Source organism: Aythya fuligula, chromosome 25, assembly GCF_009819795.1.
Source record: "Aythya fuligula isolate bAytFul2 chromosome 25, bAytFul2.pri, whole genome shotgun sequence".
NCBI lineage: Eukaryota > Metazoa > Chordata > Aves > Anseriformes > Anatidae > Aythya > Aythya fuligula.
The window spans coordinates 4,344,382-4,461,274 of NC_045583.1; the positions used below are offsets into that span (position 1 = coordinate 4,344,382).

The 116,893-nt window shown below is 56.9% G+C and overlaps 3 protein-coding genes and 1 non-coding gene across 6 annotated transcripts; 1 reads left to right on the plus strand and 3 right to left on the minus strand.

The window, feature by feature from the left end:
• Positions 1 to 2,086: 2,086 nt before the first annotated feature.
• Positions 2,087 to 25,233, plus strand: TMCC2 (transmembrane and coiled-coil domain family 2). Of its 2 annotated transcripts, XM_032203405.1 has the most exons (5): positions 2,087 to 2,216; positions 7,459 to 7,965; positions 22,483 to 23,417; positions 23,588 to 23,723; positions 24,076 to 25,233. In XM_032203405.1, exons 1-5 carry the CDS (start codon positions 2,133 to 2,135, stop codon positions 24,385 to 24,387), a joined length of 1,974 nt encoding a protein of 657 aa, XP_032059296.1. In that variant the 5' UTR covers positions 2,087 to 2,132; the 3' UTR covers positions 24,388 to 25,233. The 2 variants fall into 2 exon arrangements, with proteins under 2 accessions (XP_032059296.1, XP_032059297.1); XM_032203406.1 differs by lacking the exons at positions 2,087 to 2,216; positions 7,459 to 7,965 and adding an exon at positions 18,693 to 18,741.
• Positions 25,234 to 35,289: 10,056 nt separating this feature from the next.
• On the minus strand, positions 35,290 to 44,783 carry NUAK2 (NUAK family kinase 2). Its single transcript, XM_032203020.1, has 7 exons — positions 44,580 to 44,783; positions 39,957 to 40,077; positions 38,746 to 38,897; positions 37,973 to 38,038; positions 36,794 to 36,913; positions 36,518 to 36,650; positions 35,290 to 36,425 (listed from the first exon to the last, which is right to left on the minus strand). Exons 1-7 carry the CDS (start codon positions 44,781 to 44,783, stop codon positions 35,290 to 35,292), a joined length of 1,932 nt encoding a protein of 643 aa, XP_032058911.1.
• A 10,057-nt stretch (positions 44,784 to 54,840) lies between these two features.
• Positions 54,841 to 66,551, minus strand: KLHDC8A (kelch domain containing 8A). 2 transcript variants are annotated; one of them, XM_032203221.1, is made up of 7 exons: positions 66,444 to 66,551; positions 59,537 to 59,603; positions 58,958 to 59,374; positions 57,139 to 57,303; positions 55,746 to 55,961; positions 55,296 to 55,397; positions 54,841 to 55,144 (listed from the first exon to the last, which is right to left on the minus strand). In XM_032203221.1, exons 3-7 carry the CDS (start codon positions 59,331 to 59,333, stop codon positions 54,951 to 54,953), a joined length of 1,053 nt encoding a protein of 350 aa, XP_032059112.1. In that variant the 5' UTR covers positions 59,334 to 59,374; positions 59,537 to 59,603; positions 66,444 to 66,551; the 3' UTR covers positions 54,841 to 54,950. The 2 variants fall into 2 exon arrangements, with proteins under 2 accessions (XP_032059112.1, XP_032059111.1); XM_032203220.1 differs by having other exon boundaries at positions 58,949 to 59,374.
• Positions 66,552 to 86,297: 19,746 nt separating this feature from the next.
• On the minus strand, positions 86,298 to 86,369 carry TRNAW-CCA. Its single transcript has one exon. It is a non-coding gene; the product is annotated as a tRNA-Trp (tRNA).
• Between the last annotated feature and the right edge of the window lie 30,524 nt (positions 86,370 to 116,893).

Genomic DNA, 116,893 nt, shown 5'->3' on the forward strand with positions numbered 1-116,893 from the left:
TTTGGGGAGGCGCTGTGACGGCTGCGGAGCCCCGCGGTGAAGTGAGGGGCTCCCCACCGTGCCACCCCTGTTGTCCCAGTGCCACTGTCCAGTTAAAGCAGTACAAAACCCCCGTTTTTATCCCCAAATGGAATAAAGCACTTGGAGGTCCTCGGTCCCCAGCTCCTGCCTCGCGGCCCCGCTTGGGTCACCCCACGAGCCCCGGGCCCTCTCGAGGGTGCAGGGCCCTGAGGTGCTGCCCCGGCATCCTCCCGGGCCCAGAGAATCACAAAAACGGGAAATCACAGAAAAGGGGAATCACAGGAACGGAGAACCACAGAAACAGACAAGTCTTAGAACCATAGTGTCATAGAAACACAGAACCCCAGAACCATAAAACCCCAGAACCATAAAACCCCAGAACCTCGGAACCATAGAATCACGGAACTGTGATTGTAGCACCACAGAACCACAGCAGCCCAGCATCAGAGAACCAAGGAATCAGAGAACCAAGGAATCAGAGAGCCAGAGCAGCACAGAGGCACAGATTCACAGCTCCATAGATCCGTGGCTTTATGGAATCACAGCAGCACGGGATCCCAGCACGGCCGCTTGCTTGCAAAACCCCTCCTGTGCTGCTCCCCGGCCTTTATTTCTTGTAGACAGCCAGGCGAGATGCCGTGGGATGGCAGAGCGGGGAGCGGCCACCCGGCCTGCCCTGTCCCAAAACTCTGCAGCTGGCTGGGCTGCTCGCTGCTGACCCCAAATGGGGCCCACAAGAATGGGGACACGGCTGGGGACACGTTGGGGATGTGGGTGGCAGCAGCAGGCTGGGCCTCAGCCTTGGGGCTGCACCAGGGCAGGGGCAAAGAAGCACCATGGGCAGGGCAGCCCCGGGCATGTTCAGTGCGGAGAGATGGGGAAAGAAAGAAAAAGAGGAAATCAGAATTCATTCATTCATTTAAAAATAAAAATCTGCCAGAAAATAAAAGCAATCAATTACAAAATAATTTAGAAGGTAAATTTAATGCCAGAAAATAGAGATACTAAATTAAAATAAGTTAATTTTAAAATAAAAACTGCCCCTATGTTGCTAAATGAAAAATAATTTAAAATTTTAAACAGGCCAGAAATAAAAATATGAAATAAAAAACAACAACAACAACAATAATAATAATAATAAACGTAAAATAAAAATACTAAATTATAAAAAGAATTCATTTAAAAATAAAAAATCCAGAACATAAAAATACTAGATTACAATGAAATGATTTGAAAATAGAAAACTGCCAAAGAGATATGAAATTAAATAAATAATTTTAAAATACAAACCACCAGAAGATAATAATAATAATAAAAAAAACTTAAAAATTATTAATTTATAAATGAAAACTCGCCGGAAAATAAAAATACTAAATTAAAAAGGACGAATTGATGGCTGAAAAATGAAAAAAAAAAATCCGGAAAACAAAAATTCTAAATTAAAAAAAAAAAAAAAAAAAAAAAGAATAAATTTATTAATTTACAGAAAAAAAAAAAAAAGCCAGCAAATAAACCCACCACATGAAAAAAAATGTGAATGACTGAATTACAAGACCTCTGACCTCCCCAAAGGCTCCCGCCCGCAGCCCCCCAATTCACCCCCCGCTGCCCGCTCCCGGGACCGTGTCCCCCCCCCCCCCTCCCCAACCCCTCTGCTCCCCCTCAGCCAATCCCCGCCCTTCTCCCCGCCCTCCTCGCCTCCCCATTGGCTGCGGCGGGTGCCGCTCAAGGCGGCGGCGGCGCCCGGTACCGGCGGCGGCGATGCCGGGGGGCGCGGGGCCGGCGCGGCGCGGGGCCGGCGGCCGGGCCGGGCCCGGCGGGGCGGCAGCAGCGGCGGGCGGGGGGGGGGCGGCGCTGAGCCCTCGGGCCCCGCAGCGGCCTCCCGGCTGCCGCCGCCCCCCGCCGCCTCCTCCACCACCTCCACCACCGTCTCCGGTGGTGGTGGTGCTGCTGCGGCCGTAGGCACCGCCACCGCCGCCGCCGCCGCCGGTCGCTGAGGGGGCTGTGGGGGGGTGTGTGTGGGGGGGGGCGGCATGAAGCGGTGCCGCTCGGACGAGCTGCGGCAGCCCGAGGAGGGGGCTGAAGGCACCGGGGAGCCGCCCGCTGCCGGGATGGAGCCCAAACCGGGGGAGGCGGCGGCCCCCGAGGTGGGGGGCGGAGGGGCTGTGGCCAGAGCCAAGCCCCCGGACCTCAAGGTGAGGGAGCGGGGGGCACCGGGGGGGAACGGGGGGCACCGGGGGGAACGGGGGGGGAGGGCCCCGGGGTCCTTTTGGGGGTAGCGGTTGTGGGGTGGGGGTGGCGGCACCCCCGAGGTGCTGCTGGTGTCACCTTGGGGGTGTGGGGGTCACACCGGGGGAGGGGGGGGTCACACCGGGGGGGGGTTTGGGGTGAAGGTGCGGTTGGGGTGAGGGTGGTCCCGGGATGGGGATGGTCCTGGGATGAGGGTGCTTTTGGGATGGGGATGCTCATGGTTTGGGGATGCTCTTGGTTTAGGGATGCTTTTGGGATGAGGATGCTTTTGGGATGGGGATGCTCTTGGGTTGCTCTTGATTTGGGGATGTACCTGGGATAAGGATGCTTTTGGGATGGAGACCCTCATGGTTTGGGGATGCTCTTGGTTTGGGGACGCTTTTGGGATGAGGATGCTTTTGGGATGAGGATGCTCATGGTTTGGGGATGCATCTGGGATAAGGATGATTTTGGGATGGAGATCTTCATGGTTTGGGGATGCTCTTGGTTTCGGGATGCTCATGTTTTGGGGATGCTCATGGTTTAGGGATGCTCATGGTTTCAGGATGCTCTTGGTTTCGGGATGCTTTTGGGATGGGGATGCTCTTGGGATGCTCTTGGTTTGGGGATGCTCCTGGGATGAGGACAGTCCCACAGCGATCACAGGGTGGAGATGTCCCTACAGCGACGATGCTTTGGGATGCTCCCGCTCCCAGCAGGTCCCAGTTGGGACGCTTCCAGGACAGGGATGCTCCTTCTGTAGGGTGCCGCTGGGGATGGACATGCCCCGGGGTGCGGGGCATCCATCCCCAGGTTGGGGATGCCTCAAGGTCCGTTAGGATACACACGGGGCTCAGCACCACTGAGGCCATCACCCCGCTGCCACCCGACCCCAAAGAGCAGCGATCACAATAGGGCAGGGTGGGAGAGCTGGGGGGGACCCCGCTGTCACCACCAGCCCTGGGCAAGGGGGCTGCGGGCAGGGGGTGGTGCTGTGGGGTGTTTGGGGGGGCTGCATCACCCCAGCGGGCTTTCCTGGGGTCCTGGGTAGGGTCACAGCACCATCCCTGTGCAGGGGGGGCTGAGCAGACCCTAATAAATAACCCCTGGGTCTGGTTAATGAGGAAGGGGTCCGGGCAGCCGGTCCCGGCTGAAGTTTGGGCAGAAATTGCTCAGGGGTTTGGGACGGGAGCAGCTCAGATCCTCAGCCCTTAAAAAGGTCCCTGTGGGGTGGATGGGTTTGCCCGCAGAGGTGAATTCCCCCGCTCGGACCCCGGGGGGGTGGCACTTCCAGGCTGGGGGTTCAAAAAAATTGGGAGAAAAGTGGGAAAATGGTTCTGGGCACCCAGAGGGAGCCTGGCACTCAGGAAAGGGACCCTGGTGGTGGGGCAGCCCCGCTTCGGCGAGGTCTTAGGGTCCCCTGTGCCAGGGGACCACACATCCTGAGGTGTTTGGTGTCACCTGGAGCTTTTTGGGGTGAAGAGCAGGTGGCAGTGGGGCTGTCACCGGGAAGCCACCCATGTCCCTTGGGTGGCGCGTCCAGCCCTGGCCGGAGCTCATCCTGCTCCAGCTCGCGGCAGCCAAAGTGCCATTGATTTTATCGATGCAGGGACGCTGCCCTGGTGCGGGTTTGCCCTCTTGATGCTCGCCGTTAACGCGTTGGCAGCTCGGCAATTAATTGCCCAAACCCTTAAAGTCGTTTCGCCGGGCACGGCGCGGGACAAATCGCAGCCTGGTGCCGCCCGCAGCCTCCGCGGGGGATCGGGGCGCTCGTCCCCGACCCTGCCACCACCACATCCCCTCCCGTCGCTGCAATCGGTGGCAGCTTGAGGAAGGAAACCATAATCAGAAGGATTTCCTGCCCCAAACCCGGCTGGGGCTGCTCTTCCCGTGCCGCATCCACCTTGGCAGGGGGTGCCTGGCCACAGCCTGGCCTCGTGCCCCGCACCGAGCCCCGCGAGCTCAGCTCCCAGCGGGCAGCCGGCGAGCGTCAGATGTCAACTTTTTTTTAACATTTAAGAACCTTTTTGATCTGGTGACCCGGGGACAAAAGGCTGCTTTGTGTTGTCTCCGTCCCCAAACCCCAGCAAAGCCGCGGCAGCTTCGCTTTCCCCAGCCCCACATCCAGCTCCGTCGCGCTGAGAGCGAAGGCTCCATTAGGGGGGAAAAAAAAAAAAAAAAAAAAAAAAAACGAAAAAAAAAAACAACTTCTGGCAAAAGCAGATGCATGACACATAGTTCTGCTTAAAAATATGTTGGGTGGCAGCGATTTCTGTGCTCTGCAGCAGAGTGACTGGATCCATACAAAACACTGCAGAGGGAAGCAGCCCGGCCCCGCGGTGCCTCCCCGGAGCCGTTCCCTGCTCGGTCCCACTCCCACTTTTCCCCGAGCGTGGCCGAGCTGAGCGCTCTCCCTGGGTTTCCTCCTATTTTCCCAAACGGGCTGCTCTGATGGGGCTGCAAGTTGAAGCCTGACAGCGTTTTTGCTAGTTTCACCCTCTCCATCTTCACGGCTCCGGCCTCTTCCTCCTTTAAACCCCAAACCCAAAAGAGCAGCAGCGACCCCAGGGAGCCGTCCTGAGCCCTTCCCCATTTCCAGGCCTGATCCAAGCCCATATAAATGGAAAAACAACTTCCCAGGGGCTTCCCGGAGCCTCTCCTGGAGCAGGGGACATGAAGGACACAGGGAGGTCCCACCCTGGGACACGCAGCCCCTTCTGTGGGTGCAGAGGGTGCCCTGCCCCGAGCAGTGGGGCTGGGAGATGGTGGCTGGAGGGTCGGGGGGAAGCCTGAACCCCCATTTCCTCGTGGCAGCTCCATCCCACGGGCTGGGTTCATTTTTCTTGCCCCTTCCCGGGGCAGGATGCAGAGGACGACGCCTCTGCATAAAGGTCGCCGGTCCCTATTCCAAACGCCGAGGTACATTTATATTTAATCCCTCGCCCGAACAATTTTCCCAGCGTATTTTGGTCTGAAAAGGACACTGCCAAGGTGAGCTGGGTCCCCTGTGGCTGGCGAAGCAGAGCTGCTGTCAAGCAGCTTGAGCAGCAGCAGCAGCAGCAGCGTGGTCACCGGAGCAGCTTCATCCAGCACCAGCTCACCCAAAACTCTCGGGGTGCAAGCAGGGACCCCACCGGGTCCCCCTTTTCCACCCGGGGGCTTCATGTTGAGCCCCCAGCCCCCGAGGAGAGCATCCTCCTGGGCAGAAGATGTTTGGCCGGGACCCCAGCGCCTTCCCAGGGCTCGTTCCAGGCGAGGTGGTGGAGGGAAAGCTCCGGGTGCTGCCCCACGGCGGGGACCCTGCCCTGGTCCCCAGCCTGGCTGCGGGGTGCTGGTTCGAACGGCTCCCCCCGTGCCCTAAAATGCTGGGTGTCGGATGGTTTGGGGTGGTTCGGGGTGGTTTTCCAGCCCCTCCACAGTGCTTGCAGCGGGCTGCCAAGGCTTGGCTGGAGCCCCTGGGCGGGCCAGGGCTGTAAATAATTGTTAATAACACCAAGAGTTGAGCGGGATGGCACAGCGTGGGGCTGTGCCGGGAGGTGACGGCAACAACATCCCCTCCCTGCGCATCCGAAACCCAAAAAAGACAGTCTGGGCATCGGGACAGGACCCAGCAAGAGCTGAAAAAAACATTTAGGGAGGAAACGGGGCGGTTTCGGCACGGGGGGAGCATCAAGGGCAAATCCCAGCGGTCCCCCAGTGCAGGGGAGCAGCATCCTGGGATGAGCCTTCCCCCTGCCGTGCTGATGCTGTAGAAGCGCCCTCGTAGTAGGATTCTTTTTGGTTTCCTCCCCGTTTTCCCTAATGTAGGGCAGGGCAGGGGTCCTTGCTTCCCCCCTGCACCTCCCCAGGGGCTAACCGCACGCCCGGGGCCGCGCCGTAGCTTCGGTGCTGGGAATCTGGGGGTTTGGCGTTATTACCTACCTAAACGCTGCCTCTGTTTCCATAGAGACCCTATAAATAGCAGAAAATTTAAATCACAATTTCCCCGAGTAGCAGCAAGCCAGCACCGTGGATTTCGCCTGTACTTCTGGGGGACAGCCGCAAGGATCGGGGTTTTCATTACGGGCGGGGAACGGCAGGATTAAGGGTTTTCCCCGCAGCCTTTAGCACCACGGGGGCTCCGTGCTGCCCATGGACCCCAATTCCTTGGGAACCTTGTGGCTGTGATGCCAGTTAGGCCCTTATGGGCTGGGACATCGGGGTTTTCATGCCTGGGGTGTTAGGGTGTGGGGTCCTTGCCGTACAGACGTGAAGTCCCGTGGGCACCCGCAGTTCCCGGAGCCTGTCCCAGACTTGTCCCTTCTCGAGAAAGCAGGATTTTGCCAAATCTGCTGGGGCTGTTCCTGGCTCCCAGCTCGGAGCCTGCTGCAAGCTGGTTCTCAGGCACGAGTAAATGACGGCACCGCGATTCCAGGAACCAGCATCCCCAGGGACAGGTCCCAGCCGCACTGAATCAGGGCTGAAATGTCCCCGGACCGCAGCAGGGTCAGGATTGTCGGCCTCAAGGCTCGGGCACTTCGCTTGGCACCGTCCCTGTTTTGGGGCTGAGAGCAGCGGAGCAGCCTCATGCCACGTTGTCTGCTGGTCCCTGGCTGGGAGCTGTGGTGTCACTGTTATACGGGTCTATGCTGGGCTGGGGGGCTGTGGAAAAATCCCATTTTGGAGAGGAGCTGGCTCTTGGCAGCGTGTTGGTGGCCGAGGCTCTGAGGTTTCTTGACCGGTGGGTTTCTTGCTGAAGGAAATGCTGCTCTGCCCTTGCTCGAGGACGAGGAGTCTCAGAGGGATGTGCAGCTTTGCTCGGGGCTTCCTGCAGCTCTTGGGGCAGCCAGCACCCGTCAGAGACCTTCCCCTGGTGCGGGTGATGCTGCTGGAGCCGTAGCCCTGAGCCACACCGAGCCACCTCGTGCGTCCTCAGCTCTCCGTGCCACCAGCTGGGTGCTGATATCCGACAGCCACGGGTACCCTGGTGGCTCCCTTTGGGTTCGAGGGTCCCCAGCACCCTCCAGCAGCAATTTTAGCCCCTCAGCATCCCATCCCATGGTGCTGGCACCGGCACCGTCCATCAGAGCCGTGCCGGGGACATCCCTGGGGGGGCCATTTACCACTTGCCAGGGCACCTGTGCCATCAAACTGCCAGCCCTGGGAGCGAGGCGATGCCAGCCTTCGCGGGCAGTATGGGGGCATCATTTTCCTCTCTTCCCCTCACAGAAAATCCAGCAGCTGTCCGAGGGCTCCATGTTCGGCCACGGCTTGAAGCACCTCTTCCACAGCCGGCGGCGCTCGCGCGAGCGGGAGCACCAGAGCTCGCAGGACTCGCTGCCGCCGCACTACGGGCTGTCGGACCACGAGTCCCCCGACGAGAAGGAGCGCTCCCCCGAGATGCACCGCGTCTCCTACGCCGTCTCCCTGCACGACCTCCCGGCTCGCCCCACCGCCTTCAACCGGGTGCTGCAGCAGATCCGCTCGCGCCCCTCCATCAAGCGCGGCACCAGCCTGCACAGCGGCAGCCGGCGGGCCAAAAGCGGCTCGCTCGAGCCCCAAAAAGGCAGCCCCCACCTCGTCCGAAAAGCCCCCCAGGACAGCAGCCTCACCGCCATCCTGCATCAGCACCAGGGCCGGCCCAGGTCCTCCTCCACCACCGACACTGCCATCCTCCTGGCCGAGAGCGGGGCCGTCTACCTGCTCACCGAGGACACCGAGAGCCTGGCCGATAAGGTAGGGCTGCTCCAGGGGGGGGGCTGGAGGGGGGCACGGGGTGGTGAAACGGTCCCTCGGGGCGCAGGGGGGTTGTGGAGGAGCCAGGGGTGGAGGCTGCTGGGGTCTGTGCCTCTCCCAGGGCTGGGGAAAGCAGGGACGTGCTGATACCCGCTCCCAGAGCGAGATTTGGGGGATGGAGGAGGCCGGGTAAGAGTGGGATCCTGTTAATGAATCCCACCTGAGGTCTTTAGCACGGGACTGAAGCCACGTGCAGCGCTGCTCCCGTTCCTCCACGCGCTCAGGTTGTCTCCTGGAAGAGCTGTGGCAGGATATCACTGATTTTTCACTGTGCTGTGGACAAATATTTCCCATTTGAGCCGCTCAGCTGTTGCTTTGAGGCATGGGTTGAGGTGACTGCTGCCCTAATGCCTGGCAGACACGGGTTGGATCTGCTGCTAACCCAGAGAGGGCTCAGTGCGCAGAAACTGCTGCGGGGTGCTGGTGCTCAGCCCCGTGGCCCAGCCCGTGGATGGATTTTGAGAATGAAATTTGTGCTGGGAAGCACTCCCAGCACCCAGCCCCTGCTGTTAACCAGGACAGCGGGACACCTGGAGAGCCTCAGGCCACAGCCAGAACGAACCCAAGTTTGGACAGACGAGACAGCAGGGCCACCAGCTTGGTTATTCGCCAAGAGGAGATGGAGATGAGCAAGGAAAAGCCAAGACACCGCCTGGGTTCTTGGCTCAGAAGGGATGGGGATGAGCAAGGCTGCGTTCAGAGCCGGTTATTTGATAGGGGCAGGGATGGGCGCAGGCAGAATGAAAGGAAAAGTGACCTTTGGGGACAAAATTGCCCAGTGGGCCTGCTGGTGCCCAGCAGAGGATTGCTGTGTGATGGGCTGAGGCTGCAAATGGGTGCCCCCCCCCCCCCCGCTGTGATTGTTAAACCACGCTGTGCATAGCTAACGGCAAGGCTGGTGTTTCCATCTCTCGTTTAGCCCTGTTAATTATGAAACAGCCGAGATTAGCACAGCCACACGGCGCGCTGAGGACAAGGTACGGGTGGCGGGAGGCGAACGGCACCCGCAGCAGTGCCGGGAGGGCAGGGGGCTGCTGCCAGGGGCTGGGCTGCCCCCGTGACGTCCCCTGCTGCTGCTCAGCCCTGCCAAAACGCGCTGGGTTTGGCGGTGCCACAAAATCCTTAGCCCAGCACTCAGAAATAAAGGATTGTAAGGATTTTCCTTCTCCGCTTCTTTTCTTAGTGTCTGCAGCTGGCGGGTGTCAGCCGTCTGCAGCCCCAGCAGCTGGCAACATCCACATTTTATGATTTAAGCCCCAGCAGCGGATTGGCAAAGCTGTGGATCGGGGCAGGGACGTGGCCAGGTGGGCTCGGGCAGCCCCTGCCTGTGTTGTTGGGCGAGCTGCTGAGTTTTGGGGGGCTCAGCAGCACCAAAAGAGGGAGGGCAGCGGTAGCAGGTCGCAGGAGGGAGGCAGCAGCACGCGGCTAAGATGCTTTGCACGGCCAGGAATAGCTCTGTAATAGGATGAAGGCGGCTGGGCAGAGCTTTGGGGTGCGCTAGCGGAGGGGGTGTCAGGTCCCGGGGAGCAGGGCTCGGGGCGATGCTTCCCCCGCGCCCCCCGAGGCTGCTCCTCTCCCCTTGGCGCTCAGTGCCCGAGGGGGAAATCTGACCCGGAGACTCCCGTTGCCCCGTGAGGTAATGGAAAGAGGCTAACCAGATCCTTTTTCTTTCTCTTTTCGCTCGGCTTTTTCTGCTCCGCCGCCTCGGGCTGCAGCTGACGCTGGCGGCTGGTGCCAGCGCCGGTCCCTGTGACAGCGGCGTGGGGCCGGGGGCACCTCCAGGACGTGGGAATCTGGCCCCAGAGGGGAGACACGTCACAGGAACCAGCTCTTTAGGTCCTCCTCCTCCTCATTTACAGACCGGGACCGCCTGCCCGTGTCCCAGCAGCCCCACTCCTCCCCGCTCCCTCTCCTCCAAGCTGTGCCAGCGCAGGGCCAGGTTCAGAAAACCCAAATTTCTTCCAGCTGGCCCCTGGCTTCTGCCCTGCGAGGAGCCCAGTCCTGCTGGTCCCCCTGTGGTTGCAGACGAAGTTTGGAGCCGGAGCAGCTCGCAGCAGGACCCACACCTTGGGGAGGGGGGGAGCAGAGCGGGTCCGGGACTGCTCACGGAGCGGCACAAAGCGCGCAATAAAGGGATGAATAATTAACTGCATATGGCACAAAGAGTCGTAAGGAGAGAGGCAATGCTGGCGCCTTTGTGGAGCAGTGGAAAAAGAGCTATTTAGAGAAACAAGAGCTATGTGATATTCTCGTGCCATATTATTTTTCCAGGGCCCAAAGGAAGGCCGGCCTCCTGCCCGCTGCCCCCTCCATCTGCCTCCTCCATCCCTCCGTGGGTACCGTGGCCAGAGAGGGTGCAGAGCCCACCGGCCTCACCTGGCCTTGGCCAAAATACTTCCCCTTCCTTCAGCTACAAATCCAGCAGCCACCGAGGTCCCGGGGCCCGCAGGAGCCTTGCAGGATGATTAAAGCGTTTGGCACTTGCACGCTATTGAAAATCAATCCCTGCGGGCAGGAGGAAAACCTTCCTGGGGCTTGGGAGGAAGCCCTCAGCTCTGCAAGGGCCAAACCAGCCCCTGCGTGCCCACAGACACCTGCAGGGGGGACCTGGCAGCACCAGGGGCACCACGGCCCCGTTTGACCCTCTGGACTGGAAGCCAGAGCCCCAGGGGAGCGAGGGCCCTTGCGGAAAAGCCATTTTCCCCCAGAAACTTCACGCTGAATTTTCCACGACCGCCCGAGCGCGCTGGATTAATCCCTCGTGGAATTGCTCAGCCTCAGTTTTTGAGCAGCTCTCGCCTTTTCATTTCGTTTTTCCCATTCGGCTCCTGCCGGCTTTGCTCTCCCCACCTTTTTGAGCTGGTTCCTCGCTGAGTCCCCACGGTCCCCACCAGCTCCCGGTCCCCCCCGTGTCCTCCCCACCGGAGGCAGCTGCCAGGGACAAGGCTTTGCCTGGGGGGGACCCACGGAGGGGTGAGCGGCTGGGGGGGCACGGGGACAGGACCGTGGCACCGTCTGGGTGCTCAGCACCGGGTGCTGGTTCTGGCTGGGGCTCGGTGTAACTGGAGAGCTGTCCCGTGTGCCCCCACGCTGTCTGAGCCATCCCGTGCCCTGGCACAGCAGCCCGAGCGGTAACCGGAGCCACACGGGGCCGTGCTCAGGCCCCCAAGAGAAGGGCTGGCACCGTCACCGTGCGCCACAGGCAGGGGACACGGCTGGGGACAAGGCTCTGCTTTGCAGGGCTGCCCCCACCTGCAGTGCACATCCTTGTGGCTGCCTCCAGCCGTCCCCGTCGGGCACAAAAAGCAGCAGAGGTGAGGGTGGGATCAGAGGGAGGTGGCAGAGCTGTCCCCTGCCTCCTGCGGGCAGTGGCACACGGCTTGGGACCTGCGGCTCTGCGGCTTGGGGCTGCTTTGAGAACTGCAGCTGCGCCCTGCGTGCCCAGGGGTTGGGAATAGGATACAGGAGGACAGGATGGGACAGGACAGGACAGGACATTTCACTCAGAAGAGACCTTCAGATGTCACCTAGTCCATCTGCCTGACCTCCAAAGCCTGCCCTGGACCAGATTTTGCTCCCCACGGAGCCCCTCGGGTGTCCTGGGGGAGCCCTGCGGGGCACACCGCAGGGTTTCCAGCTCCTCAGCTCCCCCAGGCGTTTTTGGGGTTCACCCTCGTGCCTCAGCTGGGATGTGCTGCTGGGTTTTTCATGCAAGGAGGTGACAATTTGCGGCCGCGGTGGCACACGTGGTGGTGGCAGCAGCAGCAGTGGGGCAAAGGGAGGCTGCGGGCGGCAACGGGGGCGTGCTGGAGAGCTGCCCCCTTATCTCACTAATCTCCTCCTGGTGACCCGCCAGCACCGGGCAGGCGGACAGGAGGTGATTACCACCGGGTTCAGCCACCGAGCCGGCAGCAGCAGCTGCGGGGCCCCCCCTTGGGCTCCGAGCCCCCCCCTGGCAGTGGGGTCAGCAGCCGAGAGCTGGCGGGGTCAGAGCACCCCGGGGGGAACCACGGAGGGGCCGGGGGCATGGTGCTGCCGGGGAGCTGCGTGGAAACCTGCGGGGCCTGCGGGATGGGGCACGGCCAGGTGAGCCCCCCAAAAAAAACCACAGGGGCAGTGGGGCTGTGAGGGGGCCGAGGGGGGGATCTGGGGGCTGTATGGTGCCGTTAGAGGGCAGCGTTACCGCAGCGGTGTGCGTGGTGACGGGTGGCACGCGGGTGTCCGTCCGTCCATCCGTCCGTCTGTCCGTCCTCGCTGTCCCCAGGGAAGTGACAGCACCAGCTGCCACCGCTGCCAGACCCCCCCGAGCCCTCCCGGCGCTGATGCTTCCCCCGTGGGACAGCGGGGACACAGTGGGGGGCAATGGGGGGCTCCTCGTGTGCGTCCCGGCTTCAGGCTTGTGGCTGGAGCCTCGTGTGTCTATAGGGTGGCTGCTTTGGGGTGGGGGGGTCGGTCCTTGGAGCCCGATCCCCGGTGTCCTCAGAGGCACAGGATTCACCCCGGTGTGTGCGTGGCCGTGTCGGGGTGAGGCCGGTTGGAGACCCCAGTGTCCCCTGAGCACCCACCCCGGGGGTTCCACTGGCTTGGGGACACGGAGGGGATTTTGGGGGGGCTCTGGGTGGCCCCAGCAGGCGAACAGCAGCCGGGTGCTGTCAGCTTTCGCCCCGCTGCTCGGGGCACTCAGGCAAAGTTCAGCTCCCCTTTGCTTGGCACTGACTGGGCTCTGCTGGCATCCCAGCGCCTTGGGTTTCAGGGCGGGGAGGGGACGGACGGCTCGCTCGCCTCCCACGGCTCCGGTTACCCAGAACTTGTCTCAGTCGACAACTGGGACAACTGGGACGGGCGGAGGGACGGCGGGGACCCCGCGCAGCCCAGCCTCGGGGGCGCTGAGCAGGAGATGCCGCGGTGCCAGGAGCTTGCTGCTAGGAAGCTGAGTTTGTTCCAGGGCGCTTCTGGAGTATCCTTTGTGCACGGGGATGGCACGGGTGGTGTGGCTCGGGCAGGGGGATGCTGCCGGGAGCTTAGGGTAGGGTTTCTCCTGGTTCCCTGCCTCAGTTTCCCCAGCTGGGAACGGGGCCAACGCTTCCGTGCTCACGGTGAAGTTCCTTGCGCCTCTTCAGGAGGGTTTGCTGACAAAGGCAAGGCACGTCCTCCCTTCCCACACAGACCCCGGGCAGGTTCTGGTGGTGCTAAAATCCCAAAGGAAGGAGCTGGAGGAGGCCAGCGGTGACTGCAGCAGGAGAAGGGGGAGCGGCGACGCCTCCGTGCGGCCCCACGAGTGCCGTGGCTCTCGGGAGGAGCTGCTGAGCTCCTCGGCAAACCAAGCCCCCGGAGCTGGACGTGGGCAAGTGCTGGCCCCCATGTCCCTGTCCCCACGTGCCACAGGGGAACAACAGTCCCTGCGTGGTGGCAGTGTGGGGGGGGGGCTCGTCGCCTCCCTCCATCGGGCTGGCGCTTTGCGGAGCGGTTGGGGAAGAGCAGATAATAGCTGGGAAGACAAAGACACCCGGGATTGCTGCTTAATTAATTCAGGAGAAGGAGAATATCAGGCTCTCGTACTGATTCACCCCCTAGCAAAAGACATCGTGTTCCTCAGCCTTCTCTGACATATGGCTGTTGTTTCCAGCCCACCCCCGGCTCCTGCTCGCCGACAGGCAGGGGATGCCAAACGCACGCTGCCGCCTGCCCCGGGAGGCAGCTGGGGTGGGGAGGGGTGACCTGATGGGGCGGATGGGGTGGGCGAGGGTTTGTGTCCATCCCACGGCCTCTCAGAAGCAGCAGCTGGAGGCTGCGGTGGGGCCGGGAGCAGAACTGGGCTCCTGGAGGCTGAGTCAGGATGAGCAGAGCAGGGTCCTGCCTCTGGACTCCTCGCCCTGCTGCGTCCCCTTCTCCCTACCTCCACCCCCAAACCCTGCCCATATAAGCTGCTGCAAATCCCCCACAGCAGCACGAGCACCGGCTCAGCCACCAGCAGCACCAACATCCAGCTGCAGCACGGGCTGGGGCTGCTGCTGCCACCTCTCACACCGCGGGACCCAACCGGAGAAGTGGCAGCACCACCCCTAGAGCTCCCAGGATTCTTCCCTCCGGTAAAACAGCCAGAATTTTCCCCCAAAATTCTCCCGGCGCGGCCAGGACCCTAGTTGTGAGGGGTGATCCGAGCAGAGGAGCCCCTCGTGGTGACCACGCTGTGCCCAGCTGGTGTCCCCTGGGTGCCGAGGGCGGCGCGGCGAGGCAGCACACGGCGGTGCCGCTTGTGCTCGGCGCTGGGACCGGCCCCTGCGGCTCCCAGCCTGTTGCCTCTCCCCTCTTTGGGCTCCCTCCCCACTCGCCAGCCCTTGCTGCCTGTTCTTGGCTGCTTCTCAGCCTTGTGGAGCCTCCTCTGCAAGCGCACGGCGCGCCTTCCTCTGCCCCTTTCCGCTCCTTAACCGCAGCCATGGCAGAGGGAGAGCGAGCCCTTTGCAGGAGCGAGCAGGGCACCCTCATGCCCGCACCTCATCCTCCCGACTCCTGCCCTGGGAAGAGGATATTGCTCTTAAATTCCCTGCTGGGTGTCTTTGTAAGTAACCCCCCCCCCGCTCTCCTTCCAGCCTCCGGGTGCTGGCGAGGCCCTCGGGGTGCGCAGGGGCAGGGGGTGAGGAGCAGGGCTGGGTGCTGGGTCAGGATGTGTGCGGGGCTGGCTGGCTCCTAGGGTCTTGTCACAAGCTTTCAGGTCCCCTTTGGGGCAGGTCCCCCGCTTTGGACTCCAAACACATCGGGGGAAGCGAGGGTGAGGAAGAGTTCGGCTCCTGAGAATCCACCTGCAGCTTTCCCAGCCCCGTCGCGGCCACCCCGCCGCACAGCTCGGCTGCTGCTTCTCCTTTGCTTTTGTCCTCGCTTCTCTGCTAAGCTCAGGCACAGCCAGCAAAGGCAGAGCTCGAGCCCCAAATTCGCCGTGTGTCGGTGCTGGGTGACCCGTCTGTGGGTCGAGGTGCTCGGGCAGGGCTGCGGTAGGCGGTCGGGGCTGGGTTCTGCACCACGCAGCCCCAGCAGGCACCAAACGCGCTGAGATTTTGTGGCGATCCAGGGATTTCCTTCGCACGGGAGCCGGGATTTATTTATTTCTGAATTTGCTGCTTGCAGGCAGGCCTGAAAATCCCTAGCTCCCACTTTCTAAGCAGCCGACTCAACCCTCCTCAGCAGAACCGGTGCTAAGGATGAAGGGGAGTCCGCCGCCGCCGGCGTCTCGGATAATTTCCTTGCACATCTCCCCCCTTTTCCTTCTAGCTGGGGCTGTGCCGAGCCCCCTGGGGGTCACAGCCAGGCTGCCCGAGCTGTCCCGGGGCTGGAGGGTGCCGTGGGCTTCTCACCCGTGCAGGAGGGAGCCGTGCCTTGGGGATGGAGGTGCTGCAGCCCTGCCTCACCCAGCTTTGCGGGGCATTTATAGGCTGCGTTCCCACTGCTCCCATTATTTGCTGGCCTTCCCCGTGCGCTGAGGAGCTGCACGCAGGTGGGTTCCTCTGAACCAGGGGGGCACAGCCCCGAGGAGCCCCCTCCTCCCCGACCGCAGTGCTTTAACCCAGGGAAAGGCAAAGTCCGGCACCGAGCAGCGAGGGGGTTTCCAGAGTTCCTCGTGCACCCGGGGATTTTTCCTGCCCTGCTGAGGCCACGGTAGAGCAATGGGAAGTGACCTCGGGCTGCTGTGCTAAAACGAGAAGCGGCGTTAGGAGGTGTTGGAGCCGAAGATGACCGTGCCCCGCTAATAGGAGATGTGTCACGTCCCCAGGCATCCGCTGCCCGGGGCTCGGCCTGGCTGCAGGACCTGCCCTGGGGAGGGCAGATTCTTCCTCAGAAGAAGGGCTCGGCCCCCTGTGGTAGGCACGGCTGGTTTCTGCTCCTGGGGGGTTCAATTTAGGGGGGGAATCGGCGCTTCTCAGGGGTCCGTGGAACCCGCTGCCCCTCGGGCACGGTGCTGGCACACACGCAGCTTGCTCGTGCCGACTCAGCAAGATGCAGGGAGGAAGTTTTTCCTACAAAATCCGTGGGGACAGACCTGAGAAATACGGGGGCTGCTGACGGTGCAGGGTGTAGGAAGCACCCATAGGGGTTTTGTGGCCTGCAGGGTCCCCCCCTTGTGTCCCCAGGCACTCGGCTGGCGTGGGGCTGCGTGTCCTGGGGCTGGGGCGTGGGGACCGAGCGGTCCCCTCCAGGGCCACTTCCCAACCTCGGGGCAGGAGCCCCGACCTGTTCAGGCAGGCAGAGTGGGCGAGCCGTGCTGCTGGGGGCTGGATTCAGCCCGTCTGTTCCTCGCCCTCGAGCACCGGCTCCCCAAAATGCCTGCCAGCCCTGCTGGGGCTGTCCCCAGGGTGCCATGCACCGTGCCGGTGTCGCAGCGGGTCCCTCGGAGGGACCAAGGGGTTTAGCGGGGTGCTGAATTGTGCTTTGGCAGCCTCACAGCACGGAGAGCTGTGGGCACGGTGCTGGTGCAGGAGGATGTGCTGAGGGTGGCTCCGGGAAACGCGTCCCTGTCCCTGTGCCCGTTTCCTCCTGTCGTGCTGCTCCCTTATCTGCAGCCACACGCGGTCCTGCAGCCCGGGAGCACCAGCAGCACACAGCCACCCTCCTCTCAGGCCTGCCAGAGCCCACGTCTGCACCCAGAGCACCTCGGAGGCGGCAGCGTGAGCTTCCAGGGCAGGGACAGACGCAGGGACAGCCCGAGAGATGACGGGAGGCGAGGCTGAGCCGTGCTGCGGGCTGTCTGCTCGCCTCGGCTGCGGGAGCAGCACGGCCTTCCCCATTAAACATGGATCTGCGTCATGATCAGCTCATCGCCCTGGCCCGTACAATTAAATGCGTGGCTCGAAATCCTTCCCGAGCTCTTGTTGTCTTTATGCCTTTTTTTTTTTTTGGAAAAAGAGCCTGACCGGAGAACTGCAGCTGAATCCTTGGTGCTTGGCGCTGCGGCCGTGCAGGTGCTCGGGTTGTGGCCGCAGGTGGTTGGAGGTTGCAGACAAGCCCAGCATCATCGCGGTGCTCTCAGGGCTTTGGGCTGGCACAGGATAAGGCTCCGGGCTCGAATTCTGCTTCCCTCAACCGCTCGTATTCGGTCCTGGGAGCTGGGAACAGGCTCCAGGTCTCCTTCCTCGCCCAGGACTTTGGCTTTGGCCAGCACAAGCTCCGCCGGCCCCGGCATAAAGCGGTGGCTGAGGGGGGACTGCAGGCTGCCAGCAGCTGCTGCAGTACCCGAGCCTGCCACAGCCCTGCCGACCTCTCAGCTGTGCCATTTAATACTGCTTTAATTGCACGTGGGGGAATCACGGCTGAGAGAAAGCCGAGGATCAAGTACCTGGAGCTGGCGAGTGGGTGGAACGGCTGCGCTCGGCGTTGCCTCCTCCCGTGGCAGCGGCTCCCACAGTCGGTGCGAGCTTCCCCATCACGCCGAGCTGGCTGGTTCCTGGCTTTCTGTCTCCCAAACCCATTTGGTGGCCGTGTTTTTTTTTTTTGGTTTGGGCTACGGGAACCCTCCCGGGCTGCTGTATGGCTTTTGGCACAGCGCGAGGTGGCATTGCACCGGGGGCTGTGGTTGTGCCGTGTCTGCACGGCGCCTGTTTCACTGCACCCCCAGCACGTGCTGGGGTGCAGGCACTGTGCAAAAATTGCTTTGCTCCTGCAAAAACCTCCAAAATGGGGGGGGCCCAGCACCAGGGTCCCCAGCACCACAGCCCCGGAGTGACTCCGGGGGGGGTGGTGGTGAGGTCCTGGTGTTTTTTCCTGCCGTGCTAAAATTGGGGCTCTGGAAGCTGAGAGCGATTCCAAAACGTGGTGGGTTTCGTTCCAAAACATTTCCCAGCGTAAGCCCCCAGCCCCGAGCCTGCATTACCACGCAGAGCCAGCCCCGAGCGCGGTGGGTGCCCACGCTCAGCTGGGGACGGAGCCCCCAGGGAGAGCGGGGAGGGAGCGGAGAGCAAGCCCTGCGCTCGCAGGCAGCCGTGGGCGTAAAACAACGCAGGCAGAGAGCGCGGAGCTTGCGCTGCCCCCGTTCCCCCTGGAGACCCCCCCGCAGCGGGGCTCACCCCGGAGAGGTGAGGATCCAACGAGCTTGGCCTCGATCGGAGCCGGTGCTGGGCTGCAGGATGCAGCTGGTGGCTGCTCCCTGCTTTCTCTGCTGTATTTTTTCCCCCCCGGAATTTGGCTTTGTGTGCGTCTCAGCTGGGTTCTCCCCAGCCCCTCGCGTCCCGGGCTGTGACGGCGCAGATGGTGGCAGAGCGGCTCAGCACCCCGTGGCGGGGCACAGGCAGCGTGGCGGGGCTGGAGGCGGTGTGAAGCTCCCGCTGGGGAGGGGGGGGGAGGATGGATGAGGGGTGTTTCTTGCGTTACAGCCCTGAGAGCTACAGTCGGTGAGAGCTGTAAACAGCTCGGGCGGATTTACTGAGTCGGCAAGCCCGCGGCACACAGCTCAGCCCCGATGCTGCGCTCGCTGCCCGCGCGCCTGCAAAGCTCGTGGGGCCGCGGGGACGGCTCTGCCGGGGGGGCTGCAGCCCTGAAATCGGGCTGGGGGCTCCGACAGGGGCCGCAGCCCCCTCGTCCTCCCCGCTGCTGCCCCTAAACCCCGTGGCTGCCGCTGCTCCCGGCCATGGCAGCCCGCGCATCGCGGCCGGGCGCTGTGCCACAGCGGGGACGCGGCTGGAGAGCCCGCGCCGAGTAGTCCTGGGGGACCTGACCCTGCCCGCCATGGAGGTAGGTCCTGAGGTCCTTTGGGTTGGAATAGCATCGCAGGGAGGGGGGCAGAGAGAAATTCAGGTTCTCTCGGTGGTTCTTTTCTGGTGCTGCCCGCAGGACCCGGACACGTGTCCGGGTGACCGGAGCCCAAGGTGCGATCTGTGCCGGAGCAGCAAGGGCAGGGTGGGGAGCTCTGCTGTCAGCTGAAATCCTTACCGTGCTGCTTCCTTGTAATTAAAAAATATTTTCAGGCTGGGAAATGTGCGGGGGCAGCTGCTGCCCTCCCCTTTGTGCAGCCAGGGCTGGTGCTGGCCAGCAGGCAGGGCGCAAGGGGTACAGGGCTGCCCGCTTTGCTCTGTGCTGTGGGCTTGAGAGTGGGAAGTGTGAGTCAGGGCTCCTGCTTCTATTTTCAGCTCCTGGGCTGGGTAGCGTGGTGGGAATAGCAGCTCCGCTCCGGGAGGCAAAGGGCTGGGGGTGCACACGGGGATGGCACAGGCTGGGGACATCCCAAGCGTCCCCGTGCCGTGCTGGGCTGAGCACGGTGCTGAACGCATGGGGAGGATCCCGAATTATGCTTGTAAAGTGCTTGGAGCCCCCCGAGGGAGAAGGGGGGCTGTAAGCATACGGAAAGCAGAATAGCCGGGAGCTCGAGGAAGCCTCTCGAGAGTTCTGTGCTCAACTTTGGACCAATTCTGCGATTTCTCAACACGGGTTTCGCTCCCTTCCAGCCCACGGGCGTGCCGGCTGACCCAGAGCCCCGCGCTGGGCACACGGCTGCAGCCCGGCCCCCAGAGCCCACGGGGCAGCTCCTGGCCCCGAGCTCCTCACCTGCCACCTGGGCTCTCTTCCACCAAACCCGCAGCGGCAAATAAAGCGGCATTGCGTAACGGTGCCCGCCTGTAGCCCTCCGAGTCCTGTTTGCTCAGCTTATTAGCCTGAGCCTTTCTGCATATCTCAGCTCTCCTGGGCTGAACTCTGGTGATAAGAAGCATTTTTCTTCCCGCGTCCTGCATTCCTCCTGCGTCCCACATCAGCCCCTGCTCTCCCCTCCGAGCGTGGCCGGAGACCGAGCGGGGGGAGCTGAACGCTTCCATCTCAGCGTGCCTACCAGAATGTTTTCTGCACGTAGGGAAAGTGTGGCTTTTGCTAATCCCCCCGGTAAATCCGCTGCACAGTCATTTGGGCTTGCTGGGATTTAGCCGGCACTGCCTGTTAATGCTGCAGAGGTCTGTGTTGGCTTTTTTTTTATTATTATTTTTTTTTTTGGTTGTTTTTGTTGCTTTCACAGCAAGAACCTGCTGGGGTTATCGGAGGATTTGCCCTCACACAGGGCAGAGCTTTCTGTGGTGCGTGGGGAAGGGATTTCACCCCGGCCACATCAGCGCAGATGGGCAGCATCGGGGCCGTGCTGCTCGCCGCCACCCTGCCCTCCCTTCCCCCCGTGCTCCCAAATACACTCCCACAAATAAATCCCAAAGAGGGGATTTGCAGGAGCTCAGCGCCGCACGAGGTCAGGCCCAGCTGGGGCAGTTGTGAGGAGGGGGCTCGGTGCTTCCCAAACCTTCCCCTGTTTCTCCGAACCCCCTGGGAAACGTCTGGGGTCTCCCCACCTCTCTCCAGCCGTGCCTTTTAAGCAGTTTTCCTAATTAAGCAAATTGCAGGCAACCCGGGGAGCTTGGCAGCAGTGCTCTGGAGGTCCTTGCACCCCCCTGCAGCACCCCACGAACGAGGGCCCCTTCACCTCCCTGCCGTCACCGCTGCTTTGGTGCACAGCTCAGATCCCCGCAGGTATCTCCCGAAAGCTCTGCTCGCCTGGCTCCTTCCAGCACCAGCTCCCTGGCACGGCTCGTGCTGTGGGCTTGTACCCGATGTGCCTTATAAACGCATGGAAATAACAAATTCAGCTTCAGGATGAGCGGAACAGGAGGCTCCGCCGCATTAACCCCGCGCTTAGTAGAGACGAAGCCTTCCTGGCTTCGTTGGCCCCCTTTGGGGTTCCCGTTTCGGCTTCTCCAGGGCCGCCTTCCTTTTCTAAGGGTGGTTTTGTTCGTTGTGCATCTGGGGAAAAAAAAAAAAAAAAAAAAAGAAGCAATTTCCTGCCACTTCCAAGTTCTGCCCCTCGATAAGAAACAAAAGCGAAACCCTTCCGTGGGCTGCGGGGTGACCGAGGACAGCCCAGAGCAGTCTGCAAAGCCTGCAGCTTTGCTGGGTGGGTGGTTTGTTTTTTTTTTTTTTGAGAAAATGCTGGTCCACCAGGGATGAAGCCACTTGCAGCTCTGTCCCCGGAGCTCTGCGCAGGCTGGGGGCTGCTTGTCCTTCCCCTTTGCTCGTATCCTCCCTGCCCCAGTAGTTCAGTAACAGAGAGAGGAGAGGAGCAGAGGGGCTGGGGGGTGCCTGAGCTCCCTCCCTGCCCAGCTGCGAGGCTCAAACCATCACAAGAAGACCCCTGCATGAAGCACCAACATCCCGGTGGTCCCCAGCGAGCGCAAGCCCTGCCTCATTTCCACCCTACACACACCCCAGAGCCATGGAGGCAGGCAGAGCCGCCTCGCAGACCCGCTGAGCAGCGAGGGAGGAGGAGATGCAGCAGCAACGGGAGGGAAAAAACATTTTCAGTGCTTCTCCGAGCCCTGCCTGGGACTCGCCACAGATGGGATTGTGGAGACACAGCGCCTGGAGAGCATCCCTCCCTCCTGCACAAGGCATTTCCTGGTGATAACACGCCCCTGCGTGACGATCTCGCAGCATTATCCCTATTAAAGGGTCATTCGGGGAAAGTGTGATGGAAATGAGAAATTATTCAGGGCTGCCAACAGTATTTAACTTTCAAGCAGCTCTTAATTAGAAGCCAGGAGCCATTTATACAACCGTGGAGATTTGCATAGGAATCCGCCTGTAAAACCCAGCCAGGGGAAGATTTGGGATTTTCGGGCGGCGAGGGCTGGGGAGCGCGGGGCCGGAGGCTGGCTTGGAGGATTTGGGATTTGAAGAGCGGCCTCGGGCAGGTGGATTTTTTTCCCAGTGAAAATTGTCCATCTCGAAACGCGCTGGTAGGTGGCAGCACGCGTTTGCAGAGGGGTGTAGCGATGCCAGGGGAGAAACCCCAGGGAAAGAAGGCAGCTGGGTGGCTCCGAGCATCCCGCCTGCTGCTGCCGAGGTTTTGGGAGCTGCTTCTGAGTCAGGGGCTAGGGCAAAGCTTCTCCTTTCCTGGGTGACTCCGCTCCGTGTCTAGGCTAAGAGCCAAGGGCTGAGAGCACGCCTGAATCACCTGCAGGTTGCTCGGTCCCTGCTCAGCTCCATTCTGGTGGCAGGGCGATGGGTTTCCATTTCAGCGCCTCCCACGGTGCTGGTGCCCGGTGCTGCAGGCAGCCCAGAGGCAGCCGCGGGTGTCTCTGCTCCGAGCGAGGACAGAAAGCCAGAGCTGAGCTCCCAGCGGTGCATTTACCTCGCTGAAAGCCCAAACCAGCCCTTAAGTATAATTAATTTGGTGCTGCGTCCTCCAGCTGGCTTATTCCTGGGATGCTCGCAGTAGCGGCACGGCTGGAAAACGCTCGAGCAACCAGGAAAAAAAAAATAAAAACACAAAATAAACCCACTTTCTCCAAACCTCCTCCCTTTTAACCATTCTCCTGCGCCTTCCTCCCCACCCCACCGCTCCCATTCCCCCCGTGCACCCCCGTGGCGCTCGGGGCTCCCCATCCCCGGGGGCTGCTTGGGTTTGTCCCCCGCTGAGCCCTGCCCTCGTGTCTCTGCCCGCAGCTGGACAAGGGGGACGTGACCGCGCTCAGCCTGCCCGCCGCCGCCGGCCACGGCGATGCCGACGGCCCCATCTGCCTGGATGTCCCCGACGGCACCCCCGACCCCCACCGGACGAAAGCTGCCATCGAGCACCTGCACCAGAAGATCCTCAAGATCACCGAGCAGATCAAGATCGAGCAGGAGGCGCGGGACGACAACGTGGCCGAGTACCTGAAGCTGGCCAACAACGCGGACAAGCAGCAGGCCTCCCGCATCAAGCAGGTCTTCGAGAAGAAGAACCAGAAGTCGGCGCAGACGATCGCGCAGCTGCACAAGAAGCTCGAGCACTACCACAAGAAGCTGAAGGAGATCGAGCAGAACGGCCCGTCCCGGCAGCCCAAGGATGTTTTCCGGGACATGCACCAAGGCCTCAAGGACGTGGGCGCCAACGTGCGCTCCAGCATCAGCGGTTTCGGCGGCGGCGTGGTGGAGGGCGTCAAGGGAGGCCTCTCGGGGCTGTCCCAAGCCACCCACACCGCCGTGGTCTCCAAGCCCCGGGAGTTCGCGAGCCTGATCCGGAACAAATTCGGCAGCGCTGACAACATCGCCCACCTGAAGGACACGCTGGACGACGGGCACCCCGAGGAGGCGTCGCGGGCACTGAGCGGCAGCGCCACGCTGGTGTCCAGCCCCAAGTACGGCAGCGACGACGAGTGCTCCAGTGCCACCTCGGGCTCTGCCGGCGGCAGCAACTCCGGGGCAGGGCCCGGGGGTTTGGGGAGCCCCAAATCCAACACTCTGGACAGCCACCACAACAACTTCGACACCATCCTGGAGGAGCTCCGGGAGATCAAGGACAGCCAGTCGCACCTGGAGGACTCCATGGAGGACCTCAAGGCGCAGCTGCAGCGGGATTACACCTACATGACGCAGTGCTTGCAGGAGGAGCGCTACAGGTAGGACCAGGGGGGTTGGGGTGGCAATATGCATCGCCCAGGGTGGCTCTTTGGGGACCACGAGGCCCCTTCCTGGAAAACCAGAACGGTTTTCCCAGCATTAGGGGGAAGGAGGGGGGGCGCTTTTTGGGGTCCTGCCCGCTCCAGAGCTCCTCTGTCCCCACGCCCAGGTATGAGCGCCTGGAGGAGCAGCTGAACGACCTCACCGAGCTGCACCAGAACGAAATGACCAACCTGAAGCAGGAGCTGGCGAGCATGGAGGAGAAGGTGGCCTACCAGTCCTACGAGAGGGCGCGGGACATCCAGGTAGGGCAGCGCCAGGGCTCAGCACCACGCTGTGCCCTCCACCCGCGGCACCAGGGGGGGACAGGGGGGCACCAGGGCACGGGGAGGGGGCAGCCCTTTTTCTGTGTCAGCACCTTCCAGGTGAGGTCCTTGCTGGGACAGCATCACAGCAAGAAGCTGGTACCTAAACCATGTCCCCAAAATACCTGTCTGTGCCCCAGCACATCGCCATGAGGTCGGGCACATACCGGCGCTGCGCAAGCAAAACTTCGCAGTCTCAGAGCGTGGGGACAAACCCCCAGATCCCCAAATCCTCAAATCCCCAAATCCCTCTCCGCCACCAGTCGGGTCTTAACGCGGCTGCCTCCTGCAGGAAGCGGTGGAGTCGTGCCTGACGCGGGTGACCAAGCTGGAGCTGCAGCAGCAGCAGCAGCAGGTGGTGCAGCTGGAAGGGGTGGAGAACGCCAACGCCCGGGCGCTGCTGGGCAAATTCATCAACGTCATCCTGGCCCTGATGGCCGTGCTGCTCGTCTTCGTCTCCACCATCGCCAACTTCATCACCCCGCTCATGAAGACCCGCATGCGCATCCTCAGCACCGCCCTGCTCGTCCTCTTCCTCTTCTTCCTCTGGAAGCACTGGGACTCCATCACCTACTTTCTGGAGCACGTCCTGCTCCCCAGCTGATCCGCGGCCCCACTGCTGCAGCCCCGGGGGCTTTCCGTATCCCGTGGAGGAGTGGGACGGGAGGGGAAGGGGGGATGGCAGCAGTCTGGAGCCTTGGGGTCGTTTCTTCGCACGCGGTTCGGTCGCTTTCCCGGCCCCTGCTGCGCCTGGCTGCCGTGGCTCAGAGCGTGGCGGAGTCGGTCCCGCAGGATGCTCAGGGAGGGCAGGATGGGGAACGAGGAGGAGTTTGGGAAGAAATTGGTCGTTTACATGGGGTTTTTCTAGGGGTTTTAGGCTGTTTTTTGAGGTCACTCCGGTCTGAAAGCCCATGGGAAGGTCTGCAGAGCCCTCTTCGGGGCTGTCGGGAAGGAGAGAGCTGGACCAAACCTGGCTCCGGGGGGTTACTCAGGGCTGGGTTTTTCCTTTTGCCCTTAAAGACCAAGGTGGTAAAAAGTCCAGGGATGGAGCAGAAGCGAAGCACGTGGTGAAGGAGAAAATGGGTCCAAGGCAAGTGTCGCTGAGCCCGGTGAGCTCGCAGCGGGACGTGCGCGGCTGAGCAGCTCCTGCCGACCCCGCCAGAGACAGCACCAGCACTGGCACGAGTGAGACCCCCTCTGCTGGTTTCATTTATTTATTTCCCCCCCACACCCACCCTTTGCCTTTAGTCGATCTGATCTCTTCAGGGACACCTGGACTTGCCAGCATCACGCCTCTGAGTCCTCCAGCCTCTGCAACGTGTCGTGTGTGTGTGCGTGTGCGTGCGCGTGCAGTTTTTAATTTAATTCAAGACTCTGTTTCCATTTGTGAATCAAAGCTGGTAGTGCCAGGGGAGGCGGGCAGCTGCCTCCCCAGCCCTACACAAGAGCACAGCATGCTGTCTCGGATGTTTCTTAAATTATTTCCTACATATATATTTCTGTACTACATCTCCACACACACACGTATATAAATATAGAGAGCGATACAAGCTACACGCACGGTCAGATCCTCCTCTGGTGCAAATGGGTGCAACTCCGCCGAGGTCGGAGGCACTGAACCGGTTTGCCTCAGCTGAGAATTTGGCCCTTAGCATTTCCTGCTCGGTTGGGGTGCTGGGGGGGCACCCCAAAAGGGGCAGGGGTGGCTGCATCCCCTCCGGCGCCGGCACCCCTGGGAGAGTTTTGGCCACCGGGTGGGCACCGGCTCAGCGCGTCCACAAGGAGAGAAGGGGAGGGGAGCGAGGCTGGAGGAGAGCTGTGCTGGGAGGTAAGCCTGGTGTGCTCTGAACCCAGCAGCAGGTTGGGGTTCAGCTGCTTTTGTTGACCTGGGAAGACGGCGACTGGAGCTGAGCTGCAGCTGAGCAAACACGGCGGGGAGGAGGCAGCGGCGGGGGTCCCACGGTGCCTGTGGCTGGGGGATAAACCCCGCTGCCAGGCATCCCCTGCGCCTGCTGGAAGGGCTTCCAGGGGTGGCACGGGCTTGGAACGGAGCCCACACGGGCAGGGGACACGCAGAGAGCACGCAGACACCTCCTGCAGGGGACACCCTGGGCACATCCTCGCTGGAGCGAGCGGTCACATCACCGCGGGCTTCGTGTGAGCACCCAGAGCTGTTGGTGGGCACGGGGCTGGGCAGCCTGCCCTTTCCCCAGGTCCTGCAGAGCCATCGGCTCAGGGTCGATGCTGGAAGGGAGCCCAGGAGGCCACCACCTGTGCCTCAGTGTCCCTGCAGCCCCGGGCTTTGCGACACAACCAGGGAGCGGGGCAGGGGGAAGCAGCGTAAACGAGAGGTGGAGATGGGGAGGAGGCGTTATCTTCCCCGAAACACCCCACTGCCAAAGGGCGTCACATCTCTGATCCGCCACCAGCTCGGGCTGTCCCCATTCACCTCCCCTTTGTGCCTTGCAGGTGTTTTAGCAGCCCCCCAAGGCTTTTGCCCCCTGCTCCCCATTCCCATGCAGTGTTTCTCCCGTGCCCTGCGCCCACCCGGTGCGTTTTCCTGGCTCCTGCCCCATCCCATCCCATCCCATCCCACACGGGCAGTGGTACCCAGCACCCAGCCCGGCTGTGTACCCCATCAGGGTTGCCTCAGCACCAGGGCACCACTAATTACCTGGAAAAAAAAAAAAAGGCAAAAAAAAGTGAATAATTGAACTTTTCAGGTCCGAGCTCTCCAAGCCCAGCTCCCTTGCCCGCGTGGCTGTGCCCCAGCACCCCGGGGGGACGCAGCCCCCTGCAGGATGCTCACTGCCCCCTGCCCTCCCCGCTACCCCCCCCGGGGGCTCCGCTCAGGGCCCTGGGGGGGGCTCCGGGGGCTGCAGCCACAGGGGGGCCCCCAGCAGCCCAGAGACCAGAGGCTGGAGGGGGGGGGGGACGCATTGGGAGGGCACCCACCCAAGGGTGCTGGGGCTGGGGGGGATGGAACCTGACCCAAATTAGCCCGTGAACCCCTTTCTGCCCGCAGCAGGGCCAAGTGGATGCGGTTTTAGGGGTGGGAGCTGCGTCCCCTCACCTCGGCTGGCACTGGTGGAGCCTGGGCCAACTTGGGGCATCGCGGCGCTGTGTCCTGGATGTGGCCACCTCCCGAGAGCTTGGCAGCAGCTGAACCAGGCTCTGCAGCCTGCAAAGTGGGGTCCCAACAGGGTGTGCCCACAGCTCCCAGGGGAAGGCACCCGCTGGATGGGTGCTACCACCGAGGGTGCGGCCGCTGGCCTGGAGAAAAGCCCCCCCAGCAGGCTGCTGTGTGGTTTGGGGTGAGCTGGGGGCTTCTAGAAACCATCTCCAGGCACTTGCTGGGGCCAGCAGGGAACTGGGACAGAGCCAGCATCATCCCCATCACCTCTCGCTGCCTGGCACCAGCCGTGCGCTCGGCCAAAGTGGCATGGAGCAAAGCCACAAACTCTCCAGGGCTGTCACCTCCCTGTCCCCAAACTCTAGCAGGTCCTCCCCGCTGCTTTCTGCCCCCACTGTCCCCAGGGGAATTTCAGGACCTCCGAGACATCCCATCCCCAGCTGCCTGGGCTGCTCCCCGCTTCCACACCACCCCCTTCAGGGAGCAGCAGAACCCAGGGGCTGGGACATCCCCACTGCATCCCCCCGTCCTCCACCTTTGGGTGCTGGCCAAATCCCCGCTCTGCTGGCCCCCGGGGCCTGCTGGCACCTTCCCCTGCCCAGCACGGGGGAGGCAGGAGCCAGGAAATGCTGCGCAGGAGCCAGGCACTGCTGGTGACATCGGTGCCGGTCACAGGGACGATGCCCAGGGCGATGTGCAGCCCGCAGCTCCCCGGGGAATCGCATTCTCCGAGCGGGCATTGGGGCTGGGCTCATAACGGCCCCCTTTGTGCCGGCGGGAGGAGAGGTGAAGCTTTGACGTCAGCCCGGGAGGAATTCCTTAATGCCATTCAGGCCTCCCTCGCCCGCCTTGCTAATTGCGTTTTATGTAATAGCTGCAGCTGGGCTCCCAGGCTGCTCTGAGGGTGGGAGGAGGGGGCAGCGGGGGCCCAGCCGAGCCCCAGCTGCCAAAAACGGGGACCCCATGGGGCGAGCACCGCACCGGAGCCAGGGCGTCCTCCCCGGCACCTGGATCAGCTCCTTCCTTGGGCTGCAGCCTTCCCCTCTGCTCCCCGCTCGGGGCGGGTTTGCAGCCCTCGTGTCACCTGTGCCACCCAAAGGCACCCTGGGGTGCTCGGCCCCGCGGTGTGGGTGCTCGGGCAGGGCTTGGTGCCGCGCTCTGCCTCCTGTGGTCGGCACGGCGAGCTGGCGAGAGGCAATGGCACAAAATTTTGGGGGGATCCAAGGGGTAACGGCACTTAATGGAGACGGATGAGGCGCTGATTTCTCTCACCAGGTTTCCAGCCGCACAAACCTTGGAGAATAAAATCAAGTATGGGACAATTTCAAGTATTATGGAGCTCCCAAAGGTCTCCACGGGATCCCTGCTGCTCCGGGTGCTTCTCTGTGTGCCCAAGGAGTGCCCGAAACCGCGCCGGAGGCTGCTCCCTCGTGCTGGGACCTGCCGAGCACCCGAGGCGCTCGCCCCGTGTTTCGGGATGCCGCTGGCGTTGCCTCGCCCTGACTTGTGCCACCCCAGCACAGGGGGACTCGGTGGCTCTGCCTGGCTCAGGAGCCTTCCTCCCGAGGAGGAGGAGGAGAAAAAGGAGGAGGAGGGGGGCTGGGGGCAGCTGGCAATCAGCAATGGGAAAGACGGCGGGACCCCAGACGTCCCCTCCCCCTGCCCGCTGGCTTGGCCAAGCTTAGGCTGTAAAAAGAAAGAGCTGGTACCAAGGATAACATGCCTCGCATTCCTGCGCTGTCTCCGGGGGAATTTCGCCTGATCTACATGAAAAATACTCGCTCCCCCCCACCTCCTTCCCCCCGAGGTCAAAGTGTCTGGAGGAAAAATTTCCGAGCGGAAAGGCTTCAAGCGGGGCGCAGGGGAGCCACCGCCGGCGGGCTGGGGCGCTCGGGTCTCATCCTGGTGTTGGTGGCCAGTGACACCAGTGGCACAGCTGGTGACACTGCCACCGTGCTGGTGACAATGCCACCGTGGCCAGCACCCACCAAGGCTTCGGGAATGGGTGATCCCAGCTGCCTGTGGCTCTGTGCTGCTGCCCTCGCCCCCATCCGGCTGCCCTCGCCCGCTCAGCGCTGGGGGATTTCTTCCTTCTCCCACCTGCGACCCCTCTCGGCTTTCCCGCAGCCGGGGAAAGGGGACAATAACCATAAAAGCTTTGAATTCCCAGCCTGTGAAGTTTGCGGGCTTCCTCTCCCTTTCTTCTCCGCCGCCCTGATCTATCGCTCGCACCTGCGCGGGCGGCGAGGGGACCAAACATCAAAAAAAAAAAGCCACAAAGGCCGGGGGCTGCGGGGGGCTCGCTGCTCAGCCCGCATTCCTCCCCTGCCGCCCACTCGGGGATTTCTCTTTCAAGCGTCCCCAGTGCATCGGGGCGCCCGTCCCGTGCTGGGGGACAGCGGGAAGGGAGCGAGGGGAATGGGGCAGCGGCGGGGAGGGATCCGCTGCTGGCGCCGGGAGCCAAAAGCGCTCGGCAAAGCCCCATTTCCTCTGAGTCACCGCAGTGAAAACCTCAACCTGTGAGCCCCAAATCTCACCGTGAGCTCATGCAGCCGCCGGCGGGGGCGGCGGGCAGGCAGCCCCGGTGGGAGCTGAGCTCCGGTGCCGCCTGCCCACGCCGTAACCCTGGTGCCGTGCCGGGAACCGGCTGCTTTCAGCCTGTTGCAATCTGTCCTCGGGCTCTGGGGCAAGGCAGGCGGTTCTGCTCGGCAGAGGGGTGAGCAAATCCCCTCCAGGCGCTACCGTCACCCTGCAGGCTGCCACTTTCAGCCTCCCGGAGCTGCTGCCCTCGGCTGGAGGCTGGGGCCCGGCTGCACATCACCTGCGGGCTGCCCAAAAGTCATTTTGGCACCCGTCAGCCTCGCCACGGGGCAGCTCCCGGTGACACCAAGCTCTGGAGGTGATGCAGACCCAGCAGCCTGTGCCTGAGGATGGAGAGCATGGGGAAAGCACCGGGACTGCGCCCCAGTGAGCACCGTGGTGCTGGGCACAGCCCCGCAGGATCTGGCCCCTCTTAGGCTCACGGCCAATCTGAGGATTTAATTGCACATTTAATAATAAATCCATTTCTGGGGTTGGGGGAAAGAAAGGCGTAGGGAAGCAAATGAAAAGCAATTTAATTAAGGGCAGTGCTGGGAATGTCTCTACCACAATAAAGATAAGAAGGATCAATTGCTTCTTCCTAGGATCAAAGAGAGGGCTGGAGGGGGGGAAGCAGGGCTGGAGGGAGGGTACAAAGTACAGCGGAGGGAGGGGAAGGCAGGGAGAGAAAGGCACACAAGAGAAAGTGAGAGAGAGACAGCGAGATAAGATTAGAGAAATAATTGATGCTGCAGATCCCTGGGGGCCACCGGGACCCGCAGGTCGGCTGGGGCATGCTGGAGCTGCTCGCGGGGAGGTGGGAGAGGGGGCTCCGTGCTCCGTGCTGCCCCTTGCCCGCTGAGGGGAGGAGCAGGGGCGAGGAGCTGAGGGCTGGGGCTGCTGGTGCCATCCCCCCGCTGCCGTGCCCTCACCAACACCGCTGCGCCCAGCTCTGCCTGCTCCGCTTCCCGCTGGCGATGCAAATCCTACAGCTTTCCCAGGCTTCGGGGCTGGCAAGTCCCGCGGGCAGGAGCTCTGCAGGTGGAAGCGGAGCTGCTTGGCCCCTCTCATCACGGCTCTGCCCGATGAGATGCCTGTGGGACACAGAAAAGTGGCAGAGGTGGCTCTCACAGGACACGACTACTGCAAGGAGCGGCTCTGCACCTTGCTGTCGCAGCACAGCAGAAGGCTCAGGGTCACTTTTCCCCTGGAGACTCTCCAGCATCTCTGCTGTCCCCATCCCCGTCCCCATCCCCGTGTCCCTGGGCACCCTGCCCCACCACAGCCACCCTCCTCCGGCCCTTTGGCCACTCTCAGAGCATCTCCCACGGATGGGGCACATCTGGGGCGAAGCCGTGACACTGCAGTGACTCAGGTGGCCCTGGGGACACCGAGGGGCGCAGCACCTTCTGCCACCTCTGCGGCACCACGATGGCACCCCCGCAGCACCGGGACAGCCCGGGCAGGCATCCCTCTGGCTGGGCATGGTCCCAATGTGCAGGGGGAAGGAACAGCCTGGCCAGGCCACCCCCCAGCACCACGGGGTGCCCGGCCTGGCTTGAGGGAGCTCAGCCCTTGTCTCGCAGGGGAAGGAGAGCGGGGCTGCGGGAACTGCAGGGGAGGGGGGTTCCCAGCCCGTCTGGTCGCCTACCCATGCAAAGAAGCACCCGGACAGGTTTTTGGGGAAGGGCTGCAGCTCTGGGTCCCAGATTTGGGAGGCTGGTGCCCAGCCAAGCAAGGCAGCTCGGCGGATCCAGCTAGGCACCGCTTTGCATCTTCAGGCACCCGAGTAACTGTGGGACTCCGATTCCCCCGGGTGTGAAACGGGGCCGCTGATACCCATCTACCTGCAGGACCCACCGCGGAGCTGCCGGGAGCCCCGGTTCTTGCTCACGGTGTTTGCATAGGCTGGAACGCCGTTTTGCATGGGCTGGGACGCCCCTGCCACGTTAGAAGTTCCCCGGAGCAGGTTCCCCACCCGGCTGGGAGCGCTGCCCTGCGTGTGAGCGGCGCTGAGCCCGAACCCAAAGCCGCCGCCTCCGGAAAAACGGGCTCCATCCTCACCTGGGCTGCTTTTCGCAAGGAGCTGCGCCCTGAAAAAGCAGCTCAGCCGGCTGGGGTGGCAGCCTGGCAGCGAGACAGCACCGGGCTGGGACACGGCCCCGCAGCAGCCGGGCGGTTGAGCCAGAGCAGCTCGTTCGCCACATCCACGCGGGAGCCCCGCCAGCTCTGCGCCTCCTGCGCCTGCTTTGCGCACGCAGGAAGGGTTTGAGAAGCTTTTGGGGTTTCTTTGCTGTATGGTGGCTGTCCCTACAGCCGTGCCCGGGCTCCCCCAAGCTCAGCAAGGGACGGGCAGGCTGCACGCTGTCTGGTTTGCAGGTCCCACGAGCAGTTTCTGCGGCCCATCAGCTGATGGCGGGGGTGAGGGGCGAGCCAGCGGCAGGCACGATGCCGGGGGAGAACCCCACAAATTATGGGTGTGAAAGGGAAGGGGACAGCCAGGCAGCCCCCCTGCTGCATGCTGAGCTCCAGCAGTGCCAGCAGAGCCAAGCACCCTGCCCTGGACCCCCTGCACCCCCTCCTCCTTCAGCACAGCCTGGGGACCACGGGGCACCCTGCTTGGGGACATCCCCCCGGCACCTCCGCTCCTGGGCCCCAGCAGGGTCTGGGGTCACATTTTTAGGTCTCAGGGTGGGATGAGTTGAATAAAGGCCACAGAGCTGCACCATTCCTTGCGCTCCTGGGGAGTGGGATCAAAGTTTTCTCCCTTTCTTGCTTTCTCCCTTTTTTTGCTTTCTCCCTTTTTTTTTTCCGGCCGCTCCAGGCTGCAGCCGAGTGCCCTTGAAAACAGGAGGGCTTTCATGTGGGGATTTCTTCTCTTCTGATCTTCAAAGAAATCCAGCAATCAAACAGGTAATATCGGAGGCACCTTTTTATAAAAAGCACCACTTTGAAAGCATCGTATGCAAAAGAAACGTCTCAACTTTGTTGTGTTAATTGTTCTGGCACTCATCGCTGCTCCACCACTCAGAAATATCTGGCTCCAGGCCCGCGATGCGTCAGACAGGCAGGATCACCAGAGCAGGAAACCTGAGGGGGGGAGGAAAAAAAAAAAAAAAAAAAAAACAGACAACAAAATAGGAGATTTTGGTGAGAAAGAGCGGCGGCGAGGCTTTGTCAGAAGAGTTTGGGCGATGACAGCAGGAAGCTGATAGGAAAACCCACGGGATTTTCTGCCAGCCCTGCCCGAGGGGCGACGTGCTTCAGCTGCGGGCTGTCCTGGGGGGGCCCAGCACCCGGCAGGGCACGAGGCTCTCCTCCCACGCCGCGTCCCCCCGGGGTTGATCTGAGCCCCAAATTTGGGCTCTGTGCATCAGGGCTCCCAGCACAAGCCCGGGCAGGATGGGGCCGGGGCTGACTCACGCCGGCAGCGCTGCTCCTGGGCACAGCACAGCCGGGAGATGCGGGGGCCACTTGCTGCCCCCCAACACCCTTTTCTCCCCTTTCTTAGCCCCCCCGGGCCCTGTGGATGCTCGTGGATGTTGCACGGGTTCGTGGCTCCCACAGTAGCCCCAGAGGAGCTGGGGGGTGCTGCTGGGGCAGGGCGCAGCGCATCCAGCCGTGGGGGACCCCAAGCCCAGCACCCGATGGAAAATCCTAGAAAAAAATCCTCAGAAAGGTCTGCGGCACCCATTCCTGAGCAGGGGCTGCACCGACTGCCCTGGTAAGAAGCCAGGACCCCTAAAAATGACAGCAGGAAGGGGGCCAGGCTGCACCCCACAGCCGTGGTGCTCGCTGTGGGCTGGCTTCACCCACGTAACCCCCCCGACAGGGGCAGGGAAAGCTGACACTAATCGTGTAAATCTGCAGGGCCAGCACTGTGGGAAAGGTGCTGAGCCCCTCGCCCATGTGCGGCTGGGGAGGGGGCTTTGCCAGGCAGCTCCCAGGAGCCTGGGAGGCAGGAGGGGGGAGCTGAGGGGTTCAAATAAGTTGTGGCTGCTTGGGATGAAAGCCCTGAACAGCACGGCTCAGGTCCCCGTGGTGCACACCCAAGGGTGCCAGAGCTGAGCCCAGCTCTGAAAGCACCACACCAACCTCTCCTCGCAGCCCTGCAACGGGACGGCAGCACCCAGGGATGCTCCAGAAACCAAATCCCAAAACAGCTGCTCAAATCCTGCCTCGGGGCGCTCCTGGCATCGCGAGGGGCTCTGCCTCGCACCCATGGGTGCTGTGGGCCCTTGGCAGGCAGGGAGCGATAGGACTTTGCCCTGGCTGGCCCCGCACTGGTTTAAGCTCTCTGCTGGTCCTTAATGGGCCTGGAAGCATGCAGGGAATGCACGGCGGGGGGCAGTGCCCCCCCATGGCCTCAGCGGGGGCCTGGCACGCAGCCCCCCCCCAGCCCTCCTCCGTGGCAGGGACCTGAAATATCTCCTATTTACTGGGGTGGAAAGGGGAATTATTACAGTGCTTTGGAGAGCAATAAAAGCAGTTCATGCTGCAGCAGAAGGGGACAAAGGAAGCTGGGTGAGAAAGGGGCAGTGAGGAGACCCCCCTCAAAGGAGCTCGAGATGCTGTGCCCTGTTACAGATGGCACCTGCAGGCACAGGGAGATGGGATTCTGCTCTCCAGGGCCAGATCCTGCTGCTGAAGCTGCTCCACAGCATCATGAAAGCAGGAGGGAGCTGGGTTCTCCCCCCCGGCAGGGGCTCAGCACCCCACAGCGCCAGGGGAGAAAAGCCGAGGGTCACCTTTGAGCATCCCCCAGCCACAAGGCAGGGGAAGAACAATCAAGACAACAGCCAGCATCCACCTTTTGCTTTTAATTTAATGGTTTAGGTTGTAGGAAGGGGAAGGGAAACGGCCAGCAAACACAGCAGAGGCTGCAGAGCTTTGACTCGCAGCACAGGAGCACAGCCCAAACACCTCTGCCCCCCCCCAAAAAAAAAAAAAAATTGGGTGGCTGTTTCTGAGCCAGACAAATCCAGTGCTGTTGAAGTTAAACATTAACCTCAGACAAGAGGCAATAAATAAAGCAGTGCCTTACAAGAGGCACCTCTTTTTTTTTTTTTTCTCTTTTCTCCTTTCAACATTAAAAATTGGCATCAGAGCACATTTTCAGGCTGTGGTTTCGGCCTCAGCCAGACCCAGGTTTCCTGCAGAGCCAGGGTTTTCCCCTTCTGTGTGCAGGATGAGGCCCAGGCCCACAGCATCAAAGCACGTGCATTATTCCAGTTGGGTTTCTCAGGGCAGGAGAGGGAAGGGCTGGGGCTGGACCCCGTTACCAGCAATCCCAAAAAAAGCCTGGATGGCACCTCTCAGCCTCCTGCCAGCACCCTGCTACATCTCTAGCTTGGTTGAGGTATATCACCTGCCCTATCCGTTATCTTGTGCAGCCAAAACACACACAAAAAAAAAAAAAAAACAGTGCAAAGAAAAAAAAAATCCCACCCCCCCAGCTCCTTCCCTCCCATGAGATGAACCTGCCTGGGCAGCAGGGAGGAACCCGATCACCCAAAGTGCTGCTGAGCTGGCACCTGGAGCACCCCCAGGCCCCAGGGGGGCTGTTGGAGCAGCTCAGGGCTCTGGTCCCATTATATCCCCTCCCCTGGAGATGCGCCCAGGCCATCCCCCTCCCCACGCTGCAGCCCCTCCAGCGTCCCGCAGCCACCACGGCTCCCTCCCTACGCATCCCAGCGCCTCCAAAATAAATACGTGGGGCACGGGGCAGCAGCAGCAGCCACCCGGGGCTCAGTGGAGCCCAATGGGGACACGTGGGGTGGCCGCAGGGTGTCCTCAGCTCAGCTTGATGCCGATGGCCACGGCGTGCCGGTAAGCCTCGGTGACATTGTCACAGCTCTCCAGGGAGAAGCGGCTCTCCCCCAGGGCGCTGGGGCAGTGCGTCATGGTCCAGCGGCGCAGCCGGCGCCCTTCATCCACCTCCTCCTCCTCCAGCCGCAGGAGGCTGTCGGCGGAGACGCAGCCCCGCATGCCCACGCCGCCGGGGGAGACACGGGTGGGAAGGTCGAGCTGGTCAAAGGACTCGGTGGAGAGGATGCTGTCCTCGCTCACCGCGCTGGCCGGGCGGGCGCGGGGGGCTAGGGGGGCTCTGGGCAGGGACACCTCGCTGAAACACCCAAAGCCCTGCCCCGGGGGGGCGCCTGGCTCGGTGCTGCTGGGGGAGTACTTGCTGCTGTGCTTGAGGATGCCTTTTCGGCCGGAGGGGAGGCTCGGGGGGGGCTGATCTGAAGAGGGGCTGTCGGCAAACACGCTGCCATCAAGGTCCAAGCTCCCTGCGTCCAGAACATCCCCGGACTCGCAGCACTCCAGGGATGAGTAGTAGCCCGACTCCCTCTTCGGGGGCTTTTTTAGGATTCCCTTCTTGGGCACAACCGCAGGGACGACGACGCTGCCCTCGCTGCCAGCCAGCGCCTCTGGGGACAGGATGTGGATCAGAGCCACGGCAGCCCCTTCTCCATCCTCACTCTTCATCACCTCTCCCGTAGGAGCTGCCGGCGGAGGGCCGGGCACCTTCTGTTCGCAGGAGTTCCTCTTCTTCAGGATGCCCTTGGGCCGCTTGAGGATGGACTTGGAGGGGTTCTCGGGGGCCTGGGCCACCTCCTGCAGCACGTGGGAGATGTCGTTCTCCTTCTTGGACTTCTTAAGAGAGCGCTGCCGCTCCAGGGCCACGCCGGGGATGTGCTGCTTGAAGAAGCAGCGCACCTTGGAGCTGTTCTCGAAGAGGGGCCGGGAGGAGCGCCGCAGCCACTCCGCCACCGTGGCCAGGGGGGACTCGCTCTCCCGCAGCATCTCCTGCTCCCCGAGGGGCACTCGGTAGCCCCAGTTGACCCACCAGTGCGTGGCGATGTCCTCGATGGTGGCGCGGCGCTCGGGGTTCACCATCAGCATCCACCGGATCAGCCCGCAGGCATCTGGGGGGGGGGGGAAAAAAGGCAGGTCAGGCACCAGCCGAGCACAGAACTGGGACGGGGTGGGGGGAAAAACCACGCAGGGGGCTGCCTACCTGACAGCTTGGTGGGCTCCCGGTAGTCCCCGCTCGTGATCTGCTTGACCAGAGTCTTGTAGTCGTGGCCGTCGAACGGCATCGTGCCGTGCACCAGGATGTAGAGGAGAACGCCGAGGGACCAGCTGTCCACCTGCCACAGGGAGAGGTGACCCTGGAGGGGGGCAGCAGGACCAGGCCACCCCCCACCGCCCAGCCAGAGGCTCACAGCAGCTCCTGGGGTGCAGGACAGGGCTCACACACCCACCCCAGACCCCCCTGCGGGGCACAACGTACCTCTGGGCCCTTGTAGGGCCGCCCGTTGATGATTTCGGGAGATGCGTAGAGAGGGCTGCCGCAGTAGGTCTGCAGGAACTTGTCCTGCTGGTAAACGTTGGACAGGCCAAAATCTGCGATCTGGAGAGGGAGGATGAGGCCATTAGCATGCAGCAAGGTTCAGGTGGCTGTGCTGCTCCCCCTGCCATCAGGGAGCTCTCCAGCTCTGGGCTTGGCAGAAACCAGTCCCCCCCCCTTGTCACCTCAGGTCTTGCCCTCACTTTGGGCACCCTCCTGATGTCCCTGGGGAGGGCAGCATCCCAACCTTTCCCCCCTGCCCTGTTCCTCCTCCAAACAAGCTCACCGCAGCCTCCTGCTCCCAGCTCTGCCCCTCCAGCCCCATCACCCCCACACCACGGGCAGGGGCAGCTGTGCTCAGAGGGAGCATCACAGGGCTCTACTCCAGCTCGATCACGGCCACGAGAGGCTGCTTCTCTCCTCCTCTGCCCCAAAAGCTGGCACGCAGCCGTTCATTGTGCCCATTACAGGCCACTTCTCAGCGAGCAGAAGGTACAGTCCCTGCTCACGGGGTTACCACTGGAGATAACACCCAGCCCTTTCATCTCCAGCCACGCCGACCCCGGGGAGGCAGGCACAAAAGGAGCAGCACCACCAGGATCAGCAGGGCCCGACTGCGCCACTCCGTGCTTACTGGGAGCGGGACTTGCACTGGGAGCCGTCGCACCCAGCCTGCCTGGGTTGGAGCTCGGCGCTCAGACTTTACCCTCTTATCAGCTGCCAAACAAACCCTGGTGGCTTTAGCAGCTGGAGCTCGGGCTCTGCCTCTGCAACCTCTGCCCTGGCAGCCAAAAGGGGGATTTGGGAGCCCTCCTGGTCCCCATCTCTCGGGCTGGCTGCCTCGAACCATGGCAAGCAGCAGCACAGGCAATCACGGCAGCCTGTGGACCAGCAGAGCTTCCCCAGGGAGGTGGGGACCGGGTGCCACAAGGCATACAGGGTGTCACAGCCACCCCCAGCCCTGCTGCCCTGCTCCCCCTGGCCCCAGAGACACCTGCAATGGATGGGGCAGGAGCAGCACAGGAAACCAAGTTGCTCCTCAGCCCCCAAATTGGGCAGCATCCCTCCCAGCCCTCAGTTCGGCAAAACCCCAAAGCGTGGCCAGGCCCCGCAGCCCCTCACCTTGATGTTCCCATTGGCATCCAGGAGGATGTTCTCCAGCTTCAGGTCTCTGTGCACGATCCCATTCTGCAAGGGAAAGCAGAGCCGGGCTCAGCTCACGGTGTTGGAGGAAGGGAAGGGATGGGGAGGTCACTGCCGTTCACCCACGGGCTCAGCAGTGACTGCTCGGGCGTTCACCCAAGTCACGGCGGTGAGATATCAGGAAATAACCCCAGGTTTGTAGTCGAGGATGAGCTGGAAGCCACGTCCCGACCCAGGTGCTACCAGCAGGGCTTTTCCCACATGCCAGCACCCCGCACCAGGCTCCTGCGCCCACTGGGTCCCACTCCCCAGGGCGAGCCCAGCTCTGGGCTCTGCTGGGACCTGCCCAAGCAGCACCCCGAGGTGCTCCGGGCTCAGGAGGCACCCCGCAGCCTCCCATTGCTGCCGATGTGGTGACCCAGGGCTGGGCCCGCAGCCCTCGCACACAGCCCTGGGCGGGCCAGGGTTTGGTGCCACCAGCGGGGTTAGTCAGCCCGACGGCGCAGCAGCCGCTCGGCGAGGCTGAGCCTTCCCAAAACGCTGCTGAAGCACTTCCCAAGGGCCTCCACACCCTGCAGATAAGGGGCAGGGTTCACCCCACTTCCCAAGAAAGGCGGGCGAGCTGCCCCCACCTCCCAGCCCCGCGCAGAGCATCCCTGCCACAGCTCCAGCACCTCTGACGCAGCGGTGCCGAGCCCAGGGGAGCTGCCCTGCCCCGATAATCCCCCGCAGGAACACGGCCCCCCACGCACCTTGTGGCAGTAGTAGACGGCCGACACGACCTGGCGGAAGAAGTGGCGTGCCTCCTGCTCCGACAGCCGCTGCCGCTCGCTGATGTAGTCGTAGAGGTCCCCCTTGCTGGCGTACTCCATCACGATGACGATCTTGCTGCTGTTCTCAAACACTGCGCACAGGCGGGGAGGGGAAGCACAGGGCATCAGGGGGGGATGCGTGGAGCCGAGGGACTTCAGCTGGTCCCAGAAGCCCCGACTTGACCCCAACACGTTGCTTGTCCCCCTCGCTCTGGTTTGCAGACCAGGTGTTGGGTTTGTGCTGCTCTGGGGTCGGATGGGGATGGCCAGAGCTACCCAAGGGGCCTCCTGCAGCTCATACAGGGACAGGCTCTGATCCTCCAGGAGGAGGCTGGGACACCCCATTCTTCCCTAAACAGAAGCTTCCCTCCTTACTTAGAGGGAAGGGGTCAAAGGCACAGCCGGGTGGGCTTGCCATGCCCCACAGGGCGCGTTTTCCCCCTGTTTGGGGGCAGCTACCTCACTGCTCCTGAATTCCTGCACCCAGAGTGACTCAGCCCTCGCAAACAGCACGCGAGCTGCCCGGCAGCGTGCTGTTGTTGGGAGGACAACAGGGCTCTGGATACCTCACGTACACCACCCAGGTGGCAGCAGCCCAGCACCGGCCGCACGCACGCACCGGGCACACCGCGATAAACCCTGCGCACGCTGGGCTCGCTGCCAAAGCGCTCGGGTTTGAGCAAAGCCTGACCCAGTCGGAGGCTCGCTCCAAATCTGATCGTGTCTGGAGCTCGAGGAGCTGCCTTTCAGCTGCTCTGGCATTGTTCTGATGGCCTGGGAGCAGAGCCCAGCCCCTGCCACAGAGCAGAGCCCAGCGAGCGGCATGGGGAGCGATACGGGCACCGTGGTTTGGTTTTGCTGGGCCCCAGGGGAAGGAAAGGGAAGGGCTCCAGCACTGAGGTTAGCTCCTGCCCCGGGCTGAGAGCAGAGCCACGGGGATTTCCACTGCAGGGATTGCCACCGCTACGGTGCCAGGCTCTTAGAGACCACACAAACTCCCAGGGTGTGCGGGAGGGCACGGGGCAGGTTCTGGAGCTGGTAATTCCCCAAAGAGCAGCAGGGCAGGAGCAGAGGAGGCACTGCCCCTGCCAGGGCTGCAGGGGAGGTCAGGGAAGCGGCTGGAAAGGAAAGGGGGTGGCAGGGGGGCTCACCTTCATGGACAGCGATGATGTGGGGGTGGTTGAGGGACGACATGATCTCGATCTCTCTCCGGATGTGGACAAGGTCCTGCTCATCCTTGATTTTGTCTTTCCGGATGGACTTGATGGCCACCTGCAGACAAACACACACACACACACAGAGCGGTCACCCAGATGCCAGGACAGGACACCACAGCTTCCCACAGCCCTCTACAGAGGGGGAGCCCCCTCTTTTGGGAAGGGGCTCTCTAACAAGGGATGAGCAGCCCAGCTCCCCACACAGCCGTGCGCTACCCAAGGGCATCACCTCTCCACGGGAGCAGCTTAGCAGCCAGCTTCAGCTGTGAGGGTTTTATAGCTTCCAAGCCCTGGTGCTGAGCATACAGGGGCTGCTCATCCCCCACGAGAGCAGCTCCAAGCCCCCTGGGCAGGCAGCACTGCTAATTTCTCCTCTGTTTGAGTGGCTTACGGGAACCAGGTCCTAGGCTGCAGACGCTGCTGGACTGTGGCCAGAGGAATGTGACCGGCACACATGACCGGGGAGATAAACGACAGCTCCTTAGGGTCACGGAAATGGAAAAAACAGGTTTTGTTTTCATCACGAATGTTTGTTTCGAGGAGGTGATTACGTAGAAGGAAGGGAAAGTTTGGTGTTAAGGAGCAGATCCCGCCCAGAAAGCGCTGCAGCCGGCCGGGGACCCCTTTCGCTTGGGTTTCCCAGTTATCCTCGACAAGGAAACCGAAAGGGGAGGGGAAAGGAGAGAAAGTGCTGGAGAATAGATGCCTTCTAATCCTTTTTCAAAAGGGCTGGGGAGAGACAATGTGGTCCCAGGGCTGAATTTACAACTGAATCCAGCAGAACCTCTTTTCTTGTACCAGACAAGAATGCGGAACAGCGTTAATCCTGAAGGGACCCACGCCGGGTCTCCCAGCAACGCGCAGAGGGGCCGCAGACACCCAGCGGCCCCAGCCCACGCTCACAGCTGCGAGACGTGCACGTGGCCTCGTCCCCCTCTGCTTTAGGGGAGCCCCAAACCCTGCTGTGAGACCCCCAGGGCACCAAGGAGCAGGGGTCGGGAAGCCCTGCTCCTTCCCAGCACCCCCAGCAAGCAGTACTGGGAGAGCTGCACAACCTCCATGCATCGAGCAGACTTTTTCCACCCTGACTTGCTGCTATGTCACATTTTCACCTCTTTTGCCACCACGAAGCGCCCACCTGACGCTGCCCAGGCAATATTTTCCAATACAGCTGCTCTGAGCAGAGCCCATCTCGCACTCAGCGAGCCCGCAGGTGCTGAAGCAGCGAGATCTCAGCTGCCACGGCTGCGTCTTGGAGCTCACACCAGCTTTAAGGGCTCGGACAGGCATGCAGGACATGGGCTGGTCGAGTCCCTTTTGGCCCTGGAGAACATCTCTGGGGCTTGAGGCCAAGGCAGGTTTGTCCCCTGCAGCAGCCGAGGCTGGTGGCAAGCACACAAGCAGAATGGACTCTGACCAGGAGAGGTTCAATAACCCTGCACAAAGCAATACCGAGGGCACTTAATAGCTTCTTGAAACCCAGGTATTCTTCCCCATGACCTTTGTGCTATGCTAGCGGGTTAAAGTTTAACGATTTTTGCTCCAGCCCCTGATTACCTGACCCCCAGCAGAACGCAGGGAGCCAGCCTGCTGCCCTCTCCATTGGCCCACTCGATTCAGCTCCCCCTAAAAACCTCAGCACCCAGCCCTGCAAAATAGCCCGAGCATTTTGGGGTGCGTGCAGCACGTTGCTGACTGAAATGCTAACTCTGAGCCTGGCCTTAGAGCAAGACTCACTGCCTGGCAAAAGGCAAAGTGGCTGCAAGCAAGGGAAGCCCGAGGAGATGCCCCTGGCTGTACTCAGAGCAGTGACCGCCGAGGCTGCAGCACCAGCAGGATGAGTGCTGCTCAGCCCTGCAGCCATAACGGGGATAACACAGCAAGGAAAAGCCACCGTTAGGGCCCACATCTCATGCGGCAGAGACTGAACTGGCCCTTTAGGGTGGGATGATTTATCCACCTGTCAATCCCTGCTGGGGAGGTTAATCCCTTGGTTTTCTTGTCCTTCCCCAGGGGTACTGGGCATCAGCTTTGCCCCAAGATTTCCCCTTACCTAACAGGGCTGGCAGAAGAGGATTCCCTCTAAGGGAGAGAAAGGCACCCTTGAGATTAGGACCAGGAGCTTCAGGGACAGGCAGCGATGCAGCCTACACCCTCCCTCCACCACCGATGCTGTATGATAAAAATTCCCTGCAGCAAACAGCCCCCAGAACTCCCGCTGCAGGAGTCTGGAGAACAAAAAGTACTTTCCAAGTCAAAAAGGCTTCTAATTAAAATAAGTTTTTTTGAGGGGGGGCAGAACAGGTATTCTCAGCAGCTGCTGGAAGATGCATTAAGCTACAACCCCAGGCAGCCCTTCAGAAGTTGTTCCAGATTGCAAGTGCAGCGTTTCACGCGCCATGAAATATGGATTACAACCCGCTACGGAAGGGACCGGGGCTCGCCCCTTACAGCAGATCAAAGGAGGCTTCGCCGCCTCGGAATATTCCAGGTGCTGCCTTCCACTCGACACCACGCAAGCCCCCAGATCCGTTTCTGACACCGCCAACCCGTCCCACAGGAGGTCCCGGTTTCTATTTGATTTCTATTTGACTTGGCTGCGGGCCAGGGCTGGGGAAGGAACGGCAGGCAGGGAGGTAAAAAAAAAAAAAAAAAAAAAAGGCCAGATGCTGCCATGCAAACAGGTGCAGGAGCCAGTTTGCACCACGCATTACTGAGTCTTCAAACCAAAACCAAGAGGTAGGGGAAGGAAGAAAAAAAAAACAAACAAACAAACAATTCTTCCCCACCTGCTCAACATTTCTGGGGTACAGAAGTTTTTTCTAAGGAGTGGGGAGGGCGCTCAGAAGGATCCATCAAAAGGCACAAGCACCATTTCAGCTAAAGGATTTCTAGCCAGAAAACAAGACTTTGAGACAAAGAATGATCACAGAACCCCCACAAAAAGAAGTCTGGCTGATGAAGCCTGGTCCCTGCAGCCCACCAGCTGGTTAGACACACTTTGCTCTGAGCTAAGACCAGGCAGGTTAAAATTCAGAAGGAAAAGAGGGGAAAAAAGACAGCTAGGCAGTGTAACGAGATGGTTCAGCATCCAGTGCATCTGACAGAGGCAGCTCCTGATCAGCCAGAGCCCTGCGTGGAGCAGCTCCAGCCTTACAGCCCCAGCCGGTACCGTGGGACCCGCGAGGGGTGGCAGGAGGCAGCAGTACCTGCTCTCACACCTCGCCGTTTAGGAAGTGAAAGCCACTTAGAGAAGGAGCAAATAATGACCCGGCTCGGGATAAGCTTGAAGATTAAACAGGTCCGGAAACGCTGAGTGGTGCAAGAAAGAATTTGTGGGAAGAGGAGAGATTTGTGGTTAAGCCTCCTGTTCCTACACGGCCAGCTTGCTGCAGTACTAGTTAGTCGAGCCCTTGACTATCTCTGGAATTTATTGAAGAGGCATTGGTCTGTGTATTTAATTTGCATCATAACAGACTTATGGTACCAGACAAACAAGTCCCTGTCCTAAGGGGCTTCCGCAGCTAGGTGAGCTCCGGCAGTTCAAAGATTCCCCGCAGAAGCTTTGTTAGTTAGGGGCAGAAAGGGAAAGCCAAGACTTCTCACCCATCCCAAAGGAAGGGATCCTCCCAGGCCAGTGGGTGGGAGCCGCATTTCAAGGCCCTGATTATGCAGCAGAACAGCAGCGCCTTCAGAACCAGATAGGCTAATGGGAACAGCAAGCCTGATTTAATTAAGAGCTGTTGCGTTACACGAAAACCTCTCCGATTTACAGTTGTTTTCCTCAACGTGCCTCGGTGGCACGCTAGCGATCCGAACCCGCACCCCTTTTGTGCTCAGGGGGGCTCTCACTGCCCACCCGTGGTGCTGGGATGGTTGGGTTGGGGGCTGAGTGCTTTTTCCAGGTCTCATCCTGCGGCGCAGGGTGCTCAGGGCTGAAATGAGGCAGGGAAAGCACCGCCAGCTTTGCCCTTTGAACACCTGCAGCCTGCCCAAGGCTAGGGCTACCAAAGCCAGCAGCACCCCATTTTCACAGGGCAGTGCCCCCCAGCTCCCTCCAGCCCCCTGCTTTGGGGCACCAAAGGGAAGATTTGGGGAAGGGGGCTCCAACGGGGGATTCTGCCAGCCCCGCTTCCACGCAGACCCTTGGGGCTCTGCTCACACACGGCTGCAGAGTCAACACATCCCATCACCACCCCAAAACCGGGGCAAGAGGAAGGGGAAAGCCCTTGAGATTGGAGAGCAGTGTTTGCTCTCCACCACCGCCTGCCCCTCTCAGCACCCTGGTCAAGTGGGCGAGGGGCTGCATGAGGAAGAGGAGGAGGAGGAAGAAAACGGGGGGGGAAAACGAGGTCCCTGGGGGCTGCCCCCCAGCACCCTTGGGTGGCTCCTGTCCCCTCTCCGAGCCATGGGGGGGCTGCACCACCGCTGCCCTCCGGTTATCTGCAGGGGAAAACCGGGGCTGGATGAGGGAAGGATGCTTTGGGGGGGGGGGGTAATGCTCGGGATGGGGGGCATGCAGGGGATGGGGGGGGGGGGGGCAGGAGCAGCTCTTACCAGCCTGCCGGAGCGCTCCCGAGCCTTCTTCACCTTGCCGTAGGTGCCTTTCCCCAGCGTCTCCAGGAACTCGTAGCGGTGCTTGAGGTTGTGCTTGTGGTGGTGCCGCTTCACCGCTTGTTTCTTAAGAGGGGGGGGCGGTGGCGGCGACCTGCCGAGCCCCCCCGGCTGCGGGGCACCCCCCGACCCCGCCACCCGCTCCATTCCCGGCTCCTGTCCCGGCTCAGCCCGGCTCGGCTCAGCCCGGCCCCGCTGCTAAATGCGGGGCGGCCCCGCCGGCCGCGCCCCCCCCCGCACCCATTGGCCGCCCTCCCGCCCGCCCCGCCCGGCCCCCGGTGCAGAAAGGGGGCGGGAGGAGAAATTTGGGGGGGAGCAGGGATAGGGTCGGGTAGGGATGGGGTAAAAGGGGAGCCCCCGGAGCCGGGGGGTGCAGCTGTAAGGTGTAGGGGGGGGATTTGGGGAGGGGGAGCAGAGGCAGCCCCCCCAGGGAGGGTTGTGAAAAGAGGGGGGGGAAATGAGGGAGGGATGCGAAGGGGGTGCTGCAGAGCCGGGGGGGGAAATAGGGGGGCTGGGGGCTGGGGATGGAGGTTTTGGGGAGGGTGCTGCGGGGAGATGCTCGCACCCAAAGGAGGGCCAAGGGGGTGCAGGGAGGATGCGGGGCAAAGCTGGGGGGGTTTCGCACCGGAGGGGTGCGGGGACACGGGGATGGATGGGCAGACAGACAGACAGACACAGGCAGGTGGATAGGGTTTGCTGCAAGGGGCCCCAGTGCACCCAGCACTCTCTCCGAAAACAAAAATAAAAGTAAAAATAAAAATAAAATTAAAAATAAAAATAAAAGTAAAAACAAAAATAAAAGTAAAAATAAAAATAAATAATAAAAATAAAATTAAAAATAATAAAAATTAAAATTAAAAATTAAAAATAATAAAAATAAATTAAAAAACAATAAAAAATAAAAATAATAAAAATAAATAAATGGGGGACACGGCTGCCTCCTGCCCCTGTGCTCCCACGCAAAAAAAAAACATTTCACGGACGTTTCTGGTTAACCCTGCAGCACCTCCCCGTGTGGTCTTCTCGCCCCTGTGGTAAATCTTTGTTCGGAGATATTAAAAGAATGCAGCGATTTCCCAAAGCAGCCAAAACAAAAGCTCTTTGCCCAACTCTGGCATGTGCGAGGACACAGCGGATCGATCAAAGCGGCAGATAACCGCGGCATTACTCATCCCCGTGCTCCGACCTGGATTTTCCCACCGCTTCCAGCGGTCTGGGGCAGACGGGGTGAGGCAGGGCAGGGGCTGGAGCGTGCAGCGAGGGGATGAGCTCAGCCAGCCCCCTGCTGCAGGCTCTGGGCCCCCGAGCACAGAGATAGCGGCCGTGCCTCGGCTACAGCAGGGTGAGACCCCGGCAGAGGTCCCGTGCACGGCTGGAGCCCAGGTCGTGGGACAAAGCCGTGCACCGGGCTCCTGCTCATCCCCGCCAGGGATCAGCCTCACCGCTCAACGGGCTCCAGGTTAGATACCATGGAGGCAGAGTGAGGACATGGAGGTTTCTTGTATCTTGTGGCTGTGTGGCTCTGTTGTGCACAAGATTTTGGGGATGGCCAAGTTTTTGCAGTGTCCTGCATCCTCTCCGCCATGAACCTGCCCCACACAGCAACCCGTGGGCAAAGCCGGCTGCCTGCTTTACCATCAGTTATCCCCCACGGCATGGGGGGCTGGGGGATGTCCTGAGATACCGCAGCAGGGCTGCACTGCTGAATTATTCACTGTGCCGTAACAGGAGCTGCTTTTCAATCTGAAGGTAGCGAGCAGGGCCCATAGGGGAGATAAACAAGGCGGAGAAGAGATTAACCAAACTGCTGTAATTTCAATGTCAAAGTAAACAGATAGGATCCTGTTCAGGCACAGCCCGGAGATTGCAGAAGGGTGGCAGGGGAAGGAGGAGGCCTTGTTGCAGCAAGGCAGGCGAGTTCCTGGGGCTGGGATGAAAGCTGCCGTGGCTCCCGGACACGGCCAGCCCACGCCGCTGCCTACGGAGCCATCCCCCGGCGGCTGCGGGATCGCTCGGGGTTGAGCCCACTGGCCCAAGAAGCACTCGAGCACGCATTTAGCTTTGAGCACATGCTTATTGCTCTTCTTGATTTATAAGGATGCCTTCCAGAGGCTTTCCCTGCGATGAAAGGAAATGAAGTGTCTGTCGGGCTTGCTTCTCTTTCTGTTTCTACCGGAGGAATTCTTCTCTGTGATTTTCCGTGCAGTCACTGACACATAAGCTTAGGTATGCTTTTGTTCCAGACTACCTCAGGAAGCCTTTTTTAATGGAAATGTCAAGGGACACAGATCTAAGTCCGCTGGAATCCACTGATAAGGATCCTGCGCTGCAGCAGTGAGTGGCAGTGGTAGTGCTGCTTCCTCAGCAGTGGGGAAACCCACAGAAAAACCCCTGCCCCCAGCTGCAGCCATCCTAAAGGTGGTTTCTGCTTTGTAACCGAGCGTCTGCTAACACCAACGTGAAAGTCAACAGGGGATTTGGCTCCGTATCAGGGAAACCTCCCCAAAGCTAGCCGGATCCGCCCGACGCTTTGTAAGGACAGAAGCTTTGTTCCCCTCCAGCCTCCTATTCTTTTATTGTTATTATTTCTTAATTTGATATAAATGCTGCAGCGTTATCTCTATACTAAAAGCATCCCTGTCATGGTCCAAACCTGTGGCTCTGCCTTTGGGCTTGGTGCGCACAGGCTCTGCTCACCTCTGTGAGCTGCTAAGGGGACAAACATGCCCCAGAGGACACGCTTGTGGCAGCAAGCCCACCAAAAGGGAAAGGAAGGGTCCTGCCAGGCATTAAAATGCCAAAGAGGACAAAGAAGCAGATGATCACCTCTGCTTAGCGGTCTTCCAGGCTGGCAGCATTCCTCACCCTCTGCTGGGTAGTGCTCAGGCAGGTGTGAAACCCATTCCTCCCCTGAAAACACCAAGGAAGCGGTTTTTGCTCTGATCTTCCCCACTGGGTGCCCCATCCATCAGCAGAAGAAGGGAAACACATTAAGCAGCAATGGGAGCCTTTGGGAAAGTAATTTATGGCCTATCAAACACAATGATTACAGCACAGGCCACCTCTGCAACCCACATTTCTGCAGCTGCCTGGGATTAAGGCAGCCTGCAGGCACCCTTCAGCCCTCCACTCGGTGTCAAGCTCAGCTCATTTTTCCCGGTGATCCCTCTCGATAACCCCTCAGTGGGAAGGGTTTGTGCTCCAGCTGGCTGCTTTTTAGGATCATTTTGCCCAGCTCCATCAGCCCGATAAGGCTCTCGCTGCTTGGGCGGCTGGGTCCTGCCACCTCTCCTTATCACCTCCAGCACGGGCAGGGGGCGGCGAGCGGCCGCGAGCTCCCTGCTGTTGGCAGCCCCCGAGATAAGCACATGTGCTGCAGTCAAAGACGAGGCATGACAGCAGAAAGCACAGCTGGTGTCTCATCCCTATCAAAGCAGGCCGTGGATGGCCACAATGCCTCGTTGCCCAGTCTCCTTTGCAGAACGAGTGGCCCAAAGTCAGTGACCCGCTGGTTTCAGCATGGGAATCACAGAGGCCAGGAACCAGCCGCTTCAAAATGCAAACTTATCTTTGTGCTTTAATCACATTTTCAGGTGGTGACATGGTTTTTGTTGTTATGTGGTATTTACCCTAGAAACTGGTAGAGGTGAGAGATGTACAGTGGTCTGAATTAAACTCTAATTAGAAAGTTTGTGAATAAAAACCAAAATGGCAAGCCCTGATCAATGCAGCCCCTGTAGTTCAACCACCGCAGTACCTCCTAGCCCTGCTGCTGAACCTCCACTTCTGGAAACCCCAGACCAGCAGGGACAAGGGCTGAGCAGCAGCCCGAACACAATTTTCTCCTGGGTTTGCCATTTTGGAGCAATTCCCCAGGTTTTGCTTTCTTCCTGCATATATACAACTAGATCATTCTAATGCAGTTACTGGGAGTTTGGTGCACACACCAGCACGTGCAAGCTCCCCACAGCAAGGAGAGAAAATATAATCGCAAAATGATTATTTTTCTCACAGGTTCTTCTATAATACTGCACAGATTGTACGGGGCCAGGCTGTGCTGTGCGCCCAAGAACAGCCCTGAAAGGCTGCGGCAGGGATCGCCCGAGCCTGGGCAGCTCATGGAGCTGCAGAAACCCCGGGGCACTTACAAAAACAAAAAAAGCAAACTCCCCCTAAAAGCTGGAGCCTGAATTTTCAGTGCAGGAAGCATTTGTATTTCACGGCAGTGACTCAATATCCTCTCCAATGCGGGCGGATGCCGACGGAGAGGCTTTGTCTCAGCAGGGCTGGGAAGGCGACGGGGCCGGGGCAGCGCAGGGCACCACGGTGACAATGACAGATGGCCCCGGTGCCTCCCAGTGCTGCTGCAGCTCCAGCAGCATGGAGGAGCTCTGTTCCTTTCCAAATGAAGAGAAATTCACAGCTGTAGCTGTATGGCAGCATTCACAAAACCCTCATACTGGGTCCCCTTTTGGGAAGGGGAGCAAGGGGAGCATTCACCCCAAGGAGCAGCTCCCGCTGACCACCGGGGCCAGCCGAACAGCGTGGGGCTGTTATGGGGCTGTGACAAGGAACAGGAGCTATTTCTGCTCTGCGACCAGATATATTAGAGGTTGCTTTAAAGAAATTTCCTGTTTATGCAGACAAAGGCTGCTTGGGGACAATGAGCAGCGATGCTCGTTGGCAGGAGAGTCGGGCAGCAATCAGCGACCGGACTGCTCCGCTGCCGTGCTGGAACAGCCCTCAACGCCGGTGCTGAAAAGCCTGGCTTCCAGAGAGCACGACTTCGAGTATCCAGAGTTCAGACGAGGACACGACAGCAGCCGGCTACATGATTTGCTGAGCCCCGTTAGGAGCTGGAAAATTACAAGGGCTCGGCTGGGTTGCAGATAAGGACGTGCACAGAACCGTGCCCGCTGAGACTGCTGGGCATGGTGCTGTGCTGCCCAGTGGGCACGGTGCTGTGCTGCCTGGTGGCTGGGCAGGTCAGGAGGGCTGAAGCGGAGCTTTTTGCAGCTCCCCAGAAGCAGGAGGAGCCGTTTGACAGTCCTGCTACTGAGCAGTAATAATCGGCGCTACAATGCGTGGTTAAAAGCACTCAGTGTATGGATGCGTGAGCCCATTTCAATGCAAGTCACTGTAAGTGGTAATACAGATATTAAAGAAAAAAAGGTACTGCAGACAATTCCCAATCCATTCTCAAGACTGCTGTCAACATTTCTCCAAGGCAGGTCAAATTTACTACAAATTCTGGAAAGGAAGCTGGGTCGTAACCCAGTTATGTTGTATTTGTTTGCACTATTTCTAAACGATTCCTTCTGCACCGCCATCCACAGCAGTTGCACCAATTTAAAGGCCAATCTCAGCCAACTGCTTTGTCATCAGCAGGGCTTCTGTGCTGAAGTCTAAGTGTGCCCGCTCCTGAACTGGCATCTAAATTGGTTCTCGGTGTCAGACAGACATCAGCAACCCTCACGATACGAGACGAGGAGGACATTTCGTTGAATTCCCTGCCCCTGAACAAGGAGCACTGACTGCAGTTTGCTTTCAGCTGGCCTTGGGAAGCCCTGCCTGACAAACCAGGGCGGCACCAGCCAGCTGAGGCCACAAACCCTCTGCTCTGTGAGCAGGAGCGGCCGTGGATGCTCCCCTGGAATGAAGCACGGAGGAACGAGCACCCGGGGCCGGTGCGCTCCGACCTGCTGCGTGTCTGCTGCTCACCGAGCGGGTGCAGCGGGTGAGCTCAGGCAGCTGCTTCCCCGAGATCTGTGCTGCTCACACCTGCAGCACCTGCCGGAGGTGATCAGCAGGTATGTGCAGCGCTGGTGTCATGTGGGACAAACCCAACCTGCAGTGCCCTGCGCCCCGTGGGACACCGCTGCTGAGCTGCCCGGGAGGACAGACGGGCTCGTCTCGCCCCCAGCAGCCACCAAAACTCACCCCGGGGCAGCTGGTAATTGCAATTCAAGGCCCCCGGACTGATCGCTGGGCTTGACCCCCCGGCTAAGGCTTTGCCTTGGCCCTCCAGGCACAATGGGATCCATCGGGTATTGGGGTTGGAGGTGGGAGTGCCATCACCCGCTGAGAAGATGCAACAGGCGTCTGGGGAGAGAAACTCTGCGGCCATCCAAGCTGGAGAGGTTCAGTGGAGCTCAGGGAGCTGCAGCAGTGGGAGCAAGAGCAGGATTCAGCCATGGAGGCATTGGCACAGAGCAGCAGCATTACAGACTGCCTGCTTGGAGGGCCGGGGAGCAGAATCCAGCCTTGTCCCAGCTATGGCAAGGTGCTTGGGCTCGGAGGCAGTGCCCGTTCACGGGAGCAGAAGCACTGCAGGAGACATTTATCAGCCTTTTCACATCATGTCGCTTGCCAGATCCTTCAGATGTGCTGGATGCCATTAGCAGGGATCCCTGCACAGCCCCGGGGGGCCCCAGGAGCCACCCCAGCAGCGCAGGGTCCCCGCTGCTGGCTGGGAGGTGCTGGCAGCACCGGGGCTCAGCCCATGGATGCCATCTGCCGTTCAGACAGCACTGAGAGGAGGAAGGGAAACCATCCAGCACTGCTCAGCCCGCACACGCATAATGCTGGCTCCCGGTCAAACCAACCCCACAAACGTCGGGTGTCGCTGATTCACCTCCCCGCTCCCCAGCCTCGGCGCACGGTCACCTCTCCGTCACCTGGAGGGCAGGCAGGGCTCTGCTGTCAACCAAAAGCAGGGTATCTCCTGCAGCCTCCCCTCTCCCGCAGCAGTAGGAGCTGCAGGACTCACGGTGCCGTGGTGAGAACCACCGGGGGAGAGCCGGCATCCTCCCACTCGTGTCTGCCAGCAGGCTGGAAGCAGCGAACGCTGCCGTCGAGCTGCAGCGGTACTGGGAAGGCTTGGAGGATTTCCCCTGCTCCCGGAGGGAATCTCAACCCACAGGAAGGGGCCTGGGATTTCCCACAGCCAAGAGGAGCCAGGGAAGGGATGCTTGTTCTCGGAGGAGGCTGGCACGAAGGTGGCTGTTGCTGGAGTCCCACGGTGGCTTTAAATAACCCGGTGCTCAGCAGCCTCAGAGCCTGCCTTGCACAAAGCCGGGTCCCCCTGGTCCCCACAGCCCTGAGGATGAGCCCCAGGGAAGGCCAGCAGCAGCAGGGGAGCCCAGGAGGGGCTGGGGGCAGGAGTGGGGTTGACAGAGCCACTTTTGGGGTGCAATGTGAGCACTGCGGATGGGCAGGACACTCATCTCCATCTCTGCAATCGGGTCGCTTTTGCTTGGGGTCGCTCACACAGCATGCGTAATGTCAGGGGTGGAGGCTCATACAGCTTGTCTTGAAATAATTCACGATGAGTTTGACACCCCAGCTGGGTCCCATACAAGGGGTTGAGCACTGGCAGAGCTTGAGGACCCCGTGGCTGTGCTGTGGGACAAGGCTGGACCTCGGGCACCGAAAACTGAGCCAGCGGGGCCGCACTGAGGTGATGCTGCCCCACAGGCAGAGCCCAGCACGGGGACAGGTCACCCCGACCTCTCACCCTAGCTCTTGCCACTGATTACGGATCCCTCTCGTCTCACCTTCCTGCTGCTGATGCCTCTCCAAGCTCACACAGTGCTGGTAGGCAGCGAGCACAAGGGGAAAAAAAAAAATCAAGCCACCAGCTGCAGAGGTCCCCGGGTGGGCGTTAGCTGGAGCTCGGCACAGCAGAGGTGTGTGGGAAGTGTCTGAAACCTCAGCAGCTCCCTGCCCAGGCACAGCCCGTGGGGAAAAGTGCACCCATGCGGGAGCAGAGCCCTGCAGGGCGACCTGCTGCTGGCCGGAGAGAGTGCAGCTCTGGGGATGTGCTTGGGGTCGGTTTGGGAACCAGAGCTTGGGCTTCAGGACAAAGGAGGCTGCCCTGCACCAGCTCCTTGCTCTGCCGCCAGCTCGGAGAGCTCCTTCCCTCGCTCTCTGAATGCTCGGCACATCTCCAGCTCTGACGGCCGACCGGCTCCCCCCCGCCTCGTCCCCAGCCCCTGACACCTCTTCATTAAGTCCTGCAGCGGGTTTATTCCCACGACGCTGCTTTGTCTGCCTCGCTCCGCAGCCTTTCTGGGAGGGGGGGGAGAAAGCGAAGGATCAGCCCCCAGCTGTGCTGCAGCCAGACAAAGGCGGTGGATTCCTCCTCCCCTCGCTCCAGCCTCACAAAGACACCAGACCCGAGCCCCAGCCAGCGATAACTGGGGCTGGTGCGGGAGCAGGGGAGCACCAGGCTGTGCCGTGTGTGGGAAAGGTCCCCTGAGGACAAAGGCAAACACTTCGTCACCAGCCACAGACTCTCTCGGCCGTGCAGAGGTGGCTGAAATGGAGATGTGCTGTGCCGGGAGACGGGGAGGTTGTTCCACAAAGGGTGAAGGCTCCCTCCCTTCCTCCAAGCCCCCTCTCCTCCAATTTTCACAGCTTTAGGGATGTTTCATGGGGTCGGGAGGCAGCACCCTGGGGATGCACTCACAGGGGTGCTCTGGGCTCCTTCCCAGCCTGGACAGAGCCGCACGTTGAGGCTCAGCTCCCTCGCTGGGGTTTGTGTTTGCAGCCTCCCCGACGGGAACGGGGTGGCAGCACCATGGATGGGAACGTGACAGGGGACAGGCTGGTTGTACTTCGGCAGAGACAAGCAGGTGGGATGTAAATAATTAGCGAGCAGGTTGTTCGCTCTGCAGTCGGTGCTGTTCCCCTTTTATCTCTGCACCGCGGCGCTTGGAGATCAGAGAGGGAGAGGGCTTGGAGCTGACAGCGCCGTGCTTCAAACGCAGCCCTCGCCTCGCTGCTTCCCAGCAGAGCCCAGGAGCCCCAGCACCCACGGCAGGGCCCAGGGGGACAGCAGCCAGGGGACACCGGGGGCACAGACAGCCCTGACCCCTGCCCTTGTCCCCAGAGGGCTCAGGGCTGGGAGGCAGCCCCGGCGCCACGGCAGCGGCAGCCGCACGGTGTCCCCCGTGCTCTGTGCTGCCTGCAGAGCCTGTGCCAGGCAGGGTCGCCCCCAGGACCCCCGCGGTGCTCTCAGGTCAGGAACTGTCCCCAGAGAGGGATGGGGCATGCTGGAAATATAAAGGGATGCCCAAGCAGGGATGCATCCCTGGAAATATCAAGGGATGCCCAAGAAGGGACGTGTCCCTGGAAATGCCAAGGGATGCCCAAGCAGGGATGTGTTGACCTCAGCCACAGCTGGCCCCATCTCCCCTTTTTTGGCCCTGAATCCCCCCTCATCACCTAATCACGGCAGAGGGTCCTGGCCCAGCCCTTAGCACAGACTGGGCTCGTCCGAGAGCTCTTCTGGAGACAGCTTTTAATGAGGCAGCTGCTACAAGCTGGAAGTGTATCCCGGCGGCTCGAGCCCTCCCTCCAATTGCCCGGGAAGGACGAACCCAAAGAGGGAGCGGTGCCTGGGGGCTGCTGGCCGTGGGGCCTGGGTTTTTTTGTCCTCGCCCCTGGAAAAAGGCTGTCACCAAAGTCACTGCCCAGCCCCGGGGGCAGGAGAGGGCTCCAGCTCCAGCAGCAGGGCTCAGTTCTGCTCCTTTCTCTCAGGAGCGAACAGCAGATCCCAGATCACTGGAGGAGCCAAAATCCAGGCTGGAACAGAGCAGGTTGAGGCCACCTCTACGTGAACCCCTGCGAAGGCGTGTTTGTGCCATTCCTGTGCCAAAGGTAAGGGCCAGCCTCTTGCCGAAGCAGTCCTTTGGGCATTTTGCCCTCCCAGGAGCACTGGCAGCCCCGTGCTCTGGCTCCTGGCAAAGTGACAGTGAAATGCTACGGGTGCGCAGGGAAAGCCTTGCTACGAAGGCAAAAGAACGATCCCCTCAGCCTGGCTGCGGGTCCAGGGTTTCCCTCGCTGCAAACCAAAGGGATCTGTGCAGGGAAGCACGCGCAGAACCCAGGGTGCTCCGAGGGCATCACGTCCCTTCTCCCCAAACCACCGTGGACCTGGCTGGGATCTCCTGACCCCAAAACATGTCGCCCTTGTGGTGGGTCAGGGTGGCAGCGGGGAGATGCTTGCCCAGAGCCCTTCCTGCTGGCAGGACACGGCACACACCAGTGCTGAGAGCGGTCCCTTCACCTGGATTTCCCCACGGGGCTCTGCAGATGACCAAGGGGGACCCTGGCCAAAATCTCCTTCCCTCTGCGGGGCCCAAACAGCAGCACCCAGGAGGGATGGGAGCAGCAGCTTCGGAGCAAGGCTGGTGTCAGCCTCCAGCAGGCTCCTGGGGCGGCTCAGGCGATGCTCACGCAGCTCAGCACCACCAGGAGCCGGCCCAGCACCAGCAGGGAGCGGGGTCCCCAAATCGGGGCAGGGCTCTGTTAGGAATCGGAGACGCAGAGGGCTTCCACCGCGTTGCTCAGCCCCTGGCTCACCCCGCCGACCGCCAGCAGGCAGTTCCTGACCACGATGCTGGAGCAGGCGCAGCGCGGGGTGGGCATCGGGGGCAGGCTCTCCCACTTGTTCTTCTCGGGGTGGAAGGCCTCCGCCGACTCCAGGACGGTCGGCTGGTTCCCTGGGGATACAAAGAGAGGGGGGAAGCACCGGCCAGCATCCCTCATCCATACCCCGAAGCCCATCCCCTTATGGGGTCCTTTTCCCCTGTTCCCCGCTCGGTAACGACACGCCCCGACCCCCAAGTGTCACCGCTGCCCCCAGCACCTCACCTAGCCCCCCAGCCACGACGACTCTGCCTTTCAGGTAGCCGGCCACGAAGTCTGCTCGCCTTTTCTTCAGGTAGAAGGAGCGCTCCATCTTCATCCAGCCGCCTGGGACAGGACAGACGGGCATGGCAGAGCCACTGATCCTTGGGAACCCCCCAATTCCTGAGCCTCCCACCTCCCTGTGGATGTGCAGTTGCACCTTGGGGTCACAAAACCCTGTGACACGGTGCTCAGCTTCCTCACCACCTTGCCAGGGAGGGAGCTGCCGAACCCAGCAGCTGCTGAACCCCTCTGGCCCGTGTTTTTTTCCCTTTCTTCCTTCTCTTGTTATCCCAGACTGCAGACCTCGCTGCAGACGGGGTTCAACGCCCAAAACACTCAGCAGATGAGAGGTTCTGCTCTCCTCCCAACCCCAAACCCTCACCGCCTGCCTCCCAGCCGGGACAGCCCCACCTTGCTCGATGTCAAACACGTCCACGGTCCTCATGAATTTGGGCTGCCGGTAGAGCCGGCCCTGCCGCAGGCCCCCGAGGCTGAAGAGTTTGTCCTCCGTGGGCACGAAGCTGGAGAAGGCCCTTTTGTTGGGGATGTTGGGAAACTTGGTCCACGATCGGGTCTCGGTGTCGAACACCTCGAAGGCGTTGATGGCGTACTTGGACTGCCTCCCGCCTGCGTGAGGGGATGGGAAGAAAAGGGGTGAAAGGAATGGGAATGGGAAGGAAGGGATGAAGGGAATGGGAATAGGAATGGGAATGGGAATGGGAATGGGAATGGGAATGGGAATGGGAATGGGAATGGGAAGGGATGGTTGGCTTGGCCAACGGCACCAGCAGGACCCTGGGGATGCTCCTGGGGCAGGCTGAGAGCAAGCGAGCTGCCAGCTGATGCCGTCCTCACATCCTAAATCACCTGGAATGAGGGCTGCTGAACCTGGCACCTTGTCCCCCTCGCACTCCCTCTCTTTGCGCTGCAGCTTGATAAAATTAAAGCACTTCATTTCCCCGTGCGTCACACCCGCCGCTTCCCTCCGTGCCGGCAGCCGCGGGCAGGGAGCGCAGGCAGGTGTTTAGTATGCCCCTTTTTAATCAAGACAAACGCACAGCAGAGAAGGGCTTGGAGCTGGGGGAGCCTTTGCAATTCAGATGAGTTCAGCGCCAGTGCAAGGCAGCGAGCCCCAGCCCCGCTCCCGATGGAGCAGGAGAGCCAAGGCAGATGCCATCGCAGCCGCCAAGGACCTGCTTTATTCTCCCAGCGATCAGAGGCAAAGGAGAGCAGCTGTTCTCCGCTCGGATGCTCCCCGTGCCTCTGAAAGCAGAGCCTGTGCTCGCTGCTGGGCCCCCAGACTGTTTGCTAGCAGCAAACAAACTGCAAAATAGATCAAAAGAGCCTTTTTCTGGTAGCACCCTAAAGACAGCCGGTGCTATCTGGTGGTTTGGGCCGTTGGGGCTGCTGGGTTGATCCCAGCTCTGTGCGTTTGGCTGTGAGCTAACGGCAATGCTTCCCTGCCGTGGTTCCCCTTTCTGTAAGGCTGAGGAAAACTGCTCCCTGTAACGGGCTCGGTCCTGCATTCCCCAGCGACTGCGGGACCTTCCCTGTCAAAGGCTGACTCTTTGGAAGGCGAGCAGTTCTCGGGTGATGTAGCACGGACAGAAGTGGTTTCACTCAGTAGCTCAGTCCCAGGACTGCAAACCGAGCAGGGAAACAAAGGTGGGCATCGCCCTGGCACCGAGCTGCTGAAGGATCTCTGAGCTCCCAGGGCAGTCAAGGCACGAAGACTCTCTCCGGTGCTCGATGTGGAGGTGTGAACACAAATCCCGAGCCCACGCCAGCCCCACGTAGATCTTACCCAGCACGTAGATCTTGGTGCCTCGCAGGAAGGAGGTGGCCGCGTACCTGGGTGTGGGCATGGCCGCCAGTGACACCCAGATGTCCTTGAGCATGTCGTAGTGCTGCAGGTAGTTGTGCGGCCGCAGGTCGCACCCCATCCCTCCGGCCGCATAGACTCTGTAGTCTGGGCAGGGCCAAGAAGCAAAAAAAAAAAAAAAAAAAAAAAAAAAAAAGCACAAAATTATTATATTGGTTTGAAACAGCCCCGTGCAAGAATGTACACATCGTCACACCATGCCCGCAACCCCACTGGGACTTGCTCACGGGACTCCTCATCCCCTCCCGCACCACCCAGAGCCCTGCTCCTGGCACAGTCCCTTGGAGGGGACAGGGACACTGAGCCGAGGATGGCGTTGGCACCCCTGGGTGCTGTGACAGTGCTCGGGGTGCAGGGAGGGTGGGAGCCGCAGGGCCCTTTGCTCCCGAGCCTTTGGGCAGGAGCAGGCAGATGTAAGCCTGCGTCCCCTTCCCTTTGGTAACATCATTTCTCCCTTTCTTCCTTTGCCCCACACACCCAACAAGGGGGGAGGTCACAGCACTGCAGCAAACCCAGCACCTCTCTGCTGCTGCCTTCACCCCACGAGCTCTGGGTCAGGATGTGACCCAAACTGGAAGGGCTGGAGCCCAAATACCACACTCAAGCTGCCGGCTCCTCTCTGAGTTGGCCACGTCCACCTCTGGCTAGCAGCAAAGTTGGCTCCCCAGAACAAAACCCTACTGGCCACGGCACCCACATTATCTCCTTCAGCAAGCACGGCACCCTACAAAGCTCAGGAGACAGCGACAGTGGCCCTACAACAAAGCAGCTGGAAAAGCAGAGACCCAGCACATGGCTGGAGGATTTGGGGAGCTACTTCTGCTCCCAGCCCCACACACCGGATTGGCCCCTCCACATCAGTCAATAGGCAAGCTCAGGGAGAAAATCATCTCCAAGATGGTAAATATTATTTTTAAATAATCCTTGACAGCAGCTTTCAAAGCCGCTTAAGCAAACAAACGGAGCAGCTTGCAAAGAGGCTGCCCAGAGATCGGGCTGGTGACCCAGGAGCGCTGGGAAGCTGCCTGGCCTCAAAGCACGGCACAAGGCGCTAAAGGAAATCAATGCTCCACATCCCTGCTTATAAATTAAAAAAAAAAAAATGAGATGGGCTGATAAAGGCAGAGCCCTGCAGGCATTTAGCAGCGTGTGTTTAAGGCTGTGGTTAAGCTCACGGAGGGGAGCTGGCAGGAGCCCCCAGGAGCCCAGGTGCTTCCCTTTCCCGTGTACTGATTTGAGCCCACCGCTACGAAGCTGACCCCTCTGCCTGGTTCTGGGCTTGGACCAGAGCCGTGTCCTCAGGTTAAAGCTGGTCTACAGCTCGGAGACCTGCACATCTCCAGCTCCATGGCTCAGCCTGGGGCTCTCCCAGCTCTGTGCACCCGCTCAGCTCCCCCCCAGTCTGGGACTCGGGCAGAAGTAGACCTGAACTGGCTGCAAAGCCCTGGAGGAGTTCAGCTCCAGACCCTGGAGCTTGGAGCTGCCAGAAATCCAGCCAGCTACCTGCACTTGTGGCTCCGGGGCAGAGCTGAGCACCACATTAGGCACCAAGAACAGCCTGCTGCCTTCAGCAGGTGGGATGGAACACATGGGTCTCAACCTCTGCCAGCACAGAAAAGGTTTTGGGGGAAAAACACGACCCTGTGGTATTGCCAAGAGAGCTTCTGGGCCTGGTGCACGGAGGGATGCTGACCCCCCCCAGCAAGCCTGGAAGGATGCATCCAGAACCAACCCCCCTTGCCTTTTGCCGTCACCGAGATGCCCATGGCCGCTTCCCTCAGCGAGTTCCTCTTCTTCCACTTGCCCTCGTCCACGTTGTACATCTCCACTATCTTCAGCGGCGTCTGGTTCACGCCGACCCCCCCTATCACCATGATCCTCTTGCCCAAGGTGGCCACGGCCACCCCGGCCCTGGCCGTGGGCATGGGGGGCAGCGCCGTCCACTGGTCGGCCTCGGGGGAGTAGACCTCGAAGCAGTCCATGGGGACACCGTTGTCATCGCAGCCCCCGATGGCAAACACTTGCCCGCCAGCCTCCACCAGGGTGGAGTAGACCCTGCGGCTGGGCAGCGGGGCGAGGGTTTTCCACTGGAAATCTCTGCTGTTGGCGACCTCCATGGCGGCAGCATGGGTTCCCTGCCCGCGGGGAGGTGCCTAGGCTGCAAAACAGAGCGGAGAGGTGCAGAGGCATGAAGCGTGGTCACCGTCCTTCCCCTGACAGAGCTGCAGGCAGCCAGGAGCAGAGCAAAGCTCCCCAAAAGCACCGCATCTGCACCAGCAGCACCTCCATCCCCCCGGCACGGCGCGGCACCCCGCGGTACCTTTCAGTGCGTCCCCATTGATCCTGCAGCTCCCGGTCTGCCTCAGCAGCTCACGCAGAGAACGAGCCTAAAAATAAAACAAAACAAAAGGGGGGAGAAAAAAAAAAAAAAAAGGCAGGGGAGGTTGGAGTCAGTTTGTGATCCTGCTCCCTGAGCATCCCCGCCCCCAAGCGACGCTCAAGCCGAGGAGGCTGCAAGCCGTCTGCTCACTTCCTCGGCTGCCTTCCTGCCTGCTCAGGAACTTTTCCTCGCGTCCTCCTTTTCTCTGACCTGATTTCTCCTCCTGACCCTTGGCTAGGTCTGCCCACACACGCTGGGACACCCTGCTCCTGCCCCCACCCCGGCTGTGAACAGCGACCGCCAGCGCTGACCCCCCAGCCCTGACCGGGGTCCTGCCAGCAGCACCAGGGCAGAGGCACCAGCCCTGATGCACACCTTTTTATTTTCTCCCTCTTCTCCCTTGGAACAGCCGTTAAGCGATGCAGATGAGATTAATTAGTGCAGGAAGGCAGAGAGAGAGCAAACGGGAGGGAACAAAGGCAGCTGCTCGCGCGGCGTGGCAGAAGGTGCAGCCTGCACCGAGCATCTCCACCTTGGTTGTGCAACCAGCGTGGGCCAGAAACTGCCCTTCAGACACCGGAGGGGTTGTGTTGACCCTGTTTTAATCTCTCCTGGCACGCACATCTGGGGACAGGAGAGCAGGGTAGGAGCTTGCTGACACCGCAGGCACGCTCCTGGCAGGGCATTTAGCCGTGCAGGACACTGTCCAAGCATCCTGCCCTAGCACAGCACAGCCCAGACCCCTCCCCACACTGCTGCGCTCTAGGACGGTGCTGTTCCCTCTCGGTCCCCTTTGCAGACCCCTGAGATTTTCCCTGAGGATGCTGCAGCCCCGTGGAGCCCGTCCCTGCTGACAGGAGCTGCCTGGTGGTGGAGCAGGGCTGGCTGCCCCCGTTTCTGCAGCCCGGGGTCTGGAAGCCCCTGGAGCTGACGTTTGGTCCCAAACCCTCTTTTCTGCCTCCTGGCTGCCAGCCAGCAGATCTGCTGGGGGATATTTCGTATTTATTCTGACACAGCACAGTGGATGGGCTACAAAGCAACTTGGACTCTCCCAGATAAAATACTTAAGCACAAACAAAGCAATAAATTGTCATGGTTCTCTTTTTTTTGGGGGGGGGGCAGACTCCTTTCTCCCACAAGAGACAGCCAGACCCGTTTCCTACTGCTTCATTTAGACCTGAGAGGACACGAGTGGGCCTCCAGCCCCATAACCTGCCTGCCCTGGGACCAAGTTGTGGCTGCCCCACACCTCGCCTTGCTGCTCAGCTTCCTCCTCCAGCCCTGGCCACGGCTCCCCTCCGACAGCCGGAGCCTGTAGCATAGCAACAGCCACCTACAGCCGCCTTTCACCACATTTTGGGTGAGCTGGGTGGGGATCTGGGTGCTTTGGGGGACCACAGCACCGGGGCAGAGCTCCCTGCAAGGATCAGACCCCGCATCCCCATGCATGCAGCACACTGGGGTCACCAAATCTTCCTCCTACAGCTCCGCGCCTGCTGCGCCCACCAGCCAAGCAGGGAGGTGGACGTGGCCCTCGGGTTATCTCGGGCATCACCACAAGCTCCTTACCGCCTGCTTTGCCTCGGGGCATGGCCCGCAGGGAGCATCTGACCATGTTAGTTCCCTGATTTTCCCCTGAAAGTGTGAATTAGAGGACAGCGATGGAAAAGGATCAGCAGGTCGCAGACAACTGGATGGAGATCCATCAAAATTGCTTCACTTACCAGCCCGAGCTTGCACAAAACCCGATCAATTTAAGCGGGGCTGATGGAGGGATTCTTGTTTATTTGAACGTCTTCTCCCAAATAAATTTCACTAGCCAGCCAAGCGTTATGTGTTGCATAAAGAATTCGGTTCATCACACACAAACACTTCTTGGGATGCGAGCCCCCAGCAGCAGGACCCGGCGCAAGCACATGCGCACAGCCCCGGCACCGCGGGGGCCACGGTACAAAGGAACACAAAGCAACAATCAAGAGCAGCAGCGAGTCACGCCGTGCTTTGCATCTTCCCAGCAGCCGAAGAGAAAGGGGCAAGCAGCAGATGAGACCGGCAGCTGTTGTCCTCCATCTCTGCAGTACCTTGTCCTCTGATGTGCATCGCTGCCCGCAACCGGATCAGCTCGGGGATTTTTTGCCCTGGCAGTTTAAGCAGCTCCGGACCAGGGCTTTCATGAATAATTAATATTTTTTTTTCTCTCCAGGTGAATTTTCATGCATTGCCGTGGACAAATTCAGCACGGTCCAGCAAATTAGGAAAGCAGAGCCAGCTCCTATTTCCAGGAGCGTGTCAGATTTGCATTCTGACCTCCAATAAATCATTCTCCTGCCCTGTCCCTCAATTTCTTCAACTACAAAGTGCAGTCCTGGGATGAAACACGTCACTCAAACGCCTGACAAAAGCAGAACCTCACTGCTGCTGCCAGACAGCTTCTCTGCTGTCATTACAGATATCCAAATCTCAAGCATAATTTTCTAACTGGTCCTTTTTTAGCAAGGCATTGCCTAAAAAAATCTTTTCCAGCATATTAGCACACAAAGACCAGGAGTTAGATTCAAAGACTTGGGGGTGGGTGAGCATTTCTATTGGGTTCCCTGTGAGAACAGGCAGAGCAAAGACCTGCAAATTCATCCCAGCTGCGGTCCCAGACAGCTGGAACCGGGGCACCCGGAGAGCCACCGCGCTTAGCAGTGTCAGTGCAAAGCCCTGCCTGAACCCAGCTGCCTTGCAGTAAGGATTCTCCATTATTTTATGCTCTTAAAAGAAAATCGAGGTCAGTCTGAAGCACTACACCTGCACCCTTTGTCTCCAGCTGCCCAGCATCACCCGCTGCCCCACTAGGAAGCATCACTGGTGCTGTGCCGTGGGACTTGCCAAAATGTGCTGCCCAAACGCCCAGCGCACTGCAGCCACGTTCTCCTCCAGGGCAGAGGGAATTATCACTTAATTATACCCAACAAATCAGAGGCATTAACGTGTTTTTCCTAAATGGCTACATTAGAATCCAAATGAATGGTAATTGCTTTCCTATCAGAGGAGATGGCAGACGGAGCTGAGCCCCCACCAGGGCCCGCTTTAGTGGCATTTATTACCTCCAACGATTTGTGATTTAGAGACCAGGCTGTGCTGAATGTGCCAAAGTGATGAGCTGCCCCGACAGGGCAGATCTTGTCGCTGAACCCGGCGCTGCTGCCTGTGGCTGCTCGTGCTCTCTCCCCTGTATCATCTCCCCAGGACTCAGCAGCTTTTATGCTCCAGGTTTGGATTTCCTCGGCTGGGGAGGGCGAGCACCAGGCCCAGCTGGAGCTGAAATCCCCACCCTGCATCCAACAGGCTTTTCTCCAGTGCAATACGCTCCCCTGAATGTTGCACTGCAACTGGCTGCGTAAGCACAGGGTGAAAAGGCAGCCTATTTACAGCTCTCCAAATTGAAGGAAGTGCAAAAAGGCCTCGGAGCCACTCCCAAACCTTCTATTTTTAATGCTCAGAGGCACCCTCAGACATCACCACACGCTCCCCATGCCTCACAGGCACATACCCTCCACCCAGGGAGGAACAGACAGAGACCCCCAACCTTACACAGCCCCCAAGCAGACAGGACCCACTATTTACTGATCCGGTGTGATGCCAGCCCAACCTGCTCCAAAGAACCTAGAGCCCCTGCACGGCCCCAGGAGCAGCCCTCTGCTGTGCCTGCTCCATTCCCTACCACTCCTCCCCTCCTTTCAGGGTTGCCAGAGATCCAGGTGAACACCACAAACGTCCTTGGCATCCTTTTGCGGCCAGGCTCAAGTCTCAGCTCCGCTGCCATCAGCACTGACCCCCAATTTCTGCAGCTGGACCCAGCGACCCGTCAAACCCAGGGCCCCTCCACAGCCCGCAGGAGCCGTGCGCCCAGAGCATCACCGCTCCCCGCACCACCTCCACCTGCCAAACACCCACGTGCTCCTCGCTGTCACCACGAGCAGGTTAAAACAAAGATGCAGACAGGGAAAGCTATCAGAGAGATTGCTCCCCGCTGAGAAAAAGCTCTCGTACTCACCCAGCTGCCATGCCAGAAAAGCCCTGGGCAGTCGTGCAGCGTGCCAGCCAGCGTGAGAAAAGGAAGGGGCTGCAAAGCTCGGCTGAAACCAGCCTGTCTGCCAGCCCCCCAGCCCCTGCGGGGATTATTCTCAATGCACGGGGGACTGGCGTCACAGGAGAGGCAGGAACAGGGGCAACAATGAGCTGGAAATAGCACGCGAGCACCGGGAAGGAATCACAGCTCCTGCTCCTCAGCACCACGCAGGAGTCAGCAGCTTCAGCTCAGCGCTGGCTTGGCTGCCTGCACTCTATTAAATAAAGAGCAGGGAGAGATGACACAGCACAGGCTGTGATGAAGACAGCGAGAAGGAGATGATTCAGGGCAGGGAACCCACTCCTGACCCAAGGAATAGTCACAGAGCAAGGCCAGGAGCAGGCAGGAGGGGGCACGGAGGAGGCTGGTGGAGATGCCCTGGAGTTTCCCCAGCTGCCGGGATGGGGACGGGGCAGCTGCCAGCCCTGGTCCCCCCGTGTCCCTGCTCTCCCATCCCCACATCCAGGCTTTGGCAATATTCAGCTGCTTTCCTGCTCCTCGGGCACAGCACCCAAGGCACAGCTCGGGGCAGGAACGTCTCAATTTGGATGGGAGCAGGGAGTTTGTCAAGAGCTGAAAACCAGCAGATGATGAGAACGGAGGGGAAATGCAGCAGGGATTTCCTCGATGCTGTTTCCAGCCACCCTGGAAGACAGCAGGACGCAGAGCAACCCGAACAAAGGCAACGTGGAAAAGTTTCAGATGCGGGAGCAGCACGTAAACCTGGCTGTTAATCACTGTAATTGAAGGGAGCTGCTTTTCCTCTAGAAGCACATAAATGTCACGGTGTGATCGCCCTCTGCATTGGCAGATAAACATCGGCACCGCGGGAGGAGGCCCCGTCCCTGCAGGCTCAGCACAGCCTCTGCTGCACAAAATGCCTCCTTGCTCCAGGAAAGACAGGAAACACGATGTTCATGGGGTCGGGTGTCCCAGGAAGGTCCTGGGCCACATTTCCCACTTTCAGCACCCAGACAGAAGCCCTGAATCCCCCCGTCCCCTTCCTTTGCTCCTCCACCTGATCACGGTCAGGTTCACAGCAGCCCAGCACCCCAAAAACCCTTCCTACAACCATCCGGAGGGCTCAGCACCCTCACAGGCACGGCTCTCATCACGTCCTCACTGCTTATTCACATCCCTGAACAGGACCAGGGCCTTTGGAAGAGTCTGGCACCTTTGTGTCCCTCCAGCCTGGGAGAAGCCCAAGTTTCCCACCCAAAACCCTCACCCTCCTGCGTGGTCCCAGGGCAGCAACCTGCTCCTTGCTGAGGTCCCCTGCAGTCAGGTGCTGTGTGACCCAGCCTGGTGCCACTCCTGGGTGCCACCGACCCACACACAGACAGCCTTTCATAAGCTTTGACAGTCCTATTACGGCGCTAGCCCACAAGGTCAGCCGTCACCAAGCCTGGGTTTTCAAGCGACTACAACTTTTAAGCAAAAAAAAAAAAAAGACTTCTAAAAACACCGCTGCAAACCAAGGACTCCGGGGCTGCCTTTGCTCCTTCCTTGCTCAGACCCTGGCAGCTGAGGTTTTAAACGGAACACGCCTGAAATTCGCAGCCTGGTATTTCTGACCTCTCCTCACACTGAGTCAAGTTTCCTTTCCATAGTAACAGCTACCCAGAAAAATAACAACCTAAAAACCCATCGGGTCCCCAGCTTTGCCAATTACCCAGCCGGCAAAAAAAAAAAAAAAAAAAAAAAAAAAAAGAGAGACTTTAGTTTAGTTTCAAGGAGAGAGCAAAAGCACAGCAATTATGAATGGGGATTAACGGTACCTTTATGGCCAGCAAAGAAAAAGCAGCAGCCGTCACAGCAGCTCGTTTCATCCCCTCTGGTTCTCAGCATCTCCTTGCAGATAGCTGCGTGTGCTGCTGGAGCTGCGAACAACCTGACCCCCCCCTAGGCTTCACCCCTTCCCCCAGCAGCAGTCCCTCGGGATCATTTTCAGCCTCATCATGCCGAATGCAATTTCCTGAGGTCGGTAACAGGAAGGTAGAGAGGTTGTGGAAGGAAATATTCCCCAGCTAACAACCCAGCAGCTGTAAATCAGAGGGATGGCAGAAGCTTTAGCACGCTATGGGACGGGGAGAGATGTTTCATTTTCTGTCACTTGTCAGCAAAGGGAAGGCATGGAGAGCATCCTTTTTTTTTTTTTTTTTTTTTCCTGAGTGGGAAAAAGATACGATTTGTTTGCATTACATTTTATCTTGAGAGAGGGAGTTATCATGTCACCAGGAGAAAATAAAATCTGCCAGCTGTCCCTGGGAGTCCTGCTCCCTGCTGCGTCCTGCGTCCCCTCCCCTCGCCCCCCAACGCTGTCACTGCTCTGCAAGAAGAGCTTCTCCTTTCCATGGGTCAAATACCCCAGATCTTTCCCCAGCCCTGCAGTCCCTCCGGTTGTCTGCACATCTCCCGTTACTCTGAATTTAGGCTGCATCCCTCCAGAGGGAATGCCAAGAGCACCCAGCTCTGCCAGCTGCTGCAGCTCCCAGGGCCTGGCCTGGGAAAGAGGCAGAAAATATCCTAGTGGGAAAACAAAACAAATAAATGGGGAAAAAAAAAAAAAAAAAAACAGCCTCCTTAAAACCACTTCTTAGGGAGAAAACACAAAATCAAAGCTTCCTTTCTGGTTGCACATGAAAAGCCTGGTTTTGTGCTCGGTGAAATCTGCTCTGCCCCACGAGCCCCCCAGCAGCAATCCCCCCCCCCCCAGGATGCTCTACTTACAGCTGGGGACCGTGGTGCTGAGCCCGGGTGCAGCGCGGGGCTCTCCTAAAAATGCTCTTCAACTCCAAGGCAGGGAAGCCCCGATCCTCAGCGCCTCCTCCCGCACGCATCCACCCCTCTCCTCCCCGCAGCCCTCGCTCGCTCAGGGGAAGGAGGACGCCGGCAGGAGCCGGGGAGGCTGCGTGGGAGGGCAGCGAGGAAAGCAGCAGAAATCCCTCGGCCCTACTCGCCTGCCTCCAGGAGACGCAGGACGAGCGGAGCCAGAGTTTTCCCCATCTGGTGCGGCGGCCGGGATCTTCCTCGGTGTCTGCAGCTGGGGGTGTGCGTGCGTGCGTGTGTACACACTGGATTACCAGCCCCATACTTAAGCCTTTTATGGCTCCCCACGCTCGCAGCCTTGTTACAGGATGTTCTGTAACAGCGGCTCCCCCCCGCCCGCCCTCCGCTGCTGCGATGACAAAACTACCAGAAACTGGAGGGAACGGGAAAAAAAGGAGGCAGAAGGGAGCAGTGGAAGTGCTGCAGAGGTCCCAGGCTGGAGCTGCCCCACGGGGGGCTGCCCCCAAGTCCCCTGCTCCAGGCTGCTGGGCTGGGGATGTGGTGTTGGGGGGCCTGGTGCTGCTGCTCGGGGTTGGGGAGCTGAGCCCCTGCTGAGCCCCTGCCATGGCAGAGCTTCTGCTCACCAAATTAAGGCTCGAGGTGTCCAGAAAAGAGACCTTTGGGACATTGGGACCTTTGGGCCCCAGCCCTCTCCAAAGCAGGTTTCCCAGCCTGATGACATCCAGGGCTTTCCTTTCCCTGACCTGCCTCTTTATTCTTTTCCCAAAGGTGATGCAGAATAACTTCAAGTCCAGAAAAAACATCTCTGAGCAAAAGATAAATATCCTTTCAACGCATCTTCCAGCAAGCCTTAAAGCTCCTTCCCAGAGGGGCATTCGCAGCTCAGCCCAGCAGATGCTCCTGAGCCTTCAGGACCCTCCGTCAGCTCCGCAAGCCCTCAACATCCTCGGGGATCACTCATACGGCCTACATACGGTGCTGACTGCCCGAGCCCACCCTTCAGAGCTGGAAGGGTCCCAGGTGGTCAGATTGGAGGGGCTTGCTCCTTGTCACGGGGGTGACAGTCCCCAGAGGTGGCCACAAGAGGCTCCAGGTTCAGCTCTGGCCTGCAAACCCCTCGGTGCTGCCCCAAGGCCAGCCTGCAGCGAGGCAGCCAAGGTTTGCTCCCGCTGATAGCTCGTGCTGGTCCAGATAAGAAACTATTTTAAAGCAGCTCCAGCCATAAAATAAGAGAAATGAGGAAATCAACAAGAAGTTGAGTCAAACGACTACATAAAAGCAAATTCTCATCCCCTACCAGCTATTTTAATCTCCCGTTAGCTTTCCGATGGGAGGATTCAATTTACATTTAAATAAAAACCTCAAGCACAGGGCCCATCTAACACGAAGATGTTCATTACAAAGGCATTTACCTCTTAAGAAATTTTAAAAGACCTCACTGAAGTGGATTTTAACAGGGGGGCTATTAGCAGTCTGGCATTATTGGACAGTTAGTATTTGTAACTTGTTATTATTATTTACCAGACTGTTCACAGATCAGGCCAGGCAGCTCTGAGCGAAGGTCTCCAGCGGGTTTCCAAGCTGCCCTGCTTACAGCCAGAGGTAAGAGCCAGCACAAAAGGTCTTCTCGAGCCACCAAAAACCTGCCTGCAGAACATTTCACAGCTGTTAGGAGGCGTAAGGAAGGAAAGGAAAGGCCCCAGGTTGCCGGCTGAACCAAGTAAATGGAAAGGGCAAATGGAAACCAAAGCTTGTGTTTTGCTTAAAACCACTCAGAGTTTTGTTAGGGGAAAAAAAAAAAAAAAAAAAAAAAAAAAAAACCACAACACCTTCTCATCAACCCCGTGTGCTCTCAGCAGCAAAGATGAGCAGGGCCTTTCTGTCTGTGCACTGCTGAGCAAATGAGGTCCCGACCCAGGGCTGGCAGTCCAAGCCCCGTGTCACCAGCCAGCTTTTGCTTATTTTTTTTTTCTCCTTCCCCAGCTACAATTCAGTTAACACAGGCATTTCCACAAAGTGAATGTTTTTATTTTGAAACGCACGGTGCAAGCTGGCAAGATGCTAACTTATAAAGGCTTATGTGCAGTCACGAGCAGTGCAAGTCTCAAACTTGCCACCAGGAGAAAGCCTTCCCATGTGGAAAAGGCATTTTCAGAAGGACACGAAAATAACTAGAAAGTAATTCCAGCCAGGAGCAGCACCCAGGGGCTGGGCTCAGCACCATGCAGGGAGCAGCAGGCAGCTGGTTCCAGGGCACAGCTGAGCAGGGACAAGCTGGAAGATGCAGTGAGGGCTGCAGCTGCCCCTTGCAGCCACACCATGCACCACTCACCCTCTTCAAGCTGAGGGCAGACCACGCTTTACAAACCCCTCTGAAACATAACAGCAGCCTGGTTTCTCAAACCATTTGGGAGTTCCTGCTTTAGGGGCTGGGGTTGAGAGCCTTGGCTCAGGACACAAGGATTTATCCCAAGTGGGATTTTTATTTGTTGGTGTTTTGTTTTACACGGCTGTTTGATCTCGAGCCCTTCATCTCCTTTTCATTTTCCTCCCTGCTTCCCACATCCCATTCCTCCTGTTGCTCAGTGTCATGGGGGGCTGCCCCATCCCCTTGCAGGGCATCCCACGGGTGAGGCTCTTGGGTTTTTGCAGCGAGGTGAGCGACTGCAGGGGGACAGGGAGGGTGCAGCCAGGCACCCCTGACCCTCCTCAGCCTCCCAGTCCTACATATGTAACGCTAACAACTTATTAATCCAAATACCCTTTCATCTTCATAAGCATCTCATTCCCCAAGTTAAAAAACAAAACAAAGTAAACCCCACAGACCCCTCAGTGACCTTTCACTTGCCACGGTCGGGTCTGAGATCGATCCAGGCAGGCTTACCTGCCCGCTGCCAGCGCTCCGCACCACAGCAGCACCTGCAAAAGGCAAGAGAAAGGAGATGAGAGATGAAGGCAGGGGAAGAAGGCGGGTTTAAACTGGACAAAATCATTGAGGCAGGAGCAGCAGCATGGCCACGAAGCCCCAGATGCTAGGTCCCCGGCTGCTGCCTTGCCTGGTGGATGAACCAGACCTGACAGGCTGGAAAATAACCGTGTGTTTCTGCAGGACGGAGCCTGCATGCTGCGCCACACCACCCCAGCCTCCCCACAAAGGCAGGGCTTCGCCCAGCAGATGCTTTCTGAATGGTGAAAATTGCACAGCTTTGTGCCCCTCGGGATACCTCGAGGAACCCATAGGGTGGAAGCAGCCCAGGGAAACTCCAGATTGGTGCTGCAGAAAGGGAAAGGTAACTTTACCGGGTTGCTTGGGAAATGATAAAGGTGGTGTCGGTGGTAAAGGAAGAGAAATAGTGCTGGAAACCTGTAGCAGTTTCCTGCAATTCAACATCTGTTTCCATGGGAACAGCAGGAGAGTTGCTGGAATTCCTGTAAGTTACACAAATGAGCCATACAGCAACATTTTATTTTCTTTTTTTCTTACCTGCATCGCTTTGGGTTGAGCCAGCTCAGTCCAACGAGCGCTCCTGCCAGGACCACTTCCCATCAGGTCTGGGAAAGGCGTGTTCAGCTGCAGCAAGCAGGCCAGGAGATGAAATAAAAAAAAAAAAAAAAAAAAAAACAGGAAAAAACACAGCCAAAAAGCACTGCCCCCAAAACCAGAAAAGCCTTCTTTCAGAAGAAACCAGAATTATGGAGATGAAGGGGAAAAAAACAAGCAACAGGGCCAGGACTTGCCCATGCGCATCTGGGTGCCAGCAGTGGCTGCAGCCCCCGGAGCAAACGGTGGGGGGCAATGCAGGGGGACTGTCATTTCTTCTGGAGATTTGGCAACCTGACAGTTAATTAACTAGTTAATTAATTAATTCTCCCTCCTGCAGGGCCCTGGGCTGGTTCCAGTGCAGATAGTCACCTTAATGCACGGAGACAGGAGCTGAGAGCTTCGGGATCTCTCAATCAGAATATTTAACCCGCGGGGAGAAGTCCACCAGCTGTGTCTGCCCGGCTGACAAACGCACAGAGACATCATTTCAGCAGAGACAGGCACTTTGAAAAGACAGTTGCTGGGAAAAAAAATCCTACACCCAGTAACCTTCAAGATTAGCTATAGTTAGCAGGATTGCAGCAGCAGCACGGAAAGGCTTTGAGCTATTTAACCAGTGAGGCTGCGTGCATCTGGGTTTGCATGTGTTTTATAAAAAAAAAAAATGCAAGTTCGTGTTTATTTACAACTGGAAAAAAATAATGGTTTGTTTCTAGGGAGAGGGTTTATGTGAGACATAGCAGGGAATAGCTGGTCTCCATGAATGGTTACCAGAACGGTGGAATAAAGCAATGGTTTGCTGGTATCACCAGCTGCATCTCTTCTGTATTCACTAAGGGATCGTCTGTTAGAGTGGGAGATCACACCCGCCTTCCTGAGCAGCCCAGCAAGAGTCAATGTATTCGAGTGCAGGGCACGGAAACGTGCCTTGGGTCTTTTGCAAAACGCATCTAGCTCGGAGAAAGAGCTGAATGCCTAAGCAAGAAAAGGGACTTTGGACTGCGGGGTTTTGTTCTCTACTCTTCAAAAGAAGGAGGGGTTAATCATTCATGGACCCGGCAACGATAAGAGACAAGAGCAGAATGTTTAAAGAAAGGATTTGTAAGGGGTGTGTGGGTAAAAAATGCAAAATTCTGATTTGTTTCAACAGAAATACTATTTTAATAGATTTCAGTGAATTAATTCCTACTCTGACCTCAACGTTTTCATTTAAATTGAAGATAATCTTTTTCTTTTGTTTGGGTGGTTCTGGTGGGGTCTAAATGTGTAAGTATTTTGTGCTGTCAAAAGAAAAAGAGCAGTTTCAAACTGAAATGCTTTCAGAAGCCAAGGTGCTTTGTTCCAAAGGTTGCCACAATGAAACACTTCCACGTCTCAGAACCTGCCTTCCTCCTTCTGTTTTGCTGATCCCCAAAGCTAAATTTATGGGCAAATGCATTAATCTCTAACAATGTATTTTTACCCAATTCTCACTAGTGAGAATTTCTTTTCTTGGCTCTGACACCTGATGCTTTTGTGACAAGCCAGCAAAACCCTGCGTGTGTCCTTCTGCAGGAATTTGTTCCCAGCTTGGCCGGACCACGACTGCTTGGCAAACACCTCTGACAGGCATCTCCCTTGTGTGCTCCTTGCTCTTTATAAATTGGCTTTAAAATTGGTTCTCCACCTGCAAGATCTTGGGCACGTATGCACGTAGCTAAAGCCCAGGGCAGCAGTGAGTGGACTCCGAGCTGCTCACGTGGCTGTGGCAGCAGAGAAAAGCTGTCCCCAAGCAGAGCAAGGCAAACACTGGAGGAAGAAGATTCTCACCCATCAGACCCATTCTCATCTTCGTAGCTTTCCATCTCCAGTCAACTTCCAGCCCCAGCTGCTGCCCATCCTGGGGGTGTCTCTGAGAACACAGCGCGGTGTTACAGGGAAGTCGATTATAATTGACCTCCCTGCTACAGCAGCACTCCAGCTACTCCCCGTTTAGCAACCATTTGGCTGTCATCGCTCTCCCAGAGCTGTTTCTGCCAGGCACAGATCCTTGCTGACAGGTCTGTGGTGGAGGAGGCTGCAGCACACGGAATTGGAGATGTGGGGAGACGGCTCCGGAGTGCAGCCGGCCTGCAGCAGGCTGTGAGTGGCAGGGAAAGTGCCTGAGATGCAGGACCAGCTGCTGGGCTGGGGGATGTGGGTGGCATTGGGACATCTCTTCATCAGTGATCCTATTTAACCTTTCACAGGAACTTCACAAAGCAGGGTGAAGGGGCTGGAGGCAAAGAGAGCTCAGACAAGAAAACCTGCAGAGCAGCGATGAGGACACTGAATCTGCTGCCATCTGAGGGAGGTGCCAGGCCCGTTCTCCTTTAGATGTCAGGATGCCACGTGTGGAGGGCACAAATCCCCATGGGTGATGTGCTCCTTAAATCACACCTTAAAAGAGTTTCCTCTTCTGAGGAAGAAGGAGAATGCACTTGGATTCTGCCTCCTGGGTAGGGAGAGAAGGCCAGCCCAAACCATGCGGCCTAAATCCCTCCTTTAGGACAAGATCCTTCAGCTCACTTTCAAGGATCATCATTTTCTTTCTTCATCAGACTATCCCACAGGCAGACTTCTTGTAAATACCAACAACTGGAAGCGAGTTAAGACAGTCACCACCCCAGTCCCCCTGGGACACAGCGTTTGCCCGACTTTGAGACCTACTGCTGGAGGTCACCACCACGCAGCCCATTTAGTGCGCCTTGCACTCGTTACAAGGATTCACAACCCTGTCTTACAGAGTTAAAAGAAAAGCCTTAAGAAAAAAAAAAAATACAGGAAAAAAAAATAATCACATGGTGACCTAGAGCTAGCATTAACAGTTCCAGAGCAGTTCTCGGTGTACCCTTTAGTACACAGCACGCATGAGTAGAGCAGCACCGCATCCTTACCTTAAAGATAGCCCCCTCCCAAGTGAATACTCCCTTTAAGTCTAATTTTAGTGGCTGAGACTACACCAACCTGGGAGCAGGGACTGGGAGGTGTGATGGAATGGGCACAGCTTACCTTCAGTGGGTCAGACAACACCTCCACAACACTTGTTTGTTTTGGTGAGCTGCTCAATAAAATGAACAAGCACAATGTGTGCTAAACTCGCTCCCCAGGGAAGCAGGATTGGTTCCTACTCTGTTCTGGCAAGATTGCTACGCTGCCTCACTAATTTCCACTGAGCTAGAGGAGACTTGGCACAAACTGAACTTCTCTGGGGGTGGAGGAAGCTGTCTGTGTCTCCCCATTTTGAGTTTAAATGAAGGCATTTTTAATTCAAATCCAATACTAACGAGACTTGCAGCCGCATACAGATTTTTCTTGCAGAAGGTTGGTCAGTAACAGGGTCAATACCACCACCTGAGGCTGGGAGGAACCTGAGGCTAGCTGTCATTTCCAACAAGCCCAGCAAGCCTACCTCCTGTGCAACAAAGAGGCAGATTGCGAGTTTCTTTTCCAAGCACAGCTTAAGCTGCAGCACCTCATGTGCCCAGGAACTTGCTCTAATCCTCCCTCCCACTACACTTTATTATTTATTTTTTTTAAAGTGAGGAATATTTGTATAACAAAGCGAAGACAATAAAACAATGTTGGGCACTAACATGTTTATTTCATATAAAGATCAGAACAGCACATGCTCCTCAGCATGAGGATACACCCCTTATATGCTGAGCAACAGGAGGTTAATGTTTTTGTCATCCATTGCCAAGAAGGATTTTGAAAATCCTCATCCTTGAAGCCAATGCTTTGATATCCTTAATTGAAAGGACAGACTAAGACAACCCAGTAAATACTGAACAGAAAAAGAAGTGGGAAAATACACATGGGGCACCCCAGCTAACCCTAAGAGAGGAGGAATTCCACCTCCTTCCATACCAGCATGTAAGATGTCCAAATGACAGCAACCAACAACTTGTTTCCTGAATAGAACAAGGTTCTGAAGTTAATGCCAGTTATTTTTCAACATCAATTGTCTGCTGTGTGCTCTCCTTGCTGTCTCACAATGCCCTCAATTCTAGTACATAAAAAGGCATGGAGTTCTACCTGTGATCCACAAGGATTATTTCAGTATGAGGAGAATGACCTGGTAGTTTAACAACTTTTCTGCTGTGCCAGCCATAAACAGATCCGTTTGCAAGGCTACCCTTTACCAACACGAAGATAAGTATTTTCAGAAGCAAAGGAGCACTTCCCAGGACCCACAGGAAACTGGAATGTGGGGGTACAGACAAGAACTGGAGCATTCCAAACCTACAAGCAGCCCCCACTGGCCATTTCGTTTTTCCAGTGGCAATGTATTCTGCAGTTCAATGCAGATTTGAGAGTTAAACAGCAGTCCCACCTGCTGTGGAACACGTTAAACTCCATAGCAGGATGGGCTGTTAAATCCAGGAGAAATGGCATGGCCACATCTCTGCCATCCTACATAACCACATCAAAGCAACCATGCATCAATTGGATCATCCCAGACAAGGTTTTGCAGAGGAAATGTGAGATGGCTAGACAGTGGGGGCATATAAGAATTGCAGAGCAAAGCCTTAAGCATGAAGCAGAACCGACATGGTCCATCAGTTACTTAACAGGGAAGCAATTCTACTTGATGGCTAGCATTTACATAGCAATTTGAAATAGCTAAATTATTTTCCTATGAAAGCAACATCATGCAAATATACTACACATTCCAGCTTTCATCACATTTGCTAAACTGGAAAATGAGCTTCATAAAGGAGGAAACCTCTGAGAATACAGAGCTAACACCACACCTTAGTGGAAATGCAGCAACCTTGATCCTACTTTGACTGTTACAGGAGTCAAACTCCTCATTTATTACCATTTATCCTACTTAGAAGAGAGGTAACCTCTTACCTCATATTAAAGGCATTGTGAAGATACGAAGTAAAGATTATAAAGTGCACACATAGTAAAGATGAAGGACTTAAAAGTTGAGGAAATCATTCACTATCTTGTACCATTAACTTACTGTGTTACAATTTACACAGGAAGGATTTTCCTCTTAAACCAAGCAGTGTCAGATGTAAGGATATTAAGTTTTATTTCTTGGCAAAGCACACATAGACAAGAGAAAATGAGCAGTTTTTAGAATCAAATGCCTTCAGCAATTTTAGGATGCTTCAGTGTATTCCTTCAGATTATGTGCCAGACCAAAAGTTCTGCATTTCTCCTGTGAAATGAAAAAATACTGAAAGGACTCATTTTGATCTTAACCCAGGAGTCATTTAAATCCAAGTGTCATGATTTATGAAAACATCACACAAAGTTAGATCTTCTTCAGATGGAAAGTAGCAGGCTATGTACAGCAGAGCCTCACTTCCACCACTCCCCCTTGTTAGTAGCATTTCTAGACTTGAAGGGGAAAGGATATTCTTCCAGAAGTGGTTAAGACATAATAACTCCTCCCTTGAGCCTTCATAGCTTGTATTATGCTACAGCCATCACCTGTCTTGCCAGACGGGAAGCACTTTGTTCCCTCAATTTATATCTGGTGTTTCTCAAATGTAATACAACCAGAGCTTAGAGGAGCTTTACTTTCTCAGAGACAGAATAATCCCTGCTGGAGGCAGTTTAGGAAAAAAAAAAAACAAGCCGTACAGAACTCCAAACCCTTCTGAGTGAAGATCTCTTAACTGGGGCACAAAACATGCATCCAAGTGTCAACTTGGCTTCAGCAGAAAAGAAACAGTACAGCAAGTCACAGTTCCAGGAGCTAGAACCACTGCATAGAGTGAACACTATGTACAGACAAGTCACAGACTTTTTACCCTCCAACCAGCCTTTTAATTCACTACCTGAAGACCTTGTTCACACACAGCAGGGAAAAGAAGGAGCATTCTTCAGTTCTGTAGTCACTGCTAAGCACTTCTTAGTGTCGCAGTGCTCTTTCTTTCCAGAACGCAGATCACGAGCAGACTGTTAGTATTACCATCATAGTCAGATGCACGAAGATCAGAAACACAGAGAGTGCAAGGACCACAAACTTGACAGTTTCAGATACTGAACACTGAACAGTTGCTTGCTGTGCTTTTTCTGCTCTGTCCTCCCCCTTTTCCTGTACTGCTGCTTCTCTGTCCTCTACCTTTTCTGGTACCAACATCATTTCTTCCACATCAACTGTTTTCATTTTCTTCTGAGCTGGTGACTGCCTACTCTTTTTCTTTGGCCTCTTCCTGCTGGTTCTATAAGACAGACAAGCAAACAAGTGTTGTTTCAGGTAACCTGAACTCTCATCACTGATTCTACAGAACCAACATCTGTTATCTTTCAGACATATCACAGACTATATTACAGACTTACAATTAGGCAAGGAAATGAATCTTGTAATTAGGGCAGAATGGAGAAAAAAAAAAAAAAAAACACACACAAAACAACAAACACAAATGACAAAGCAGAACATCTAGATATAAAACTACCTTTTGAAATTAACCCAAGTACCACCTTTTTGTAACTGGAACAGAGAGACAGTGCAGTGCTTCTTAACTCTCATACTGGACACCTCATTTCCCGATAGAGATGCATCTGGGACATGGCACACAAGTAATTAACAAGAATGATATTCTTGAATATGCTTGCTGTTTGTTGCTCTAAGAATGATAGGAAAATCCATTTTTTCTGAGCATCAAGAAGAGCTATTACAACTCAACACAACTGCACGAGTATCATTTTGACTCAGCTTCAGAAGTTTCTGAGTGCCCTAGCACATCCAGTAGCACAACAGACTCTTTGTTGTTTGCAGTCATGACAGTGGGATCACAGGAATCCCAGGCAAGACTTAAATGCTGCACTTAAGGCACTCTAACTCCAGGAAGTCTTGTTTATCTAGCTCCAAACATTTCTCAAGGCTTTTTCTAAGTAGGAATTTCCACAATCTCTGTGCTTTCAAAGACGTTTACCTGCAGGTTAACAAACTTCTCCAAAATGTTAAAATAAGCCAAAATAAAGATGGAAAAGAGATTAAACGTATATAACCTGATTCCAGTGGGAGACAGAGAAACAGAAAAGTATGTTTCATCTTGGTCATCTTCATCATCTCCATCACTGGATGTTCCACTTGTCTAATGAAAAAAAACAACACATTTATGCTTAGAGGTTTAGCAGACTTAACACACAAGATTATTTCTACCAAGCTAAAGTACCAAACAAGCTGCAGATTGCTAGGAATGAGGCCACTTTCATTTCAAGGGGGAGGATGCTCCATCTTTTGAGGTCCTGGAGTTATCAGAACAGGACTAATGAGAAAGCAAATGCATGTCAATGATCGCAGGAGTCTAACAGTGATGGTGCCCAGACATAAGAAACACCACGCTACTTCTCGATGAGAAGCAATTCAGTCAACGGCAGCTGCCTTGAAATAATCTCATTTAAAGTGGATTCCTTTTTTGCAGATAGCAAAAACACACCTTTGGGAAGTACTTAAAATCACCAAGAGATTAGGTTAAAATAAAGGTTGGTTGCCTGCGGCCTACTCTGTCTAATGTGGATGCCCGTGGAATATTAATTGGCATTCAGGATGTCATCGTACTGCTGTCCACCGTCTTCTCATCCTGCTGCAAGAAGAAACACTACTTTAAACAGATTTATTGCACAAGTCAGTGAGTAATGCACAATAAACAGTCCTTTGCCTCCAGACACGTCATCTAATCACAGCGGCTGAAACTCATCTGTAGGCAAGGAAAGCAGCACGGCACTCAACGTTCCTGCTATGCTGATGCTCAGAGGCCTCCCTCGGGACTGGAGCCCCATTGTGCTGGGTGCCACCGAGAGACAGAAGTCCTGTGACAAAGATTGATGGCTTTGTCCTTCAGGGATCCAGCCATTCTCTCGAACATTATGCAGCACAGTCCAATCCTAGGGCTGAAGCCAAAACAAATACTGTATTTTTCAATGAATTACTTGCATTTAACATCACACATGTAAATGCTGGTACAAGTCTCTCGTTTCAAGATGATCCATGGCTGAATTCTAAATGCTAAGCAGAATTCATTCTACAACTACATCAAAAAGTTTCAAGAATTCTCTTCAAAAGGGAGTGCCATCTTCTTTAAGATAGCCATCTCCTGGGCTACATACTGTGCTGAGAAGGAAGTGAGATGCCTCGAGGGGAACATCTGGTTACCTCTCCAGCATTCTTCTGGAATGCGAGTTCACTTGCTCAGAGCTGACTCAGGATCCTTACACTGCTGTGAAGTGCATGTAGATGAATTCAGATAAGATGCAAGACTTCTAAGAAGTAGGAGACTAAGGGAAGCACTTCTGTAATGCTGCACTAGTAAATAAAAGGAGATTCAATGACTGCGATCATTTGGAGCAGGGCACTAGCCTGAGGATTGCACCTCGGAAGCATTTTATGATGCAGGAAGGCAGCTATTGAAGTCAACAATGCCATAATGCCCTCTTCCTGCAAAACAGCCTTAGGACTGCCTTGGGGACTGCTACCAGCTGATCTAGTCTGTCCCTGCATCCAACGTATCAATCTTATCCTCTGGCAATATTTGTTCTAGCTGTTAATATTTCAAGACAGACTCATTAACGAAAGCTGTGGGTATGTAATTATAGCCTCTCATGGTGAGTTACCACCCAGTCCTGAACACCATACAACACAGACCATGCTCTTGTTATTTCTACTGATTTAATGAAACTCCTTACATTTTTCCACCTGTGACAAATCTACACATACAGTTACAATGCAAACTTGATTTAAACATACGTTAAGAGCCTGAAATAATTTGCATTCCATGAGTAAAGGAATCCTTAGGATAGCTTCTACTTTATCACTAATTGGTCATCTGATATATACTCTCTTCTTAATTAGCAATCCTTTATCCAATTGTTCTGTATTTAAAATTTAATGAGAGAGCATGTGCATGTGAGATGACCGATCACAAAGTGGCACCAATTTAACTGTTAACTACTAGCTTTATTGTAAATACATTCTATTTGCATTGAAAGCCACTAGATTATCCAAATAGAGTACAAGTAAGCTCAGCGTAACGGTCTGTTGCCAGAAACAGACCTGGCATCCTCCGGTAATCGTTACTAGAAAGTCAGAATTAGGAGACAGCAAACAGTGATGGTAACCTGATTTTGTTCCCTTCTAAGATTTGGGGATTGATGTATGCAAAGACAATTACTTTCTTCTGCCATTATCTTAGTGAGAACAATCAACATCAAGTGACAGAAGCTCTGCATGCCATCCAGACATCGCCAGGTGTGAAGAGTATAAAGCAAAATAGAAAGCAGCAAGATGGACAGAGGAAACACCAATGACTTTCACTGTGCTATTAAAAATCAATATATTTTCCAACAGTATAACAAGAAAGTAGTACTTCAGTGAAGATGGAATACAAGAACTGCAAGTTTACTAAGTGCTCACTCCTCTTACAGACATTTCCCTGTAGAAAACGATCCCCACCATCATTTCCCTTCCAACTCAGGGACTAGTGGAAGAAGGAAAACAGCTTATGGGTAAACCAGCACCTAGCATGCAGATTCTAGAGGTCACCTTGGGCAAACCACTTGCAGCTCCATGCTCAAAAGCTACTCAGGCACTCGTAGCATTCATACAACATGGAGAAAAGCACATTGTCACAGAGGGGTTTTGGAGATTAATGCACTTAAAAGCCAAGCATCCACTTTTATGTGAGAAGTGACGATGCAAGAAGCAGCTATAGATCTTTAGCTTTACTGGTACTGATCTTTAGTACTATGGAATCTCTTAAAACAAGTTATCATTTAACATATGAAATGTAACGACTGCATCAGAGGCCAGTTTAGATTTTGAGTACACTGTTAAATCTCCATTTACGGTTACTTCAGTACTGCAGAAGAAGAACTTGCTTGGCATATTCCTAAACACCTCAGCTAGTTAACTGATAACACGAAACAAAGCCCAGGAAAGTAGAAGGCAGGCCATGGAAGGATGCTATAATTAACTGATTGGAGGTAATTGCTGCATTTGTCATGAGCTAATACAAAGAACATCAGTTTATATCAACTTGCAATTTCCTTCATTTAGCTGTAGATACATAAAATATTCACGCATTAGCAGACTACTTACTTCGCTAGTGCCAGATAGGCAGCCTGCTGTCACTTTGAAGTCCTTTGTTTCAAAGGTTACTCCAGTACTTCTGTCTGAACAAGGAGAAAGAAATAAAGAGGGCCTTAAAACGCAAGCAAATTAGCCTGAAATATCTAAAGCAGGTTGCATAATTTGATACTTTAAAAAGCCACAGTTAAGGCTATCTTTACAAATTGCATTGCTTAATTATCCTCTTGTGCATTCACTGGAGTATTCTTTGATTACAGATGTGGTTTGTGTGCATGTTAAAGTGGTGTGCCATCAACCAAGCAGAATTCAGGCAGGCACCCATATAGCATGGTTGCAGAAACAGAGCCAGCAGAAAGACGCAGAGCTGAGCAGTGAAACAATCAAGCCTCTAAGCCAGAGTAAAGCATTGGTTAAGAGCCCATTCATCTGTTGGGGATCACATACCAAAAGCAAGTGAACAGTCACTTATCCAGCCCCAGAGCTCAACACAGTAGAACCAGTACATAATCTTTTCCTTTAAATCATTTTCAATCACTATACAAAGAGGCTGTGTTTGAACCAGCTCTGCTTTTGTTATGACAGCTGCTATACTGTCAGATTAGTCCACTGCACAGCTGTTGGCTTAGTGTTTTTTTTCAAAACATGTCTAAACCACTCAGGATTTTGGAATTTTTTTTTTTTTTTTTAAACTGCAACAGAAATCATCCCACCAAGCTAATTGCTTAAACAAAGCTGGATATTCATTAGTCTGAAACATAAATGGGAAGTTCAGTTTCATCTTTGAAGAAAACTTCAAAGAACATTACAATAAAGAAAAGGTAGGGACAAAACAGCTTTTAGTACTAAGGAACTCCCCAAAAGGCTTTTTGAGATTATAATGTGGAATGTTGTACTTCAGTAAAAAGAGAATTATGTCTTCTAAGATTACTTCAAACACCTTGATGTTCGCATAGGAGTTTCCAAGCAGATCAGAAAGACGAATTCCACTGGTTAGTCAGACAGCGGTTACCGGGATTATTCAAAGTTATCTCTAGTATGTAGCTTGATCTGTAGCAAACACATGTACCTAAGTATCAAAGCAGCGCTCAGATTTGCTGCAACACACATTGCTAAGAGTTAGTGGTAGGAGAAGTGGAACAGTATGAAATGTGCAGTTTCAAGGATTTCTGGAAGGTATAGGCTAAATACTGTAGAGGGAGCTGCTTCGTAATTTCAGTAGAGACTGAGTATATGAGAGTGAAAAAACGCTGTTCTCTTCAGATCTTGAAAATTAGTATTAGCACTTTTTATTAATATGGGTATTCTTTATTTTTCCCCCAGAGAAACACACTCCTTACTTTCAGTAAACTGGTTGCCCTCTGCCAAATTGGAAAATAAATTCATTTCAGTTCATAGTCTGCATCTTTAGGTCCCTAAACACCTCTTGCAGTCAGACCTGGAAGAGTTTTAAGATACGTCCCTCAGGAGTACCCAACACTAAGCAAAACATGCTGTTGCAAAGCCTTGTAGCTTCTGGTAACTTTAATTTTTGCCTTCCAAAAGTAATAGTACTGTACGTCATCGTTTTTGATCCGCATTTTCTGAACTCTGATCAAAGCGTTTACTTTCATCTGTCTTCCCACAGCAGGTTAAGAGGGCTTCCATTTATCAACTGCAGAAGCTTATTCTCAAAGTGTCCTTGTGGAAGCTAAAATACATCATTTAGAACACAAACAACATTTACTGTGCCAGTAAACTTGTTTTTGCTGAATTCTGACTGCTGGATGCCGTCTCATTTACGGGGAGAGCTAAAAACCCCACTATTACCTTTAGAGGAGTTGATTTTGTTTTGAAAGTCACTTTAGCCTTTCCAGAGGAAGGCAATATCCTCTTTCTCACTCAGCCCCTTCCCCAGGCACCCCACATTCATACGCTTTAGGTCACATTCTCTACAAAACCAAGCGTAATGCATTTAATGCGTACACAGCATTGGTCCTGTTGCGAATCCAGTTGGCTGTCACTCACTTTGCATGTTGACTTTCTCTGGGCTGTGCTCATCTGTGCTTTCTTCCAGCCGTTGTATCAGGATGTCAGTTGTAGTCTCGGCCATCTCTTCCAAATGCACAGCTTTTGGAAAAAAACAAAAACCACACATTTAGCGGAGATGCTTACCATAGTTTGAAAGACATCTGTCAGCATTTATCCTCTTGCCTCACAGATCACATACACTTAAATACAGACGTGTTTAAGAAAACTTTGGGATTCCTGCCACTGTTGAAATGGTTTCTAACTGCTTCACAATTCCATCCCAAGATTTCAACACCTTCTGCAGCATTTTCAGAAAGTTAGCAGCAAATTACAAGTAACGAGTTGCATTTAACTGATAACTATGTGTAATTAACAATTATATTTAAACTGAATAAAATACTGTATACGCAAATTGAGAGTTTTCCAGAGCAGAAACAGAGGACATCTACGTGCCCTACCATTTTTTACTGGAATGCATCATGCAGAGATGAAGCAGTGGCAAATTACCTAGCCACTTCTCTACACATGGAGAAGTACAAAATATCCCTTCTAGCTCAGATTTTTCAGGGTATTTTAAGACCTTGGAAATGATCTGTTTCCCCTTGTTCATTCTCATTCTATATCCTTTATTTGTTCATCCAGAGTGCTTCTGCAGCAGGATTTTATTTTCTTTGCATATAACTCCCTGCAGCAGCCTTCATTTAGTTTATGCCTTCAGTGCTGAAGGTATTGCATTCAGCTAAGTGTAAAAGAAGCAATACAGATAGATTAAATACAGCCAAATAACACTACCAGAACTAAAAGGTAGATTGCTTATGTTTATGTGACATATCGTAAAAGGGAAAAGGCATGTAAAATCCACAAATCAAAAATCAGCTTTGTTGGGGCTTTATGAATACAAGAGGTTATTTTCAGCAGTGCTCCTGCAGCACATTTCCATATATATTACAGACTAAATGAATCACTTCTAGCACAGAAATATTGTGCACAATTGCATGCAACAGCTGCTCTTTCACGCATCGGTCTCCTGTGACCCGATTTTGATTATAAAACGCGCCATCCTGATTGGGGAGGGGAATAAAAAACTCCAGAGAGCAGACACTGCTCATTTTAAGGAGCAAGAATCTTGCCTAAAGCCACGCCTCATTTGCTTCCCCTTATGAGAGGAAAGACTCCAGATCTGCTCTTTATGCCTTTCCAGACTTTTATGGAACAATGCTCTTTCCTCACTCAACACTAGTTAGCAAAGCAATTGGGACAAGATTAAATGAAACAGCTTCAGTGGCATTCAGTCTTTGTTTCCATTTCTGCACGGCAGCAAGAGACAGACAGGTACCAACCTCGGGGGATACAAAATCCTAGTTGTGGGCATATACAAACATCACTAGCAAATACTGGGATGAAAGGTGGTTTAGGAAGATGAGGTTTTTATGTAAACCAAGCTGTTTCAGCATCAGCACTCTCTTCATTAGAGCCTCTCCAAATGTTGGCAGTTTTCCCATTTAATTTCTCAACATCCCCTGACAAATGTTGAGAGGAAACCTCTGGAGCAACGCAGGAAAAGCTGGCAGGCAAGCCCCCATCACAGGGCAAAGCTGTTCACCCCCAGGCACCATCTCAGGGATCCCGGTTTATTAGTTAACAAAATATGGGAGGAAAGAAGATGGGCACAGCCCCCAGCAGATCACAGTGGGAACAGATCAAGTAGATCCCAGCAGACTGCATTGCAGTCCATCCAACAGGCTAACTAAAACCACACCATGAATCTTAACACCAAGCGACCTGGAAAGTACAACCACTTCTCAGTGCACCGCTTCTAAGGGAAAATAAAGGCCTTGCACAGCACTTTAAAAGCTGTTTTGTTAATTTAATTAAGAAATTGCAACTCACCTTTGAGTTGTATACAATTACTTCTATTGTTTGTGTGTTTTCATAGTGCATGGCACATCACTACAGCACAGTTGCACATTACAAGATGATTTAAACCACGTAACCTCCACTTAAAAAACATCAGTGCGGGCCTGAAGTCTGTGCTTAGATTCACATTCACTTTTCCTCTGGTGAGATTAAAGGATACAAATAACGTTAACGCAGTAAGTTTGATTTCTGCAAAGGTTCTGTCCCACTGGTGGGATTCTTTCACACAACACTTATCCCCTAGCAGGCTGAACCACCTGCAGTAACTCCCTATAAAGAACACCTGAAGTGCTCAGCAGCTTGCCCTGATGCGAGGGGAAGGTCGCTGTTCTGATGGACTGCAGTCTCAGCTGTGCTGACATCAATTCACAAATGGGGATGTTTACCCAGAAAACAGTACTCCAGTATTTCAGAATTAACCGTTTTACCTCTTCACATGGCCAGGTGGAATCCAATGGCTGGGGAGATGTTAAGGGGTGTCCCTTTCCTGGAAGCCCTCACCCTGTGATACAGCATCCGTGATCACTGTGACATCGGAACTTCCACGGCAACCAGCAGTGAAGTCACTGGGAAAGAAATTTCATTGAAAAGGGGAACATTTTTCTACTGGAAGAACAAACGTTGGAACTGTTTTAAGAATCATATGAGTGATGCAATTAAATGTATGTGAGAACAAGCTAATCCACATCATCTGTGGATTCAAAACAAAATTTGAAAGTTACAATCAACAATTTTTGGAGGAAGTCCAAGGTGATACATCAAGAAGTGACAAGTCTTTGTTTTTGTTTTTGTTTTTTTTTTTTTTTTTAAGGACAAAAAGAAATATTGTACTGCGGATAAAGGCCCAAAATAGCACAATGAATCAGTCCCACGTGTGTTCCAGAGGCCGTGGTGGATCACCAAGATCACCCATGTGGCTGGGAAGGGCACAGTACAGCAGAGATGCAGGACACCGCAAAAAAAACACCAACGACAATTAAGAGATTAAAGGGATTTATTTAAGTGTCAAGGTGAAGAGAAGCAAGAACATAAATTGGAAACAGGATGACTGGATAAATTCCTGCAGATAGGAAAGAGTTTTTATAATGTAATGAGAAAAGCAAGAGACTCAAAGCCTCTAAGGAATAAGCCCAGCTCCCAAGGAACACACGACAGGGAAGATGTTTGCATTGTGCCCCTCTCAGGTAGCATTAGCTGGCAGAAGGCTTCAGAAGAAAATTGTGGCAATGCTATATACCTATTTAAAACAGTAAAAGACAGGAAACGGAGCGTGGAAAGCCATTTTGAAGTGCTGATATTCCCTCAGCTATGCACTACCCAAGCTCACTGACAGTATCTCATACTCGAAGAGGTTTTAGTGAGGAAAATGTAGGAACTGACACTTTCTGCAGAACTCATTAGAGGGCCTTTTACCCTGAAACAGACGAGTATAGACTTCTAACAAGGAAAAACATTTACTGAGCACCTGGCATTAAAATACGCATGCAAATAAAAAGCCATTTGGTTACAATTTCTTTTTTAAATACCAAGCAGATAACTTTCATTTTAACCACAACGTGATGTTTAAACATATCCTGCAGTCACCTTATAAAGGGCTTTCATATTGCATGTTTCAGTGACCACACTGTTGTGAATAATGCTTCCAAATATGTAGTGTTTTTTCACCCAGCCATTTTTTCTTAATTAAAATCATATCAGCGTAGGCAGCGCAGGGTAATCAAAATAAATAGAAGTTGAGTTTTCTGTCATTTTTCTGGTACTGATTTTTGAAACAAAGGTAATCTTTGTGGAAAGAGAAGCTCGAAGGCATTGTTCTTGTGTATTATGATGAAACAACGAATTTCCATGGAAAAGGCACTCAGAAAAGAGGCAGTGAACAGAAAGAGATCCAGACCAAAGGAACTCGGGGTGTGCGCAACCATAATTTAACTCATGTTAGAGGGTAACAACCACTTAGAAGCTTTACGTATTATTTTGGGGTAAAATAAGTTTATTTGAGGTGCTTTTGCATTTTTGTAGGACTGTTGACATCTCACGCAGGTGGACGGGGGCACCAGGCCTCAGTCTGTGGCCTGCCCCAAGCCCTCAGTGGGGCGAACCAGAGAGCCCAGCCCCACAGCCCCGACCCCACAGCGGGTCCCTGGGCCCGGCCCACGCTGTAAACTCCGGTTCCCAGTCCCCGCAACCCAACTCGGGCCCGGCTGCGGCCGCACGGCCCCGGGTGTAAAATGGATCCCCGCAGGGGAGGCCGTGACCCCGACGTGATTCGAACACGCAGCCTTCTGATCTGGAGTCAGACGCGCTACCGTTGCGCCACGAGGTCTGCGAAACCACAGCCCCCGCCTGCCTCCAAGAGCCTGCGCGCCTCCCCGCGCATGCGCGCCGCCGCCGCCCAGCGAGCTGCCCGCCCGCCTCAGCCGGCCACGCCTACCCGCGGGCCGTACCACCGGGGGGGGGAGGAGAAGAGGGGGGGCGCTGCGCGGAGCCGCCTGGTGGAACCCACCTGACCCTCACCCCTCGGCGAGAATTCCCCCCCCTCACGTGGTCCGCTCCAGCTCCCGCGCCCGTCACTCGGATTTAAAGGGGCCGCGCCGCGTTACATGCGATGAGTTGGGGCCGGGCGCGCGTTCTCAGCGGGTGCCGCTTCCCCCATCCCCGCCGCCGAGCCACCCCGCGGGGCTCACACCCCCCCCCCCCCCCCCCCCGCACCGCTTTACTGCCGCCCCCGCTCCCCATTCGCACGTGTAAACGGGACCCGGCGTCACTCCGGGTGGGGGCGGCTCGGGGGCTGAACACGGGTTTGTTCCAGCGGCCGGGCACGGGGTGGTGGCGGGGGGACGGAGGGACGGAGGGACAGACGGACGGACGGACGGCTGCTACACGCGCGGGTCCCGGGGCAAAACCCAACAGCGACCGGACAGAGACAGAGAGTGGGGTGGGAGTAGGATAGGATAGGATAGAGCAGAATAGAGCAGAATATAAGATAATAGGATAGGATAGGATAGAATAGAATAGAATAGAATAGAATAGAATAGAATAGAATAGAATAGAATAGAATAGAATAGAATAGAATAGAATAGAATAGAATAGAAGCAGGATATACGATAATAGGATCGAGCAGAATAGACCAGACCAGGACAGGATAGGGTAGGGTAGAGTAGGGTAGAGTAGGAACAAAGTAGGGTAGGATAGAATGGAATGGAATAAGAGAGAAGAGAGAAGGGAAGGGGAAGGGAAGGGAAGGGAAGGGAAGGGAAGGGAAGGGAAGGGAAGAGGGAAGAGAAGGGAAGGGAAGGGAAGGGAAGAGAAGAGAAGAGAAGAGAAGAGAAGAGAAGAGAAGAGAAGAGAAGAGAAGAGAAGAGAAGAGAAGAGAAGAGAAGAGAAGAGAAGAGAAGAGAAGAGAAGAGAAGAGAAGAGAAGAGAAGAGAAGAGAAGAGAAGAGAAGAGAAGAGAAGAGAAGGATAGCATAGATTAGGATAGGATAGAAGTAGACTAGAATAGGATAGAATAGAAGCAGACTTGATTAGGATAGGATAGAACAGAACAGAATGGGGTGGATGGGATCAGATCAGCAGGCCAGTCTTTCAGAGCAAACCACAGCCGTGACGTGCAGATCATCTATAATTTACAGCACAATCTTGCAAACTGGGCACGCTACAGCAGAGGCCATGGGGCTGGGTGTGTTTGTTTGCAGTTCCAGGCCACCCGGTGAGCACCGATGGGGCAGTCCCGATGGGGCAGTCCCCACCCGTGTCCCCGTCCCCATCCCCGAGGTTTGCCCATCCCAGGTGCCCCACGGCAGCGGTCGAATTTCAAAAGGATGTCAATTTGTACTACCGAGGAGGGAAGGGAATTGTATTTGTATTGAAACCAGCTCAGGGAAGGGCAAAGCTTGTCGTATAGCAAAACCCCCGATCTCCAAACGTCTGTAAAACCCATACTCCAAAAATTGTCCGAAATAATTTGGTGTAGGAAATACGACGGGGACAGAGCCGCTCTTTGCGTGGATACGTGCGCTCGTTTGCAAATGCCACGTTTATCTTCTTGCATGGCTTTCCAGAGATGATCATTTACCGTGCGACAGCACACAAGGCTGACCTGGTCTGCTGTCTCTCCGAAGTAGAGAAAAGTCATTTACTGGCATCATGAAAACAGCCTAAAAATAGCCGGTTTCTATGGCTACTGGGGCTGGGAGACTCCTGAGGAACAAGTCTGGGTAGGTCCCTTCGTGATGAAATCCAGGCAGCGGGATGAAAGGGAGGGACAATAAAGGAGGGTGAATGCTTTGATCCTCTTCAGACACCGCTGCGGAGCCGCTGCAGAGAGAGTTCTGTGTCTTGCGTCTGCCTGGGAACTGCAGTGATCAATACGGGCTTATTAGGGGGGAATTAGGCAAATTGGCTGGATCTAGCCCGATCCCAAGGCAAACACCTCCAAACGGGCAGCGCTTTGCTGAGCCAGGGCGTCCTCAGGGCCTGCTGCACGCCTGTCGGTGCCTCCTTCTGCAGGGTTTGGTTCTGGGGACGGGTCTGAGCTGCTCTGGGGAGAAGTCTGGGGGTGTTGGGGTCCCGTCCAACCTCATCTCCTTACAATTAATATTTTTGTAGCCACCTCACATCACTGTACAGATTGGTTTGCTGGATTCATGCCAGCATAAAGCGCAGGTGGGCTCGGCCTGTATCTTTACACACGCAATGAACTTCTGAGCAGGGATTAATTCGCAGCGGTTCGAGCCCACGAGTGCCTCACCTGTGTGGTCAGCACACTTATTTATTTATTTTTTTTTTTTGACTTTGCAAATCAGTATAAAAATGCATTCACGAACCCCGGTGTGGTGTCCCCGACCTGCACCCTGGCCTGGGTTTTCTCCCTGCTTTTTCCCTGTCCCCAGCAAAACCTTTAAGAACATGGCAGAGGAGCTCGGGCTGCCGCTTTTTCCTCGGCTCACCTCCTGCCAGGTGCACGTGCACCCTTCCAGCTCGCTGCCCAAACCTCTCTGCATCCGAACCAGCTGCTGGTGCTCAATCCCCTACCCTGCTCCTGTTGTGCAAACACACATCTGTACTGAAGTGAGCCAATATTTACAGAGGGGACGCACTCGGAAGGGAGCCTGAGGCAATGCTCTGGTTATGTTGATAATTAAAACTGATTTTTCCCCCCACTCCCGACTCCCAATCCTTAGCGCGGGCGGCTGCTCATTGCAGACGATGCTACGGGCTCCATCCCCAGGGCTGGTGCGTGGTTGTCCCTGCCTGCTGAGGGATTTCTCCCGGCCCTTTGGCACTGGAGGGGAAGCTCAGGGCGTGCTGGAAAGGGCCAAGCCGTGTCCTGTCCGTCCCCAAAGCCCCAGGCACCACGGGCAATGGGCAATCTGCCAGGACAGCCCCCCTCCTGCACCCTGCCCCTGGATGCTTTCCCTGGTGTAATAGGATTAAGGAAGGATTATTGCTAGTGGGAATAAATGCATTTTTTCAGGAGCACCGCTCTCCTCTTCCTGAGGAGCGATGGTGGTGGAGGCTCCCTCCGTAAAGCCTGGGAAGCCGTGGCACGGATGAGGCTCGTGTCGTGCCAGGGGATTTGCAGAGAGCCCAGCGGTGTGCAGGGTGTAACGGAGAGGACAATTTGCAGCCCTTGCACTTCTGCACACCTCGCCCCGAGGGCAGCCCCAAGCTGCTCAGCACCCAAGACAATTTGGCAAGGGCAGCGTCAGGCTCCCTGAGGGTCCCTGCGCCTTCCTTCCTCTCCGGAGGGTGGAGAAGCCTCGGAAAAGCTCTTGGAAACCACTGGAGGGACAACTCCAGCTTGCAGCGCATTGCCATCGGCGCTGGTAAGATTTAGCTATTACGGTCTCACTCATATGCAGTCACTTCTGGAGTGGAGAAGCGAAAGCCGAGTGGATGAGCCAAAGGCGGCATGTCTGTCACTTGGGAGAGCAAGAGGAAATCCCGAACAAGAAGCAAAATCCCAGCGTCTGAAAATGCCCAGGGTTGTGCAAATGTGGGGGAGACAGAAAGAGACGGGGAGAGAGTGTTTTTCTTTGACAAGAGCTGTCGAATTCCCAGCCTTCGCAATCTCAGGAGCATATGCTGCCCTGCCAAAATGCTGCCATTGGGAAGAGGAGAAGAAAAAAAAAAAAAAAAAGAAAAAAAGAAAAAAAATACAACAACTTTGCTTTTTGCCCACTTCAAATTTGTCAAGTGGAAGCTGACAGCAGCGAGGGGCGAGCAGCGGCGCAGGGCGCAGCTCTTGGCAGGTTCGCTGCAGAAAAGCGAGGGGCTGAGCCTGGTGGGAAACAGCGCGGCTGAAAGGACCTTCACCATAAAGCCCGAGGTCAAGTCATTATGATGGGGGGGGGGATCAAAAAGCACCACGAGCCATTTATGAACACAATAGAGGTCAAGCCAGGAGCAAAGCATTTTGCTCAGAGCCACGGTGGAAAGCATATTGCTGCTCTGAGAGCTCCATCCATCCAGGGAGGTGGAGAGCTCTCCTTAAAAATAAATGCAGCTGGGGTGTTTTAGCATTCGTGCTGCACCTGGTTAATTCCTCGGGTCTCCGAATGCACCCGGAATGGGTGTGGGTGAGCGGCTGCCTGTCTCCCATCTACATCCTGCATTTGTTCCATGCCTGTCTCAGGACCTTTTTGCTGGAAACGGGAATGCTGGAGATGCAGGGACAGCCTGAGCAGGCGCAGAGTGAGCACAGCTCTTCCAGCAGAGCTCCCAGCTCGTCCCTTAGCACCCAGGGGACACCCCCAAGCCCTGACGCACCCCCCCCCCGACACACACAAGGCTCCCTTGCAGGGCTGCTCTCGGTGCAAAGCCGAGCACACAGCCCGACACAAGATCTCAGCACGGTTCTGGGCTGCAGATCTTCACCTGCCAGACCTTGATGGGTCTGCAAGCAGAGGTTTAGCACCGAAGGTTACACCGTAAGGAACTGGGCTGCCCCCTCCAACCCCACAGCAGTATTTTAGCCTCTGCAAAACTTGGCAGAGAGAAGCTGCCCAAGATTTCTCCCAAAGCTCTGCTTCTGATGGGCTCCCTGGAGCACACGCCGGCTGCCAGAACATCCCTGCTGCACTGACACGGGGCAGCCCTGCTCACACCCTCATTAGTGGGGACCCTGCATGTGTCCCCCCAGGAGCAGGGCACCTTCAGCCAAGCCAAAACGTGGGTGCATAGGCATTAATCTGAGAGGCTTCGGCTTCCCTCGGGGCCTTGGCAAAGCTGTTCCTCGTGCGCTGTCTAAGTAAAAGGCTGATGCAGCCTCAGAGGCCTCAGAGGAGACATTACAGCCTGCACTAACCGCGGCATTTTCCACCGATCCGTGCACGCCGGGCTGAAATCTGCTGAGCTCGATGGTGACAAATGACAGGGCCAGCTATCCCGGCTGGCCATCGCATGGCAGATACCCTGCACACCTCCTCTCCTGCCGAAACCAGGAGCTCAGTAAGGAAATTCTCAGCTGGGAACGCTGCCCTGGGGCTGCACTGCTGCGTTCCCCCAGCTCACATCTCCTGGGCTCGAAGAGGGGAGAAAAAAAGTGCCCCGAGCCCCCCGACCTTGGGGATGGTGCATGGGGACCATGCGCTGCCTGTGCCCCGTGCCCGCTCCCTGCCACCCCTGTGTCCCACATCCATCAGCTGTGTCCCACTGCAGCCCCGACAGCGGGCACCCAGCAGGGAGGATTTAAAGCTCCTCGTGTTATCGGTGCTCCTGGCCGGCTTTTTGTGCTCAATCCTTTGGATAAGGAAAATAAAAGAATGGTCCTGTTGGCTCTGGGTGTTGGCTGAGCCAACAGAGCTCCAAAGGGGAGCTGTCACTGGCAGCTACAGCTCTGTTTGTTAAGGGCAAATCTGCTCTGAGAGCACCGGGTGAGCCCTGGAAAGGTCAGGCTGGTTAATCACAGGGGGAGGATTTGCTCTGCGAGCCTGCTCATCCCCCGCTGGGACCACGGGGGGCTTTGTGGGGGTGTCAGGCTGCTCAAATCCATGCGCCCCCATGCCGGGGGCTTACCCTCCCCGGATTTACCCTTTCCTACGGGCTGTCCCTCCTGGTTTTCAGCACGTCTTGGAAATGAGAGCACCGGGGCCACGGTAGCTGCCTGCTCCTGAAATGAGATCTCGAATTTTGGGTGCGTTTAGGGCCAGGGAGGCAGGCTGCAGCCTGTCCCGGCATCGCAGCACCAAGACCCCAGCAACATCCTCAAATCCGTGGGGGCTCCGACAGTCCTTGGGGGCTGGCTGGGGGGGTCTCTGAGCAGGGACATCTGTGAGACGCCTCCTGGAAGGCACAGCATGCAGGGAGCTCCTGTATGGCTTCAACTCTAGGTAGGAAGGACACACAGACAGGGGAGAGGAGAGAAGGGGACCCTGGGGACCTTGGGGACAGCAACAAAGCACAGGGTGAAGGTGGCAGGAGCAGGACCAGCCCTCGGGGCGAGCATCCCCTGCCTGGCAGCCGCAGGCATTGCTTTTAGCCCCTGGCTGGGGGGGGTCTCCAGACAGAGAAGAGAAACACCAGCAGGAAGAGTTTAAGGGTTTCTGCTCTGCAGGACAGGTTTGTGCTGGAAACGTCCCTGGAGCAAGACTCCAGTGCCTCGAGCTGGGGGCTGCTGGCCCTTTTGCCAACCCAGATCAATCCCCCGCTGAGCCACATCGCTCAGGGTGGGTGTCACCACCGTGTCCCCTCTGCCCCGGTCCCACGGGAGCTGTGTCCAAGCCAGTTGGTGTGTTTGGTGTCCCCAAAATGCTTCGGTGTGCTGCAGCCGCGGGGCCAGGCACAGCCAAAGCGTGGAGAACGGCTTCTTGCAGTCCCAGGCATTTTTCTCAAGAGTTGCTTAAAAATAAATAAATAAATAAAAAATTAAAAGTACAGCTCGTTTTTAGGTTCTGCAGCAGCGAGACCGCTTACCACCCCGGGCCGGCCTCCCAACACTACGGCCCCAGGAGGGGCAAGGCCTGGCCCTGGCTGCTGAACCCCCCTTGGGGTCTGTCTGTGTGCCTTGGCAGCGGGCTCAGGGGGGAATCCTCTGCCCCATCGGGACCGGGGCGGCATCCGACAGCGGCCGTTGGGGTGCTGAGGGCTCGGGGGGGTCCGTGCGGGATGGGTGCAGCACCCAGGTAATGTCCACAACTCCTCCTTGTGCCTCTGGGTGCGGCCATTCCTCTGCTTCGGCTCTCTCCTGGCCGGGCAGGTCTGTGGGGAGAGAAAAGGAGCCGGGCTGCAGGCAAAGGGTGTTGGAGAAGATGATTTCTCTCCCTCTGCCCACCCTGAGGAGCAAAGCCACCCGTGCTGAGCATCTCCTCGGGCACAGCCCCCAGCCCCCCGCCAGCCCCCTGCCCCTTCCCACCTGCGGTCCCTGGTGAGGAGAGAGGAGAGGGGGCACCAAATGTGTCCCCCCCAGCAGCTCCGGTGTCCCGAGGCCCGTCTGCTCCTCACACCGCCGTCTCCTGCTCCGCGCTGGACTCCTCCTTCTTCCTCTTCATCTTGCAGAAGCCATGGAGCCCGCAGAAGCAGGCGAAGGTGAACTGGGGCATCCCCCAGAGCAGGAGAGGTGTGGGGACACCCCAGGAGACCTGGACGGGGACAGGGAGAGGTGGAGAGATCAGGGCAGCTCCTGCAGGTGCCCTGCAGGGGATGCACGAATGGGACAGATCCCCCAAAATCACCCGACTGGAACCAGGCTCGAGCCAATTCCATCCCCTCTCTGCTCTAGGGGACAATGGGGACAGACGTGGGGACAGCTTGTGGGGCCTGATGGGGATTTGTGGGCCCCGGGGGCTCAGCTGAGAGCAGCATCCGCTGGCGTTGTGTCCATTTCCAAAAGGATAAAATAATGCCCCAAAGCACAGCCTGCATTACGGCCCAGCAGCTGCAGAATGTAATTATGCAAACGAAAGGCTGCTTTTTTAAAATAAACAACAGATACTGGCAGAAATACCATCTGAAAGTGAAACCTTCGTTTTCTCCCCGTTTTAAATGGTAGCATGGTTTGCAGGTTACCAGCCCTAATTTTGCCCCAGCAAAGGCAGTGCTGGTGCTCCCAGCAAGCTGTGCCCAGCACCAGTGGGAAACATCCTCACCGCATCGCCCTCCAGCCCCATGGGAGCAGAGAGACCCCAGCACCGCCAGCACCGCCAGCACGTGGGCTCTCTGCAGAGCCCTAATTCAGCGTTTATTCCCCAGCAGCACCGAGAGGGAATAGCTCGGGGCCTCAGTTTACCTGTCTGTGAAATGGGCGCAATGGGCAGCGCTCAGGCTATCGAAGCACCAGGTGGAAATCTGGTGCGTGAGACCCAGAGAGCCACAGGTACTGAGGGCAGCGAGCAGAGAGAAACCCTGGACAGTGGGGAGGGGGGCACTGTGCAGCCCCCCAATCCCACCACCCTCACCCTAACCTCCCTGCAGCCCTTCCCTTCGTGCAGGGGGGATGTCCGCCACCTCCCTGCCTTCCCCCCCTCCGAGGGGCCCAGCTGCAGCACAAAGCCAAGGGCAGCAGCGAGAGGTTTAATTCTCTGCCCCCCTCCCCAGCCATCTGGGTACCTGCCCAGCAGCTCCCAAATTCAATCAGGCTACCTCTGGAGCTCACAAATCACGACAACAGGCTCTTTAATGAGTCTCCCGTTCTGAATGGCTTCCCAGCGTAGCGGCAGGTCCCCGCGCCTCTCTTTGTGCTGTTGCTTTTTGTTGGGAGCCTGAGAATGGGATTTGGGAGGGAGCGGCTGGGGCAGAGGGGCTGCGAGGGGCTGCTGAGCCCTCCCGGCTCTGCAGAGAGCTCCGGTGGGAGCAGAGCAAAACCCCTCTGCCTGCAGGGAGGGGGAAGCCTCAGGGACCAGTCCCTGGGTGGGCACAGTGTCTGGATCCGGCACTGCACACCCCCAGGCTCATGCAGAGCTCCCCACCACAGCATCCCACCCTGCCCAGCACTTTATTCATCGGGGGAAAACGCCTGTGGCAGACCCCCCAAGAAGGCTGGGCTGAGCCATACCCGGTCCCCCCATGCCCGTCCCTGCAGCCCCGTGCCCCCCACATCTCCCCGTGCCCTCCACGTCTCCCCATGCCCATCCGTCCCCACGCTGCAGACACAAAAAAAAAAAAAACAAAAAACACCAAAATCCTGGGCGGTCGGGCTGGCAGGACCCCCGTGTCCAGTAGGGAGCTATTGATATATTTAGAGGAGCTTGTAACGGCGAGGCTTTTCAGGCTGACCCTCTGCCTCCCATTCAGGCAGCGGACAATGATGAATGAGCCCCGGAGAATAGAGGCAGCCCAGCTGAGGCTGGCGCTCCTGTTCTTCTTGAAAAGGTAGAAAAAGGATCCTGAAGGAGCAAGGAATAATTAAAAAATAAATGAACTGGCTTGGGCAGCGATGACAGAAGCCCTGCTTGATTTGCAAGGGCTGGGCATGCTTCACAGACCCATGCTGCCCTTTCTATTCAAGGGAGAAGATCCTTTGGATAAAACTCGGCTGCAGCAGGGAAAATGCGAGGAACATTAAAAATGTAAAGCTAGAGAATTCTCTTTAGTCAACTGCATAACCCCAGGCCATGTTTGTCACTGTCACAGTGATGAATTGGGAGCTGTCTGGAATCAGCATGCTCACTTTAATAATGTCACTTTCCCTGGACCCTAAAAAATGTCTTTCCGAACCAGCTGGACAGAGCCAATTCCTTAGCCCGGCAATTACCCGTTTCCCTGGGTTCTGCCTCGCATCCAGGCAACTCTCAGCAGCGCAGGCGAGGTGGGAAATCTTCTCTCCCTCTCGCCCAGCCCCAGTTCTTCCCCTCGAGACCCCGACACGCTGCCCTGGGCTCAGCACATCGCTGTGGGGATGGGCTCAGGGTGGTGGCTGCTGGGTGGCCCCGGTGGCCACGGGCACGGGGAAGGCACGCACAGGATCAGGAGCCCACGTTTTGGCTGATTTTCTTACTTTCCTCTGCCCCAGCTTTGCTTTTTTTTTTTATTATATTTTCCCCTCCTGAGAAATACAGTCGAATTAACTTTTAGCTACTTGGTTGAAAAAAAAAAACATTAAGTTTTGCATTTTAAGCCCTGAATTTCAAAGCTGCCTTTTGCCGCCAGCATGTCGGTTTTTCCTGGGAAATGGGATCATTTGCAATGGAAATCGGCCCCTTTTATTTTTTCGCAGGAACTGAATGCAATTAAACCGTTTGTAACGAAACGTAGAAAAGTTCCCAGAAATTTTATTCCCTTTGCCTTTCATGACAGCTAGTCTGTCCACCTCTACAGCCAAGAAACGATGGATGGTTGGGGGGGAATCTCAAGCCTGGACTTCTAAAAGCTGCTGTGCAGATGCTCAGAGGAGTGCCCCGGGTGGCAGAGCCATGCTCCAGGAGCATCCATCCCTTCGAGGCACCGCAGCACCACGCAGGGCAGCTGCTCCCTGCGCCCCTTTCCTGAGCATGGGAGCCCTCCCCACGCGGCACCCATCACACGAAGGGACTCAAACCCTTCCTGACCCTCGCAGCCGCAGGATTTGCCCAATTTGTCTGTATTTCAGCTGAGCTTTCCAAGCCATTATTTCCTAGGGCTGTTTTTTTTTTCTTCTTTTTTTTTTTTTCCCTGCAAACCTCGAACGCAGCGCTGCTTACAGCCAAACCTAAGACAAAGCCAACTTCAAAGCAGCGTCTGTAACGAGCAGCAGTGCATTAGAAAGCCAGCAACAGAGGAGATGAGACCGGGCTAAAGCTAACCTGAAAAGAAGCACCATCCCTTTAAGGAGAGATAATGAACGGAGAGGCTGTTGCTTGGCATGTTTGCAGAGAATCGCTAATTAAAACATCGCTTCTGTAAAGTATGCTGATCCCATTGATTCTTCCCCCCACACAGTTAATTTGCTGCTAGGAAGGCAAAGTCGCAAGGGTCCTCATTATAAAAATTTCACTGGCTGCAGCTAATGGTTGTAATTAATAGGTGCAATAAATTTCAAATGGGCAGCCAGGGTGTTCATTAGCTGTGGGCTGACTCAGCACCGGTGGCCTCACCAGTTACTAAATAACCCATTTCCAAGCAGCCGGGAGGAGGAAGGTGCTCGGTGGCACCACCGGCACATCCATAATTCCCCACCAAGAGCAGAGCTGAATAAATAATTCCCAGCAAGTCACAGATTTATCTCGTTTTGTCTCGTTCCTGAATCGTCCAGGCAAAGCTCCCCGAGCTCTGCACCAGCTAACTGGGGGCAGGTTTTCTCAACAGCCGTGCGGGAGCAGCCAAGTGACCTGAATTTTGTGTGGGATCAGCACTCGAGGAAATGAGCTCTGAAAACCCAAGTCCTGCAGGAGGACGGGCACACCTCCTTCCTCCCAGCTGCACTTTGCTTTCAGCTATTTACCCCGCGATTTCCAGCGCTGCGAGGAGAAGAGTGCCGGGGTGCCAGCACATCCCGACACCCCCATGGAGATACACCAGCGCTTGCTTCTCCATCTGTGTTTCTACCCCCAAAAAAGCCACTTTCTGGGGCTCCTGTTTTGGAGCAAGGGTTGGATGGTGATGCAAGGAGCAGATGAATGCCTGGTGACAATACCCCAAGCCCCGATGAGTCCTTGCATGATGCGCAGACCCGTGCGTGCCCGCTCCGACAGCAGCTTGCATGGACGTGCCACGGCTCTGCCCGCCGGAGATGTGGGCTGTGGCGTGTTCAGGAGTGTCCTGGTCCCGTTCCTGGCAGCCTGCACCAGGGCTGGGCTTCAAACCTGCCCCAGTCCCCTCTGAGCATCCCCCTCTGCTCCCTTGGGATCCCCGGTGCCCAGCCCTATGTGTGCTGGGGGCGGCCAGCGAGGTGCTGGCATCCCACGGAGCCCCATCAGGGCTGGGAGCTGTCACAGCTCTGATTAAAAAAAAAAAATAAAAATAAAACAGCAACAGCTTTTCACTTCGTTATCACCTGTCTGTAATTAAAACGTTCCTAATTGGCACTCTTTCCCCTGGTTATCTCTCGGGACTGGCATCCTCGGGGCTGGGTGACCCAGCAAGAAGCTGCGGCGGCTTTCCCAGCGCAGCGTTACGCAGTGAGCTGGGCATGAGCCTGGTGGCTCCCACGTGCCCAGAGCCAAAATTACGGCTGGTGCCATGCTGGGGGCGAGGAGGGACGGCCGGGGCCGAGGCTGCAGCACAGGGCTGTGTGTTGAGGCACGCGGCTGCAATTTTTCCTCCCTGCAGGGCAGCACAGAACAAGCCCCAACCTCGCCCATCGCCAGCACGGGGGTACGGCAGCTCCACACCCAGAGGAAGCCGGGGACGGTGGATGCCTGTCTCCTAAATGGCAGTTATTATCTGTAATTAGCGACTTGTCCTGCTCCTGGGAGCTCAGGAAGGCGCAGGAGGGCTCTGGCTGGGCACGGGAGCTGGAGCTGCCCGGGAGCACCCCTGCAGCCGCTCGTCCAGCTCTCTCCTCTGGACCTGGGATGGGATTTTGGTCCCTGCCGTTGTGAAAACAGGTGTGTGCTGAAGTCCTCTGAGACACTTTGAAAACGCCAACCCAGCCTCCTGTTCTATTCCATGCCGTGAATGTTTTATAACACAAGAGCAGAGGGGTTTTGCTTTGCTGCCTCGTACTCTCTGGGGTTTGTCTTTGCAGGCTTCCCCCGGGCAAAGGGAGGCTCTGAGCAGGGATTTTCACAGAGCCAAATGGGAGCACTGAGAACCCAAACGGGGCGAGCAGCTGCCAGCAGCCCTGGTCCCCGTGTCGTGCCCTGGGACGTGGGTAGCTGAGGCTGTGGGGATGGAAAGGTGCCGGGAGCTGCCCCAGGGAGCTGGGCACAGCCGAGCCCAGAGCTCACCTGATGCTGGCAGCATCTCCTCTCCACGATGGACCCTGTCCAGGGGTCCCTGCCAAGGCCTTTTGCACAGCAGAGTTTGCACAGAAACGCTTGTCCCATGCACGCCTCCCCCCCTCGCCTTTTGTAAGCCCGGTCAGATGTCCCTCTGAGGATCAAACAGATGGAAAAGCAGGAGCCAAATCGTGCTGCTTAAGCCTTTGTGCACTGCCAGGGAGAGCTGGATCTGCCCAGACAAGGGCGAGAAAGAAAGAGACCTGGCAGAAAGTCACCGGCCCCGGCTGCTGACCACCAGGCGCCGTGAGAAACGTGCCCACAGCTGCTTCCCACCCAGGCTGCCCTCGGATCCAGCCCTCACCAAACACCGGCGCGGTACAGAGCAGCTCGTGCTCCCTGCGTTTCTTTCCTTCTTAACGCCTGCCTTGCTAAAAGAAAAATCAATAGCATAAAGGGTAGTGAGAGCAGGTCTCGGGGGCAGCGTTTCCAGCTGGCGCTCCGCAGACAGGCTGCCAATAATCCCGTTCTGAGCGGCTTTGCGCAACAGCCACCAAAATATTAATGGGAGCCGCGGCTGCTCCAAGGCAGGCTCAGGTTCTTCCCTGGCTCCTCGACAGTTGGAAGCAGCTGAAGCTTAGGAATGGGGTCTAAACCTAACACCAGCAGCCCCGATTGTGGAGTGCAGGCTCCATATCCACGAAACGAAGCCTCCAGCACAGGGACCATGGCACCTGCGAAGGCGCCAGCACTGCCTGGAAAGGATTTTCTCATCACTTTCCCAGCACAACATTTTGGGTTGGTGGCGAAACGGGACCTTCCATGGGGTTTTGGTTCTTTTGCAGTATTCTCCTCTTCTTGCCAATTAATTATCGGAGCGACGCCCTCACCCCTGTCTTCCCAGCCTGGACTCGCACCAGGGCCAAGCCATGCGTGGCCGACGCAGGATCTGGCCCTGCTTGGCATGAATGGCTCGGGGCAGCCATTGTGATTGGTGAATTTTCTGAATGAGCAAATCCTCATTAAAAAATAATTAAAACAGCCTGGTGAGATTGGCTTAATTCCTTTCATTTTGACTGATGGTGTTTAGTTTTGATGATTTATGTGCCACAGCCTTGCCAGCTCTCATGCTTTCATTGTTGAAACTCATGGGATTTCATGATTTTCTTCCTTCCACACCTCCTTGAGTCATGGGATTACAGCTGAATCTCAGCTTTCATTTTTTTCAATGACTATTATTTTTAAAGATGCATTCCAGGCTGGTGAACTAAACTTGAAAGCCTGACACCTAATGACTCAAAGCTCAGGAAGTGAGAGAAAAAAAAAAAAAAAAAAAAAAAAAAGAAAAAGAAAAAAAAGAACAAAAATCCCTGGATTCCTGTGCGGTGAGGTGCTTTGTGACCCCCTGCCGTTATTCGGGTGCTGTTGGAGGTGGTGGGGTCGGTGGTACATCGCCCTCCTCTCCCACCCCATCCAGCACCCGTACCCACACCCATCCTGCATGGCTCCACCGCGTGCTGTGCTCGGAGGTGCTGCCCATGTGGATTTAGAAAGTGCAAATTTAAAAATTTACCAAGTTCTGCCTTTTTCTCATGCTCCCTGGCGCCCTTTCCCATCTGATATCCTGGGGGGTGGCAGGGACAGATCAGGGGGTGCCTGCATGGCACAAACCAGGCTCTCCGTGACCCCCTGGCTCTGCAGCATCCCCGCACCAGGGCAGGGCGTGCTGGGAGGATGGGGTGGAGGTGCGGGGGCTTTTCTCAGCCATCCCCCCGGTGAGGGACAGCAGACAAAAGCAGAAAATGGGCTTCTGCCATCACCTGGCGGCCGTGCCCGCGCCGCTTCCCCGGGCGCCCCTTTGGAAATGCCCCTGGGGTCCCCGCCTGCCACTTTTGTTCTGGGGGGCTGCAGGTGGGGACGCTTTGAACCGCGTGAGAAAAGCTCGCTGCAAAGAAAGGCTGCTCCCTCCGCAGCGCCGCGGAGCGCCCTTTCAGCCCCCTGAATGGGGACGACGGCGCCTGAAAGGCCGTGCCCCCCGCCATCCCCGGCCCCTTTTGTCTGCCCCTCCGCTCGCCGCCCCCTGCCCCATCCGTCTTGCTAAACCTCTAAGGCCCCGCAAGGCTTCAATGCCCCCTTTCACTCGTTATTTGTTACCAAATAAATATGGGTGATTAAAAAGGGATCAGGAGTCCGTGTGGTTTGCAGAGGTGCCTGGAAGGTGGAGTCCCTCCCCTGCGTAGCCCATGGCTTTTCGCCCTACATGAGTTAGGAAAAGCAATCACATAGGAATAAAAAGCCATAGACCACAGCAGAGGGCTTACCGAGGATAAGCCAGCAGTCTTTGGGGAAAGAAAAGGAAAAAGGGAAAGGAGGGGGGGTGGGGAAAGCAACCCCCCTGTCTAAGCTGTCACCAAGAACCTGCTCCCCCTGCGCTGACCTATAAATCCAAGGAAACCCATCCAGCCCCCATGGCCTCTGCCAGGTCACCTCTCGGCATCGCTCCGGCCACTGCGGCGTCATCCCCAGGGTCCCTGCAGGACGGCCATGGCCACCCCTGCCAGCTCTGTCCCCCAGGCAGGGACCTGTGGGTTCAGGAGCCTTTTTTGCTCCTTACGCTGAGTTAACCATGCTTGCAGGGCCAGCAGCCCCTTGCAGCAGAGGTGCTTAAAAGGCAGCGTGCCCAAGGAGCAGAAAATTAAAAGGTTTATTTTCCCTTTGCCAGTGTCCTGGCTGAAGCTACTCCTTATCTCCTTTCTAAGTGCCGTGTGTTCCCCATCACATCACTCTGTGCTGCTTTTCAGGATCCCAATGAACCCGATAAAGCTTGAGTTGGAAGCCAGGCAGCGCTCTGGCTGCAAAGGGAGCAGCAGAGGCGCACACCTGCAGACCAGGCACCCCTTCTGCAGGGTACCGCAGGTAAATCCCCTTTGTCAGCAAGGGGGAAGGAGCTGGGATCAGGGTGCTGCTGCGCCCTGTCCTGTAGCTGTTTGGGAAATGGGACCCTGAGGGCTTTGCCACCATCACTCAGCAGCAGAATGGGGAACAAGAGCTGGCCCTGGCTCACCTGGCAGCGTCACGGGCGGATGCGCCGTGCGCAGGGAGCCAAACAGACCTGCCTTTGTCAGGGGAGACAAAGGGCTAAAGAGAGCTCTGGCTGCAGAGCCGCCTGCCGGGGGGGGGGAACCTTCCCTGCTGCCTTTTGGGGCAACCTCCATCGCTCCCCCACCTACCCCGAGGCAGCCACCGGAGAGGCTTCTCAGGACAAGGTGCCACATTTCACGGTGAGCAGCTGCTCCGGGCAGCTCTGCCGAGAGCCCGACACACACCTCCTTGACCTTATTCTTTCACAAAGCCTCTGCATCTCCCTGCACCTGGGGGAGCTCCTCTGGTGGCCCCCAAACTGCCAGCTTGTGCCTGGAAAGATGCTGGCTCCTGCCTTCGTTCTTTTCCCCTGCCTGGCCTTGGGCTTGCTCAGCAGCAGCAGCTGTGAATTGCCAGGAGCTGGTGAGGTCAGCTCTGCTGCTGAGCCCAGGAAAGTCCCTTTCTTGTTGCCTTAGCAAGAATCCTGGGGACACTGAATGTTTCTAAAACTATGCAGCCACCAGGTTTGGAAGGGGGAAGCGTTCTGCACCCTGCAGCTTGGGAGAGCAGCGAGCAGGACTTTGACCTGCAAGCCAAACTTGTGAAGCACAGGGTGGCTCTGAAGTGCCGTTTCCCAAGGCATTTTCTCCTTGAACTCCCACGTGTGAGTGGCAAGAAGAAAAGGCCACCGTGTGCCACGCTCTGTGACGCAGCCACCCTCATGTCCCAGCCCCTTGCCCTGGATGTACCCGTGGGCAGAGTGGCCCTGAGCCCTGCAGGATCAGCCGTGGCTCAGCACCAGCACCGTGCCTGGGTGCAGGCACTGCCGTGCATGGCTGCAGGTGAAGACCCCGGTGTGCACCCATGGGTGCCAGGTGCCCTGTGCCCTTCTCTGTTCCCCAGCTCCGGCCTCCATTTCCCAGAGCCTCGTGCACCACGGGGTCGAGACGTTATGGTCAAGCCACACTTGCTGCCCCTTTGGGGCACCCAAGACCTTCCCGAGGAGGCTGCACCCACCTGCGGGCAGCTCCAGCACCACGCTGCTCTCCCCTTGGAGGTCCACCAGCCCCACACCGTGCCACAGGGACCCCGAGGAGCCGGGCAGCCCTTGGGCACTGCAAGCACCTGCCCACACCTCCCCGAGGACGCCCCGCAGCCGCCGGCCGAGCGCGGCTGACCTCACCTTTGGCAGCACGGCATCCTCTCCACGGGAAGGGCACCACGCCAGCACCACGGGCTTTGGGATGGAGCCGCCACGGCATCGCCCGCTCCGTCCTCTCCTTCCTGCATCGCCCTGGTCCCCCCCAGCAAGACCTGGGCGCCAAAGCGATGCTCCCTGCTTGGGGGTGCCCAGCACCCCTGGCACCTCCGAGCTCCGGGGGCTCGTCCCTGCAGCCCCGAGCCCTCCCTTGCTCCCGCTGCCGTCCCCAGCGCCCCGTCCCCGCATCCCCGCCGAGCCTCGCCGCGCGGTTGCATACTTGAAATGGTTGTGCACCGAGGGGCCGGGAGCGGGGGGGCGGGGGTCAGGTATTTCTCCATCCCCGGCTCCGGAGAGCCGGTAACAAAGGCGCTATTGAACTGCAGCCTCTCTGGTCTGTGAAGCAGAAACCTCTTGTATCTACTTCAGTGCCTTTGATCTAACTCCCCCAGTGGGATGGATATTACTCATGTCCTGCTGCTCGGGTACTGCTGCCAGAGCGGGACGGGGGGGAAGAGCCTCCCCCGCTCCTTGCCCTGCACTGGGAAGCATCCAGGAGCACCCAGCCATGGCTCTACCTCCCTGTGGCCCCTCTTTCTGCCCCCCTTTGCCCCCCCAAAACTCTCCGCTCTCCCAGCGTGCCGACCGGGCGCACGGAGGCGGCAGGAGCAGCGCTCTGCGCCTCGCATTCCTCTCCTGTAATTAAAGCCGGTGTGCTGGGTGGAGGGGGAATTTCCCAAAGGGTTTTGCTGGCGTCTGGACAAGGGTCAGACAATGAGAACATTTGACAGGGTGCCCAAATCCGCCGTATCTTGGAGACGCTCAAAGCCTCCCCCGTGCTGTTTGTCCCAGGCGCAGGCTGGCCGGAGGAGGTGGGGGCCGTTTGGGCAGGTTGGGCACTGGGCAGGGGGGCAGCAGCTCGGGGGCTCTCCCTAGGCCCCCCCAGCCTTCACCCCAGCCAGACTGCCTCAAAAACACGGCCCCAGCTGCTGGCACCTGCAAAGAGTGAGCACTACTGCATTGCTCTGAAGCTGTGTCCCTCCTGGGATCCCCCAGAAAATCCTGGGTAAAGGCACCAAACACACCTCAGGGACTCACGTTGCTTAGGGTGATGCTTTAAAATGCATTTTGCTGCCTTCAGCCAGCTACCTGCCTCGCTCCCTGCTGAGCCAGGGGCACTCGGGGCTTAGCCTGGTTCCACCAGTCCCGGGGGGCACCGGGATGCTGCCACAACCTGGCTGGAAATCGTCCCGGCAGCCCAGAGGCACCAGCATGCTTCTGGAAATCCTTTTCCCCTGCCTTCCCAGCCGCTTTGCAGCAAACCTGGTGCCCGGCAGCTCCCGGCAGCACGCAGAGAGCCGCGTGTCAGCGGCACCTCTGGAGCTGTCAGGCCCCTGGGGTGCCCACACAGCAGTACCCAAAGTGGGAATTACAGCACAAGAGCAATGCCTCCCAGGAGCCAAGGGCTTTCAGCGCCGCTTCGCCTTCCCCTGGGGCTCATCCCCCCGTCCCCAGCTCCCTGCTCCACGTCCCAGGAGCGGGGAGAGCGGAGACGTGCAGAGTCTCGCCGGAGCTGCCTCATCCCTACTGCAAGGGGGAGAAAAACCAAACCACACTGCTGAAAACGGGGAAGGAGGGGATGGACGGACAGATGGACGGATGGACGGGCATCCAACACAGACCAGCCACGCCAGGCTCACCGAGGGGATTTTGTTTTCCTCGGTGGTCCGCAGCGGTGGCATCCCTACGAGGTGCCATCAACCTTTCCTTTAGGGGATCATCTGAAGCCCCCTGCTCAGCCCTTCACCCCCCAGCCCCTTGCTGGCTCCTGCCTCAGGACAGGGTGTGCGGGCCCGAGCTCCTGGTTAGTTTTTAACCATTAACTTTATAACTTGGGGAGCAGTTGATGTCAGCGTTGGGCAACGATCCATTTCCAAGCTGTCTTGACAACTGGCTCCAGCGCAGCAAGATTAGATCTGCTAATCATATTTATAAGGCGCCCAGGATCATGAATTGGGCATTCGGAGAATATTTGTCATTGTAACAATGTCATTTCCAAGCCTTCAGCGTGCATTTCCATGTCCTCCAAGCCGTTAGGGTTGGACTTTTTGGCTTTATGGGAACATCTGCTTGGGGAAGAAGCGGCTGGAATGCGCTTGTTGTGTCGGTGCTGGGCACAGCTGAGGTGCACGCTGTCTGTCACCTGTACTTCCCACGGATGGGGTGATATCGGGGCTATTTATGGGTTATAATCAGCTTCCTCATCACATGAGTTCCCACCAATAGCTGCTTTAACAAAACACACAGAGGCAAAATCTTTTAACCCCCCAGCTGCCTGGCTCCTGCAGGTAGTAGAAAGGAAGGGCAGGTGAGCTGAGCGCCTCCCGGGTGATGCACAGCACCCTTAGCGGTGAGCTCAGCAAGCAGACACGGTTTTTTTTTTTCCCCATCACCCCCAAAGCAGGTGGCTGGCGAGGAGACCACGCTGTGTGCAGCACCCGTACTGAGATGTGCTCGATGCATCCGTGCTTGATGCAGCGCTGCGAGCGCTGCAGTGTGGCGTTAGCGAGAGCCCAGCAAAGCCCAGGGCCCAGGCTCCTTTCTCAGGATGCTTTGGCAGTCACAAAAAAAAAGCAAACAACAAACACAGACCCAGAAAAAGCCCAAATAGTCCTAATTTTGCAGATGTATATGCAATCACACGCTCCTTCCAAAATACAGAAGGCAACACAAAACTGTCCAGCTTTCTTTTAAGGAGAGGAATATCTGCCCCTCCTCGCTGCCCAGGCAGCCTGTGGGATCGGTTTTCCTTTTCCAGTGGGTCCAGGGCCCATTTTTCCCTACCTCAGGGAATTATGCAGCAAAAATGGGGCTGGAGAGGTGTCGCGAGGCTCTCTGGAGAGGCTGCCCCAGCACAGCACAGCCCAACACCAGGCTCCTGGATGGGCTGCTCCAGGGGTGCCTGAGGTGGCTTTGGGGAGCAGAAATGTTCTCGCAGGAACACGCAGCTCTGAGCCAGGAGGGAGGTTTTGCAAATCCAGTGAGTTTGTACAAATTGGCTCCAGGTACAAAGCCAGCTCTGCGAAGTCGCAGCCTCACCTTCCCACCCTCCGTTTGGAACAGCGTGCCGCTTCCAGCTCTCCTGTGCTCTGACCCAAAACCACACATTTCAGGTGATTGGAAACATAACGAAAGTTTTTTCCTCTAGGTGAAACAAAATGCCCTCTAACCTTCAGATGATTTTGTTTCCCAGGGTGCTAAAAAAGCTTCAGGATACCTTCATTTTGGCTTGACTCCTTGGTGCTCCTGTGCTCTGCAAACCATCAAACAGAGCAGTCCTTAGCAGGGCAGCCAAGCAGCCCTGGGAGGGCCACATCCAGCCCTGGGACCCCGAAGCCACTGCTTGGTGTGTCCTGGGTCCCTACGAGCCCTGCCAACCCCTGAGCCCCCTTGCTCAGCCCAACACACACAGCGTGGCTGCTTTCTCTGGCTTCTTTTCCAAAATGAAGGGATGAGAGAGGCAGGGAGGGAAGGGACAAGATAACGACCAGGATCTGCTCCTGCAAACCAACCACCAATTTGCCACACAGCCCATTAAGAGAGGGCAAATGCGACTCGGGGACCCAGGTAACCCAGATCCTTCCCGGCCTTTTAGCACATTCCTGGTCACGGCCGCCTCAGCTCCCGCGGCCCCAGCTGTAATTAAGTCTGGGCTGCGAGGCAGGAGACGCTGCAGCAGCCGGGGGGGAATTTGTCTGGGTTTGGAGGAGGAGCACACGGGACTGATGAGAAATGCTCTTTCTAAGGCAGGGGACGGGAGGGCGGCTGCAGCCTGTGAAGCCAGGCTGAGCTCAGCCCCAGCTCGAGCCCCCTGGGCAGGATGCGGCCGTCGGCACCCAGCCGAACCTCGCCCCACAGCCTGCTCCCACCCAGACCCCTTCTCCTCGCTGCCACGGGGGATTTGCAGTGGCACGAGTGAGAGAAGCTGGAGCGTCCCCGTGGGGTGCTGCTCCCCATCACCAGCTGGAGGCAACGGGCAGGAGCTGGGGTGATTTGGACCCAAACGGGACGGGACGATGATGTGCCCGTGTGGGAGCCACCGCCGCGCACATGTAGGTGCGTGTGCGAGGCAGAAGGGTGGCCGAGCCTCACTCAGCTCTTTGTGCCCTCCTGGGATCTGGAGCACCATGGCCAGGCACCACGAGGCTTGGGCTCACTTTGAGCCCCCGGGGGCTCCTCGCACCAGGGGAAGATGCTCAGAGGCGTTCCCCTCGATGGAGGTCTTGGGCACGTCCCCAGCACGCACCTCGCTCCTCGGCGGTGACCTTCCCGGCCTTCCCACCACGTGAAAAATTCAGCAGTGTCAGATCTAAGGTGATGCAGACGGGAGATATTTGTGTTTCGTCTGCCGTTGTTTGCCGTTACCAGCGATTTGTCATGTTCTGCTGACAACCCACCAGGGACCCGTGACATAACGTGACACCTATTAGCATGAGGACAAATCCTGATGGAGAAAGCGCCTCTCCTCCACCTTGGGAACCTCTCCTCCCCTGCTCACCCCCGTGGACACAGCACCGGGGTTCTGGGTGACAAGGGACAGCCACAGCCGGGGGGAGATGAACCACAGGGGCAGACCCACAAGCACAACGTGAAGGTGCCCCGAGCTCACACCAAACCCGTTGTCCCTTCCCAGAGCCATCCCAGCCCCACTCCCACGAGCCCTGGCCATCTGCAGACAGCAGGAGGGGACATCACCGGGTCCCCTGGGGCACCCCAGCACATCAGCTCGGGGTGGGTCGGGGGCTCTGCTGCCCTCCTCTCCCCATCCTTGCCAGTGCTGGTGCTTGCAGCAGAGAAAAATTGTTATCCTCTGTAATGGGCTATCGCAGCCCAGGCAGGCGAGCACACACACACACACACACGAACACACACACACAAACACACACACACACACACATGCACACACGTACACACAGTCTCTGCAGCACCCGGGCTCTGCCCAAGCCACGGGGCACCGATCGCTTTCTCCAGACCGTGCCCGCCCTCAGGACCCCGCCACCGTCCCTTTGCTTCCCGCAGCCAGGCACGTACGAAAGAGCAGCCGGAATCAAAAGGCACCGAAATCCAGGCGATGCCCATCTCGCTGTAATTAATCCCCTTTCCCCTCGCTGACATCACTGCTCCCTTCAGGTTAACGCACGCACCGCTTCCCTTATCTTTCCTCGGGATTACCTCATCGCAGAGCCCAGCGCTCTCCGCCCTGCCGAATGCCAGCACTGCCGTTTGAACTGCAGGTTCCCAGCCGGAGGAAGGATTTCTCCGGTGCCGTTTCCTCAGAGCACTGATCTCTTCCTAGCGCACTGACACCTGGCTCTTTTTTTTTTTTTTCTTTTTTTTCTTTTTTTTTTTCTTACGGGACTCGATGCTGTTCGGCAAGGCACAAGCTCTGACAAATCTGCTCCTCGCTCTCCAGTTCACGCTCGGGAGAAAGAAAAACACTCTGCTGCCCCGGGCACGCTTCATCATTCTCCTTGCCTGCAAGCAGGGGCCGATGCACGGCTTTTACACGCGGTGCAAACAGTGCAAAAGTCCTTGTGTGCACGCAGGCACAGTGCTCCCCCCCCCACCAGCATGAGTGAGAGACAAAAAACTTCTCACGTATGTGCAGCGACGTGTGTTCATGAGCAGGAACACTCATACAAGTGCACACCTCGGGCTGGCAGGCACCAGCTGAAGAGTTGCTGTGCGATCCAGCTGAGCAGCACCTCGACGTGCTGCATGCCAATCGTGGCGATGTCAGCAACGTGAAAGCACACACACACACACACAGCCTCACAAACAGTCACACACGGCTGAATTATGACTAACTGGTGATTATTCCTTCCTGAAACAAAGAGAATTTACATATATATATATATTTTTTTTTTCAGCTAATCACATCTACAGCCACAAGAACACAACTGCTGCAAGCAAATGCCACGGATTAGCCCCGAAACACCACGAATCGCTGCACGGAGCTACATCCCCACGCACATCCAGGAACACATTTTCCAATATACACCGTAACCAGACGCAGAGCAGGAATTTCTCCAGGCTGCTCGTGCCCGGGCACTGTGCAGGCAATGCACGCACACCCGCTGCTGACTGCAGGTGGCCGGGTGCTCGCTGCCCGCCGCGCACCGGGCACGCAGCGTGGGCTTGCTCTGATTCACCGTCTCTCCCACTCACACACACAACTCCACTACGCGAGGCTCGGAACAAAGAGAGAGAAAGAGAAAAATGCCGCCTTACTTTCTTTCTTTTCTTTTTTTTTTTTTTTTTTTTCCCCTCCTCCTCTCTATTTCAGGACTTCGGCGGGACCGGCTCTTTCTTGGGAGGCGTCATGAGAAGCGAGTTACCAAACCGCCGAGCGCCCGTGCGGAGAAGAAGCGCTTTTGGCCAGCGGAGAAGAAGAGAAGGAACAAAAGCCCGGCAATAGCAGCGGGGCTGAATAGGTGTCTTCCTAATTGTAGGGGAATCGTGTGGCTGTGTGTGGCGCGGGCGGGAGGGGCGATGGGCAGAGGCCTCCCTCCCACGCCGGCTGGGGACGGCTGCCCGCAACCCCGGGGTGAGCTCAGAGCATAAATTACCTCCAGCTCCCGCTCCCTGCTCTCCCCTTTGGGCTGCGGAGCTGCGCACACGTCCGCGTCCCCAAGCCCTGCACGACCCGCCGGTGGCATGGGGACAGGGATGGGGACGGGGATGGGGATGGGGACGCCCCCGCGCCCCCCGTGTCCCCACCCGGGCAGGGGCTCCGCTCGCCCCCCGCGCCCTCTCCCCCTTCCTCCCCTCCTGCTTTGTCTCCGGCCCCCGTCTCCCAGCCAGGCAGACACAAAGAGCCTCTGACCTGGGAGGAGAAATACCGGCTTCCAGAGAGAAACACCCGAGCTCTCCGATTTGTGCTTTCAGCAGGCAGGGAAATTAAAAATAGCTGGTAATGCTCGAAATCAGAGGCAGCATTCCTTCCCTAATGAGTATAATTAGCGGAGTGAGGATGGAAGCGTGTTTCCCCCGCTGCTCCCCGGATCCTCCGGTGTCTCCGAGTGCCAGCCGGCGTGATCTCCTCCACACGCTTCAGGGAAACAGCCTTTTTCCACTTCCAGGATCTGCCGGGGCAGGAGCTGTGCCTGAACACAGCTATCGACATGCACTTCGGCTGCCTTGAGCTCTTCCTCCATCTCCGTCTCAAAGCAGAGGGGCTCAGACCGAATTAAATCCCCGAACACACAGCCCGAGTCCTCTGGGGTGTGCAGCAGCAAGGAGAAGTCGGATCTGGGACCTGATTTTTTTTTTTTTTTCTGGCTCATTGCTATCCATTCACTCGAGCTCATAAATCCTGAGCTGTCAGTGTAACAACGGGTGGCTCAGGGGGGATTTCGGCAGGCTTCAGACCCACAGAGCGAGCTGGTCCTGCTCCCGAGCCAGCGTCCGACCCAACGTGAGCACGGCATCACCCCACCGGTCCCCTCAGGCAGAGCGCTGGGCTGCTCCCCCCTGGGGACCCACTGGGGACAGGGATCCCTCCCTGCTCTCTGCCTTGTGGGTGGCCCCGTCGGACACCCCATAAATCCGAATTCAGCCCCGGATTAGCCTCACCCCCAGCTTTGGCTGCATGGCTCCAGGTGAGCGCAGCGATGCGGGGTGGCTGCAGCAGGGTCCACCCAGTGCATCCCTCCCCTGGGCAGGGAGCAGGCGAAGCCCAGCCAAGGCCAGCGTGCTAGGGACGTGGCAGGCAGCTCGTTAGCCAAGGGGCCTAACGAGCTGATCCTCTGGGCTGTGTGCACAAGCCAGAGGAGGAGCTGGAGCACCCGAGCTGCGGCAGGTCGGGAATGGGCAGGGAGGGCTGCGCCTCTCGCAGCATCTGCTCGGCTCTGACATTGTGCTCACTTGGGCTTTTTTTTTTTTTTTTTTTTAATTGTCTTGATGTCCCTCATTTGCATAATCCCCACAATGCAGCGCAGCAGGACTTTTGCTCTGAGCTAATAAATAGATGACAAAAATAAATGTGTCATGTAAGATTTGCTTCCTTTATTTTTTATTTTTTTTTCCCCCTTTGCGAGCGAGCTGATGCTCGTGGGGCTGATCTCACAGGATCTGTCAGCCTGGCCTGCCATGAGCAGCGACGCTTGCGTTGCCCGTGGTGCACAACTTTGCCAGATGTTAGACTGGAGCCTGCGAGCCGGGAGCAGGAGGAAAAGATGGCTGTGAAAGGCGAGGATGCTCTCCTCACCCCGCATCAGCCCTCCATAGCTGGCCCTGCAAAATCAGCCCAAAAGCTGGCGGGTGAAGGGCTGCTGGAGGGGCTGCAGGCATCAAAAAATTCATCGCTGGGGTTGTGGCGTGCCTATACCCAATAATAGGCGGGCAGGTCCCGGGGGTGCCCTATTTTTAGAGGTTTTCCTTTCAAAATCACCGGGCACAGGCTCCCCTCAGTGTTACAGGATTCAGTTTCTCACCTTGAGGAACTTGGCTGGCTGGCACCCAGGGAACTGAGGGGAGCACAACCCCCTGGAAAGGCTCAAACTTCTCCAAGAGAGGCTGCAAATTCACCACGGGGCCCCACAACCCCGGGCACGCTCCCTGCAGGGCTGGGTGCTTCCCTCGGGGGGCTGCTGGACGCGTGGCAGCCCTGGGGAACAGCCTTGGAGCAAGCCAGGGCTGACCCTTGCCTAACCCCAGCTCCGTGCACCGACGGGATTTGGGTCTGATGGCAGATAGCAGCAAGACTCATCGGCTTTCTGAAGATTTACTAGGAGCTGGTTACTTTGCAAAGGGTGCTGGCAGCTCTGGAGATCATATCTCGTGTGTTACAGCAGGCGGTATTTTTTTTTCCCCGCAGCCCTGTGATTCTGAAGGCTTCTCAGCTCTTATATAAAAGCGTTTTAGCATTTCCAACTGTGTTGTTTGTGGAGAAAAGCCTGAAAACATGAATTCTAAAGGGTAAAAGCTAGAAGAGAAATAAAGACCTGATAATATATGAGCTTTCTTTCTTCCTTTCCTTTTTTTTTTTTTTTTTTAAACCCTGGCCAATTTTAAATCATCTTTATGGCCGTACATAACTGCCTTCTGGCATGCGAATGCTTGAGCCTGGTGTTACCATAAAGATGGATTCACAACCGCTGGTCAGCAGAGGAAAAAAGCACTGCCTGTGGGTTCTGAAATGCCGAGATTGGGCTGTGAAAGGGGCTCGTCAGCCTCGTGGAGCTGCGCTTAGATGACATCTAACAGGTCCGGGGAGGAGGCGCTGGGCTCATGCCTGGGGCTCCCAAGCAGGGTGGCTCTGGGGATGTCTCCTCCTGTATCGGAGGTATCAGAGGAGGGATGTGAGCTGGCAGCGAGCTGGGCTGGCAGCAGGGTGCTGGGGAAGCTGGGGTGCTTCCCAGAGCAGGAAAACAGGAGCTGCAGTGGGTCCTCTCCCAGCTCGTCCCATCCCAGGGGGCTGCACCCAGCGGGTCTCAACCCGGCTCCGCCGAGCCCCACATCCCTCTCCTGGTGCCAGCTGAGGTGGTGGGTGCTGAGCAGGCAAAGCAGGGAGCCGTAAGGCGAGCAGGAAGGAAAAATCAGGGGGAGAGGTGGAAATTAGATGAGATCTGGGGGAGAGGCACAGAGGAATGCGGAGCATCCCTCCAGGATGCGGCGGATAACTTCCCCCTTCCCCAAAGCGCTGTGGCGAGGGGATGGGATCATCTGTCTTCATTACATCCCCAGAATAGGCTCTGTCAGGTTACAGTGGAAAACGAATCAATATCCCCCGTGGCCTCGCCGCACACCAGGCTGTGTGCCGTGCTCGTGCTGGCACGGACGGGCGCTGCTCCCCTCCTGCCATCGGTCTCCACGGCCTCAGGGGAGGCAGAGATGCCCAGGTACTGCCACGCACTGTCTATGCAGGCTTCTTCATTTTTAAAATGAGTTCACACTCTTTCTGAGCTGTCTACCAAGGTGTTTTATTTTCCCCTTCCTATAATATCCCGCCACCTTGCTGCGTATTTGCCATAAACACCTGACAACGCTCCTGCAACAAACCCCCCCGAAGCACATCTATCCAGGGAGCAGAAATCCCGACTGGAAGACTTGTCTGAGATCTGAAATCCCTACTGAAGGACTCGTCTACCGAGTCACAACCACACCAGCCCGCTCGGACCACAAACCCAGCTCACACGGAGTGCCCAAGGCACCCGGGGCAAGGCATTTCCCTCCGCAGGGATGCTCCTCGAGAGATGCTCCAGGTTGCTTTTCCCTGGTGCAAGTCCCAGTGGTCCCAAGGCAGCACCGGGCATCCTCTTTGTCTCCTTCTCCCCTGGCCCTGCTCAGTCCCCACTCAAGGGGCAGGGAGCTGAGAAACCCAAGAAATAAAGGTGAGGACTCAACCAGCAGGCAGACCCCAGGCCCAGAGACCCTCCAGGCAGGCGAGGTCCCGACCACCGCCTGGCATTTTGTGCTTTACCAGGGGTTTTTTGCAAGCAGCTGTGTTGGCAGCCCCGTGCTGGCAACTGCTCTCCTCCCAGCCCAGCACCCTGGTGCTGTCCCAGCCCACGGGCTCAGCCCCCAGCCCATGCCCACCCTTGGGACCCTTCCCTGGGCAGGAGCAGGACCCGGTGAGCCCCACACTCGGGGAGATTCACCCCGGCTGTTTTCAAGGCAGCTTTCAAAGCCCTGTGCCCGGGCTCCTACAGCAAGCAAAAAGTCTCTCCCAAGACAAGACCCATCCATCTTCCTCCCAGCTCGGCCGCGCGGCTAAAAATAAGCCAATAAAGTAGCAATCACCTTGGAGCAGCAGCAGCTCCATTAAAGCAGATTGGGTTGTGGCACCTGCGCCCCGGCCCCATGACGCACGCCAGCCAGAGCCCCAGAAGCCTCCAGCTGCCTGCTCTGCCCCACACCACGGTGTAAGGGAGGTGGGGGCTGGCACAGCAGCCCCCAGCTCTGCCCCACGGCCCCACACTGCTGCTGGGGCCGGCAGCATCCCTCCAAGCTCCACCAAGATGCTCGGTGCAGGTGCAGCCAGCTCCGAGCCTGCAAAAAGGGGCTTGTTGCTGAGTGGCAGCAATGTCTTTGCACCTCTGCCCATCCCAGCAGCTCTCGTGGCCCCTGTTGCCCATTGGGGTCCCCCGTGTGCCCCCAGCCCTGCTGGTCGGGGTTGTTTTGTACCTCTTTCCACGCAGGTGTTGGCAGAGGGGGAGATCCACACTGAAGCGACGTGCGGGGTGTTTGCATCAGTTCCCGTTGCAAACACTCATTTGTCATGTAGATCTCCTGGCATTTTTTTTTTTTTTTTTTAAAGGGTAGATTAATTTAGGGGAGTTCTCAGATCCAATTTCCTCTGGCAATGGCTCTATTAGGCTGTGCACAGCAGAGATACAGGCTCCCGTCCTCCTGCTGCTACTGATGGAATTTGATTCCGCGCTGCCAAATCTGCAGGGCTGCAAACACATTCTCACTCTTGATTAATGTGAGTAATTTCTGCTTGAAAGAAGGTTGAAATGAGCAGCCAAGGGGAAGCGAACGGTGAGGGTTCCCCCCCCCCATCACCACCACCCCTCCTCCTCCCCCATCCCTCGCTGCTGTTTGCGTTTTCCCAGCTCTGGCAATGGGCTAGCAGACAAACAAAAACGCTGGCCCCGTTTCAAGAGCAGCAGAAGGTGTGGGAGCGGGGGGCACCTCGGAGCACACTTGGGTGCCGCCGCGCTCTAGCTCGTGCGAGGCGAGGGGAGAGGGCTGGGGGGGACAGGGGCTTGTTCCCTGGGGGGTGGCAAAGGAAGGATGGCAAGGGGGACACGTGCGGGGTGCTCGTGAGCAGGGGGGGGTCAGGTGAGGCTAAGCCTGAGCAAAACTAGGGTTTGGCTGTGGGGGTAAATGTGAGGAGAAGGAAGGGGTCAGCAGGATGGAGAGAACACGAGAGGAACGATCCCTGCTGCCTCTGTGGGGTCAGGAGGTTGGGGGCGAGAAGGGGGGTGTCATCCCCTCACATGCTGTGTCCCCGCGGGGCATCCACGCCGCCTGCTTTTGTCCCTGCAGCTGCATCCCCGGGGCTGCTGGGGGGCCCCTGAGAAGCCCACATGGCTCTCCGGGTGTGCACGGTTTTGGAGAGCAGCCACGGGGGCTGCCTGGCTGCCGTGCACCGATCCGGTGAGAGCCCCCTGCCCAGCGTCCCCGCGGGGTCTGTGCACGAGGCTGCCGCAGCGCCGGTAACAGCGGGAGTTTTCCCCAGCGAAACCCCAGCCCCTGAGTCCCCTCCCTCGAGAGCGGCGGTGGCTTTTGCATCTCCTTTTCAATTTATTTTTACAAGGAAGGAGGGAGGGAGAGTCGCATCCTAATCTGGCAAAATGTCAGGGAGTGATTCAGAGAAGAGGCGAGCGGCAGAGAGAGGCAGCCCACACAGGAGAGTTGTTTCTGATTTCCAAATGTCAGCATGTCCTTTAATTAAATGCTGATTAACAGGGGACGTGAGCCCTTGCTCTGGAGCCGGGGCTGCTGCTGGGAGCACCGCGTCCCGCGGGCAGCCCGGGCGATGCTCGCAGCCACGGGGCGAGCTGCAGGAGAGGTGGGTGAGCTGTGGGAGCTGGCCCTGCCTGACCAAAGCAGCCTGGCCCGAGGCTCACACCACTACAAGGACACCAAAATGCTTTGCTCAGCTTTGCTCAGCTCCTGTGCCCTGTCCCTGGTCCCCCATGTAGCCCCTGAGCAAGGCTTGTGTTTTTTTTGCCTCCAAGTGGAAGTTTTGTTGGAGCTAGTTTGGTGAAACCGGCTGCAAACCCCGACGTGAATGCTCTGACTTTAGTCTGAGCAGCTCTTTTTTCTTTTTTTTTTTTCCTTTTTTTTTTTTTTTTTTCTCAGTTTCTGTCTGTTCTCTGTGCACTTAAAAGCAAAGCTGTAAAAATGCCTTTTGTGTTTGGGCTTCCCCAGACCACCTCATGCACCTAAATACGGTCCCTAAGCCTTATCAGCCACGCCGCTGCTCTTTGTCCTTTCAGCTGTGCCTTGCCTTTGAAGCCACGGGGAGGTTCTCCTTGAGGTTAGGGGGGGGCCGAGCAGTGCTGGGGCTGTGTCTGCCCCCAGGGGGGGCTGACAAACCCTGCCTGACCCTGCAGGTGGAGAGGGATGGCACGGGGCCAGCCAGCCCGCAGCGTGGCCACCAACATGCTGCCACCCGGCTGCACCTGCCCGGTGCTGTCCCCAAGCACCAGGAGCCGATTCCCAGCCCTGTGTGGTGTGGGGAGGTGGCACGTGGGATGCGGGGAATAAATCCAGGCAGCCCTGTGCCCTTCTGGGCAGATTGGGCTGTGGGTTTTGTCCCAAGCGCTATAGGGCTGGGGCAGCCCCATGCCAGGAGCAGCAGGTTCCTGGAGCCCGCAGGGTGCACGCTGCTCTGCACCCCGAGCAGCTGCTTCCCCCAAAAAATGCCCCGAGCACCCCACGGCTCCCCGGCCTGCCCAGAAACTTCCACCCGGGGCGGCCTCTTCCTCAGCCCCACGTCACACCACGCGCACGGGGCAGCTCGCCCAGGCAAAGCCTGCCAAGGTTACGGGGCTGGAGTCACACGCCAGACAAGGCTAAATCTGAAGAAGCGGTCTATAATTAAAATCACGCTCCTCGGAGCTGAGAGAAAAAAAAACTTTTCACGCTTCTCTTCCCGTCTCCACAGCACAAATCACTCTGCACCGTTCACCCCCTGACTTTTCTCCTTTCCCGTGCCGCCTGGCAGTGGCCGAGGTTTGGGTTTTGGTGCCCGGAGACC

Excerpts from the sequence above, each read along its gene's own strand:
- TMCC2 (XM_032203405.1), top strand. The coding sequence starts at position 2,133 with ATGGAGCCCAAACCGGGGGAGGCGGCGGCCCCCGAGGTGGGGGGCGGA. Across the intron at positions 2,217-7,458 it reads CCAAGCCCCCGGACCTCAAG|AAAATCCAGCAGCTGTCCGA; the intron begins GTGAGGGAGCGG and ends TTCCCCTCACAG. Across the intron at positions 23,418-23,587 it reads TTGCAGGAGGAGCGCTACAG|GTATGAGCGCCTGGAGGAGC; the intron begins GTAGGACCAGGG and ends CCCCACGCCCAG.
- NUAK2 (XM_032203020.1), bottom strand. The coding sequence starts at position 44,783 with ATGGAGCGGGTGGCGGGGTCGGGGGGTGCCCCGCAGCCGGGGGGGCTC. Across the intron at positions 40,078-44,579 it reads GGGAGCGCTCCGGCAGGCTG|GTGGCCATCAAGTCCATCCG; the intron begins GTAAGAGCTGCT and ends GTTTGTCTGCAG. Across the intron at positions 38,039-38,745 it reads CCGTCTACTACTGCCACAAG|AATGGGATCGTGCACAGAGA; the intron begins GTGCGTGGGGGG and ends TTTCCCTTGCAG.
- KLHDC8A (XM_032203220.1), bottom strand. The coding sequence starts at position 59,333 with ATGGAGGTCGCCAACAGCAGAGATTTCCAGTGGAAAACCCTCGCCCCG. Across the intron at positions 57,304-58,948 it reads GACGGCAAAAGGCAAGGGGG|ACTACAGAGTCTATGCGGCC; the intron begins GTTGGTTCTGGA and ends GGCCCTGCCCAG. Across the intron at positions 55,962-57,138 it reads CACCAAGATCTACGTGCTGG|GCGGGAGGCAGTCCAAGTAC; the intron begins GTAAGATCTACG and ends CCCCTCACGCAG.